The sequence below is a fragment of the Misgurnus anguillicaudatus genome, chromosome 18, assembly GCF_027580225.2.
Source record: "Misgurnus anguillicaudatus chromosome 18, ASM2758022v2, whole genome shotgun sequence".
NCBI classification, from domain to species: Eukaryota; Metazoa; Chordata; class Actinopteri; order Cypriniformes; family Cobitidae; genus Misgurnus; species Misgurnus anguillicaudatus.
Window position 1 is genome coordinate 37,624,213 of NC_073354.2, and position 121,896 is coordinate 37,746,108.

General features: G+C 37.1%; 1 protein-coding gene and 2 long non-coding RNA genes across 6 annotated transcripts; 2 read left to right on the forward strand and 1 right to left on the reverse strand.

Moving 5' to 3' along the window:
• The first annotated feature begins 18,676 nt into the window (after positions 1-18,676).
• LOC141350363 (uncharacterized) lies at positions 18,677-19,958 on the forward strand. The gene is made up of 4 exons (XR_012358472.1): positions 18,677-18,916; positions 19,000-19,145; positions 19,234-19,291; positions 19,378-19,958. It is a non-coding gene; the product is annotated as an uncharacterized lncRNA (long non-coding RNA).
• Positions 19,959-20,197: 239 nt separating this feature from the next.
• On the reverse strand, positions 20,198-21,346 carry LOC129450249 (uncharacterized). Of its 2 annotated transcripts, XR_012358474.1 has the most exons (4): positions 21,107-21,346; positions 20,878-21,023; positions 20,732-20,789; positions 20,198-20,645 (listed from the first exon to the last, which is right to left on the reverse strand). It is a non-coding gene; the product is annotated as an uncharacterized lncRNA (long non-coding RNA). The 2 variants fall into 2 exon arrangements; XR_012358473.1 differs by having other exon boundaries at positions 20,199-20,645; positions 20,878-21,346.
• A 35,838-nt stretch (positions 21,347-57,184) lies between these two features.
• On the forward strand, positions 57,185-121,437 carry fut8b (fucosyltransferase 8b (alpha (1,6) fucosyltransferase)). Of its 3 annotated transcripts, XM_055186667.2 has the most exons (11): positions 57,185-57,331; positions 93,841-93,911; positions 98,332-98,777; positions 103,810-103,925; positions 105,533-105,698; positions 111,102-111,216; positions 115,081-115,318; positions 119,080-119,326; positions 120,013-120,189; positions 120,638-120,788; positions 120,952-121,437. In XM_055186667.2, exons 3-11 carry the CDS (start codon positions 98,575-98,577, stop codon positions 121,279-121,281), a joined length of 1,743 nt encoding a protein of 580 aa, XP_055042642.2. In that variant the 5' UTR covers positions 57,185-57,331; positions 93,841-93,911; positions 98,332-98,574; the 3' UTR covers positions 121,282-121,437. The 3 variants fall into 3 exon arrangements, with proteins under 3 accessions (XP_055042642.2, XP_055042643.2, XP_055042645.2); XM_055186668.2 differs by lacking the exon at positions 93,841-93,911 and having other exon boundaries at positions 57,200-57,331; XM_055186670.2 differs by lacking the exons at positions 93,841-93,911; positions 98,332-98,777 and having other exon boundaries at positions 57,220-57,331.
• Positions 121,438-121,896: the final 459 nt, after the last annotated feature.

Consider the following 121,896-nt stretch of genomic DNA (forward strand, 5'->3'; position numbering starts at 1 on the left):
GCTCAGGTAGGTCGTGGCATTTAAACAATGCCCAATTGGCACTAAGGGGCCTAAAGTGTGCCAAGAAAACATCCCCCACACCATTACACCTCCACCACCAGCCTGCACAGTGGTAACAAGGCATGATGGATCCATGTTCTCATTCTGTTTACGCCAAATTCTGACCCTACCATCTGAATGTCTCAACAGAAATCGAGACTCATCAGACCAGGCAACATTTTTCAGTCTTCAACTGTCCAATTTTGATGAGCTTGTGCAAATTGTAGCCTTTTTTCCTATTTGTAGTGAAGATAAGTGTTCCCCGGTGGGGTTTTCTGCTGTTGTAGCCCATCCGCCTCAAGGTTGTGCGTGTTGTGGCTTCACAAATGCTTTGCTGCATACATCGGTTGTAACGAGTGGTTATTTAAGTCAAAGTTGCTCTTCTATCAGATTGAATCAGTCTGCCCATTTCCCTTTTCACACCATTCTTAAATTCTGTAAACCCTAGAAATGGTTGTGCGTGAAAATCCCAGTAACTGAGCAGATAGTAAAATACTCAGACCGGCCCATCTGGCACCAATAATCATGCCACGCTAAAAATTGCTTAAATCACCTTTCTTTCCAATTCTGACATTTAGTTTGGAGTTCAGGAGATTGTCTTGACCAGGACCACACCCCTAAATGCATTGAAGCAACTGCCAAGTTATTGGTTGATTAGATAAATGCATTAATGAGAAATTGAACAGGTGTTCCTAATAATCCTTTAGATGAGTGTTTATTGTCAAGTCATTGGCTGTTGTGTATCCTTTCTATACAATACTCTCATTCTGGCGTAATAATCAAGGACTTTTCTGCTGTAACATGGCGGCAGCAGGCGTTCATAATATCACTACGCCTGCAGCCATGTTACAGCAGCAAAGTCCTTGATTATTACACCAGAATGAGAGTATAGTTCCTAGTCATATCTGCCTAGAAAATCACAACTTTAAATTTTTTATCTGTCTTAGTACATGATGTAACTACAGAAGAGTCAAGTTTTAATTAGGAACAATATCAAAACTCTTTGGTTATTTTTGAGCGCGATGCTAATGGTTTAATCAGATTCAATGGATTATGCTAAGCTATGCTAAAAGTGCTAGCGCCAGAACCGGAGATCAGCTGAATGGATTCCAAAACGTTAAGATACCTCTATGAGAGCTGGAAAATGAGCATATTTTCAAAAAAAGTGGAGTGTCCCTTTAAAGCATTTCCAATAAAAGCTGTTTTTGTGGCACTGAGGATGTTTTGAATTTTGAAACGTACTGGATGTTTTTACTTTACAATTCCTTGAAGAGATTTGTTTTCTCAATCCTTTCATTCAGTCTGAAGAAATCAATAATGTGGTTAGATTGTGATGTCTGGAAATCCTGATGTCTTTTGAAGTGTTTCTTGTTCAAGATTGACAGCTGAGGGTGTGTAAAGCTAGTTTTTTCAAGACTGTTTTAACTAGTAGCTCTGACAGTATGGCATTCCTCTTGATGAGATCAGACGGCTGGTCAAGGGTTTTCTGTGTTTGTGTGTTATTATTATAGAGATGATTTATGAGTGTAATGCAAACCGTACACAAGATTCTCAATACTGTGTGAGTTTGTGTGAATAGTGTCTATGTAAACAACAGCTGCTCTCAATCCAGTGTTTCTACAGCTCATGTCACTTTGATAATGTTTGTTGAGGATTATCTTCACTTCACACATTGTCTCAGAGTAAAACTGACATGAAATTAATGTTTAAATTCTTTTCTCTTTTATTTATTCTTTTAGAATAACAATTAAATATCTGCTAATAGTGGCCAGTTAACAAGAAAAAACACACCCCAGACAGAGTAATCTCTGTGTTAATGTTATAAATGATGTTATGTTTTAAAAGTATGGTAACACTTTATAATAAGGGTCAATGAATCATAATGAACTAAAAAATTACCTAAATTAATTCTTACTTAAATATGAAGTAATGCTGAGTTAAGGCATGTACTAGTCATAAACTAATGAAGAGTCATCCTTAACTACAACATGACATGTTTTTTTAGTTGTTAGTTAATGTATTAATTAACAATGAATTCATGTGTTGACTCAACATTTTGTAGTTAATGATGACTCTTCATTAGTTTATGATTAGTACATGCCTTATCTCAGGGTTACTTCATATTTAGGTATTTGTTCATTATGATTCATGGACCCTTATTATAAAGTGTAACAAAAAGGATTAGATGTTACAAAAGTACAGGTATCTGTCACACTTCAATCAAATAAAATATGATTGTCATAGCTAAATCGGATAGCAGTTGATAAAAATGTATTAGAAAGATTTAATTTAAAGTAAGAGAGCACCAGTTTCAACTAAATCACTTTAACATTTCCTTTACAACTGGATTTATAAATGATCAAATTATGTTTATAATTGTATCTTTTATAAGTCCTCATTCAGTCAGTGGTGTAAAGCGCTTATGTCAGAGGACAACATTACACCCCATAAGGGCTGTGGTACAGATCTATGTAAATGAAGAATTTTGTTCCAAAACGCGATAAACGCCATTTAAAAAAAATGAGTTACTGCCAAAATCAGTATTATATCAGGTCAGTATTTAAAAGTAAATTCTTAATTTTACGCAAAATACAATATCCGCTGTGTTATTCTGTCTCTTTTCTCCATTTTTCCCAAAATGCAATAAATGGCACTCCTCCTTTTTTGCAGAATGCAATAAATCCACTCAACCAATCACAGCGCACCATTCCACGCATTGTAAACAAACAATGGCGGTGCGTTGAATACACACAGAATCCTAGTTTTCCTCATCAACAAAATAATACTTTAATGGCATTGATAAACCTGTGGTGGTTTTCTGTGATGGGAAAGAAACGTAAGCCATCAACATCGAATAATTTACAGGAGATGGAAAAAATGTTGGCTTTATCCCCTGACAGCATCAAACTTCTGTCATGCTAACACATTGACCCCAGGCGGGGATCTTATAAAAACGTTTATTTTACACCAAGCCAACGAACATCGAGCAGGACCAAACATTTTACAGCTGATCGCTGTCAAAAACGTTAAGCGACGACGTCAAGTATAACCGCAGCAATGACAGTGTACTTAATATGAATAATGTTTTGATTAATGTCATTAATGTTTATTTTTTTAATCAGTGTATACACCTACTCAACTTAATGAATATAAAATGGCAAAGATGAATGCACATTTATATATTGATTCAACAGATTTATAGCATTTTGAAAATAAACTTGGTATGGATTTATTGCATTTTGTGGAGTTTTTATAATAAATCTTTGAAAATCAAATTATGTATTTTAATTTTTTATGTTTATAGCCTAAAGATGCTGTGTGAAAGTTTGTAAGAGAAAAAAATGGTTTTCATCTTGTCACTTTCTTGGTATAGAAAACACGTTTTTACCAAACTTAGTCAAAATGGATTTATTGCGTTTTGGAACCAAACTCTTCATATATTAATGCAATACCTCAGCAGAGTGATCAGGACATTAAAGCAGCACAGGTAGAGGGGTTACAGTAAATCTGTTGCCTCAGCAACAGTCAAATTCAGCTGTCATTATGCAAAAATAATTGCCTGCAGGATTCTGCAACTGACCAATCAGAGACAGGCTTTTCAGAAAGCTGTGTAATAAACTGAGATGCAATACAATAGCAAACGCAGTAAAGTGTAACCATACACCAAAAACTGTTATTCGATGGCACCTTGTATTAATATTTTTAACTCAGTCTTTATTATAAGTGAAGGATGGAGTTACTGTACTGTACTGTATGTATACTAACTGATGATGTTGTACAATAGTGAGCTGTGGGCAGACATCAGGATCATTACTGAGACTGAAACAAAGCTTCAGACACCATGACATCATGACATGAATTATTAGAATGTGCAGATTGAGAGTGATGACATCTGTGTTTGATCATGAAGGCATTCAGAACAGAACAAATGTTTAACATCATAGTCAGAATGTTTTGGCAGTGAATATGTATAAAAGAGAGACATAATTTGAAATCCAGGTCACACTGATACTGTAAAAATATGAATTACAGAAGTAATGTTTCAGTCGATCTGATAATAATATGACTGATGGGTCATCTACTATCACTTACCATAGTAACTAAAGTTTGGGCCAAAAGTCCATATAGAGTTATGAACAGATACTAACATCTTAACATTGTTCTTACTAAACGGGTGATGACACAGACAGAAAGACAGACACAAACATACTGACACTCAGGGCAAACGGCACACCGGGAAAAATGAAGGGCTGTTGTCATAGTAACAGGGGTTGACAGGTACCTAGTAGCTATTGTACCTGCTGCCGATAGGAAATCTCATATCTCTAAATGTGTGTGTGTGTGTGCATGTAGGTGTGCTCTGTTAATGAATTAATGATCACAGCTTTACACTATACTATACCTGTCAACCGTCCCGTTTTTCCTGAGATTCTCCCGTATTTTATCATTCTATTCCACCATCATCCCGTTAAAATAATTTCCCTTATTTCTCCTGTATTTTTAATCTTTCTCTAAACCACTGGCCGTATTTGATGTTTGCTTCATTCACCTCCCGTAAAGCAGGCGGCAGTATATCTGTAACATATCACTCAAAAGATGGATGTGCTTTTTTATAACTTTGCATGTTGGGGGGTGTTAGGGTTCAGGAACTTTCCCTTATTTTCAAATCCCAATGTTGACAGGTTTACACACTAAATGTATTTAGGTAAAGATGTTCAGAGCTCACATGACTGCTAAAGGTAATTCTCACCAAAACACCATAAAATACAACAGAATTAAAGGGTTAATTCACCCCAAAATGATGGTCATTACCACACTCTAATAATGCTGGGTTATTTTCATCCCAGCATTGGGTCAAAAAAGGGTCGAACCTAGCGCGTGGCGTTGTAATTCAACTTGCTGGGTTGTTTTAACCCTGAATGCTGGGTTGTTTTAACCCATTGTTGGGTCAAATATACTTTTCTGGGTTTATTTAACCCAGTGGGCTGGTTTCGTCCCTTTTGACCAACATGATCTCACGAATTTCCGTGGCATAGTCACGGAATTTTGTGCTCATTATCCGTGGCATTCTCACGGATCTCCGCATTTTTTCGTGGCCCTGCTACGGACTGTCTTTTTCCGTGGCATTCTCATGGATTGGTTACTCAACTGCTTTTTCCTATTTTCAAACCATTTTCGCTTCGGTTTATGGTTAGATTTGGTGTTTGCGTTAGTATGTCACTTTAAGTATTGGTTTATACTATTTTTTCTGATTTATTCTTTTATATTTTCTATACTTTAAACAATTGTCGCCTGGCGTTGGGGTTAGAGCTGGGTTTGGGTAGGGATGTCATTTCATGTAAATCCAACCCTTAACCGAAGCGAAAATGGTCTGAAAACAGGACAAAACAGTTGAGTAACCAATCCGTGAGAATGCCACATAAAAAGATAGTCCGTAGCAGGGCCACGTAAAAATGCGGAGATCCGTGAGAATGCCACGGAAAAATGAGCACAAAACTCCGCGACCACCCCACGGAACCTCGTGAGATCAGGACCCAACACTGGGTTGAAAACAACCCAACATTTTTATATGTAATTTTATGTGTAGTTATTTTAGTTTGTAAAGTTTTAAATATTAATATTGTTCTTACACAATATCTCATCGACTACCATCAGAAAGGCTTTTATTAACCCCGTGAGGCTGTATGGATTCCACTTGCAAAGGATGGATGGACTTTTTTGGGCTTGAAATCAGAAGCACCATTTACTACAATTATAAAGCCTGAAACAGCCAGGACATTTTCTAATATATCTGTGATTGTGTTCGTCTGATAAAATTCAATCATATACATTGAGGATGGCTTGAGGGGGAGTAAATCATGGGGAAATTTTAAAAGGGGACAAATCTAAAAAAATCGGACTTTTCCATGTTAAAGTGCTATAATTGGGTCCCCAGTGCTTCTATCAACCTAGAAAGTGTGAAAAGATCAACCAAGTAACATAGTTTTGGTAAACCATTCTCTGCAAGCATGTGAAAAAATAGCTTATTGAAATTTGGCTCCCCTTGTGATGTCAGAAGGGGATCTTATTATAATAATACCGCCCCTTAATTTGCACTCTCCAACCACAGCACAGACATTTAGTGCAGAGAGAGAAAGAGAAAATAGTTGACAGCACAATTGAGTTTCAATTTTAACAAACCACCATTATGGTGATTAGTGTTTGCATTCCATCAGCTCATTTGCATTTTAAAAGACACACACAAAAACGGCACATTTCACATGTCAATTAGGACTGAAATAAATTGAGATATGTAGCCTTCCCCATAATAATAAGATCATTTGAGTCTTTGGTAATGGTGGATTTTCCTGTATTTCTATATTATGGTGTAAGTAGATCATTACAGTATATCTGCCGTAATGATGGCCTTTTGATGGGAAATATACTGTATTCTGTGCATGGTGCTCATGAAGTCTGAAAAGTAAATAAATGATGTTGTGTGACATTTCTTCTCCTGCGCCTCCTACACATTGTTTTTTCTTATATTTCTGCATGTTTATAACTGAAGATTAATCAATCTGCACACATTAGGTGGTCACCTGCTTCACCCCCTTGAGAAGTGAGGTTTGTTCTGATACATCAATCATTTGTGTAAAGTACTTCATTTGGTGAATATATTTTGACTGCATGCTGTTTTCAGAATCGATGTTGAACACAGACTTGATATTCATCTCAGTCAGTTAAATTGCAGCTCATGGATACACTAACAGGGTTGAGCTGCACTGTATTTTCAAATGGATGCACAATGTCAATAGACAATTAGGCCTTGACTGGATTTCCCCTTGGAAAGCTCATCAGATGTCTGATAGTTAGAACAAACTGAGCTGAAGTGTTTGCAAATGAAAGTGCCGATCTCTGCAAACATCAGATGATAAACCGTCAGCGGCACACACACACACACACACACACAACCCAATGAAGGACTGCATGAAGGAAACTAAACACACACACTGCTTTATGTGTCCAACGTGAGACAGGTATTAGTGTTTGTGTCATCTTATTCAGGGATGACAGACAGACAGAAACACACTAGTATGTGAAAGATTGGAGCTGTCATTTGGACAACTCTGCTGTCCCATTTGGCCTACCAAATTTCAAAAGCTTCCCATACCCACATGCAGAGGTTTACATACAAAAGTTTGGTATCATTTTACAGGGAACCCTTTGAAATTACATAAAACACTGTTGAAAGTGCTAAACATGGTTGTATGTGTTGTCAGTGTTCTAATAAACACAAAAATAAATAGGCGCTTTTTGATGTTTTTTATTTTTTTGAAGTTTTTATTTGAAAGTGAATTTTTTCTCTATCATAATCTATGCAAAAGTTATTTTACTCCAACTGATGGGAGGAATAATACCCTTTTTGTATACAATTTCTGCCTAAAAATATTTGAAGTGCTCTCATAACCACATACAGTGAAATAAATGCAATATCTTTATAGAAAACCATTTGTAGTTACATAAAAAGCTGCTGTTTGTGACAAATATTGTTATTTATGTTGTTTTTCATATGATAAAACCCCAAATTGTCTTTTTTATGTTGTAAATACTGTCTTTGATAGTGTATAACTCTGGTTCTGTGTGCTCTAGCAGACTGCAGACAGTTCTGGTTGACAGTAAACACCCAAAAAAGAATGATCTCTTTAGCATGTCGCATTCAAAAGTTATTCTTATTTTACTGAAGGGTGTGAAAATAAATTTTTTCATATAAATATACATTTTTTGTTTTGCACATACAATAAATAGCAAGGGATTATTCATGCACACAACCAAAGAAATGCTGTGAATGGACTCATTGTTTAGAGTAGGACCTAAGAGAAAAGATGGTCTAGCATTTGTGGCTATCTGTGCTATCTGAGGCAGTTCATGCTCAAGTTTCACGTAAATTTACAAAAGAAAATTTTTTACCTCATTATTCATTCAACGATTGTTGGATATGTGTTGATAATAGAACAAAAATAACGATGGAGCCTTTTTCCTGAGAGTGAGAGCTTTCATTTGATATAAGACTTGCCCATGTTTGTCATATTTGAAAAATATGAAATATGTAAATATTAAATTATATTAAAAACTATGGCGGGGTCATAGTGTAAATTAAGTGTAAATAACTTTCTTACAGTAAAACATATCTATATCTGCAGAAAGTAGAGATTATAAGCTTCCAAACAGTATGATATATGTGGTACTGGGGTCCATAACAGACCATTCCCTTACGAAAGGAAAATATATTTACCAATATATTACTTGAAATATATTGTAATATATTGCAATATATTATTTTACTTTCCATTTTCCAATATATTATACATTGGCAATACATGGAATAATATATTGATGGTACATATATTCTATATATGTGTAATATATTGCAGTATATTGCAAAATATACAAATTATTGCCACTTTCAATATATTGTACATGGATATAATATATGTGTTTATATATTTAAAAATATATGCAATATTATATTTATAAATATCTGCAATATTGTATTTCGATTTATATGCGAAAATGTATTAACAATATATGTAGAGATATAGTTTCACATATATGTTTACTATATGGTAGAATATATTTCAAATATATGTAACATTATATGGAAATATACATGAAATATATGTAGATATGTGTTCGATATATTGTGGAATACATTTTAAATATATGTAAAATAAGATGGGAAATATATGTGCATATATGGGAATATGTATTAAAAATATATGTACAGATATAGTGTCACATGTATGTTTACTATATGGTAGAATATATTTCAAATATATGTACAACTATATGGAAATATAAATGTAGATATGTGTTCGATATCTTGTGGAATACATTTTACATATATGTAAAATTAGATGGAAAATATATGGGAACATGTATTAAAAATATATGTATAGATATAGTGTCACATGTATGTTTACTATATGGTAGAATACATTTTACATATATTTAAAATTAGATGGAAATATATGTACATATTTATTGTAAATGTATGCACAATATGTGTACATATATGAGAACATGCACATACAATGTATGAATATATTTGGGATATATACAGTATATGTACATGAAACATCTAAAATATATAAATACTTAAATATGCAACCTGCAATATACAAACATTTACACCACATTAACACAGACTGATGGGTAATCTATCAAAAGCCACCTTTATTTTCTTTTAATCAGGCACAGATACTAAACCCAATTTGAGGTACAGAGCTCTATAGGCCTATTAAAACCACAAGAGGTTTTACATATGGTCAGTCAAAGGAAATGTGATTGGCTTTACATTACATTACATAAATGTGTTGCATTGCATTTACATAAATTACATTTTAAACGAGTGCCATTAAACAAAAAATATACAAAATATAAATGAAAGCAACTTAAATTACCAATGTCCATTTAAAAATTTCAGCAGTGCCATTATACAATATAAAGACAATATCAATAAAGACAATATCAATAAACAAAATGCACAGACAATAATGAACAAATAAATAATAAACAAACTTTCAAGAAGTTTTGGGAAACGTGAAAAAGCAAAAAAATAATAAAAAATTGCCAAAAGAACAGTCCATTATCCTGGTTAGGAGTCCACCTTGGTTCTTCACTGATGTAAACCACTTGCATACCCATGCTTTTGCTCTTCACCTAGTGTCTTAATGCCATTAGCTCGCAGATTCTACTGTTGATAGATTTTCTGACATCAGCTTCCTTGACCTTATAGGAAACTGTTTTAAAACAGCATCTGTGGAGCAGAACAAAAAGAATTACTCTCTCCCTCCTCCTGCTGCCCCTCTTGTTCACAAAAATCTCTCAGAGATGCAATAAAAACTGAAAAGCACCAGCTCTGAAAACTATATACCTTTTAAAACTTGAAGTTTCCTTGGAGCCTGCTGACGTCAGCCTTCTTCTTCTTCTTCTTGAGTTTTACTGGTAGTTGGCAAACAACTTTTAGTGGCATTACCGCCACCTACCGATTAGGAGTGTGGGTCAAGATCATAGGTCAGGACCTATCTATCAGCCTCCTTGTTGCTGGTGTCTGTTACGCTTCCGTCCTCTCTTCGCGCCTGAATCTCAGCTTCCTACTCGAGCATTTTATTTATATATATATATATATATATATATATATATATATATATATATATATATATATATATATATATATATATTAGGGCTGTCAATAGATTAAAAAAATTAATCTAGATTAATCGCATGATTTCATGAGTTAACTGTGATTAATCGCAAATTAATCGCACATTTTTATCCATTCTAAATTTACCCTAATTTAACACTTTTCAGGTTTTTAATATTCTAATCATATATACATATATAGATGCTTTATGCAAATGTATGTTAACAACAGCCTGTTTACATTTTAACAGAATCACCAGCCATTGTTTTGTATATGAATTTTCCTTTCAGAAGATTTTTCTTTCTCCATTTTTGTTTGCTGCTGCATCATTTGTGACCTGTGCTGGCAAGTTGAGTCGGAATTAGCAAATAAATAAAAAAATAGTTGTTCATATTTTGAAATTCTCTATTAAAACATAGAACAATGCATGATTTGTTGAAATATAACAAAATATGACAGAACTACACGTGTTTGAAGTTGAAAGAGTCAAATTACCACAAACATTTCCACATCCATACATTATATTACCACATCAATACCTTAAAATCACTGGTAAAACTAATAGATTTAGCACACACAAAGCAAAAACATCATCAATGTATGTTCAACTTTTTTTCCTTTTGTTTGATTGACATTGTGACAGACTGCTTAAAATCTAAGTGATCTAATAATGTTACACATCAGATATTTTTACCCAACAGTTAACCAAACATTTACTTAAAACATAACAGATTATAGAGCCTACCTGCGTGAATTCTTATCAAAACAGATATTTGTAAAACTGTAATTTTGTGAAGATGTCTATATATCCGGGTCGCGCACTCGCGCGTCTGTGTGCACGCGCTTCAGATGTCGGTCAGTCAGCGTGAGGGGATCGCTTTTGAGTCTTGTCGCTCTTAATAACTCTTTAACATTAATCAGGTACCGAACTTTATCTCTCTTAATGACTATTTTAACATCAAGCAAGTCCTGCAGTCTATTTTCTAAGTCATGCATAAAAGCGAAACCAAAATGAATTGAGACGCATTTTTGTATTAGATTAAGCATTAGGAGGACGGTAACGTTACACCTCTCAGACGTATAAATAAAGATCATATCAGATGTCCAACGAGCATTTAGAGCATTGGATTTGGTAGACGATTTGCTTAATGTTCTTATTTCTATGAAAACCTTTTACTCATTAAGAGAGAGTCACATTTGTCTGCGTCTCTGTTCATTCAACTATGGGCTGGACCAAGGGTCAAACAGAAATTGCGCTTTGCGTTAATCTCCGTTAATAAAATTAGTGGCGTTAAAATGAATTTGCGTTAACGCGTTATTAACGCGTTAATTTTGACAGCCCTAATATATATATATATATATATATATATATATATATATATATATATATATATATATATATATATATATATATATATATATATATATGGTATATGCATATTGCAATATATCAAACCATATAAAGACAATCTATTACATGTAAAAAAATATAGTGCCCTTTTTGTTCTTGATTGCAATATATTTTGTATCATATATAAATGTATGTTTCATGCATATATTGCAATATATCAAAGCATATAAAGACAAACTATTACATGTAAAAAAATACAGTGCCCTTTCTGTTCTTGATTGCAATATATTTTGTCTCATATATACATGTATGGTTTATGCATATATTGCAATACATCAAAGCATATAAAGACAAACTATTACATGTAAAAAATATAGTGCCCTTTTTATTCTTGATTGCAATATATTTTGTATCATATATACATGTATGTTTCATGCATATATTTCAATATATTGGAAAATATAAATATTAAATCCCATATATGGGAATATGATGCCTAATATATTACATGATATTTTCCAATATACTGCAATATATTTTTGTTTCGTAAGGGTTAAAGATTAAAAGAATATTTTATATTAAGTCATAATAAGTAATTTTGGACTCGGGACAGGGTCCTAGGGTTAAAGAAGTTAAATATGTTTCATAATAATCAAAAATATATTTACTGAAATATATTTCGAAATATGTTTACAAAAATGTAAACACAACTTTACCTTCTCACTTCATGATGAACATATTGAGAACAAAATATTTTTACAATCTACTATTCTGGATTTGATCAACCAAATAGATTGAATTGTTTTAATGCTATCATACAGTAAGTTTAGTTGATATACTTTTATACTGTACACACAGTCATTTGCTGCATTAGATCAAGTTTCTGTTTTTTTCTTCATGGTTTTTTTCATCCTAACAGTTTAATGTGTGTTGAAGACTGTTTTGCTCACAGCAGATTGAACACTGAAGATCTTAACTTCCTCATCTCATGACTTTAATCTTCAGCTCGAGTGGATTTATTATATAAATCAATGTTTAGTGCATCAAGCAATTAAAACTAAAATATCATTGTATAAAATATTTAAAATACATTAAATATTAAATATGCATATCTAAAGGACTCTGTAGGAAGCTGAAGAAAATCACAGAAGTAAAGGTCTTGAATTCATTAGGACATTCAGTCGCAAAATTTACAAACAGCTATCAGAAGCTGCAGACCTGATATAAAAAGTGAATTTAATGGCAGATGTAATATTCGTTTCGACCTCCTCAAGTGGATGAACAACATTTAGTGAGGGTTCAGATTTACTGTGACAGTCAAAAGCAAACTATCAATGAATTCAGAGGTTTTGTATTTCTTAAGAGAAATTTAATTGAATTTAATCAGTTAGATTCAGAAATAAAAAATACTGCTGATCTTAGGACATTTTTTAAGTAATCGAATTTATTATATTATTTAATGCCGTTTTACACCTTAAATTCTGATTATCATTACAGAAAAACAACTGTTACAACCTTGTTGTAGTTCTTGATTTCTTTTTGTAGGAAACGCTTTGTGTTGTCTCTGTTCTGTCCAGGAGAAACCTGATTGCTCTGGCTTTTCGATTGGACATCCTGCCGTCTGCCGACCTTAAAAGGACTTCCGGTTCACGTCCACGGGAGCAAGCTGGGTTGCTCATCGCTGTTGTGTGTGTTTGGTTACCATATTGTTGTTCTCGAAAGACTTTGATTCATTGACCCTGTGATTAGACCCCTGCCTGATTATTGACACTGAGAGTTGCCTAGCCCTTCTGAGTTGTTAGCTCATTTAATGTATATATTGTAAATAATTGGGAAGTAGGGAGTTTGACGCCACCAATTCTTTACTCTCGTTTAAACACTGTTTTTTTTGTTAAGGAGTTAGGGAAGCCGACTGTATTTTTGTTTGGGTATTTAATCCTAGGTAAGTCAGTTTAAAGAACTTTATTGTTTAGTTATTTTTAATTATTTGTTCTTTTGGCAAATGTCAACTCCTGAAGACATTCCCTTTATTTTTCTCATATACTGAGTTTTCTATTAAAAGACATTTATTTATTCCGAGAGTTTTGGCTGTTATTTCACTATTTTACTATGCATCGCCTTTTACCCCTAGACCGGGCGTAACATAGAAGTGGGGACTCGTCCTAAAAAAGGCTCGTCCTTTGTAGTTGTCAGGGTCGTATAGGGTCTATAAATGTTTGCCTGGGATTTTCTTCTTTTTATATTGGAGGTAGTGTATTACCACAAGAAAATTTGAATTGGACAGATTTGCAATCGAACCCACACAAGAGCAATTTGACACGTGCCGCAAAGATGATTTATTATTGATCGCAAATTTCTTTGATATCGCTGTTCCTCGTGGCGCACTAAAGAGGGATGTCAAAAAGGTGTTTTACACGGAGCTTGTGAAACAAAAGGTATTGCCAGAAGAGAGTGCGGTGTCGAGTGATGACGCAGATCTCGAGCTTCCTAAAAGTTCAGAGACTGGAGAAGCAGAGCTCAAACCTGAAGACGCGGTAGAGCCCGTTTGTCCAACCCAGCCGCAGGAGCAATTGTTGGCCATCCGACTGAAAGATTTGGAGGTGGAGCTTAGCCAACAAAGCTATCACAGTCAGCTGTTGCATGTGTATGCACTGGAGCTCGAGTCACACCGTGATATCCAGATTAAGGAGTTGGAATTGCAGTTATTGCAAGCTCAGAGTGCTGCAAACACACCAGGGGATCACATCCCTGTTTTAGTGCCGGCAGCGACGTCGTCTCCTCACCGATTATCGGTAAGTCAACCTGAATTTGACATTAGTAAGCAGATTTTGTTAGTGCCGTCATTCAAAGAGAGCGAAGTCGATACATACTTCACTGTCTTTGAACGAATCGCGGCTACACTAAAGTGGCCTAAGAATATTTGGCCGTTACTTTTACAATGCAAATTAGTGGGTAAAGCACAAGAGATATGCTCTGCATTGACGCTAGAACAAAGTTTGGATTATGACGTCGTTAAGGCCGCCGTGTTACGCGCATATGAGTTAGTTCCGGAGGCTTATCGCCAAAAGTTTCGTAAATACGTGAAAATACCCAGCCAGACATTTGTGGAATTTGCTCATGAAAAGACAGTTCTGTTTGAGAAGTGGTGTATTGCTAGCAAAGTTACAAAGTTTGAGGATTTGAAGGAGTTATTGTTGTTGGAAGAGTTTAAAAGTTGCCTTCCTGAAAAAGTGGTAGTTTATTTAAACGAACAAAAGGTTGCGTCTTTGTCTGAAGCTGCCATTTTTGCAGATGAGTTTGTGCTCACTCACAAAGTGGTGTTTTCCCCACCACGTCTTTCGCGTCGTACTCCTGTAGAGCAAAATTCTAAACAAGTAGTAGTCGCTCGAAAAGAGGAGCAAGCGGGTGATAATTCTCTAGCTGCTAGAGAATGTTTCTATTGTCATGAGAGAGGGCATTTAATTAATAATTGCCCCGCGCTGTATCGCAAGAACCAGCGTAAAGCCCAAAGTACTGCTAGGAAAGTAGTTTTTGTACGCGCACACACTCCTGAGGCTGTAGCATCTGTGGATCCCACGTTCGAACCGTTTGTATGTAGTGGTGCGGTCGCTTTTTCTGACTGTGACACAGAGCTTAAACCTGTACGTATCCTGAGAGATACTGGTGCTGCTCAATCGTTTATTCTGGCAAGCACCCTCCCATTTTCCTCAGAATCTAGTTGTGGATCGGATGTGTTGGTTCAAGGAATTGAATTGGGTGTTTTGAGAGTTCCTTTACACACGGTTTACCTGCGTTCTGATCTTGTGACCGGTATGGTTAAGATAGCCGTACAACCCCAACTACCATTGAAAGGTATCTCCCTTATCCTTGGTAATGACTTAGCAGGGAGTAAGGTTAACAGGTTACCTGAAGTCACTGATGTACCCGTTGAATCTGGGAAGGATGATGTGTTATTGGAAGAATTTCCTGATGTATTTCAGGCATGTGTAGTCACTTGGGCACAGTCCCGTGAAATGGCTATTGATGATTCTTTTATGTGTGTTGATGTCAATGCTAATGCTAATGTCAATTCTGAAGTTAAGTCTGATGTTCAGAATGAGAGTGTGCAGAAGGTGATCATCGGACCAGATTTTAATTTTCCTTTTGACAGAGCTCAGTTAATGGTTGCTCAAAATACTGACGAAACACTGAAGATAAGCATTTCTTCTGTAATTGATAAATCTGAATTATCTAACCATACAGTGGCTTATTTTTTAGAAGATGGTGTTCTCATGAGAAAGTGGAGCCCTGAAAAGGTTCAAAATGACTGGAGTACAGTATTTCAGGTAGTCCTCCCACAGTCTTACCGTGGGTATGTACTAAAGTTAGCCCATGACCATGAACTCGCAGGTCATTTAGGGATTAGAAAAACCTACCACAACCTTTTGAAGCATTTCTTTTGGCCAGGTATGAAATCTACCGTATCACAGTATTGTCGTTCTTGTCACCTTTGTCAAATCGCAGGCAAACCAAACCAAGTGGTATCACCAGCCCCATTAAAGCCAGTACCAGTGATGAACGAACCGTTTGAAAAGCTGGTAGTGGATTGTGTAGGTCCCCTACCTAAGACTAAGTCTGGTCATATGTACTTGCTAACTATGATGTGTTCTTCAACTAGATTTCCGGAGGCCGTGCCTTTGAGATCATTAAAGACTCCCAATGTGGTGAAGGCGCTGGTTATATTCTGTAGTACATTCGGGTTACCCAAAGTCATTAAATCAGATCAGGGAACAAACTTTACGTCCCGATTATTTAGAAAGGTAATGAAGGAGTTAAATGTAACTCAGGCTATGTCTAGTGCGTATCATCCCCAGTCACAAGGAGTCATTGAAAGGTTTCACCAGACTTTAAAGTCTATGCTCCGCACTTTCTGTTTGCAAGATCAGAAAGAATGGGATGAAGAGTTACCACTCTTGTTGTTTGCTATACGTAATACTGTACAAGAATCACTTGGATTTACACCAGCCGAGTTAGTGTTTGGACACACATTACGTGGTCCATTGAAATTGTTGCAGGAACATTTGCTGTCAAAAACTTCCTCATCGAAGTCTCCCCCTAATGTATTAGATTATGTAAGCTCATTCAGAGAACGATTGCACTTGCAGAGAACTTGCACAACAGTTGTTGTCTTTATCCAAACCCGCATGAAAGATAGGTTTGACTGTAAAGCTGTTAAACGCTCATTGGAGGTGGGAGATAAGGTCCTTGTGTTGTTACCCGTGCCTGGCTCCTCCCTACAGGCAAAATTTGAAGGCCCTTATGAAGTGGAGAAGAAGTTGAGTGATACAGACTATGTGGTCCATACGCCTGAGAGACATAGGAAGAGTCGTGTTTGCCATATTAATATTTTGAAGCTATATTTTACCCGTACAGGCTATTGAAATCCTGATCCAACATTATATGTTCCGACTGTAGTTGCTCCTGTTGAGGTAGTCTACTCTGAAGAGGTCGTTCTAGATCCTCTTAATTTAGAAGTGTCAGTGTATCACATGCATGCCTGCAAAATTCTGAAACCCTTGAAACCTTGGACTCTAAACTCTCTCATTTACCCCCATCGTGCCAAACCGAACTGTCACAACTGATTGAGAAGTTCCCCTCACTGTTCTCAGATGTTCCTACTGTAACTAACGTTATAACCCATGATATTGATGTTGCTGAGCACCGCCCAATAAAACAGAATGCTTACAGAGTTAACCCTGTTAAACGTGATATAATGAAGCAGGAAACTTGCTATCTTGTAGAGCATGGTTTAGCCATAGCCAGCTCTAGCCCGTGGTGTTCACCTTGTTTACTGGTTCCTAAGGCTGATGGTTCATCACGATTCTGTACTGATTACCGCAAGGTTAATCAGGTGACTAAAGCAGATTCTTTTCCTCTTCCACGTATGGAAGATTGCATTGATCATATTGGAAAGTCTAGGTATGTAACTAAGTTAGACTTGCTTAAAGGGTACTGGCAAGTACCGTTAACTGAACGTGCCTCAGAGATTTCTGCTTTTGCCACACCGGATGCCTTTTTACAGTATAAAGTTTTACCTTTTGGTCTCAAAAATGCAGCTGCTACATTTCAGCGTTTAATGAGTATTGTGTTATCTGGTGTGGAAAATTGTGATGCATACCTGGATGACGTTGTGTGTTACTCAGAGACATGGGAAAGTCATCTGAAAACCCTGGAGGAAGTGTTTAGCAGGTTCCGGGGAGCTAATCTTACACTGAATCTGGCTAAGTGTGAATTTGGTCATGCCACTGTAAGGTATTTAGGCAAGGAAGTGGGCCAAGGTACAGTTCGGCCACTACAGGAAAAGATAACTGCTATCGTTAGTTTTCCAAGCCCCAAATCTAAGAGAGAGCTTAGGCGATTTCTTGGTATGACTGGATACTACAGAAGTTTCTGTAGGAACTTTTCTGATGTAGTCAAGCCCCTTACTGATACCCTCCGGAAAGATGTAAAATTTCTGTGGACTCCAGAGTGTCAGATTGCTTTTACCGCTTTAAAGAACCTGTTGTGTAGTGCTCCGGTCTTGGCTGCTCCTGATTTTAAGAAACCCTTTAAACTGGAAGTTGATGCTAGTGGTACTGGTGCAGGTGCAGTACTCATAAGTAGTTATATGGGACCACTATCTGTCAAAATTTGATTGATTTATGACCCCCTTTGACAGGGGGCGGGACTATCAATCAAAAGCTGTACAATCTGTCCAGTTTCTGGACTGTCGTATATCAAGGGCTTTAGACAGCGAGTATCCTGTGCGTGTTTTACGATGTGTCAATCAGCTCGTTGTTTTTCCTGTGTGTGTGTGTTTTGTCAAGCCTATGCTGTCATGTTTATTGCTGTCAAAAAATAAAGTTTATAGTTTTAGACTGCGTAGTTTCACAAGCGGTCCAGTGCTGTCAGCGATCTTTCTCTCTCTCTCTCTCGCCCCCACTGCGCGTCTCGCCCCAGCGCGTCTCACAGCGATGTGTGTTGTTGAATCTAAAGTTTTGCAACATCAAAAGTTTCTTTAAAGTCGTGCAAGAATCAAATATATATATATATATATATATATATATATATATATATATATATATATATATATATATATATTAGATGTATCTGGTTAAACTTAAAGCCGATATTTTCTATCGAACTATTTTCTTTAGTTTCTGATCAGACACAATGTTTCTGATGCTGATATTATATCAGTGTGTTTGTGTGGGGGTCGTGTGATGTAATCTTTGAAAGTTTATGACCGAACCTTTATTGGGGAGCGACAAGAGATCTCCGGGATCAGTTTGGATGGAGCAGTGCTGGTATACTCAAACCTGGTGGTACGTATATGTGTTTTACTGGGGTCATTCCAACATATTGTGTGATTATTTAAAAACTAAAAATTCGATCTCTGGCCTTGCAGCGAAATTGTCTAAACTGGTGTTAACTATTCCTGGTAAATCGCTGAGAAGAGTGGAATGAACAAAAAAAAGACTGATCAAACAGGCCGGTACCTTGGAACCTCCCGCTGCGTAGGACAAAGAGACGCCGAGTGACTCGTGCCGACCGGTGTGTATTTATTTAATCCTGTTACAGGTGTTTTAAACAAGATGTTTTATTTTAATATTTTCTAATATCAGATGTTATCTGTTAACAGTTTGGATATCGACGGCAAAGTGTGGATATCGTTGCAAGATCTAGAGCGGATCTCCACGGTACGCTTATACTGCATTAGAAAAAGTTTTAAACAAATATGGCTTATTTAGATATTTTTATAATAATATGTTTTATCTGTTTACAGTTTAGGATACAGACCACAACGCTTTGGACGTGTCTTTAAAAAAGAGAAAAATCAGAGACTTTATGGACTTGACTTCGAACACTTTAAACATTTTGTGACATATTGGATTTAAAACATTTCGGATACTGGATACCTGTGTTGATTTGTCCACAGAGCTGGTCGCTTTTTAAAATCACATGGGTAAGTGACTATTATAAATTGTTTTGCTGTTGTTTTAAACTTATGTTCTAAATACCTATTTGTTTTATTTTTCATCGTTTATATAATCCGTTTTTATACTCATTTGTAGAGTTTTTTCGCTGTTTTATATATTTTGTTTGTTTTTGATATCTTGTTTTTATATTTTTTGGTTTAGTTTTATTGTGTTTACGTTGTTTGATTATTTGAATATTTTGGGTTTTCACTGTGATTCTGAATATTGTGGTAGAAATGGCCCAAAAACGTTATTCCGACTCTGGTTGTGACCAGGCGAATAAAATTATAAGGCGCAATGAATCCGCGTTTGATATAATTGATTACCAATTGGGGATGCAAATACTAATAGAAACTGTCAGAGCCATGAATGGAAATCAAAGTAATGTAGACGGATTCGCAGATTGGAGCGGTGTCATGTTTATTGCTGTCTAAAACAATAAACTTATTTTTGACAGCAATAAACATGACACCGCTCCAATCTGCGAATCCGTCTACATTACTTTGATTTCCATTCATGGCTCTGACAGTTTCTATTAGTATTTGCATCCCCAATTGGTATCAATTATATCAAACGCGGATTCATTGCGCCTTATAATTTTATTCGCCTGACTACAACCAGAGTCCGAATTACGTTTTTGGGCCATTTCTACCACAATATTCAGAATCACAGTGAAAACCCAAAATTTTCAAATAATCAAACAATGTAAACACAATAAAACTAAACCAAAAAATATAAAAACAAGATATCAAAAACAAACAAAATATATAAAACAGCGAAAAAACTCTACAAATGAGTATAAAAACGGATTATATAAACGATGAAAAATAAAACAAATAGGTATTTAGAACATAAGTTTAAAACAACAGCAAAACAATTTATAATAGTCACTTACCCATGTGATTTTAAAAAGCGACCAGCTCTGTGGACAAATCAACACAGGTATCCAGTATCCGAAATGTTTTAAATCCAATATGTCACAAAATGTTTAAAGTGTTCGAAGTCAAGTCCATAAAGTCTCTGATTTTTCTCTTTTTTAAAGACACGTCCAAAGCGTTGTGGTCTGTATCCTAAACTGTAAACAGATAAAACATATTATTATAAAAATATCTAAATAAGCCATATTTGTTTAAAACTTTTTCTAATGCAGTATAAGCGTACCGTGGAGATCCGCTCTAGATCTTGCAACGATATCCAAACTTTGCCGTCGATATCCAAACTGTTAACAGATAACATCTGATATTAGAAAATATTAAAATAAAACATCTTGTTTAAAACACCTGTAACAGGATTAAATAAATACACACCGGTCGGCACGAGTCACTCGGCGTCTCTTTGTCCTACGCAGCGGGAGGTTCCAAGGTACCGGCCTGTTTGATCAGTCTTTTTTTTCTTCATTCCACTCTTCTCAGCGATTTACCAGGAATAGTTAACACCAGTTTAGACAATTTCGCTGCAAGGCCAGAGATCGAATTTTTAGTTTTTAAATAATCACACAATATGTTGGAATGACCCCAGTAAAACACATATACGTACCACCAGGTTTGAGTATACCAGCACTGCTCCATCCAAACTGATCCCGGAGATCTCTTGTCGCTCCCCAATAAAGGTTCGGTCATAAACTTTCAAAGATTACATCACACGACCCCCACACAAACACACTGATATAATATCAGCATCAGAAACATTGTGTCTGATCAGAAACTAAAGAAAATAGTTCGATAGAAAATATCGGCTTTAAGTTTAACCAGATACATCTAATATATATATATATATATATATATATATATATATATATATATATATATATATATATATATTTGATTAGTGATTGCGTTTAAATAAACTTTTGATGTTGCAAAACTTTAGATTCAACAACACACACCGCTGTGAGACGCGCTGGGGCGAGACGCGCAGTGGGGGCGAGAGAGAGAGAGAGATCGCTGACAGCACAGGACCGCTTGTGAAACTACGCAGTCTAAAACTATAAACTTTATTTTTTGACAGCAATAAACATGACAGCATAGGCTTGACATAAAACACACACACAGGAAAAACAACGAGCTGATTGACACATCGTAAAACACGCACAGGATACTCGCTGTCTAAAGCCCTTGATATACGACAGTCCAGAAACTGGACAGATTGTACACCTTTTGATTGATAGTCCCGCCCCCTGTCAAAGGGGGTCATAAATCAATCAAATTTTGACAGATAGTGGTCCCATATAACTACTATATTGACATACAATTTTGATTTAATACCTTTTATTAGCTAATTTTTAAAAAATACAAACCTTCTGTGAGGAAAACCTGTTTCCTAATGGGTGTAGGCCTAAGTGAAGCAAAGACGTGTTAAAAGAAGTTCAAAGTCAAAAGGCATTCTGTATAATCATTGAAAATAACATCTAATGGGGCATACACACCAAATGCGAGTTCAATGATTTGCGCAAGTATATTACCAAAGTCAATGCAAAGACGTGATCAGACGTGTCCTCACGCGGAGCAATGTGAATGACGCAAATTGGCTGGCGCGATTGCTGTGAAAATATGCGCTATTCGCCTCAAACGTGCCTTCGCACAAATTGAAAATATTAAACTCAAGCAAGAAATTCACATGACACAAAGTTTAATCCCACGAGTAATCTAGAACGCGTTTGGTGTGTATGTAGCATAATACTGTATTTATTCGTACACTGTAAAAAAATTCCGTCGAAATTACAATGTTATTGCAGCTGGGTTGCCGGTAATTTACCGTAGATTTAAAATTATGTTATTTACTGGCAAGGGTTTGTTCAAAGTTAAATACATTTTTAATATTAACAGATTCATATTAATATTAAAGTCTTTATCTTTACAGAATAAAACTATACAATAACAGCCTCATGCAAAGCATTCTGGGAACCAGAAATCATCATCAACCTTTTTCTGTTTTTTGCTTCAGATTTTGTTTCTCATTTGCTTGATGCTGTTTTTTTAGTTTTACTCTATAAAGACAAAGACTTGTAAATGTTTAATGTTCATTTAACTTTGAACAAAATGTTGCCAGTAAATAACATCAATTTAAATCTACGGTAAGTTACCGGCAACCCAGCTGTAATTTCTACTGAATTTTTTTATTAAAGATATTAAACTGCGCATGTTAAGATGACTTGCTCACAGTACCTGGGTGAGGCTGTTTCAGGGGGTTGTTATCTCGAAAAAAATACCTTTGAATGTCGCGACTGGCCAATCAGAACAAAGCATTTTAGAGCGCCGTGTAATATTAATGATAATATACTACTACTACTACTAATAAAATAATAAGGTGAATGAGGTACAGTGAAACATGGAGGCCCTCTCATTCTGTGTGCATTTACTGAAAAATATTGCACACCCTTATAATGTTTCTTAACCAATCAGAATGATGCATTTAACAACCCCATGGTATAATCCTTAGATATTTGACAGGTCAGGTGTGCGTTTATCGAAAAATAATGCATACATGTGGAACATTTCTCAACCAATCAGAATGATGAATTTGCAACAACCCCATGGTATAATATGCAAGGAATAATTGACAACAGGTGGTTGAATTATTAGGAAATAATGTATACACAAGGTGGTAATTTTGATTAATTCAAAGGCTCGTCGTCAATTATTCCTTTTTATTATATATTTATATATAATATATATTATATATTTGACAGGTCAGGTGTGCGTTTATCGAAAACTAATGCATACATGTGGAACATTTCTCAACCAATCAGAATAAAGCATTCAACAGACCTGTGGTATAAAATGTGATAATGAATCAGATCAAGCAGTTGATCCTTTCTTCAGTGTTTTACAATAACTATACTATTCTTTATCTGTAAGTGATTTGTTCCTGCAGAGGTCTGAAGGTCACACGTGACACATGTGACAGCTCTTTAATGCTGTTGTGATCAATAACTGTTATAATCCCTGTCTGATCGCACGGATTATCGGCCCGTCCCGCTGAACGAGACTCACTGCTGCTGTAAATCTTCTGTCATGATGTCCATTTCCATTATCTGTATTTCATCGCTCACTTACGGTGTGAACTTTCATTTTTTCACCCTCATTCAGAAATAGTAAACATTTAAAGGAGAGAGATGCTGGGAGAGAATCTAATGGTTCATTTTCATAGCTGTGTCTCTGTTTTCTGTTATATGAACTTTTATTACAGTATATGACAGATATATTTAAAGATACAGATGTAATGTGATATATCTATGGATCATATTTATATTTATTGCTTTCTGTGTTTTAATTAGGAAATATTTCCAACACAATCTCGTGGCATTTTGCATGTATTAACAAGGTGACTAAATTCGTATTAGTTCATATGACCACATTTGTGTGTTTTTGTGTGATTTGCCTTTGCCCCTGTGACATTGGGGTTATGTGTTTTGTTTTGTATGATAACCGTATTTATACGGTTCACATTATATATTAGCCAACTTCCTCTGAGATCAGGCAGAATATTTCTGTTATCCTGGTTAAATTTTCTGTTTTATTCACAGATGTAAATAATGTTTGTCTGTGTGGTATAGACACATTGATTTGTTCATTTGACCACCTGTATTTGACATAATCAATAAGTTTATTCTGCTGGTGTGCATATAAAGAATCATGTTGTTTAAATAATGAATGTATTAGATGAGTTCGACACATACGTTACTGTGGTGATGTCTGAAATATTTGTTGTGGTTGTGTCTTTAATAAATAATGTCGGTTCACCTTTCCACAGGCATTGACTGAAATGTCACATGTACACTTGACTGACTGTGAGCCGTGTGTTGATGTGAATATTAATATGAGATTTGTGAATTACACAACTTCAGAAACACATCTGAATGATCTCTACAGGTGTGTGTGTCAGTGTATAAATGTAAGAATGATTTATTAGTCTTGCTCAAACTCTCAAATTCAAAAGTTTTGCTACATTCATCCACGTTTATTTTTAAAGGTCAGGTTTATCCTCCAGACTTTATTCTCTGTTAATGTTAATACAGAGCAAATGTAATGTTGGGTGATGACAAACAGCTGAGATGTTATTTTTTGATAAATATACTAGAGATGCACCGATTGCAATTTTCTTGGCCGATTTCAATTTCCGTTTTTTCTGTATAGGTCTTTTGCCGATTCAGATTTTCTTTCTAAGAACTATAATTGACAGCATGGCAAACAAAAATACACATTTCTTTAATAATAAAATCTATTTTTATCATAAAAGAAATTATTAAACAATGCACTTTCACCAAAACTGCAATAAATGACAGGATCTACCAAATGTGGGACAATGTGCGATGTTACATTAAAACATGATCTGAAACTGTGATATAATGTACCTGTATAATAATAATGGAATAAAAACATTTGTATTCTGCCTTTTAGCTCATAACAACATACAGTATTTCCAGAACATACCAGCAGACCAAGACTGCAGTGTTTTTGTGATATATTTTACTGACAAGATAGCTGAATGCACACTTACAGATCAAAGTGCGTGTGTGTGTGTATGTGCATGTGTTTATCCACTCCACAGTTTAATTGACGGCGTCACAGCCTCTTGACAACAGCGTTCTCTGTTTTCTTCACAACCATTGGATAAAAACCAGGCTTAAAAAAATTTTTTTTTATTTGTGCTCCAAGAAGCATCAAAGTATCGAGAGCGATGTGAGAAATCATACAAAGAAATATGCTTTTTGAATTGCTTGCGGCATTTTAAAATCTTCCACCTGTTGGTTCTTGTGGTGCCCCGTGAAGTCAAACGCACCTGTTTGTGTGAGCGGGGTTGCTACTTTTGACGAAGTGCTGTCAAATATTTTTAAGACATTTTAAAGAACGCATGCATGTTTTCTTAACATGACAATTAAAAACCAACAAATGCATTTCCCTAATATGTGACATGCGTGACACAGGTTCAAAATGCTGTGCAGTACAAGGCAAAGTGGGACGGGTGGTCACCCTACTTTTAAAATAAAGTGCTATTAGGCTCACTGACATTTATGTTAGATGTCCATATATCAGTTTTGAAACTGATTGCTGCTTTGGAATCAGCTTGTAATGGGCTGCATGTGTGATTATAAGACACAAGATTAAACAACTTAGGAAACGCGACATTCCCTGCTAAAAAACCCAGCATAATTCCCATGCTGGTTGGGTGCTGGTTTAGCTTGTGGTCACCAGCATACCAGCACCAAAACACTGGTATTTCCAGCATGGCCGGCGGGTGAACTGATAGAATAATGTCAATGTGTAATTTGCTGTGCGGATGGTCTTTATGTCAAATGGATCACGTTTTCAGAGACAGAATTAAGTTAATGCTGCTGTAGGATAAGAGGTCTGGAGCTGAATGATGGCAAGCATACAGTTGACGATACCCATTGACTTTCATAGTAGGATAAACAAATATATGGAAGTCAATGGGTATCACAACTGTGTGCTCATAGGCGGAAATCCCGGGGGGGGTCGGGGGGGACAGGACCCCCCCTATCTGAGGGTTGTCCCCCCCTAAAATATCATTAAAATATATGTATTGAAAATAATTTAATGATTTATAATACTTAAAATAGTTGTGTTAGAAGTAAAACAATACAAATGCAAACGGAGCAACAACAAAAAACGTTGTAAACATTTGGATTCCCCCCTCCCTTGCCTCACAGTGGTTTGGTCCACTGCCAGCGCCACACAGTAGGGTGGTTGAGAAGTGTACGAAGCCGACGCGTTAATCAGCTATATACCTACAAACCAACGTTTCCCACCACTTGTCAGTTTATCCACATGTGTTTTAAAACTGGTCTATTTGGACATATAAACATGAACATATTTCGTTTTATGAGAACAGAAGCAGATAAACGAACAAGAAAACTTGTTATGCATTCATGCAGAGGTGAGGCAGAGCTGAAAGTAACAAATTACATTTACTCACGTTGCTGTAATTGGGGTTTTTTGTGTGTACTTTTACTTTTTTGAGTAGTTTTTAAAATCTGTACTTTTACTTTTACTTAAGTATGTTTTGTTTAAAGTATTGTAGGCTACTTCGCTACATTTTAAATCATATCCGTTACTGAGTAAAAATAAAACAAAAAAGCAAGAAGCGCCACGGATGATTGATTGATGGGCGGGGGAACGCGCAGAAAGAGCCATGGAGAGGGACGAGACAGGCGCGGGCCCTGGCCGTTGACGCGAAGCGATTGTTTCATTCAAGCTCTTGAATTTCCGACCGGGTTTTTAGCGCTAATTTGCACGACGCGTTTTTACTACATGCGCATCCTTCGAGGTCTAGCAGCTTCGCGTCAAGTCAAACAACTTAAGAACGTCCTCGGGAATGCGCAGGTAATTAGACATTGCAGAGAGAGAGAGAGAGAGAGAGAGAGTGAGAGAGAGAGAGAGAGAGAACGAGAGAGAGCGAGAGAGAGAGAGAGAGAGAGAGAGAGAGAGAGAGAGAGAGAGAGAGAGATTGAAAGACATCGGGTACACAGGTCAGGGAAGCTACAATAAACGTGTAAAGGATAAAAGTATATTTTGGCACTCATCTCATGATATGCTCATTTAAACTAGGTATATAGTTTAATAAAATAATGTATGTTACCAGCAATACATCAATTACAACCTTACTATAGTGATTGTATTTAGTAGCTGCTGACCTCATATTATTTTTGCTTCAAAAGTGCATAATTCACCTGTAAAAATCATTAAATAATTCCATAACTGTTTCTTAGTTATAAAAAAGCTTTTTATGTTATTAACTTTTTGTTATTGCACTTTAATTGTAAAGATGTTCCTACAATAAAAAACAACTAGTTTGAGTCTTTTTTTAACTAAACCTCTCCCCGCTGTAAAAAAAAGTAACTTTTTACTCTGAGTAAAATTAAAATGACTTACTTTTTACTTTTACATGAGTATTTTTAGACCAGTAACTTTACTTTTACTTAAGTAAAATATTATTAAAGTAACTTTACTTGAATATTTTATTACTCTTTCCACCTCTGAATTTATGTGTATTAAAATTACATTTGTGTCCGTTCATAGAGAAAGAGAAACGTTTTCTATCTGTACACATTTCCTTGCAAGTACAATTTTGCCTGTATTATTGGTGTCCCCTTCAAAAATTGTTCTTGAAAAATTTTATGTTTATTGTCCCCCCCAACATTTAGATGAGATTTTCGCCCCTGTGTGTGCTTAACATAATTTATCAAGATACTGTTTTATCTTTTGTGTTTTTCAGAATAAAGAAATTCATACAGGTTTGCAAAAACATGAAGGTGAGTAAATGATGACAGAATTTTCATTTTTGGGTGAACTATCCCTTTAAAGGGGTAGTTTAATGGTATTTAATGCATTCTGTTTTATTAACACTGTTATAGGGTTGTTTCCTCATGCTAAATGTAAAGGCAAAGTGTTACAGAGTATTTCGCCAGGATTCGTACAAGTTTTGGAAAGTTTTTTCGATTGCGGGTCCAGCTGACGTTTCAGGGGTTTCTATACGTATCACTTCTTTATATGGGCACTTTCCCCGGAAAAGCCCGCCCAACCGTCAATCAGCGGGAGACCCTAGAACTTACAAACATCACATCACGCGACAGCTTTGTTTAATTTCAAAACTCAACAATGGCACGACAGATGAAGTGTGTTTTTGGATGTAAGGAGAAGAAATCCAGCCTTATGAAAATAATAGATATAGTTTATTATTCGGGTTAGCAGCGGAGTTTTGCGTGTGTGTTTGATGTGCTGGATTTTCCCAACCGGGTCATGAGTTGCATGCGGTAAGTAAGACTTCTGTCTTATGTTGGAAATAGGCGCGTGTATATTATATAAATGACACGAACATGTAGTGAATCATAAGTTAAACAGTGTTGTAGTGTTGTATGACTCGTGACTCGCTCCTCCCGCGGTAGTAACTCCTCCTTCTTCATTTTTTCATACGTTATCGGAAAGAATCTGTAAAGCTAATCTTTCTTTTATAAATCTGATTAAACTAAAGACTCTTCGGAGATATAAAGGATGTAATACTACTCTATATGTACTCCAGATTAACATCAGAAATGCAGAAACAGCGTCTGTTACGTGAGCTTTAAAGATCAAGTTTGTGTGTTTAAATATTGGCAGTGTTTCTAGTGTTGAACATGATGGCAGTCGTATCTGCTGTTCAGCCGAGAGATTCTGCTTTACAGTATTCACACCATGAGATCCATCGATTTCTGCCCTTCAAACCCAGCTTTTCACTTCAAAATCCTCTGGGTCCGGTTGTGGACCTACTGAGATAAAAGAATGCAAGCGTTTGAGTCTTTTGAGAGGGATTATTTTACTTTACTGCTGGATCCTTTTGAGATCCCTGCAAAATAAAGTTGCATTTCTGTGGCTTATAGTTAATGCCCAGTAGCTATATGCTGGTGTATCATAAAACCTGATACAGCTTTTTATCATGAATAATATATGAATAAATAAAATAAAAACATCAATACCATAGTATTGTAGGGTTACTTTTCCAAAACATAGTGTGGTACTGCCATGGTACATTTTCCAAAACCCCTGCTATATAAAACTCTGTTAGTGTGGTAGAAATAGATTAGAGTAAATACTACGGTTTACCTCGGATAGGCAGTAAACGCTCCATAAAGAAAGCCAAATGGAGATGTGATGTTTAATGGATGTTTGTACTGTGGCAGGGTCGTGCTGTTTAAAAGAGCTTTAACAACTGAAAGCACTTCTTGAATTATTAGCGCTGTAAAATGAAGGCAGTTGAAATGAGTGAATATGTTTTTCTCTGCGGCTGATGGTGTTTGGTCTGACCTGAAGTGACATAGTGGCACATTTACATTTATGCTTTTATCTGTGCGTTCAAGCTCTTTATCTGTGTGTGTTTCTTGGGAATTAAACCCATCACTAACACCACGCTCTACCAGTTCATCTGCAGGTACACAGCCGATCCCAGCAGGACTATCGTGCATCCATGAATGGAGTTTATGCTTCACTTCAAAATCTGGTAGAGGAGGAACAATGAGCGGCTTTTCAACACAGAAGGTAAAGCTTTTTTATTATACTGCCTGAAAAGAAGAAACATTGAACAAAATCTGTGTTTCAGGTTTAAATGAGGTCATGTGTAAACTTTTTCTCTTTTCTAAGCAGTTTGACTTTTACATTGTCTATGATCAGTGTTGGGGGTAACGCATTACAAGTAACATTACGTAATAATATTACTTTTCTAACGTAACAAGTAAAGTAACGCATTACTTTATGTACACACACGTTTTTTTACAGTATGATGCCTTTACCGCAGTTCCATTTTACAGTATAATACCCTTACTGTAACCTAGTTTTAAAAAATATATTTCCTTGAAGAGGAATCGAACCCAGGTTGCCCGTGGAGCGAAATCTTGCCGCCATTAGTGTTTTGAAGTCTTGAGGTCAAATTCAAATCTGACGGTCAAGTATTTATCCATAATCCCTTTCTTGTTTCTATCTACAATTCTCAATCAATTATTTACACTGCTGAAAAACAATTCACATTTTGAAATTTGCTTCACTGCTAAAAGCATAACAAATAAATTGTATTTAATTTCATAGATACATTTTATTTTTCCATTTTATATGCTTTTATAACACTGTTTTATTCAACTACAGTAGCACTATTGCTGTTGTTTTACAGCAGTCTACCGCAAATTTAAAACATACAGTAAATTACTGTAAATTAAATGTTAATACCCATAATGCAATGCATACTGCCGTAATGAACTGGAAAAGAAAATGATGGTATTTTACTGGGCATTTTGTGGTTACTGTAGAAATTACAGTTAAGTCTAACAGTGCATTAATATTTGAATTACTTTTCAGTTTAATTCATTTGAAAAAAAATAACTGAATGTAGTCACATTTGAGGAACAGTTTGAGTCAGAAAATGGAGATGGCAGGCCAGAGCTTGACATTTTTGTGATGGAAATATGCATTTTTCATAAAACTGAAAGAAATCAAGCCTTAGCCAAGTAAAAAAAAGTAACACAAAAGTAACTTAAAAGTAATGCATGTATTACTTTCCATGAAAAGTAACAATTTAATGCATTTAGTTACTTTTTTGGGGAGTAACTTAATATTGTAATGCATTACTTTTAAAAGTAACTTTCCCCAACACTATGATAAAGCATGCAAATAAATCCATTGATTTACAGTGAATGAAGACAAAAGTTGAATCTATCAAGACAGGCAATGACAGAGTAATGTCCATACAACCCCTCACAACACCCTTTTACCATTTTTACATCAACAAACATTCAAATTTTATGAAAAAGAAAAGTAAAATCTAGAGCCCTTTTCACCCAGAGATTACGCAAAATACATGAAAAATGCGTCTGGGATTTGTCTGGGATCTTTCGATTTTTGGTTCATTCAGCCTGCCAACTTTTTTCTGCAATCTTTGAGTGCATTCACACACATACTGTAAAGATAACTTATGGTAGATTTAAATTTATATTATTTACTGGCAAGAGTTTGTTCAAAATGAAATAAATTTTAAATATTAACAAGTCTTTATTTTACAGAATAAAACTATAAAATAACAGCCTCATGCAAAGCATTCTGGGAAATCATCATCAACCTTTTTCTGTTTTTTGCTTCAGATTTTGTTTCCCAGTATGTTTTGCTTGATGCTGTTATTTTAGTTTTATTCTGTAAAGACAAAGACTTGTAAGTGTTTAATGTTCATTTAACTTTGAACAAAATGTTGCCAGTAAATAACATACATTTAAATCTACAGTAAGTTACTGGCAAACAGCTGCAAGTAACACTGTAATTTCTACATAATTTTTTTACGGTGTAGCGTCTGAAGTTTGCTAATTATCCGTTATTTATCTCTTGAGAAACCTGCACACGTGTGCATTATAGTTTATAATAAAATCAAAATGAGCATGTGATGCTCTGTTCTGTCATGCTGGTGAATGATCGCAGCTTCAGCGCTGATAGTGACGAGCTCCATGCGATGACACAAGCATCCCACTACGGCACGCCCTTTACGGCATTGTTTCTGTCTCTTGTTCACACAGAATGCTCTCTGTGAATGTTACAGCAATGTTACTACTGTAGGTCCTCTTTACGGGAGCGATCCCAGAACATTTACGGGTCGTGTTTGTGTTCACACAGAAGCCTCTCTGACAATTTTACAGAAATTTTCTTGGACCAAAATGCTGTGATAATGAGGTTTAGTTCTTGCTGTAATTTAGGTGAGAAACATTGCAGTATGTTGACAGTTCAATAAATAAGAAACACAAACCATTCAGTTTTTTCTTACAGTGCAGGTGCTTTCTTGTCCAAAAATATTCTGCTCTCTGCTTTGTGCTGCTAGTATGTTTTTTACACAGACAGCAGTGAATGTGATTCCCTCAGAAAGGTGTGAGGGACTCTTACAAAACACATCTGAAGAGTTTGGAAAGATACAAATGTTTCAAGCTGAAGAAAACCTCACAGGTTGTCAAGTGAAATCTCTCTGGGATCCGGCTGTGAATGAGAACAGAGAGCGTTCGGGGTGAAGTTGCTGACGTTATGAGATGATTCTCCCTCAACACAACTGTCATTGTGTAAGATATGAAGCCGTATCAATGTTTTATATTTAAACCCCAGGAATCCTACATTCACAAGACACACGATTGTTTAACAGCACATTACAGCTATAACTTTACTTCAACCTTCACAAAGTACTAAATAAAGTTACCAGTGATGCAGTTTACCTGAATCTCTCTAGAGAGTTTTTGTAACTAAAAAACGGCATCACATTGTAGTACAGAAGTGAATTATGGGTTACTGGTTGATTCTGTATCTATCCACAGGTCTGCTTTACCTCATATCACATTTCTTCTAATTCTTTCCTGACTGAAGTACAAAGAGAGAGACGTCAGTCATGAATCTTCTTCAAAATCATATATGAGATGACAGACAGACCCTTGATCATCCAATCACACCGTATCATACAGAAAATACTTAAAAGACAGTATATACTGTACTGCGAATGTTGAGCCTACTTGAGCACACTTTAGTTATGTATACGCGAGTGTCACCGTACGATGCATGTATGCATGTTCTGTTTTTGTAGTTGGCACATGCAGTTTGTAGGCTAGGAGTAGTAGGGGAGAGTGGGGTCACATTGTTCATAACTCCAGCACCAGAGGTTCTATATCAAAAATCAAATAGCAACTTTGTGACGTTGACTTCGATTGCAACTTCAATTTTAGGCAACACAACTTTGTTAGGTATGAATGTAAATAATTCTTATTTTGCACAAAGTAGAGGAGACAATAACGTGTCTTTTGATACTTTAGCTGATGTGCTATGTTGACCTAACCCTGAGATTTAGAGTGTTTTCATATCTGTAGTTCGGTTCATTTGGTCCAGACCAAACGCAAAAAATTATACATTGTGACTTTTTTAACAGTTTTGGTTCCTTTTCACACCACACTGATTGCACTGATCCGCATCAGTTGAAACGAACCAAAATTCTGTCATGTGGTTATATGAACATCACTCATTGGCCACATGTATTTGAACGTATTTCCTAAACTGCTTCTCGATTGGTCAGAATCAATGTGCGCGAAATTCCAACGGAACTCAAAAAGAAGGAAAATACAGCAGACACCATGGACAGATGGCTGTGCGCATTACGTCTCCGTGGTTGTTATACATAGTTTGTATTCAGCAAACCGTTTTTTTCCAGAATGAATCCCGGATGCGGCTTGAAAACAACGTTTTAATGCACTACAAACGGCGAAGACACCAAATTTCTGAGGCTCCGCCCACACCTCCTCGCAACTCCAGGTATGTCTGCGATCTGTCATTGTGCTAATTTTGCTAATAGAAACTGTAAACAAACACTTTCTCATCTGATAATGCACTGACTACGGCAGCTGGTTTAGTCCAAAATGCGCAGTACTTTTGCAGTTACGTCAGTTCGATTTCGGATCGTGTTCTCACCACAAACGAACCGCTCCAGATTTCGTTTGAAATCATACCGAGACCACCTCTTCAAGGTTGTTTGGTCCGCTTTTGGTGCGCACCAGAGTTCGATTGCTGCATTCTCACCTACCCAAACGAACCACACCAATTGAGCAATCAAACTCTGGTACGATTCAACCGAACTAAACAAGGCAGGTGTAAAACGCCCTTAGCCAACATTAGCACACATGTCAGTTTGGGGCAAGTAGTCACATGCTTTTCACACTGGAAATAGTTATCCTGGGTTATCTGTTTCACGTTTCATACTGTTTATACTTAACCAGGGATTATTCCTAAACCCTAAGTCAGGTGTCTGAAACCCTGCTCATACACACCTGTCTGTAATTATCAAGCTGCTTTAGCTGTGCAGTGTTGGTAAAGTTCACTTACTACATGAACTAGTTCAAAGTTTAGTTCACAAATTTTAAAATGAACTAGTTCAGTTCATACTTCATACTTCAAAATTTTCAATTAGTTCACAGTTCCAAAAATGAACTAATTTATAGTTCTTTTTTCCCATATTATTTAAAAAAAATATTGCCATTATAGCCCATATAGAACCACAGACAGCAATTATTTTAAATGCATCAGATTTCATCTTCATATCCAACTTTAAATCCTTATCCAACCAAGGTTTACATTAGCATTGACTGTCTTTTAATTTTTGTGTTTGCTTGCTCATACTTTGAAAGGCTAGTCGGGTGCTTCAAGGGGGCCGCACACAGGGCAAGAAGCGATGCGCGGCGTCGCATGTAGGACAACTCGCAGGTATTGCACACAGCATGTGCACGTTAAATAGTGTGAGCTTAGTCAGAGTCTATTTCAAGATCCAGAATATGCGTTAGCAGCCTATGTTAATCGTTTACAATTTGGGACAAATATATAATGTTATTTAATGTTAAACTATGTGAGTGGCGCGGCAGGGATTTCTGGTGTTGCCAGATTGGATGTTTTTTTTTTTTGCTACACATTAAGGCCTGTTTACAGTGTGTTTTATCCGGGTTTTAGCCTGGAAGACTCTATAGAAATCTGGCACCCTATTGAACAACGTTAAACTGAGAGAGCATGCAATTCACAAGCACCAAAATGAACGAGTTCACAGTTTGTTCATCAGGCAGAAATACAGTACGTTCAGTTCACGTTCGCCCAAAATATGGCACAACACCGCAGCTGTGTTTGATTGGGGTCATAACATTCTAACCCTGCTTCATTTCATTAAACATTTCATAACCCTGGGTTAATTTCAGGGATAACCTCACTTCTAAAGTGTAAAACGATCCTTAGCCTAGTGTTCAAAGCAGGGTTTAGAACAAAGGTAACCCAGGGTTAAGCACAGTATACAATAATTACAATTAAGTAGTGTTCTTCTATTACTAGTGTGACAATTGTCACAAGTTAACATTCTCTATTCAACAGTCTACAACTCCATAATGAAATAAGATATGAAAATGTAATGAATACAACATATGTGCCCAAGACTTCCTTCTTTCATTTGGTATGAGGTTTATAACATTGTGATGTGTGGTGCTCCGTAAATGTTAAACAGTGTGAAAAGTGTGACAACTTACCCCGCTCTCCCATATTGCAGTTTGTCACAATGTGCATACAATCAACGCCTATGAGTCAAATAAAATATATTTGGCAAGGCTGTGCATTCAGAGAACTATACCTCAGGCTTAACTCCACACTACATAATGGGTAAATATTGGACAGCACACATGCTGAGTTAAGAGTGACCTAATGCTGGGTTGTTTTAGGCCAACTACTGGGTTGGCTGCATAAGAACAACCCAACATTGGATAATTTTTAACCCAGCATGTGTTCTGTCCAATATGTACCCATTGTGGGTCAAAAATAACCCAGACAATTTTAGAGCACACTAATATTTTATTTTATAAAATAAACATGATGATAATTCTTGCAAGATGCGCCCCATGTTTAAATGATTAATGTTTTGCATGATTTATAATGTGTGTATATTGTTAATGATTAGATCAGCAGAATTATAAATAGAAACTTACATAATAATTTCCATTTGTTCTCTGTTTAATGTTGTCTGGGAGCAACCATTAAAGGACAAGTTCAGTATTTTACACTTAAAGCCCTGTTTTCAGATTCAGTGGCGGCTGGTGACTTCTTTTATTGAAGCGCACGATGTGAAGTTCGTCACAACATGTTTGTAGCTTGTCATGTGTGTGGTTCGTCATTTCAAAATATGTGTTCTGCGCTTTGAGAGATCGTGTATGCATCACGTGTCCTGCCAAAATAAATGCCTGCTGCAGACGCGTCTAAAGGGTTTATGATAAAAGAGACGCTCGCGTTTGCCAGATACTTGCATAATCTCATGCGTAATCAGAGTTTACTGTTAAGGAAATGTCTAGTGTGTATTTTGGGAACGTGAACGTCTCTTTTATCATAAACAGTTTTGACACGTGTGCAGGAGGCACTTATTTTGAAAAATCACGTGATGCACACAGGATCTCTCCACACGCAGGACACATATTTTGGAAAAGGGAACCACACACGAGACAATCTGAACACTTATTTGGAATTAGCGCATCCTCGGATGAGCAGTCACGAGCGGCCACACTGTTCAGATTGTTTATGATGAAATAGAACGGTTTTGACTGAAATTTGGACATATGCTGCTGGCCCGAGAATTTTCGGTTTCTGTGGTATCAACCCCCACCCATCTTTTGCAGCAATTTTTGTGTGAGCATATCAGTGAACACCCCTGACGACTCGGTGAGTTTCATGTCTTTGTAAACGAAAGTTTAATGCATTTTAGGAAGGATTGTTCCAGTGCACCTATACACCCATTGTAGAGATGGGGGCTGATACCACAGTAACCGAAAATTCTCGGGCCAGCATCATAAAGTCAACATTTCAGTCAAAACCGTTCTATTTCATCATAAACAATCTGAAAACAGGGCTTTAAGTGTAAAATACAGATCTTGTCCTTTAAGATTTTAAAGAAATTTTTGCGATTTTTCTTTCCCACACATAGAGAAGTAAATAAATGGATGGATTGATTTGAAGAAGAAAGGTAAAAGAAAGATAAATTCAGAGTTTGTATACAGTATAAAACATTATATGTTTGTCTCAAACTCACAGTGGCATTGAGTAAACACAAAACACTCCAACACTCGCTGTTAATATGAGTCATAAAAACACCGGCATTTGGTGTGGGCAGGTTGACTACATGACTACTGAACCTGATAATACTCTGAATCATTTCTTTAATTGGTGTCATTGCAGCGCTATAGAGATCCTCAAAGTGAAGCAGCCCATCTAGAGTCACGACAGGGTGCCATTCATTTCAATAAAACCTGACAGAAGTTAAATGGCAGCACTCCAAACTCTAAGCGCTGGATATTTTCCAGGCGGCGCACAGCATGTGAACTTTCAGTGTAGTTCAAGGTTTCATAGATAAGTAAAACATTTTTCCATATCAGCTTCATTGTGTCTTACAGTAAACAAGTTTTATTTCCAAGAAGCTGAGAGAAACTGGATCTTTAATGAGAAACATACAGTAGGTTATAAGGGTGGCACGTGAAGATATATGGTGAGATGAATGCTGTCTAATGAAGGTTTATTTCAGTGATGTGACATCACCTGAGGTTTGTTACGCTGTCGTAGGTCAGGCGGGTGAGGTGTAAACATGTGTTAACGCCAGCTGGTGGGTGGAGGGTGAGATAAAATCGATGATGTTATTTCTGCACTGTTGAGCCAGAAAACATTGATACCAGGAGAAGATCTTCTTAAGAGAGAAACGTGACAGCAGAGCTGGAATGAGCTCGACTTGAAGAGGAATCTGTAAATGCGTTTGAGCTCCAGAGCTGTGCTGGTTCAGCGGGGTCGACATGGCTCAGTGCCGTAAGCCAGAAGGATTTAGTCTGAACCAGCCGACAAGCTGCCATAGTAACCTGAGGCTGGACCATCATCTGCAATCTTCTCATGCTCTCCCCTTGAACATTTCATTTCTTTGGTCCATTTGGAGCTTTTGTAATTTGTGCATGTTAAAAGTTCATGCCTAATTGAAATAGTCAAATATCTTTGGCTTTGAGAGATTAGACACATCAAGATCCCCAAATGTACATTTAAAAAAAAACTGAAAGAGAAGTGAAGAGTTTGTGTATTGTATGAATCAGTATGTTCATCCAGGGAGAAACACGAACACAAGTTTAAACTCCTGCGAGATATTGTTTTAACCCAGCTGCTCTTTATCTTTAAAGCTGCTTTATTTAAAGAGATCTTGATATGAAATATCACAGATGTCCCCTATACCTGACAGCAGTTGCGGACGGTGCACGATGCGAAACTCGTCACAAGATGTATTTAGCCCGTCATGTGTGTGACTCGTATATTAAAATATGTGTTCGGTTCGTCATGTAAACTTATGTGCATCACACGTCATGTCAAAATACGAGTCTACTGCAGACGCTTTGAAGGTGTTTATGATAAAAAAGAGACACTCACGTTTAGATACTCGCTTAATCTTACGTGTAATCAAAGATTAGTGTTAAAGGGGCCATGGCACAAGACTTTTTTAAGATGTCAAATAAATCTTTGGTGTCCTCAGAGCACATATGTGAAGTTTTAGCTCAAAATATAATATAAATAATTTATTATAACATGTTACAGTTGCCACTTTGTTGGTGTGTGCAAAAATGTGCTGTTTTGGGTGTGTCCTTTAAAATGTAAATGAGCTGATGAAATTCAAACACTGATCACAATGATGGTGATTTGTTGCAATTTAAACTCAATTGTGCTTTTCTCTGCCCAATCATAGCACTTAAACATGGAAAAAGTCAGATTTTCATGCCATGGCCCCTTTAAGTGAGTGTCTTGCAAGTATTTTGTGAACGCAAGCGTCTCTTTTATCATAAACCCTTTCGACACCTGTGCAGCAGGCACTTGACAAGACACATGATGCACATGGTTCACATGACGCAACAAATATTTTCACATATCACATATTTTGATTTTGCGTCCCTCGGAAGAGAAGTCAGCGGCCGCCACTGCCTGACAGATATCACTGAATTATATGTCATGAGAAAACAGCTGTTTCTGTTGTGACAGAGAGGTCTGAAACATCTGCAGAGATGGAGAGATGTGACAGATCTGAATTAGGGTGACCATATGTGCCATTTTTCCGGGACACGCAAGGACTTGTATGTGTCAACCGCATATGTTATAAGGGTTCTCACACTTCAGTTAAAATATAGACAATCGTAGTTTCATTCTTACCTTGAAATTTAACAGTTGCTTTTCTGAAATAAAACCTGAAATAATTACCTTGATGACGTATGCAGTCAACAAATACGACTTCCGGAAGATGCACCCAAAATCCTGGCAATAACACAGCCCAGAAAAATGGCATGTATGGTCACCCTGTTTATATACATCTGTAGGCTGACGGTGCTGTGCCAACGGACCATTTTATGTTTGCATACTGTTGTGTATGTAGTAGAAAACAAAGCAGTCACAGTCCAGGTTAACTATATTCTCTTTACTCAACTTCCTCACACACGGTTCTCTTCATCTCCTTCATACATACGTATTCTGTTGAATAACATGGGTGCATAGCGCCACTAACTGGGCAGGAGGTGTATTGCACTATACCACATATTCCTCTCTTGTAAGAAATAAAACTCTGTACTGTAGCACCAAAATATCAGTACTTCATGAACAATATATGTAAACTGAAACAACAAAATTGTAGAAAATAATAATCTCACATGAAGAACAGAATCCACAGGTATTATCAGATCTAGCCTAGCATGTAAATGGAAAGTCTAATCAGTAAGTCAAAATTCAAACTTATGACAAATATACTAGTAAATGAACTGTAGATACAATCTTCAGGGAACAGAGACAAAATAAACATGTTCACATCACTTTTTTTTTTTTTAAATCACATAGTCTCTGGACCATACCGGGGCATGTCGCATCCTTGGAACTCTTGGAGAGAGGGGAAGGGATTGCACAGTTTCGGGTGGTTCAGAGGTGCTTGGCAGCAAACAAGCATCATCAGGCTGTGATGTAGGAACACTTGAAGTGGTGGGGGGTGTAGGTGCAAGGTGGATGGCATTCCACACTTTTCCATCTGATAACAGATAAGTAGCAGGACCTTTCTGGGCTACCACTTTAAAAGGTTGGGTGAACTTAGAACATCCTTTCGCAATGAACCCAGGCTTGCGGACACGTACAGAAGATCCAACTTGGAAAGTGGATGGTTTTGCACTACGTCGTTTGTCTGTATACCGTTTTGTTTTCAGTTGCTTCATCTGGATGTTTTGTTTCAGGTTTGTATGCTCTGAAAGAGGCAATGTGGAGTGGAGACCTCTGATATGCAGCTTTGTATTGAGTGGTCTACCATGCAGCAGCTCGGCAGGAGACACTGAGGTCATGGCATGAGGAGTGGCTCTGTATGTGTACAAAAACTCAGTGACAAAGGCTTTCACAGGTTTACCTTCGATGTTGGCTGTCTGTAAGCAGTCCTTAAATACTCTGTTGAAGCGTTCTATTTCCCCATTTGCTTGTGGGTAATACACGGAGCTGCGGCAATGCTTGATATCTCTGTCAGCAAGGAAGGATTCAAACTGAGCTGAAACAAACTGAGGGCCATTGTCAGTGACCAGTTCGAGTGGATTTCCTTCTCTACTAAACACAGTGGCAAGAAAGTTCATAACAGTAATTGAGGTAATACCTGAGCTGAAGGCAATCTCAGGCCATCGGCTATAGTAGTCAATGAGAGTTATTGCAAAACGGCAGTCAGGAGGTGCAGCTTGAATAGGTCCCACGATATCCACAGCTACCTTTTCCCAGGCTGCAGACGGAGTAGTCACAGGTTGTAGCGGGGCAGCACGGGTGATAGCAGTTTTGTCATGCTGCAGGCAGGTAGAGCATGATTTAATGGCAGACTCAACCTGTGAATCTATGCCAGGCCACCAATACAAGTCTCGCAGTCTTTGTTTTGTGCGAACAATCCCTTGGTGTGTGTCATGAGCTAACTGAATGAGCTTTGATTGCAGAGCTTGTGGTACAATCACACGATGAGTGCCGCGAATTATGTAACTATCCTGCACAGCCAGTTCATTCTGGATACGAAAGTAAGGTGTGATGACAGGGTCTAGGTTTATTGCACTCCTAGGCCATCCTTTAGAAATGTAGAATCTCACCTTCTGTAGCACAGGGCATGCATCACAGGCTCTTGAGAGCTCTTCAGCAGTGACAGCTGCAAAGTCAGCTGACACAACAGCCACCATCTCCAGCTCAGGATCTTGATGTTCTTCTGTAATGGGAAGAGGCAGACGTGACAAGCAATCGGCTGTAACATTCTCTCGCCCTGGTTTGTATTCAATGTTGTAATTAAAACACAACAAGCGAGCAGACCATCGGGCTATTCTCATGCCTGCACGTCCAAGGCCTTTGGTTGAGAGTAAGGTAGTCAGAGGGCTGTGGTCCGTTCTTAAAGTAAAGTGACGACCCCACAAGTAAGTGCGCCACTTTTCAGTCGCCCAGACACACGCTAAGGCCTCTTTTTCAATTGTAGAGTACCTGCGTTCACACTCGGTCAGTGCTCTAGAAGCGAATGCAACTGTCTGTTCTGTATGGCCCTGGATCTGTGTCAGCACAGCACCAATGCCGTAATCTGATGCGTCGGTGGTGACGACTGTCGGCAAGGAAGGGTTGAACAAGGCAAGAGCAGGGCTTGTAGCTATTATGTCTTTAACACGGGAGAAGTTTTCCTGAGCCTCATCAGTCCAATGGAAACCAGTAGACTTACGAAGTAGAGCACGAAGAGGTTCAACAAGTGTGGCATAATTGGGAATGAACTTTGAATACCACGCAGTCAGGCCAAGAAAAGAACGTAGTGACTGAGCGTCATGAGGAGGGGGAGCTTGAACCACAGCTTGGACATGGTCAGGGTCGGGTTGTAGGCCAGAGGCAGAAATGAGATGCCCCAGAAAGGACAACTCAGACTTTCTGAAGTGGCATTTAGCGGTGTTCAGCTTCAACCCACTCTCTTGTAGGCAGTGAAGGACAGCTTTCAGTCTCGTGTCATGAAGTTCAGGCGTCTCAGCATATACTATGATGTCGTCTAGATAGCATTGCACACCTTTTTTATCTGTCAGAATCTGAGACATCATCCGTTGGAAGGCACTAGGTGCTGAGGCCAAGCCGTATGGGACCCTTGTAAAACGAAAAAGTCCGTCATGCGTTATAAACGCTGTAAGGTCTCTGCTGCTTGGGTGTAACTGGACTTGATGGTAGGCATTTTGCAAATCGATTGTGGAGAACATTGTTGCACCACGGAGCTCAGTAAAGACTTCTTCGATGTGTGGCAAAGGGTGACTGTCTATCACCACCGCTCTGTTTGGCTCACGTAAATCCACACAAAGACGAATGCCACCAGTCTTTTTCTTCACAACCACCAGAGGAGACACCCAGGCAGACGAGTCAACTCTCTCTATGACGCCTTCTGCTTCGAGTCTTTTCAACTCCTCTGAAACAGCATTACGAACAGCAAATGGCAGTCTGCAAAGTTTCTGCTGAACTGGGGGCACATCAGAACGCATTTTAACTTTGTGGGTAAATCCAGTAGCAATGCCTAAAGCCTCAGTGTTGTTAACAGCAGTTCGATCCTCTGCTGGTGAGGCAGGTGGTTCAATATGTCCATCTTGAATTTGAAGGCGCAGAGCAGTGAAAAGATCCATTCCGAGCAAAGATGTCCCATCACGGACAATGTAGAAGTCTGTTTGTGTGCTATGGTTGCAGTATGTAACAGTAAGGTTAAGGCATCCAAGGACAGGAATAGGTTTCTTCATGTAGGTCACTAGACGTACTGTAGGCTTTTTAAGGGGCATATGCAGGAACGTCTGGCGGTAAACATGCTCTGGAAGGATGGAAACTGCTGACCCTGTGTCTACAAGCAAATCTGTGTTAAGTAACTGTCCATCTTTTACATGAAGAGACACAGTACAGGTAAGGCGTTTTGTCTGTGACACAGTGGAAGTAGGAGTAATATTTAAGACCGTAAGATCTGGCACAGTAACTTCTTGCACATTGCATGTGGAAGCTGAACTGCGACACACTTTGGCAAAGTGTCCTATTTTTCCACAATGGTTGCATTTTGCATGTTTAGCAGGACATGTTGGGTTGTTGGCTAGATGTGAACTGGATCCACAACGGTAACAAGTCTTGCGTTGGGCAGTGTGAGTAGGGCCATTGTGTGTGCGTGTTGCATTTGATTTCGTTGTCGTTCTACGTTTATGTGTGGCAGCACCACCTCTTGATTGAACGAATTTGACTGTAGCCTCAGCTGCGGGAGCCATCGCTTTCGCTTCAGCCACTGCATTTTCAATTTGGGACGCAATTGTAATTGCTTTCTGCAGTGTGAGATCTGTTTCTAAAAGTAGACGTTCTCTAATACGTCCGGAGGACGTTTTTTCTATAATTTGATCCCTAATCATGTCATCAGCGAGAGCGCCAAAATCACAGTTCAGAAGCAAATCCCGTAATGCAGCAACGTATTGAATAGTAGATTCGCCGTGCATCTGCGCACGCTGACGAAATTTATTCCTCTCCACAACCACGTTCACTTTCGGAACAAAAAAGGCTTGTAAAGCATCACACGCAGACTTGTAAGTTGTACCGACATCCGGAAGTGTAAGAAAAATCCGCTGGCCTTCTGTGCCCAAACAATGAAGCAGCAGCGCACGTTTTCGCTTGTCTGGCATGTCGTTTGCAGTGAGCGCCAGGAGGTAATTCTCAAACATTTGTATCCAAGACTTATAGAAAATTGTCGGCTCACCAGGAGTGTCCAGGAAAGCTGGGGGTTGTGAAATTCCAAGAAAAGCCATTCCTCGTCGCCAATATGTTGTGTATGTAGTAGAAAACAAAGCAGTCACAGTCCAGGTTAACTATATTCTCTTTACTCAACTTCCTCACACACGGTTCTCTTCATCTCCTTCATACATACGTATTCTGTTGAATAACATGGGTGCATAGCGCCACTAACTGGGCAGGAGGTGTATTGCACTATACCACACATACGCCTTATATAAAGTATATTTAAATATGAATGCATTAATATTGAATGTTTTAATTGGAATGAAGTCGTGTGCTGTCGTGATCATCATGGTTTTTCTCATTGCATTGTGGGATTGAATTCTTCATGCGTGATACATTTGTCTGCCATTGTGCCAATGATGCTCTTTAAGCTCATAGATTTTGGAAGAGAGATGTTTTGTCTGGATCTTAATTCAGATTTAAATAGCATCAGGGCTGTCAGATGGTGTCTCAGTGGATCTTGATGTTATTTTGAGTGCTGCAATTGGGTTATTAGACTTTGGGTACTTTAGATACCACAGATATTTTGCATTTCTCCCAGACGAAAAATCTCTCTTAGATGAGGTGAAAAACAAACAGTTTGTCTTCATTTCTAGCACATTCTTTATTTAGATTCTCGGTATAACTGTGGAGGTAATTACTCGAAGGGTTTCGAGTGCACAAAATAAACCCTGCTGTTTTCCGTCTCGTACAGGTTATCAAACTCTAGTTAATGAGCATCGTTTTCAACGCTGAGATTAAAGCAAAACAATGATTTCTGAAGCTGTTGGCGTGGTTGGGTGTATGTTTTCTGAACTGTTGAAGGTAATTACTGAAGTTTAGTACCACAGGGACCTGACCGCTCACAACTCTTTTAGTCTGGAATTCAACAAGGCAGAGAGATTTGGTTTTGCAGAGTAATGGACAGTTTACATGGTACGCAGCAGAGTGTCTAGTTCAATTTCAATAGGAGACGTGCAGAAAGCGGCAAAACGGGGGCGGTTACAGAGGTGGAGCGGAAGCGGTCCGCACGTAGTGCACCCAAAATCCTGCCCCTTCCACGGACACGGCTGTTCACAGCAGGCACCGTTGAAGATAAACATTGGTTGTACTAAATGCTGCACAAAACGCTTCCACTACATGCGAAAAGCTGATTTCGACGCTTACTGTGTACTGTGTGAAACGCCCATAACAGTGAAAACTGATAGAAGTTTTCTTTTCATCCTTTGATGCTATTGACACTTGTACTGGCATATTTAATTAAAGATCCATCTGTGGATTCAAGCCAACAGTCACACTTTAGTTCCTGTTCAATGTTTCAAACATGGCCTGAATTGAAGCATGTAAAGCAATGTGAAAAACTTTTTTAAAAGTGAAATCCCTACTGAAAAATCCAGCATAAGCTGGTAGCTGGTTTTAGCTGGTTTAAGGTGGCAGTAGTTGGTTTCCAGCTGGTCTTCCAGCCTGACCAGCTTAAAAAGTGACCAAAGCACAGCTAGAACAGCTTGTTTCTCATGAGGACGTCTGTAAAAATATATTTGCATGCCTCCTCCGTGATAAAACTCATGCATTCAGATGAAGTCCTAAATTTGTGGTGGATGTGTGAGGTTTTAATTCGAAACACCTGGAAATGTGCTGCACGTTTGGTTAATTACACGATTATTCACATGACCCAGATACTTGATTATATGTATTTGGAATATTGTTGTGTGATTGAATACATATAAAAATTATTTAGCACTTGTTGCTGCTAATAGACATTTTAATGTTTTTGTGATTTTCTTCACTTTATTTATATTCAAAAACTTTGTTCACATGTTCTCATCATTTCAGTCATGAAGATGTCGATGTTAAAATGCACGCAAAGAAAGACGCTTCATTGGTGCAGAATAAACGTGAAGCGTGTGACCATACAATGCTTTTTTAAGTGGTCTAAAAGGAAATACAGAATGACTTTTGCATTATCCCCTTTTATAAACTCAGAGATGTGAGTGTGTTACGACCTTGATGTTCATCAAATATCAGTAGGTAATTTTGCTGGGAATTTTTCGCAGGTGGTCGGAGAAAAACCCTGAGATTCTGGATTCGTATGGCACTAAAATCTCTGACTACCCCCTGTAAATTATGAAAATACCTTACGTCCCCACGAGATGCAATTACTGTCTGAATAGGGCTTGAGTGAGATTTTTTTTAGAAACGGCCATTAGCATAACTATACTGTAGATATATACTGCAACTAAAAGCTTTATGGTTGAGATAAACATACTATTCTTGAAATGAATCGGTTTAATGTTTGCACAATGGTACTACATAATTTGTGCTACATAAATAAATGTGAATCTTTTTTTTTTTGCTATTTCAAGCATAATTTATTCAATATTCTTCTAAAAATTGCATTAAGCCTCTTATATATATTTGCAATTATTTATGCTTAAGGGTGTAAAAATGAGTCTTTAAGTTTGATTTAAAAACACAGAGCAATGGAGAGACCCTGATAGTAAAGGGCAAACTTTGGATTTAGGGGCAGCAACAACGAGAGCTCTGTCACCTTTGGATTTACAATGAGAACGAGGGACAGATAAAAGAAGCTGGTTACAAGTTCTTAATGACCTAGAGATTGTATATGGCTGGATAAGGCCACAGGTACCTTATACACAAAAAGATGAATCTTAAAATTAACTCTGAGCCAGTGCAATAAGGCAAGGACAGGAGTAATACAGTATGCTCCTTCTTTTATGTTCCTTTCAACAATCTGACTGTTGCATTTTGAACCATCTGAAGCAGAGATGCTTTGTGGAGATCCGACATACAGAGAGATACAATAGTACAGCCTTGAAGAGATTAATGCGTGGATGACACTTTCAAAATCTTTTCGAGAGAGAACATTTTTTACTTTAGCATCGGATCTGAGGTGGAAAAAGCTACTCTTTACAATCGTGTTAATGCTTGTCAAATTGTCGTAATGGAAAAAAATGGACCACTAGATTTTTTACATGGGGTTGTAAGTTATCACTAAAGGATCCTAACCTACTTGTGAGAGTAGTATTGAGTGTCCTAGCAGAAGCACCTCAGTTTTGTCGGTGTTTAGTTGAAAGAAATTGTTAGCCTTCCAAGTTCTCACTTCGTCAAAACACGAGAAAAGAGGTTGTAAAGAGAAGTCATTTTCGAGTTTGATAGGAGGTAAAGTTGTAGGTCATTAGCATAGCAATGCTAGTTAATACTATATTTCTGGAGAATGGAGCCTTGGGGAAGCATGTAGAGCAAAAACAATATAGGGCCAAGAATAGAACCCTGAGGAACACCATAAGGGACGGGCGCAGAAGGTGAGGTGAACCACCCAATATTTCCATAAAATGTCCTATTCTTTAAATAAGAGGTGAACCACTGTAATGCCGTGCCTACTTTGTGTTAGTTGATTTGAGAGTATGTCATGGTCAATAGTGACGAAGGCTGCACTCAAATCTAACAGTATCAGAAAGGCAGATGACCCTGAGTCAATGGACAACAAAAGATCATTCGTAACTTTAAGCAGGGCTGACTCTGTACTGTGAAGTGCTCTAAAACCAGAATGTTAAAAGCATCCAGGTAAGAAATAAACTGTGAAAGCACTGCTTTCTCTAAAACCTTATATAATTGGGAGTTTAGAAATTGGACGATAGTTAATAAGATGGAGAAATAACTGTTTATAATAGTTAAAAGTGCAGGGCTAATAGTGTCCAATACCTCTCTAAGCAAATGGCCAGGCAGTACATCGGATTGACAATATGTAAACTTCATCTTGGAAAGACCGAGATTTAGTCACTGGTTTAAAACTATTGAAATTGCTAGAAGGAGAGATCGGGTGAGAATCATGTCAGGAGGAGAGATCTGATATCTTGTACCTTCTGTACAAAGAAACCTAAAAATTCTATACAGGTCTCAAGCCTGTTTGCATTTATGGCAATCAAATTTGAAAAGTATTAAGATTTTGCATCACTGACAGACTTCTGATAGGTGGCTAGACAATCTTTTAAAATTTGCTGAGAAACCTGAAAGTGTCGTGACTTTGGTTTTTGTGACTGCTGTATTTTTGTTTCTCTGTTCATGTTTCTGTGTTGACTGTTTTCACACATGCGCGGCTCTGTCACGGGTGTCATTAGTGTCATTTCTTTCACCTGCGTCTCTCACCTGATATTCATTTGATGCCCAATCGGTTTAGTATTTAATCCCTGTGTGTGTGTTTGTTCCTTGCAAGTTCGTCTGTGTATGTTCTCGCCATTACTAGCTTTGCTAGTTTCCAGTCTTGTCTTGTGTCGATTTCTAGTTTGGATTTATTTATTTCATTTGTGCTATCTGCTGTCCAGGAATTATCGCTGGGATTCTGTTTATACCCTCGGCTCTCTGGACTGTTTCTCTGCTGCCTGTTTCGGACTATCTTCAACCTCAGTTGGATTTACAGACTGGTCTATTACTTAACTGCGGAGGCTCAACGCGGCATTGTCGCTGTCCACCGGAGAGGTCCTTCATTACTGGAGCTGTCCAGCTTCTCACATCTGTTTCTCTAACGCTCTCTCTCTCTCCCTCTGCCCGCCGCAGGATTTACCCCCTGTCCCAGTGGCTTCCATGACGCGGCGCTCACGGGAGCGGTCTACGCACCCTACCCCGTATCGGGGTCCCCATACTTCTTCCCACCGTTCGTTGTCTGGCCGGAGCCTGAACGTGTGTGGTTCATCGTTCCGGTGCCAGTGTGTGATCTCCACCCCCAGCCGTCTGCCTTGGTGTGGCTTTGAGCCCAGACGTGCTTTTGACATTTTCCTCTCATTATCATTTAAATAAAGTCTTCTGTTATCCGCACTGGGATCTTCTGTTTTCATTGTCTGACAGAAAGAAACATCCATTGGCTCTTGTGTCTACGTCACAGATTTGTTACATTGCCATCTTTTAGTTGATATATAGAAATTTGAAATGTGCACCTTGACAGAGAGAAGCCGGATTAAAGTTCTTGTGGATTAATAGTTTTAATACTTTTCTGTACTTACTTTACTCCAGAGAGGATCGCCACTGCAGCACATCATCATTTTAACTACTTTTGGTTCTGTTTTTGAAATTTCACAATACATAAGTTATTGTGGTTACACTTGTCTGTCTGTCTATTATGCTTTCAATGCATGATTTTAATAAACTGTTTTGGGTAGAACCGTATAAGCGCTTAAATGCTATATTGTAACTATTAAAAAAAATAGACATCCTAGACATTTCTGTCTGATACGTTGCATTATATAAAAAGAATACATTATGTGTTTTTAAACTTTTTGTATAAAAGGCTTTGGGTTTAGGGTAAGGTTTGGGTTAGGGTGGTAACATTATTGCTAAAATGGTTAAAGGGAAATTATAAAACAATCTTTATGGTATGAAAGATGTGTAAATGTTTTATGTTTTGTGTTTTTTAAACCTTCATATTAAACGTATTAACAGTGAGACCAGGCTGGTGTGTTCATTGAAGATCAAACTCGTGATCTAACGCAATGCTCTACCGGTTCAGCTCCAGGAACTTCTGTTCTCATGCAGACTACTGAAGTGTGTTTTACATCAGAACCGAGTAGTTTCCATAGTTACCATCACACCCGTTTCTTATTTCATCTAATGAATCCACCTGCTTCTACTTTCTAAATGTTTCCACAGTACTGCATTTTTAAAACCAAAGTCTGGTTATTTTTGGATTTGTGTCACTGGAGATGTTCAGAATAGATTTTTGCAGAGTATATAAAGCAGTCAACATTAATAAAAGTACCATACTTTTTGTCACATGACTTTCATTACATTATGTGTTTTGTACAGATTGTGGCATCTAATTATGTTCTCAGAAAATATTCAGCTATTTTGCATTTTTCATCCAATTTTACTATGTGAAGTGTTGTATCTTGGCAGCGGAACAAATCATAATTGAAGAAGAAAGATCAAGTGAAGAGCAGTCAAATCAAATCAAAGTTTATTTATAGAGCACTTTTTTAAAACAGCAGGTGTTCACCAAAGTCTTGTACATACAATATCAAATAAACAGTAGAACTAAAAAGCATAAAAATAATACAATAAAATAAAAAGACAATAAAATAAAAACACAATAAAATATGCAATATAAACAGGTAACTCTCATACTGCGTTCAGAAAAAATGTGATTGACAGTATGACCTGGATCTGGTCTGCATCTGTGAACATCATCATGGTAGACCTCCGAACAAGATTTATCAGTCCGTACTGAATTACTGATGCAGATTGGGAAAGATATGTTGAATAATGGGTTAAAAGTAAACACACGAGGAAAAGCTGAATGTACAGTACCGGTGTAAACAACATAAACAGAAGTTTCGGAAATAAAAGAATGAGAAATAGAAGGTATAATAGCTCTCTCTGCTGGCTAGAAAAACACACAAAGGATGTTAGAGCAGCTTTTTCTCTAAACTGACTTTATTTTTTTGCATTTACTTTAAGTGATTTTAATGCATGTACTGTATAAAGTCAGATCACCTTAAGTTTGGTGTCCTAAGGTTCATTATGTGAACGTTTTACTTGCATCTCACAATAGGAAAGTGGCATTTACATTTTAATGCTCACATAACATCATCTCATGTTAATCTTGAGTACTTATAGAATAGTATTACATCCTTCATATCTCTAAAGAGTATTTAGTTTTATTAGATTTATATAAAGACAGATCAGATCTAGCGATTGTTTCTGGAAAAACACGACCCCCTCGAGGAGTACCACGGGAGGAGTGAGTCACGAGCAAGCAACACACACAAACCCACTCTCTTTGGATAACTTATAATTCACTACACACTAATCACGGATAAGTTAAGTTTACTTAAAAAATGAAGGTAGCTCGTTGCCCTAAAAAAATTAAGTAATGATTGCTTAAAAACTGTTTAAAAGTGAAGTTTACTTATACATATCAGTTGTTCTAACAACAATTTTAAGTTGAATAGACTTAATGTTTAAATTTCTTCCAATATTACTGCACTCTTAACCCGGATTAGTTGACTTTACTAGAAATTTGTGAGGAAACCCATTGCATATAACTTTAGATTTTATCACTTCATATGACTTTTGATGTTATAAATGATATTATAACACAAAATTAATGACTGACTTTAAGTCAGCCATTAAATAAACTTGATTCTCGACAGAAACACACACAAAAACTGTGTTTTTGACATACATTGTCAGTACTGTGGAAAAAAATACAATAAAATGTTCTGAACATGTACGGAAACACTGATCACCTGAACGGTGACTTCACAAAATTATAATTTACAACAAAACAACATCAATAATATAAGAGCTTGGATATGACATTTTATTAACCAATATTTGAGTAGTGAAAGTTCTTATCAGTTTTTATTCTGTGAAAAAGCAGAAAATAATCAAAATATTCAGGCGCAAAGGATTATGGGTATTCCTCAAAACATGAACTAATAATTTTAAGTTCATTAAACTTAGTTTAATGGATTTTGTAAGCTCAAAAGTTAAACTAAGTAAACTTTTTAAGCTTTGGCTTCAAAACAGAAAATATGAAATGATACTTGATTGTTTAAGTAATGACAATATCTGGTTTAACAGTGCATGTTTGTGTCGTTTACATTATATGCACTTGTGTGCTGATTGCCAACATAACACAGAAGCAGTTTTAATTACCGCCTGTGACTTATGACTGGTTGGGACATTTCGATGAAATCCAGTTTTAAACAAACACGCATGCACAACTCCGCTGCTACCCCGGATAAACAAACTATATCCATTGTTTCCATAAGACTGCTTATTTGGAAAGCTGAACAAGCCTTTCTTCTCTTACATCCAAAAACACACTTCTTCTTCTTCTTTCATGGCATTGTTGATTCTTGATATAAAACAAAGCTGTGGTTTGCAGTGATGCCTGTGACTTCTACTCGAAGGATCAATGCTAATGAACGTCCTCATTCTCACTCTGATTGACGTATGGGTGTGTTTTTTGTGGGGAAGTGCCCATATAAGGAATATGGGGTCACTGATGTGTAACAAGTACCCATGTTCGAAAAAAAAAACTTTACAAAACTTGTAGGAAAGTTGAGGTGTGAGTTTGGCACAGAAATACTCTGTCACACACTCCACTGCTTTTTTGACACTTTACATTTGTTTTGCATGAGCATCACAACTCTTAAACTGTGTTATAACTCAGAATGCATGAATTAGCATTAACCCCCTAAACACTGTATTTTTATAAAACTTCTTCGGTTTTCATGTTCTGCCCTATAAATGTGTGCTTATAATATCTGTAAAATAAATGCAACTTGATTTGATTTGTTATCTCTGACATTCAGACATTTGTAAGTGTGGCGTATATGTCCAAATACGCTGTAGGGCCACTTAAACTGTCAAAGACAAATTGATTGATAGTTGTGGATGATTTATAGCCCGCTGTCATATCAGATTTGTGGCGGTGCGAACACAGTCTGGTCACTGTCCTGCCTAATTCATGACATTTGTCAGATTATATGCATAAGATGTTTCATACAATTTCAGAACACGTTTCAATGTCACAGTAAATGTATTTTATGTAAGACGTCTGCAGTCTGAGCGTAAGAAAATAGCATTACTGTGCACACTTGAATTCATACGGGCTGCCTGTTCCTCACTAATGTAGTTTGAGTTTAGATTAGCTGAATGCTCGACTTCACCTCGTTCATCATAATACACAACAGATCTGTTGTGAGGCGCCTATCTGGACAGCATTAAGGAAACATAGATGGGACGGCACTAACAACATTTCTTGTAAATTGATATTTTGTTTTGGCCAATATTGAAAGCATCATTGCATCCTCCATAGTGAACACAATCCCAGAATGCACTACAGCAAGCTCTTGACAAAACATCCATGCTTGGCAGAAAAAGTCATAGAAATATTGATTAAAAATGTATTTCATGGAAATTTCATAGAGAAAAGTATTGATGATAATAAATGTTACCCAATATCTGTGTTAGCAAAGTATATGTATGATTATTAGAGTTTTGTGTTAAAGTTAAGCAGCATGTAAATATAAAACGATTGTAATGAATAACAGCTCAAATCCCTTTGATTTATAACGTGACTTAACTGATGTCTGTTTGTATTCTCTCATTGAATTATATACTGTAAACAGATCAAGTGAATCATTTTCACAAAATCTTTTTTATAAAGACCTGCTGTTAATACCCACAATGATGAGTCTGAATACAATATAAAAAAAATAAAAATAAACTGGCATTAATTCTGAGAGTCTAACACAAAATAAGATAAAAGCTCACTTCTAAAACTATCACTCTAAATGATATTTAATATTTATGTGGTTGGTTTTCATAATTCATAATTTCATAATTTGACTGCTTATGCTATTGTGTATTATGTTATGCTATCTGTCGTTTTTCTGTGCTTTTACTGCTTTTATTAATGTAAAGCTGCTTTGAAACAATTGAGTATTGTGAAAAGCGCTATATAAATAAAATTGAATTGAATTGAATTGAATTCATTTTGAATGAGAGAGGATTTTTCCTCTTATTTCACAGCATGGAGCTGTTTATTTATGCGAGTCTTGAAGTCTGTGAGCACACTGTGTGCATGAGGATTCAATTTAATGTGTCTTCAGATAACACAGACTGTGTGTGAACATACAGATACATAAAGACACATACAGATACACATATATAAAGACATACAGGTATGCACAACGACAGTGTTGAGATTATACAAAGCACATATATATATAGACATATATAGGCATATAAAGACACACGTACTGTATAATGGCACAGATTGTTCTTGCAGCATTTGTTTCTTTCTTTATCACAAAATTTCTCAGAAAAGTGATTTAATTTTCATGTTATTTATTTGCAAATAGCATTTGCTTTTTATTTCATGTTTTCATATTTTTTATATTTAATATTTAAAGGTGTGGCTTTAATTTGTAAATATGTTTTGGAGCCATTATAGATTTAGATATTATCATTTAAGTAAATGCTTTTTTTATGTTTATTTGATGACTACACACATGTAATTATTTTAATTTAACACTGTACTCGGATGCTGATGGGATGACTTGTGTGCAGCACTGTCGCCCTCTGCAGGATTAATGGAGCAATGCTTCATACAAATCACCATAGCAACCAGTAAAAGCCAATTGTCTGCAATCAATGACCCCAGTGATCATAGGTCTATATTTAGATTCACTATTCAGAGTTTATTCATAGGGACAATTTTATAAAGGACAATTCCTTTCACACACGCACACTTTAAATGGACATCGTAAAGGATATTGAAGAAAAAAATGAGTTTTCTCTTGACAGGGTATTATTTATGATGCACTTTTACATTAATATACAGTACAGTTGTGTTCCTTTTTGTTGTTTTTGTCTCCTTGTTAATTTTTATTAACAACAGAAATATGCAGAGATTCAGATTGTATAAAAACCTGATGAATGGAAATCATTCTTTCAAAGCATCTTACTGAGAACCTCAGGTTTTATTCAAACATTACAAATGCTAATTCAGACAATTTCAACCGAATCTGGCAAATGAAGCATGTTTTATTAAATCATTTTCTTCATCCTGCACAATACTTGTGTTTACTCATTATTTATTCTCTTCTGGTCCCCTGAGAGGATAAATGGGTGATAATTTATCATACTGAAAACCTCTGACAGCATCTTCACACTTACTGTTAGATTAAAAAGAATAACCACTTAAATTACAGACAGAGTTTAATACATTACATATAATTCAGATGAATAAAGACATAATCCACAGACATAAACAACTTAATACAAGAGTAAATGTAAAACCAGTGCCATTCAACATTCAACTAAAATGTGTACATTGTTACTATAGTAAATGTAAAAGTCTTTATATGAACAGTAGATGGCAGTGTTTAAATCTGTCTTTATACATCAATATACAACTGAAATCACTACAACAAAAACCTCACAATCCTCAATTTCACTTAATAATCACTATCACAACATCACAGGATTTAATGGAGTTTTATCATTTCACACCCTTTATGAATGTAAGTTGTAAAACAGATTTGTCATTCATGTCATCTGATTTAAAAAGCTCTTGTTTTCATCTTAAACTATGTGACCCTGTGTTTGAAATCCAGGTTTACGTCTCATAATCTAATGATGAGATTAATAATAATAATACGTTTATAAGTTATGAGCATCAGAGTTTAATTTGACACTTTGACATGGCCTTACATGATTCCAGTTAATTGACATGATGATCTTAATCAGTTAATATTAAGGATATCAAGGTTATGAATTTTCTTTACATTATGTAGGATGATTTTAGGTAGAAAACTGCATCATGTTGGGCAATAAGAGTGTAAATGTTTAAACTTTTAGATTTAATACTGTTAACCAGTGTTGGGTAAGTTACTTAAATGACTCTCTCTGAAAAGTATTTAATTACTTATTTCTAATTACTTTCTAAATCCTATTTAGTAAATGATACAAAGATAGGCTGGAATAAATCATATAAAAGTTCATTAATTATTCTGGTCACACTTTATAAGGTCCAAATCTCACTATTAACTAACTATTTACTACTTTTGCCTTAATATAGTCCTTATTACTGCTTATGAATACTTAAAGTAATAGCCTAGTTGTTAAGATGAAGCATTGGTAGGAATTGGGATTAAGGAGGTAAAATAAAGTTTTACAGAATCAGGCATTAATGTGTGCTTTTTAAGTATTAATAAACAGCCATTATCTTAGTAATATTAATGCTAATAACCAACTAGTTAATAGTGAGAATTATAAACTACATTAGAGTGTTACCATTATTCTTATTAAGTATTTAAAGTGAGAATAAAAACATGCATTTTAACCTTCGACTTTAAGGGGCTGTCATGACACAGGTGGAGTGACAGGACGCAAACGCAGAGTTCAAAATATAAATAACATTTAATGATAAAACTGGAAATAATAACACGAGGAGTAACAGGTAACCAAACACAGGAACATCCAAAACAGGGAACAGACATGGTTGCAATGACAATATAGAACAGACACAAAACATGACACGGATCACCGTGACATAACCCCTCCCTCTACGAGTGGCTACCAGACACTCACATAAACACAAAACAAAAACAAAGTCTGGTAGCGAGAGTCCAAGGGAGGGGTGGAGGGCTTGAGGACCCTGGCGAAGCCGGCAGCTGCCGGGATGAGACCAACATGACGGTTGGCCGGACTGCGCCAGGAGAACCAGAGCGATCGCTCCGAGAACCGAACGACGAATTACCCCCCTCCTGGGAATCGTCGACGATCAGATGCCCCCGGAAATCATCTCCCATCCCCTCGCGGAAACGGAGACCCTCGCTCGGTAGCCACCCCGGGGAAATGATCGGGCGTGGTCCGTTCCGGATCCCCCTGCGAGCAGGATGGTGGTCCTCCGAGGGACCGTCGACGACGACTCAACCGTTGGGGGGCCGCCTGGGCCGATCCTCCTCCCGCAGGCCCGCAGGAGCGAGCGATCGACCACGGTGGTCCCCAAGAGACATCGGGGCTGATGGGGAACGAACCCCGATGTCACTACTCCCCCTCGACGAAACTCCTGGGGGAGCCGCCCTCTGTGAACCTGCTGCGTCCAATATGGCCGGATCATTCTGTCATGACACAAGTGGAGTGACAGGACGCAAACGCAGAGTTCAAAATATAAATAACATTTAATGATAAAACTGGAAATAATAACACGAGGAGTAACAGGTAACCAAACACAGGAACATCCAAAACAGGGAACAGACATGGTTGCAATGACAATATAGAACAGACACAAAACATGACACGGATCACCGTGACAGGGGCAGTTTACCGGACAGGAATTATTAGACTAGTCCTAGACTAAAAATTTTTTTAGAGCTATGTCCAACATCTTGCACTGACATATCTTTAAATACATCAGTCAGTGCCCTTTGTTTTGCCTCAAAATTCACACAGGTAAAGTTTTCAGTAAGGCATGTTTGTTAAAACTAGTTGTATTTCCTAATTAAACTAAGGCCTAGTCCTAGTTTAAGATAATCCGTGTCCTGAAAACCGCCCCTAAATGTTGATGTTAAATCCACTATTGAATTATATAGTTGACTATAGAGTCCATACGCAACTTGAATTACATCAGAAGTAAGTGTAATGAAAATACTGAAAAAAATAAGATGAATCCTCTAATTCAATTAGAGTAACTAATTACTAGCAACTTGATACACCCAACACTGCTGTTAACACACTGATGATAATTAAGTAAAACTCAGCATCATTTAAAAAAAGTTAATCAGTGGAAAAGGTGGAGTGGGTCATTACAATTCTGTTAATTATATTTCTTTATTAGTTGTAGGCTTTGTTTTCATTGTTTAAAAAAAAAATATTTTAACATTACCAGCAGAACCGCTGTGAGCACGTGCTTGGTTGGACTGTAAAAAATGGTCAGGACGCGCTGACGTAAGAGTGCTTTCAGCCAATCACAAATCTTAGGATTTTTTGACATATTTAAAATAACAAAAAGCCAAAAACACTGACACCAAAGCAAACAAACAAACAAACAAACAAACAGTGTGCATCTGATCAATCTTTCTTATTTGCTGCAGTTTTACGGTCTGCATGCGTAATGTGCTCAGACCTTTTGAGTTCACTCTGATTAAACAATCTTTCCTTATAAACGTTTATCAGCTACCCTACTATAACTAAGAAAATATAAGATAAACATTTATTTTAATTAAATTTAATTGAAGGCTTTAATAGTTCGTGAGGTAAAAATGAGAATGAGAGCAGTTCGTGCGCTCTGTTGTCATGCGCACTGACTGCAGCTCAGATGAGACGCACACACGCATACATCTCCTCCTCAGTCCATCCTCGTCCTCACACTCATCGTATCTTCCTCATGAGGTGCACAACTGCATTTAAGGTACGTGTCTGTGTGTCTGTGTCTGTGTGTCTAAATACACGCGGTTTACGCGCGCGTCGGCCGCGTGTTTCATTGTTGCGCGCTGTCTGCGCAGACGGCGCAGCTGAGATGATTTCTCTATCGCCAATGTTTTTTGGCTGTATGGGGAGTTCCGTGTCAGCAGCATATTTCGGCGTCTTCGTGACATTTCCCAGTCAGCAGCAAATCTGAACGCATCACAGGCAGGACTGTTGGTCATGGGTGCGTTTTGAATGGGTGCAGTATTTTGGGGCTGTGGAGTTCAGACTGTGACGATCAAAAGTGTACTTCTACATAGGAAGTACACGATCTATCTGCAGTATCTGGTAGTCCATTATCTGTCTTAGGCTACTTATTTTTTGGTATTGAAAAATGTGTGGTTGTTATTTTCAAGGATTATAAAAAATAATGATGTTGGTCTAAGCCAGTGCCTTTGGATATTTACAATAATGTTGTACAAAAATGTTTTCATTTTTATTTAAGTTTTACTCACATTTAAAAGTGTATTTATAATGCAAATGTGTTTTTCTCGGGTAAAGACAGTTATTTCATTATGAATAGTTTGATCACAGTTATGATCAAATATATACAAATGGTCTTGCTTCTAAGATCTGTTCAGTTGTTGACACCTGCTGGTTGCACCTGTTGCAAAAGAAAATTAACTTTCAGAAAAAATAACAGATTATGAAAAATTAATAATATCTAATACTAATCAAGTATAACAGAATTAAAATTTGATCTGTTATCTTGAAAAGACTCAAACATTGTGCATACAACTGTTTATAAGAAGTTTCAGGCATGTGATAAATGAATGCATCTCCAGTTTTATGGAAAGGGTTTCTGCAAAATATGAGCTGTTTACGTCTAGTATTTTTTTCTGGAATCTGCAGAGGGTACAAGTGAGAGCAGGGACAAACGTAAAATTTTTCAGAAAATCGCAAGTTTAAAAGATAATGTTTTAGACAGAGATTTTTTTGCTGTAAAAATATATCTCTATGTAAAACAACTTCAGTATAATTTCACTTTGAACATACAGTTAGTAGCACTTTGTTACTTTTTGTAACACAACAAAACAAGCTAGATTTTTGTGTTACACTTTTCTTTAATAAATATACATTGCTATGACCTTGTTCATAAGTAACTGCAAAGAATTTTTGTTGTTTATCTTTACAAAAAATAATTAAATTGATCAGTACTGTAACCCATGAAACAAGAAACACAATTCTTTATAAGAAAAAAAAATGTTTCAGGAATTTACTTATCATGGTTGAAAAAAGCTTTCTGGACCGACACGCATGAAGTGATATAACGCGATATTTGTCAGCTCTGTCGAGGGTTGTGTGCTAAAGACGCTCTCATAGTTTGAAATGCAAATGTAGTCAAGGCTACAAAATAATGTCCTGCTTTTTTTTCATCAATAATACCTTCAACATCTACAACAACAGTAATGACAGTCTTTGTGCTCCATATTGCATTTAAAATGCAAGGTTTGTATGATAAAACGTTAACAAAATCTCTCTTTTTTTGTAACCTATGCTGTTAAAGTTGACATGAGCGTGTATGTTTTTGAAAGATTATAAGTGCACATACAGTATTATCACAGAGTGAAGGTCATGAGAACTCATCTTATTGGAGCTCAGCTGACATTTGCTTGGCATTTTTGATTCACTGACGTCTTGTGATAGATCTTCCATCAAAGCAGGAGATAATAGTTGACCTATTCTTTTCTTTGATGTTTCTGGAGGATGTTTGGAGGTGTTCTCTCTGCAGATGGGATGTAAGGAGCTGAGGGTGATGAATCTGGATGTGTCGTATGCTAATCAGTTTTTATTGAGTCATTTTACTTTGCGTCATGTGGTGGTGCGTCGGTGATGTTAGATCGATTTCTCTTCATCTGTGACCTGCTGATCGTGCAGAATAAAGTCTGGCCTTATTTTCATGTGCAGCAATCTCTGCTTTCGAATCATGCTGACTCTAGTGTGTGTGTCTAGTGTGCAAAAGAATCTTCCACCTGTCTGTCTGTCTGTCTGTCTGTCTGTCTGTCTGCTAAGCGGAAGAAACTTTCGTCTGTCTGTTTGTCTGTCTGTTTGTCCGTCTGTCTGATGAGCAAAAGAATCTCCCACCTGTCTGTCTGTCTGGTGAACAAAAGAATCTTCTGTCTGTCTGTCTGTATGTCTGTCTAACACGGTCTCACACCCATGGCGTCAATATTTGACGACACTTGACCATGCGTCAATATGTTGACGCGGAGGGTATACCTTTCGCGTCATTTTTTGACGAACTGGGGACTTCAATACTATTAGGTACGCGAAATTAAACAGTTGTCGCCTGGCATTGGGGTTAGGGAAAGGTTTGGGTAAGGATGTCATTATGTAAATCTAACCCTAAACCGACGCGAAAATGGTAGAAAATGGTAAGAAAATAGGAAAGAGAATGCAACGGACTTAATAGTATTGAAGTCCCCAGTTCGTCAAAAAATGACGCGAAAGGTATACCCTCCGCGTCAACATATTGACGCATGGTCAAGTGTCGTCAAATATTGACGCCATGGGGTGAGACTGGGTTGGTCTGTCTGTCTGCTAAGCCGAATAAACTCTAACCTGTCTGTCTGTTTGTCTGTCTGGTGAACAAAAGAATCGTCTGTCTGTCTGTCTGTCTGTCTGTCTGTCTGTCTGCTAAGCCAAAGAAACTTTCACCTGTCTGTCTGTCTGTCTGGTGAACAAAAGAATCTTCTGTCTGTCTGTCTGTCAGTCTGCTAAGCCGAATAAACTCTAACCTGTCTGTCTGTTTGTCTGTCTGGTGAGAAAAAAAATCTCTCACCTGTCTGTCTGTCTGCTAAACAGAAGAAACTCTCACCTGTCTGTCTGTTTGTTTGTCTGTCTTTCTGTCTGTCTGTCCATCTACCTGTCTGTCTGTCTGTCTGTCTGTATGCTAAACATAAGAAACTCTCACCTGTCTGTCTGTTTGTTTGTCTGTATTTCTGTCTGTCTGTCCGTCTGTCTACCTGTCTGTCTGTTTGTCTATCTGGTGAGCAAAAGAATCTCCCACCTGTCTGTCTGTCTGTCTGTATGCTAAACATAAGAAACTCTCACCTGTCTGTCTGTTTGTTTGTCTGTATTTCTGTCTGTCTGTCCGTCCGTCTACCTGTCTGTCTGTTTGTCTGTCTGGTGAGTAAAAGAATCTCCCACCTGTCTGTCTGTCTGTCTGTATGCTAAACATAAGAAACTCTCACCTGTCTGTCTGTTTGTTTGTCTGTCTTTCTGTCTGTCTGTCCGTCTACCTGTCTGTCTGTCTGTCTGTATGCTAAACATAAGAAACTCTCACCTGTCTGTCTGTTTGTTTGTCTGTATTTCTGTCTGTCTGTCCGTCCGTCTACCTGTCTGTCTGTTTGTCTGTCTGGTGAGCAAAAGAATCTCCCACCTGTCTGTCTGTCTGTCTGTATGCTAAGCATAAGATACTCTCACCTATCTCTCTGTTTGTCTCTCTGTCTGTCCGTCCGTCTGATAAGCCAAAGAAACTTTAACTTGTCTGTCTGTCCTTCTGTCTGTCTATCTGTCTGTCTGTCTGTCTGTCTGTCTGTCTGTCTGCCTGCTGTCTGCTAAGTGGAAAAAACTCTCACCTGTCTGTCTGTCTGTCAGTCTGTCTGTTAAGCAGAGTGAACTCTGACCTGTCTATCTGTCTTCTAAGCAGACAAATCTTTCCTGTCTGTCTGTCTGGTGATCAGAACCTCCTATAGTCATGCTCTTGCTCCCGATCTGGTTGTTTTCCCTGAGAAGTGACCATACAAGGAATTTTGCCCTTTATGATGTCATACAGGACCAGTGACAGTGTAAAAAATCAGACTTGATGAAATAGCATTAGACATCAGCTTTAAATAGTTTTTAGTTTCACTGTAAGGTTTCATGGAACAGAAAGATTCATTGAAAGCCGTCATGCTTGATGGCAAAGCTTTTATCGTTTCAGGAGTTATAAAGCGCCTGAAATGATACTTAACATGATTAACCCACTTAAACTCTCATCATTTAGACATAAAAGAAGCGAGTAAGATGTTCAAGTCTTTCTGGCATTATGCATTCATGTTCTCATTTGCATTATGGCTGTGATTCTTTGCCCTCAGCTTTGGTTTTGCATACTTTTAGTTTGCCAGGGGTGGCATGTTTACCCAAATGCTTTTAATAAGATGTTTGTAGAAACCACCAACCACACATTTACATTATAATGTCAATAATGGTGTTTAGCTGACCTTAATAAATATAGAGCCAATGAATGCAGAGAAAAGCCACTTGACCCAATTACATAAACTCACACAGTGATACAAATGAAAAGATCAAACCAAGGCACAGCCTTACAGTATATCCAGTATATTATCTTCTAACATTTCCTACTATATTTCAATATTTTTCTGTTTTACAATATTTGACATATGTCAGTATTTAGCCCTGAAACTGTCTTAAACTTAAGTAATAAAGCTAAAAAAACTTTTAAAATAAGTGTGAGTAAATAAAATCTGAATAGGGCTGCAAAACGATTAATCGTGACTATTCATTTGCAGAATAAAATGAAAGTTTTTATTTACATCATATATGTGTTTGTACTGTGTATAATAATTATGTGTATGTTAATACAGATGCAAGTATATATTTAAGAAATATGTACATGTGTATATAAAATGTTATATTTTTTATGTAATTTATATATATATATATATATATATATATATATATATATATATATATATATATATATATATATATATATATATATATATATAAATACTTAATATATAAATATATTTTTTATTATACATGTACACTGAAAAAAATTATTCATTTAATTTACTCCATTTTTTAAGGTAAGTGGTTGCAATCAATTTATTTAAGCTACATTTAAACAAAAGTTTTTTATTTTATTTTTCTTTACTAATCTTTTTTGTTTAAATGTAGCTTAAACAAATTGATTGAGTAAATTGAATATATCATTTTCAGTCCATGTGTGTGTATTTATATATACATAATTAATATACTTTTAATACTTATTATTTATGTAAATACAAACTTTTATTCTGCAAACGATTAGTTGCAATTAATCGTTTGGCAGCCCTAATTTGAAAGTAATCATGCTATACAGTAAGAAGCTAAAATGGCAAAGTAGTAGTATTTGATATACAGTATAACACACTTTATAAAAGTGCTATGATTTGTATGGACTTAAATCTTAAATGGTCTCATTAAGTTTTAATCTCAGTCTGAAGGCAGAACATCGGTGTGTGCCAAAAGAAATGTAGCTTGCAAGAATTGGATCTCTATATGATTACATTTTAATGACCTGAATTAAAAAAAAATCAGAAACATTTGGACCTTATTTTACCAGCAGTCCACCCCTACTACTGCACCCTGTGATCTATAGTTTGTTATTTTGTTATCCTGCACACATTGATTGTGAAGGTTTTGATTCATGTCTGCTCTGTGGCAGTATTCTCTCTGATCATCATTACATTTCTGTGACATTTACAACATCTGTGTGCAATTGCAAGCGGTGACTGATGCTGATAGAATTATGAGAGAGAGACAGACAGAGACAGAGAGACAGACAGAGAGAGAGAGAGCACCTGTTATTGACCAGATCGCTGGCAGTTGTTGTAAATGTTAATATTTTGAATCTAGCATGCAAAAAGTAAAAAGCAAAGAGAAGTTTCTTCTAGTTGTAACCGATATGGGTTTTTAATGGCCGATGCAGTAAATGATAGACAAACAGAAAGTACTTGAAATATTTTTGCAAAACATTTGTAAAATGTTTAAATAGTTTTTATGCATAATGTACAGAAATTTAATTGAAACTCCCAGTCAAATAATTTGTAATTTGTGTTTATGAGGTGGGGTCAAATGTTTTCAGTTGTGTTTATATCACATGACCAGTTGGAGCTGCTGATGTGCTGTTTGATTACGACTTGCTGTACTGTTGTATTTGTTATTTACACAACATGACGTGAATGATGATTGGTTAATCTACTGTCTGTCAAATGTTGACTTTAGTGTCTTATCTGAGTGTATTTTCATTAGGAACAGCTAATTTAAGGAACAAAAAGATTTAAAAATGTTTTGCTGATGCTGATAATTAAAGTATTCTATATCTTTAAATATATTGGTCTATTACTTTCACTAACTAGTGTTGAAGGTGCCCAAGAATGTATTGATGTAAAATTTTTCACCTATACAGAAGGTTTGTGGCTTTATTAATGATCCAGAGTCAGTTTTTCATGTCTATTTACAATACTATTGTCTTTATAATGAAATGGTCTATTATTACCTTATTTAAAAGGGTCATGAATAATAATGTTGAGCTCTGCTCTGATTGGCTGTTTCTCCTTCAGTAGCTCTGTGTGTGTGTAAACAGACCTTATGTTTGAGTCTGTATCAGACTTTAAGGAATAATCAATTGTTTGGAGATTGTTAATGGACGTTTCTGAGTGATAAGTTTGTGTTTTTTCGGTAGGGACCTGCAAAACGTAACTGTAACGTCAATAGTAGAACTTCCGACTAAACGCTAGCAAATAGCATTAACTAGGGGCTCCATAGTTTTCCAGCAGTCTTTTGCATGCACAAAGTTTACATAAGGAGGGGAAAACAATGTTGTTTGAGGCTCACGATATGTCATCTATGCCTAGATAAATACAGTTTTACATTCTATGGCACCTTTAAATGTGTTTTGAATGTAGAGTGACATGAGAGGAGTGTTTGGGTGTCTATTATTTCAGCCATGTGTCTGTCCTCATGGTCTCCTCTGTACTCTGTTCTCTTTGAGATGCTGTTATTGGATATCAGACTGGGATTTATTGAATAATTCTTGACTGACCAATAGAGACTATGTGAAAAGCTCCAGGCGGCTCTATGAAATCACATCTGATTGAGTTCTTCAGACTGCAGGGTTCGATATTGTGTTATAATATGAGATAAATGAAGTTCACCTTTCTGCTGCTCTTTTGTTCCAGTGAAGGGTTGGATGAGCAGCAGATGATTCAACCTGTGATGAAATAAGACAGCGGAGGTCATTAGGACAAAATATGACTTGGATGAAAGACAGCATCCATCAATGTCATCATTACCACCTGTGTGTGTGTGTGTGTGTGTGTGTGTGTGTGTGTGTGTGTGTGTGTGCGTGCGTGCGTGCGTGTGCGTGTGCGTGATATCTGTTTACTCGCTGTCCGTCCTCCAAACCTGTTTATCTTAAAGGTGCCAAAGAATGCATTGAAATAATATGTTCAATTGTTATTTGATATTTACATTAGGGTTAGCAACGATTGTCAGACATATTGCTGATAACGGGCTTTTATGACGATATTTTGCGATTTGTGGGCTTCACTTTGCCTTTATAATGAAATGGTCTATTATTACAATATTTGAAAGGGTCATGAATAATAATGTTGAGCTCTGCTCTGATTGGCTGTTTCTCAGAGCAGCTCCTTCAGTAGCTCTGTGTGTGTGTAAACAGATCTTATGTTTGATTCTCTATCAGATTTTGAGGAATAATCAATTGTTTGGAGATTGTTAATGGACGTTTCTGAGTGGTACGTTTTTTTTGTATGGACCTGCAAAATGTAACTGTAACATCAACTTCAGCCTAAATGCTAGCATAACTAGTATACCATTAACTAGCAAATAGAGCTAACTTTAACAATTGTTATAACATTGTAATTAATTTAATAAAGCAATAAACCCCTCGAAGCGTTGGGTTACCAGTGCATTTTATAACAGCTAAGGGGCGTTGTTAGGCACGACGCGAAGCGGAGTGCCTAAACCCCCTTAGCTGTTATAAAATGCACTGGTAACCCAACGCTTCGAGGGGTTTATTGCGTTTATAAAACGGTTACTTCATATGCATAACATTAGCGGGGTTTTATAAAATAAAACACAAATAAGTTGTAATTATATTAGTATAAATATTACTCTTCCGCCAAACAAAGTAGTTCCTCAGAATCAAGTGTGACTGAAACAGAGCGCAGTTCCCAACCAACAGAGATGCAGCAAGACACAATAAAAATATGATTAAAGACTGTGGTGTTTATTTTTATAAATCAACATTCATCTAAATTATACATTAACATTTATATCGTGCAACTGTTGAAGTGATGATCAAATATGTTTGTAAGCATGCTTAACTTTTTCCCCGTCAGCGTTTTTTTAAGTTGCCACCCAGTTTTAGTTGAATGTCTTACAGAAAAATTATCTTCTTTAAATAAACATAATAAAAATAAAATATCAAATGAAAGAACAGTCCATCCGCTTTCCAACAACATCAAAAAACGTTTCATCCTACCTTCATTTGTTGTCTTATCAGTTATCACCTCTCAAATTTTCAGCTAAATGCGGAGATAATTCCATTTTTGTGAAGACCTTTGTAAGAGATCAGATTCAGAGCCTGATCAAAACTTACACAACACGCTAAATCCACCACAACGCTGTTGTGTCGAGTGAATGCCTCAGTGTTTAAGTTGGGTAAGATTGCCATCTTGTGGATAATAGCGGAAATATCAATAAGACAAAAAAAACTTCAGAGAATGTTTTCTCTTTATTGACGAAATGTTTTATTTATTGACATTTATCTGGATATCGCCATTAATTGTGCAAATGTAGAAAAATAAAAAAATGATTAAAGACTGTGGTGTTTATTTTCATAAATCAGTACACAGCAACAGTGGCGCAATGATACTTGTGATGCGGTCTGAACCGTGGGTTTACCGGGGTATTTTATCACGGCTTAGAACGCGTTTCAACCAATCAGAATGGAGAACCAGAACGAGCCATTTTATAATGTGTAATTTAATGTTGGGGTTGTACATCTCGACTGTAACATCACAGTTGGTGTTATGTTGTGATTGGTCTGTTTTCCAGCGGTCTTTTGCATGCACGAGGTTTACATAAGAAGGAGGAAACAAATGCGTTTGAGTCTCATGATATGTCATTATCATGTACACAACTCTTATTAGGGGTGTAACGATTAACCGTGCAAATGCGCATTTTCTTAATGAATAATTTTTTATGAATTACGGTGAAATCCCGGCACATCCCAAAGTCAGGGGGCGCTCTCGTGCAGAAAATTCCTTTGTGCCACAGAAGAAGTAATATTACAAACGCTATTCCAGGAAATGTCTATAGGAATATTTGGCTGTTCTTCAAATTGTTTTAGGTATTTTCATGATAATTAAGAATATTTTGAATGATTTTGTTTAACGAGTGTTGCTTTTTTAAATGCACGTTATAAACGACTCCGACTCATAATGATTTTAGATTGATAAGGACTTCATACTGACCAAATGCCAACCTGTGCAAGAAACAAAGAATCGCAGCCTTGCGATTCAGAATCGATTTCAGACCGGTATTTTTAATGGGACACATGATTAATCGTTGCAACTCTTATTGTTCATTTATGCCTACGTAGATACAGTTTTCTTATAGTAACAAAAGTTGACATATAATCCAAATGCACTGGAAAATGTTGAATCCCATCCAAACCTGTCAACACTCCCGTTTTTTCCAAGAGTCTCCCGTATTTCACACCATCCTTTCACGCCCCCCTCCCGTTTTGTTATTTCTCCTGGACAACTCCAGTAATTTAAATGTCCCTACATCAGTATATGGATAATAAATTCACTATTATTCCAAGTTTGTCCAGTTGCCAGATCTTGTATGAAACGAATCCTACTCACACAATAGACACATCATACAATTTGAACCCATTTTTGACCGCAACCCAGTGTTAATTTTGGCCGCAAATTCTGATTTAGTCTTAGTCTTAGTCTTTTGAATAACACAACATTTAGTTTTAGTCTTATTTTAGTCATCTGAAATCTTTAGTCTAGTTTTAGTCGACTAAATATCATAAGAGTTTTAGTCTAGTCTAAAGTTTTTTAGTCATTGGAAGTATCCTCAGTCTGTTATGGAATGGTAAGGTTTGAATATGCAATACAGACACATATTTAATGGTTGTTATAGAAAACACGTATTTTGTTTTATTCTTAATGTCAAAAACACTGACCGTGGCTTTCTGACAAAAGATAATCTCACATAAAATAAGCATAAGGCCCGCTCTACCTAAAAAATATACACGGTCCCAGAAAAAGATATTCTCTTTGAATGACATGCACACACAGACACACACATGCGCGCAGACACACAGACAGACAGACACGCAAGCACTTTGTCCAGTCGTGTAACAGCACAACATCTACTATAATAGTAACGTTACACATTTCATTCAATTTGAGGACACTGAATATTTATACTCAGTATTAATTCAGACAATCCAATACAATCAATACAGTTAAGATGTGTATTCCTTTCCTTTGAATATTTTTCGTCATCGTCTTCGTCAACGAAATTAACACTGCCGCAACCTGGCAACCTACAACTCGGTTGTGCTGTTGATTTCTGCGCAGGTAGACGGGGGAATATTAGTGGTGGTAACTTTTTCGTTAATTTCATAACAACTGGAGGTAAATGCCACAGTGGGTCTGTCGTGTGCAGTTTGGAGGTGTACAAACCTTCACACACCTCAAAAAGAGTCTTGGGAATTAACTTTCACAAGTAAGACTGCACAGTTGTTGCTAGCTAGCAATATCGCTATTTAGCCATGAATGTTGATACTTAATGAGAATTACCAGTGTTTACATGTTTTTTTATTTTTATAAAATTGTAATGCGTATTAGAGTTAAGCTATATTAAATTGTCCGTCTTACTGTAGTTCGCTGGTTAGGGTTTCCTAAAGTGAAACATAGGAGGCATTCGGAGGTTGCTGAAAATATAAAATTGTTTTCCTCAAATACATCCTTAAATAATTAATCCTTATGTTCTTAAGCGTTGATTTACATATGCTATATATACTTATTATAATGATATAATTATAGTGCTGTAAAGATGAATGCAGACTGTCACAACCCCCCCATTTGGAGATCTCCCATTTTTGAAAACCAAAGGTTGACAGGTATGATCCCATCTGCAGTATGATTTCAGTGATAATGGTTTACCAGGCCCAAATTCAGACAAAGAATTTACCCAAGACCACCTGCAGCATCTAAACACAGTCCGGCATTGGTCCCTGTGAATGTGTCGTATGACTTTAACAGCACGCTAGAGGAAAATTGTTAGGCTGATTGGATCACTGACTTTTGGAAACTCCTTGTTTGGAGACGCTTTCTCTCTCTAGTTCCTGTATCTCTGTTGGTAAAGCACTGTGATGCACTGTACATCACTTTGGATAAAGGCGTCTGCCATATGCATAAAAAGGTTAGAAAATGTGCGTGGATGAATATTTTAACTGGGCTTCGATGGGCTGTATGAGTTTCCCTGCTGAATTCAAACTCCTGGGATAACCTTGATTTCGGAGCTGTGGTGGTTTTGAGAAAAGCTTTATCAGCTCATTGTACTGTATGCTGTAATGAACTCACGTCAAGAGAAACATGCTGTACAGGCAAATTATCTTAAGTTCTCAACCGCGTTGTTAAAAACTCTCATTATGAAGATATTTGCTTGATGTGAGACAAATATGACTGCGTAACATGAAAGCAATTAAATCAGAATTCAATTTCTAGACTGTTCAGTGCTGGTTTTGACTTACCCTAGTGAGATACCCTAGTGAGCTGTCTAACTAGGCCACATTTTTATGTCATTATGGAACTTCCAAAAATACCTTGGCCAAGTCCGAAAGCTGTAAAATGTTGCCTTCACAGATGTAGGAAAGCATCAAGGCACGTTCAAATTCAATATTTGATCCCCATCCTCTCTCTTGAGATACTTTCTATCTTGAACGCAACATAGATGTATCCTTTCTTTTTCGTGTCAGTTTCACGTATTGGTTACTCAATTTTTTAATTTTTTCAAACCACTGTCACTTGGGATTAGTGTTAGATTTGTAGTTTTCTTCTGATTTTTAAACCGTTTTCACATGAGGATAAAGTTGGGTGTAATTTTAAGCATTGGTTTATATGTTTATTTGTCAGATTTTAAACAGTTTTCGCTTCGGGTTAGAGTTGGGTAAGGATTAGAATGTCATTTAATGTAACAGAAAGTCGTTCTAACCCCAATCCCAATCGACAATGGTAAGAAAAGTTGATTACGACGATGACATGTTTTTTTGGTGGCGGCTACCGTAGCTTCTCTATGCGTTTCAAAAAAAGGGGTGAGCAGTGGACTGAGCCGTTGGTTGCAATTCACAATCTCACCACTAGATGGCGCTAAAATTTACAAACTGCACCTTTAAACGCTCAAAACATTTCTAGCTGAATTCAAATACTGTAAAAAGTAATACCTAGATCTAACTTATAAAAAGTGAGGCAAGTGACTGCATGGGAAGTTTTAGGTTGAGTCAACTTTCAACCTTTTTTAAGTATATTGAACACACTAACATTACTTAAAATGAATGCAATAAAATTGAGTTGAGTTAACTAATTGTGCTAGTATTACTCAGTTAGATAAACCTTCTTTTCTTGGTACAGGTAGCGTATTTATGGTTAGTTGTTGTTTTTTATGCCGTCAGATGAGGGCTAGAAACGTTTATTCAAACAACACACCCACTAAGTTTCGTTTTGGGCAGCTGTAAAGCGCGGCATACTTCAGTATGCAGTCTATGCACAAGCACCAGTCTTCTGAACAATGGTAACTACAAAACTCAAAGAAGAAACAGAAACTCTTCCAAATATCGAAGATAAATGAACATTAAACACTAACAAGTCTTTCTTTTTAGTTAAAAACAAAACAAAAAAAGTTTCAATTCAAATTTCACTTTCCAAATGCAGTCCCATGCAAAGCATGCTGGGAACTGCAAGTCCACTGCCTAGTTAGTTGTGTTTACTCAAATAATTCATGTAGTTTTAACACAAAATTAATAAGTTAATTTCTTTCTTACAAATTTAAATCGATTATAGATAATAAAATTAAGTTGAATTTACTCAATAATGTGCTCATTTAGAATTAATCAATTTATTCAATTTTTTATTTTATTTTAACTCATATTTTGATTAAAAAAACAAGAATTAATTTTTTTTAATACAGTTTACTCAATAAATTTTTTTAAAATCTACTAAGGCACAGAAACACTTTTTACAGTGTACAGTCACATTCCTATCTTACCATATTTGCTCTACTCACCTGACCAACGGTGAGCTCGAACTGCCAGAAGCTGGCGGAAGGCTCGATATCTAGCGACAGTGCATTTATTGGCTCAAACGCTCGGGGGCAGGGAGTGCCTTCCAGACAGCGCTGCCTTGAAGGCTTCGTTAAGGGCTTAAAACACCAACGAGCTGCGCACATGATGCATATAGGTCTTATATATAATGCATACATATATTTTAAATATAAAAATGTAAACGAGGATCAGATATATGGTTCTTAGCAAATGTGTGCCATTTTCTTTTTCCGCCGGTGGGTGCTCGTCATCACGTCAAGCAGTGCTTAGGTTACTTAGCAACGGCAGATGCTCTGGAGCGACCAATCGCTTTGAAAAGAAGAAAAGGGTGTGTTCACATTTTCCGTGTGGTTTTAGATGCGAAATGTGAAGCAAAGGTGAAGCACTTGAGCATATGTGCTTGGCCACCCCAGAGCACCCACGGGATTGGCGCTTATGTGCGTGTTTATCGTAGCACTTCCATTCGTGAAACAACACACGGTTTAAATGAGGGACCTTGTTGAGGTTATGATGTTTCCAGCCACGTTTTGATGGTAGCACAGATTCTTGCCTCATTGTTCTGCCCCCAAGCCAGCATACCATCACTGATATTAGTTGTCTCCCCTTGCAAATAGCTTGGGAGTCTGCTGGCCGTTTGCTTTCACATGAACTTGAAGAACTTGTCTGTTAAAAGCTTCTGTAGAAACATGGCGGCACAAAATGGCGACTACCATGTAAGGGGACCCTCAGTGTATGTAGATAAAACATCTCATTCTAAGGTAATAAACACATAACGGTTCATTATAAAAGGTCTTTATACACCCCTGATAATATAGTTTTGTATATTATTTTGCATTTTTGTCTAGAGATTCTTCTAAAAATTACACACTGCACCTTTAATATTTGTAATAGTTTTTGACGTGCACACCACCACAGCTCACATTTCACCACCGCACTGGCGCTGGTACGGTGGTTATGACAACATCACAGCCCTAATTGTAGTGTTTTGAGATATAGTTAACCCAATAATCAAAATGTTGTCATTAATTCTACACCTGTAAGTGCTTTCATCTTCAGAACAAAAAGCAAGATGTTTTCTGAAATCTGAGGGTTTTCCATAGATGGCAACACAGCTCACAACTTGCTGTCACCCATAGATATACAGTATACATGGATGATTCTCACGAAAACTTGGTTTTAAAAATGTCAAGCATGAAAATGGAAAAATAGCTTAAATTTACTTTTTTTCCCCACCAGACATTGAAAAACAAAGTCTGGAGTAAATGGGAACATTAATTTAAAAACTTTTACTTATCATTTAACACTTTTTGTAACATAATTTAAAAAATTCGTCCTAAAAAATCTCATTACCGCATATTTTCAAAATGACAAGACAAACCTGAAAGAACATAATTTGGAGATTCTGCACATGCATTTAAAATCAAAGTATTATGCTTCTATTCATTAAATTAACATTTAATAAGCATCTGTTGCGATAATGATAATCAAAATGTTGTGTAAGCATTCTGACAAGACAATATTTCAAATTAACTGTAAAAAATGATCTTACCTGGTAGCCATCTTGAAGTAACTGGTCCATGTGCTTGGTCACTCAAAATCAAACTTTATTAAAATTCTGTATGTGTGCTTAAACTGTTCTCAAAAAGTGTTGCGGAGGATGAGAACATCAGGCATGGACACATCATTTTCCTAATTTTTCTTCATTATTATTATAGATGAATATTCAGTAAATATTTTTTCTGTCATCTAAAGTAGTCTAGCAAAACATCCATTTATTTTTTTCTTAATATTTTTGTGTTGATTTGATTTAATTACAACATAACGCATGTTCAAACACATCCGGACACATTGCGGTAATGAGAATTTCAGCAGAAAATGAGATAAAATGTACAATTATAAATTCTTATGTTGAAATCATACATTGTGCAAGGTAGAACACAGTATTGTGTTAATTCTGATGCTTTTTAATGTTACTATATTACACATTTTAAAGCTAAAATCATTAGTGCCGTGGTGTTTCAATGGTTTCGTGAGAATCACCCACATAGATGCCCTATTAACGCCTTGTTTAACATGAAGTTTTCATTGTTGGGTGAACTAATCTTTCAGTCAGCTGCTTAAGTTTACAGACGGAGTTTTGCAAGATTCTGATTCTTTGTCTCTTTCTGTCTGCATGTTCAACACAAATTTTTGCATACTGCTATGTGGTTGCTAAAGCGTTGTGATTTGAATCCAGTTTTATTGACTCTTGTATTGTCTGTCCTCTGTGCAAAACATCATAACAGTATTGTCAGAAATCTTTAGTATTTAACTGTGTGCTGTGTGTATTAATAGAGCAGTGAGATTGTAGCTTGGCAACATGTTAATGTGAGACTCTACAGTAACTTAGTTTGTCAGCTCCTGCTCATTACCGTTTCTGATTAGATTCATTTGTGTCATCATGGTAACTGCAACATGGCTGCGTTGAACCTCTGTGTTGTCAAAACACTGTTTTCATGTCTATGAGACTTAGCAAAAAGTTTTAAAGCTCAGAGTGTTTACTTTGCAAAGCTGTATGAGTTAATATCAGCTACTTGTAACAGTCAAAGGCTTTTAAATACTTTAAAGAGGAATTAAGAAAACGATTTAAAGTGCTGACAAGCAGCAATTTCAACAGTTTTTAACATGTCAAGAGAAGAGAGACTTAAGTTATAATTCATAGATCAAGGCTATGAGTATATTATGACAGAATTTTCATTTTTGGCTGAACTTTTCCTTTAATATCATCAATGGCTGTGTTTCCATCACCATGATTTTATGCGCATTTTGAAGTATCGCATCAAAATGAGTGATGGAAATGGCAAATTTCTAATAAAAATCCATTCATTCGCAAAAACGTTTTTGACTTATACGAAAAAGAGTAAATGCGAATTATGGGAGATGGAAACGCATTTCCAAATTAATCTGATGTAGCGAACATTAAACCCACGTGACTGATCATCTAGCTGTTTTCTCTGTCGTTGTCTTTACTATATATGGGGCTCAACATCGTTGCAATGTCCTTGCTGCTCGTGCCTTTTTCTTTTTTTATGAATTTTAAAAAGATTCGCTTCATGTGAATAGCAGCTAATGTCTCGGTGGTTTGTTGCTATAACTAGGAATGTCAAATTATGCAACTCTTCACATTCGATGATTGCTTAAATTAACAATCAGTCAAAAACATAATCGTTAACAGTAATGAGCTTTTACTGCAATAAGCTTTTACTGCAGTGACATATAGCCAATGATAGAAAGTGTGCGTAAATTGGATATTAAAAAACGGCAGCTTTCTCGTGCGAATTAAACTATTTTTTGTCTAAAAAATCTAGTGGAATTGAAAAATTAGTAAATTAGTAATGAGTAAAATTAATTGGTGTTTTGAGAAAATAATAAATTTAAACTTATATTGTAATGAAATATAATGACTAATAGACATGGTGTATTACTCCGCCTGACATGCGCACGTGTACGTTTGTTCGTCCATGTCAGAATTAAGGTTTCATTATCATCAAGTGTTATTTTTCCAGATGTTCACCTTGCTGTCTGAGTCGTTGATACGCTGTTTGTTGTAATTATATCCAAGAAACATACGAAGGACACTTTTCCCGTCGTCACTTCCAGATTCAGCAGAGATAATTTAACTATGGAGAAGCATGGTCAAATTGCTTTTAGTAACCGTATTTAAATTTTCTGTATCAGACCGATCTGATCCACAGCGGATGCCATTGCGTTGGCAACCAGCCTCGCCTTGCATGACATTAAAAAGCTCAGGTGTGTGCTTGACATTGATCATCGTTGTGATCATGGCTAGTTTAACTTCTGCACGCTCACTTCATTTTTTTCTTCTGCTGTATGTGTTTTGCACAGGCACTGCACACGTGCATGACCTTGCTTTTAAGACCATTGTCAAGTTTTATTGATTTAATTATTATCCAAATAATCGACGATCAACATCCCTAGCTGTAATAAGAGATTTGCTTAAATTATTTAACAACATGCAAATATGTTAATCTAGTCTTTTCATGTTATGATTCATACTGAAGACAAAAGATGTAAAATAATAAACTGTCCCATATTCTCTGTTCCTGGTCCAAATAATTGTTCCCCTATCTAACAGCACATATCAGAGTGTTGAAATAATAATAATAATAATAATAATAATGTGATCAATCTGGTTATTCCCAGCTACACCAGATGCTGAGATTTCTCCCAGTCTTTTTCTTCTTCTTTTTTTTAATACCACGATAAGAGCAGTGTAGTATGTTGTTTAAAAAAATACATCAAAGTATTTTACAATAATGCTTTCCTATATACATTTCATTATTTGTCTTATGCAGGTGCAGTTTTTGACTAAAATTTGCTGCTGGTTGCCATGGTTACAATTCTATTCTGCAACCATGAGTTGTATAAACACAGATGTTGATTGTGAGTTTGTACTGTAAATAGATTTCAACATTGTCTTGAGAAAACGTGAGTTTCTTTGTAAATATCTCCACCATGATACCAGTGTGTTGTGGGTGGTTGCCAAAGCATTGCTCTGTGGTTGCAAAAAGGTTGTGTTGGGTGCTATATGGTTTCTTTCTTTCCCCAGCCAAAAAAGCTCATTGTAAAGTCTTTGTGATGTTCTGGTTCCTCTTTCTGAACGTCCTTACAAAGATAGCTGTACAAACATGAGTGTTTCAGAGTTCAGGAGGGATGCTGTGGATCTGATCTGAGTACTGATGTTCAACAGCCTCTCTTCACACGCTTTATAGCTGAAGTGTGCTGTTCTCTGCTGTAGTGGATCTCAAACGCTTTCACAGGGTGAAAGAATAAAATCATATTCAGATGCTTCAGCAGATTTTTCGATTCATATTCTCTGTTCAATAGAGCACGTTATCTCTCCAGACTCTCTCATGAGTTTCAATAGCTTTGCACATTTATTTTACTCAGAGTTTGTGCTGATAGAGCATCTCAGTCCACTTTACGTGTCCATGTATAGATGTTGTGTTCTACACTTTTCTGCTTATTTAATACTCTTAGAATTATGGTCAAGGTTTCTGTTACAAAAAAAATCGCACGCAAACACATGCACGCAAACACACGCATAAGTGGGAGGGTTTGGGGCGCACAGTCCTCCGCCCCAGGGCGGATCCGAAACCAGCCAATTAGAGCTCAGCCTCAGGTCGCATGTTTTTACCCTTTTTACTGACCTACATAAACACTCATTAGAGGTGTGCCCCAGACACACAAACATGACACACACACAACAAACTCAGTTTTGATTTTTAATTTTTTTAAATAAATGATAACATGACTAACAGTGAAATAGTATAACTAAACGATTTTATTTTGTATTAATTTGCATTATATATTTAACTTTTTGTAACATGTTAAAGTAGCTTTTTTCTTTGGCCAACTTTAGGGGGGCGGCGCCCCAGTACTCCCTAGTGACCAGCCACCACTGTTACAAAGATTAGGAAACAATAACGCCCTTATTAAGTTCTTATACCCAGTTACACATTTTCTTTATCTCGAAACAATACCTGTTGAGAGAGAAAGTCTTTTTTTTATGCAGTTAATATCAATTATTTTTTGGAAAAGATGGGTTTTCATTGTTACGAAGCAGGTGTCTTATTTAAATCTGTTTAAAATATGTAAACTTCTATATGTCGATCTGTAGATGTTTACAAATGGTAATTATAAATTACAAGAAATAATTTTTTGCATTTCTTTGCATCCCCCCAACTGTATAGAAATTGAACCAAACCACGACTTAAAAACCAAGATACATACTGAACCATGAATTTAGTGTACAGTTACACCCTTTTATGTTATGTTAATACAGCGATGTCTCATGGCAATTCGTACGTATTTTACAAGGTGGCTAATTCATTTTAATTTGTATGACCACATTCAGATATTGTGACGTTGTTAGGGGTGGGGTTACGCTATTGTTTTTTATGATAATCTGATGTTTTGTATAATTCAATTAATCTGAATTCTTACAAATTAGTCTCATACTCATAAATTCTTGTGAGATCAGTTTGGTTAAATATTTTCGCGATAACAGCAATTTTAAACAACAATGCAAAATAAACTATTTGGATAAACAATATACAATATGATTATGAACAATAAATATGCATACTGTATGTGATATAAAAATGCAAATATAATAATGTACATCAAACAGAAAACATTATGCAGTGATAAATGTTTCAATGTTCAAAATTCACATCTTTATCTTCTCATAAACATGAAAAAAACTTACTTTGTATTTTATTAAGCTTGGTAAAAACAGTCTTAGCCTGTCTTAAACATAAGACTCTGTTTTTTAAAAGAGAAAGTAAAAACATGATGGTTTTATGTCACTTTTAAGGTTAACTTTAAAGGTGTATGTGTTGTGTAGAGTTTAGGAAATAAATGTGTATTTGTAGCTGCATTCTCTCAATAGCTATATAGTGAAAAAATAAAGATCTAAAATGTCACAGTATTCATGAGCTGGTGTTTATTTCTCGCTTCAGAAAGGTAAAGCCGGTTGTTTCACCTCACATCTTGCTCTCCTGAATAAAGATGAGTCAAGTGTGTTTGCAAAAAACTAAACTATATAACACCTGCTGTTAGAGTAGAAAACAACATTAAAGAGTCTCCAATGACAGCTGATGGGCACATTGATAACAGATGCTGAGAGGGATGATGGTTAATGATGATGTCACACAGCTCTGAATAAATACTGAAGAAGAGGATTTGATTGGATCACGTGTCTGATGTTTTATAAATATAGGGTGGTTTGGTCTGTGTTTTGATATTTTAGCTGTGTATACAGTTGAATTAGCATCTTAATTAACATGTTGGGCTCGCATTCGTTTACCGACGCATCGTTTATCATTTAAAGGAGATTTTGTGAAGGATTCATATTCTATAAGCATTTTCTTTTCTAAAGACCGTTTCAGCAGTAACAACATAAACAAGCGGCTGCACGTAACTTCCGGTAAAATCCGCTAAGAATAAATAACAACAAAGTCCTTTAAACGTAGTAAAAAACAAGCAAAAAAACAACACATAGATTACCCGAAACCAAAACATTTGTTATTTTCGACGAGGCATTTGTTCAAGAGATCAGTTTAGCAACTAGTCAGACCTTAAAAAAAACGAAACCGGAAGTAAGGTTAGGATCCAGACGTGTATCACGTGCGTCCGATGAAACCGTCTATACACACACAACATAAACACGTGCTGTTAAATGTGATGTATTTGCTTTAACAAACATCATTAGTCCAAACTCCGTGTATGCTGTATGCCATGGAAATCATGCTGTCTTCTGTTCATGGATGACGGAGGTTTGTGGCTTCAGAACACATAATGAATTCCAGGAGGTTGAACAGCTTCATTATTCTCAGGCTCGGATCAGAGGAACGACCATTTCACATCGCTGAGCTTGGCATGTGTGGAGCGCTAGATTCAGATAAACATTTGCATAAGAGCATGTAAATCGTTTATAACCTTCCTGTAGCTCAACTGGTAGAGCATTACGTTAGTCGTGCAAAGGACTTGGGTTTCATTCCCATGGGAACACACATACAGTATCTATAACATGTGTATGATGCACTGTGGTCGCTTTGAATAAAAGCACCTGTCATACATACAGTGAGGAAAATAAGTATTTGAACACCCTGCTGTTTTGCAAGTTCTGACACTTAGGAATCATGGAGGGGTCTGAGATTGTCATTGTTGGTGCATGTCCACTGTGAGAAACTAAAAAAATCTAAAAAATCACAATGTATGACTTTTTTAACTATTTATTTGGATGATACAGCTGCAAATAAGTATTTGAACACCTGTCTATCAGCTAGAAATCTGACCCTCAAAGACCTGTTAGTCTGCCTTTAAAATGTCCACCTCCACTCCATTTATTATCCTAAATTAGATGCACCTGTTAGCTGCATAAAGACACCTGTCCACCCCATACAATCAGTAAGAATCCAACTACTAACATGGCTAAGACCAAAGAGCTGTCCAAAGACACTAGGGACAAAATTGTACACCTCCACAAAGCTGGAAAGGTCTACGGGGAAATTGCCAAGCAGCTTGGTGAAAAAAGGTCCACTGTTGGAGCAATCATTAGAAAATGGAAGAAGCTAAACATGACTGTCAATCTCCCTTGGACTAGGGTTCCATGCAAGATCTCACCTCGTGGGGTCTCAATGATCCTAAGAAAGGTGAGAAATCAGCCCAGAACTACACGGGAGGAGCTGGTCAATGACCTGAAAAGAGCTAAAGAGTCTAAAGTTTGCCAATGACCATTTGGATGATCTAGTGGGAGTCATGGGAGAAAGTCGTGTTGTCAGATGAGACCAAAATAGAACTTTATTGTTACCGTTAGGTGGTACGGTAACACATGGTGAAAAAAAACAATTGACGCAATCCGTTTTTGTTGTGGGTGCCCCGCACGCACGAGCATGAAGCCTAATTAATGGAAGCACATTATTTCCGCTTCACATCAGTGCACATGCACCAGCCCAGCAGGCACACTGGTGCAGAGCAGAGCGAAACATTCAGCCTATGTGCCGTGGCTTAGCCCCGGATGGCCCCGGCCAAAATAAAAACAATGAGTGACAGACAGGAGCAAAATTAGGAAACTTCCCCTGTAAGACCAAAGTCTGTATGTGTGTTTTCTTTTTCAGCTGTTTATTTTCTCTTAAGACCTAAATGGTTGTGTTTATGAGGATACTTGCAAAGATGGGATTTTGACACGTGTGTATTTAACGGCAATAAAGCAACAAAATGCTCACAAGCTTAATGAGCAGCAGATGCCCGGTTTGCGCGCTCCTCTCACACAGAAACAGTGCTTAAATACACATATTAACGTTAAGTTTTCGTGACCACGCGCACAGCAACGTATCATGGGCACGTAGCAGTTAAATTTTAGGGGTTCAAAACAGTTAATTGTACCTTTTAAAGGTAAGCAAATAGATCCTTAAGGTTCAGTAAGGACCCCAAAAGGTACATTGTATTATGTTATAAATGTAAAGGTACCATCCCAGCGACAAAATGGTACAGTTTTAATCCTTTTTACAGTGTACCACCAGCTGTCTCAATCTCTCTCTCTCTCTTTGGCGACTCAGACAACATCAGTAGGAGGATCATGAGGAAGATTTTAGGGGCTGTAGTTCAAACTGCTTATTAGAAAGTTTGGATATTTAACACCCACAGCGCTTAAACTAACATATAGACATTTTACTTCAATATCTGCCCATGAGAGCCCTGAAACACATACCTGTATATGTTCTCAGCCTTATGTTCTTAGTCCATCGGTACAAACAGAAGGAAGGTCTGTGTGTGTAAATGCATGTTTTCACAGGTGTCTTATGGTATCAGACACAAGTCTGGATCAGACGGACTTGTTGGCATTCTCCTGGGCAGCAGCTCTCTCTCTCTCTCGCTCTCTCTCTCTCTCTCTCTCTCTCTTTCTCTCTCTCACGTTGAACCTCTCTGCCATCCTCTCAGATAAGAGACACATCGGTATGCGCTCTGTGTGCCGTGTAACCTTAGATACGCCATCACCTTCGCCAGTGTGAGTGTGAGACAATTACAGATGGAGAATTGTGTCGCTTAAACTACAGCTGCACACAATGGGACTGAGCATTACACAACCTGTTTTTTTTTTTTAAAGAAAACCAATATGTCCTAATTCTGCATCACGTCCACAAACATGCATAAAACATGATCTCAGTCATTCAGTTCTTCTTATTTCAAACATTTCACTTTCTGCATAAAGTCTGTTCCTAACTGAAGGATCTTTAGGTCTTCTTTTTTGTTGTATTTAGTGCTGGGATAGAGATCATTATTTAAAGTGATGTCCAGAACCGGACTCATGAAGGTCACCGTTAAAGGAGTAGTTCATCATAAAAATAATATCTGATGTTATTACAAATCTATCTGCTTTTCCTCTTTAAAATTTAAAACAGCAGGATCTTTTCTATTCAGTCAAATTGTTGAAAGAGTTGGAACAACAAAATATTGGGTGAAGTGGTCTTGTAAGAGGCAAAAATGATATAATATCACATTATAAAATAAATGAAGCAAATCAAGGCAGTAAAATACTCGATGAATATCTCTATATGTCTCAAGAAATCAATTCCTAAAGTTTACTTCTTGAAGATATCTTGAGCTGTTTTCACACAGACATTACAGAAAATACATCCGGGACTGTTTGATTTTTGGTTCATTTACACTGCCAATGATTTTTCAGAATCTGTGCGTGCATTCACACTCATACCGTAAAGATCCCGTATGACACCTGACGTATTTAAAGTTCTGTACTTTCCTTACGAAGGGAAAATATATTTACCAATATATTACTTGAAATATACTGTAATATATCAAAGCATATAAAGACATACTATTACATGTAAAAAAAAGTTCCCTTTTTGTTCTTAATTGCAATATATTTTGTATCATATATACATGTATGTTTTATGCATATATTTCAATATATTGGAAAATATAAATATTAAATCCCATATATGGGAATATGTTGCCTATATATTACATGATATTTTCCAATATACTGCAATATATTTTTGTTTCGTAAGGGTTGGTAGATTTTTTTCACAGTGTCTGCTCAAGTTTGCTAATTTTTCGTAATTCTCTAGAGAAAACACATGCCTGCATTTTTGTTTATGACAAGATCATAAGGAGCACGAGCTCCCTGATCTCTGCTTCGGTCCAGTTTGCAGACATTTCTCATTGTGAATGTTGATCTGGGTTTAAATCATGGTGTCACAAAAGAGACAAATGTGTATTTGGTCCTTTTATAGACACTGCCAGTAAACAATAAATATCAATAATTGTTAAAAAAACAACTAATGTCATGCTGATAAAAATATACTGATTTAGCTGATTTATTTATTCTGATACTATATATTATTACAAAAATGCACAGTGTACAGTACAGAATATATATGACATAAACTGCTTATTAGTTAATGTTTTTAATAGTTAATTCTTGTTTATTCCATGTACAAACACGGGACTGACCTTCCCATTGTAAAGATACTGGTATGTCTCTCTGTGCTTTTATATTTGCATATTGAAGACCCGTCACCCCCGAGCAACAACATGAAATATGTTGTTGAATATATCTTTTATATCAGGCCACTTCTTAATTTCATCCTCCCACTGGCTTTTACATGGCAAATATTAATCATAACTGTTTAAATCATGTGTTATGCATGCTCCCACCACTGTTTTTCTACCAGCTGCATATTGAAATGGACTTCTCGCACAACAAAGGGAAATACATCACTTCTCTTACACTGTAAAAAAATTTGATGTAATTATGCAGCTGGTTGCCAGTAACTTACTGTAGAAGATAAAGACTGAAAATGTAACATGTTCATTTAACTTTGAACAAACTGTTGCCAGTAAATAACATAAATGTAAAATCTACAGTAAGTTACTGGCAGCTAGTTGCCAGTAATACCCAGTAATACTGTAATTCAATTTTTTTACAGTCTACTTCTGCGTTCAAAAATAAGGTAAATACCCTTCTACTTAAAAAAATATGAGGACATAAATCAGGAGTATACCCACTTCTTCAGACACCACTACACCAGTCTAAGGAAAGTAAACATGATTGTGTTAGTGCGTGTCAAACCATGTTAAGGTTTTGATATAAATAGACAACATCAATCATCAGGGCATGCGAGACGTGTCTGTCAATCAAACCTGTCATATGTCTGACAGATACTCATCCGTGATTTATTATTCATACACGCACACATTCATACTCATAGTCAAAAACACAGATAGACATTCTGTTCTTCTGAATAAATGTCCAGAGGTTACGGAAAATTAAATTAATTCGTAAAAACTGAAGTTATAAACAATGAACTGGTTTGTGACCCGTGCTGCAAAATGAGTTATTATATTTTGACATTCTCTATTAAAAAAAAAAAAACTTCTAAATGATGTTTGATTTGTTAAAATCTTAAAAACTGACAAAGCTACACCTGTTTGAAGTTGACAGAGTCAGTAAAGTCAGTTTTGGGATTAAAAACGAAATCACTACATCCATTCCTTAAAATCATTGTAAAACTGATTCAGCACACACAAAGTCAAAAACAATATATATATAAGAAAAATATAAGTTAAACTTTCTTTTATTGTTTGACATTGAGACAGCTTTAAGATCTACTGTAATGCACTGATGTAATATAATGTTACACATCAGATATTTTTTCCTCAACAGTTAACCAAACATTCACTTAAGACATAACAGATTATATCTGCATGAATTCTTGTCAAAACAGATATTTTTAAAACTGTATTTCTGTGTATATGTGTATATATCAGGGTCTGTGTGCATGCTTCAGATCTGTTTGTCAGCACGAGGAAGATTGTATTCGAGTCTTGACGCTTTAATAACTCTTTGATTGAAAAAAAAAATACAATCCTAAAACCATAACAATCCCTAGAACTATCATTGGTATTACCATTATTATTGTAAATACTATTATTGCATAATATACATGATATAATAATAATAATTATTATTATTATAACTATTACTACCCAAATATGTATTATTGTCTGTTTAATTTATTAATATTATTATTTTGCTTATTATCATTGCTTTATAACAATATTATCATCTGTATTATTATCAGTTTAATTTATTATTCATTTGTTTATTATATCATTGATCAGAACAAATCATTGTCACAATTGTTGTTTTTGTTGTCTGTTTTGTTTTTGTTGTTTACTACTTAACTATCTGTTGTATGTTTTGCACTTATAAAAAAAACTCTTTGAACATGACTCAGGTCCTGACCTTTATTTTCTAATTCCTGCATGTTTTAAAACTAAAACTAAAATGAAGCGCATGTGGATGGACACATCTTTGTAGATAAAGCATTTCGGATTGTACACCTCTTAGACAAAATACAAATAAAGATCATTTTAGATGTTTAATGAATATTTAGAGCATTGCGATGATAGACGAGGGCTTAATGTACTTATTTTTATGAAAAACTATTTCCCTCAAAATCGACATTTATATATTTTTTATTTTGCCTCTAGCATAAAATTAGACTGCATGCATTCAGACTCATTTTGCCAGCATGGGTCACATTTATGTAGGAATAATTGACGACAGGCTGTTGAAATATTTTGAAAATAATGCACACCCCAGGTGGTATTGCTCTGGTGATTAGTTTAAGACATTTGACAGGTTAGGTTTATAGAAAAATAATCAACACCCATGGAAAATTTCTCAACCAATTAGAATAAAGCATTCAACATGATTAATTGGTATAATTAAGTGTACTATACAAATTTTCACACTTTTATATGTGTGTGTCCTGTAGTCCAGTATCCTCACAATAACATTTCTAAAGTTTTCTTTCTTTAAACAAAATTGCAAAACCAGCACTTTTCACTTCGACGCTGTCAATGTTCTTTGTTGGCATTATTTTCTAATCTGTGGTGGTTTTATGTGTGACCCTTTCAGTGAACTCCAATAATGTTTGGTCCACACCAGTACTCTTTCCATTTGATATGAAATGTGTCTCTGGGGAGGTAATGGTGTTTATGAGTAATTCTTCTCAGTGTAATTGAGTTGGCTTATTTTAGAGAGAGACTAAATCATATTTCAGCAACAGATGAGTTTTATTACACGCTTCTGTGGGTTTTGTCGCCCCTGTAAAGTGCTTTTAATAGGCTGCGATGAAACGGATTTGGTCTCTCTCTTGTTCTGTGAAATAATATTTGATTTGTTCAGAGGACTGAAGACACACAGCACCTGTAGTATCTGTACTGGTGTCTATAACAGCTCATTAAAGTGTAAGGGAACATTGTGACACATTTGACAGATTAAAGAGAGTTTTATTATACTGTACAGGGTTTCCCGCAGAAAATGTGTTAGTTAAGGTGGTGATTGGCTGGAATTTGCGTTTGTCTTAAGAAACACCGACTTCTTAAAACTTAAAATATTGCTCTGTCGTGTAATTCGATTGGCTGGGAGTCGTTCACTGGGGCTTCTGTATACAGAAACTTTCATTTTGATTTGTCAACATTTTGACACTGATGTGCACTCTTAGATTGCTGCACCAAGTAAACGTATAATTATCTATAACTTACATGCATTAAAGCAAACCGGCCCACATTGCCATGCAGCCCACTGGGAAAACTCTCGGTGCTTCAGATGACCAGTACGTTACTGTGTCCGCGTAACCTTTATATGTAGAAAAAAATCTCACCGGCCCACATAAAAAATGACCCGGCCCCTCTGGCATTTCTTTCTTTTTCTCATTTCGGTCGTGTAGCGTGCGTGCCCGCTTGCGGTGTGAAGCGCGTCCGCGCTATTCTCTGAGATCCACTTGATGGCCTTTTATGCAGGGTTTTATTTTTTTGGACGACCTAGTTAAGGCGTTAGGGTTTTCCAACTTAGGCGGGCCACCCAAACTGCAAAGTGCTGCGGGACACCATGCTGTACCTGCTGTCAATTTTAAAGTCTGTGTCACTCAGTTCAATTTTTTCTTTCTTTTATAATTTTATGAAGCAAGAGAACAGCATTGTGTCTTTATATTTGCAGTTTATTACACAAACTTATTCTTTGTTCAATTTAAAGGAATAGTCTACTCATTTTCAATATTAAAATATGTTATTACCTTAACTAAAAAATGTTGATACATCCCTCTATCATCTGTGTGCGTGCACGTAAGCGCTGGAGCGCGCTGCGACGCTTCGATAGCATTTAGCTTAGCCTCATTCATTCAATGGTACCATTTAGAGATAAAGTTAGAAGTGACCAAACACATCAACGTTTTTCCTATTTAAGACGAGTAGTTATACGAGCAAGTTTGGTGGTACAAAATAAAACGTAGCTCTTTTCTAAGTGGGTTTAAAAGAGTAACTATATTTTATGGCGTAATAGCACTTTTGGGAGTACTTCGACTCGGCGCAGTAACACCCTCCCTCTCCCATTATGAGAGTGAGAAGGGGAGCGGACTTTTCAGGCGAGTCGAAGTACTCCCAAAAGTGCTATTACGCCATAAAATAGTTCCTCTTTTAAATCCGCTTAGAAAAGCGCTACGTTTTATTTTGTACCACCAAACTTGCTCGTATAACTACTCGTCTTAAATAGGAAAAACGTTGATGTGTTTGGTCACTTCTAACTTTATCTCTAAATGGTACCATTGAATGAATGGGGCTAAGCTAAATGCTATCGAAGCGTCGCAGCGCGCTCCAGCGCTTACGTGCACGCACACAGATGATAGAGGGATGTATCAACAATTCTTAGTTAAGGTAATAACATATTTTAATATTGAAAATGAGTAGACTATTCCTTTAAGCATACAGTACTGTCAACACATTAGGGGTGGGAGATATAACCAAAACCTTATATCACATTAGGATTCATTTTATTATCATTATAACGACATGTATCATGGTAGAGTTTTCTTTTATTAAGGTTTTTATGTTATTAAAAATCTTTAATGCCATAAAATTTTCATAATTCTCACAAAAACGTATACAAGCATAAAAAGAAGACAAAAAACAAACAAAACTCAAGCTCACTGAAGATAAACATGTTATTTATAAAAAAAGGAAAATATCTACAACATACCGGCACAGGATTTCCCGCAGAAAATGTGTTAGTTAAGGTGGTAGGGTTTGGTGGGTGGACAGGGCCGGGGGCGTGGCAATCAAAGGGGCGGGGCGTACGCATCGTGATGAAAATAAAAATATTTTTATTTAAAACACTCAAATAAAATTTAATTTTAAAGAAACTATGACAAAAAAATGAACAAAAACTAAAGCAGATTTGTAGAATGTTCGGTGAATGATGATAGATAGCGCGGAGATTGTTAAAACTGCAAAATTACATTATCTATCTATATAATTAAATAGGAGTGTAACTACTGTAGCATGTAAATAATGCACATGAATAAAGTGAGCAAGAGGGCTCAACAATTATATCTAATCAACAGGCATGTGAAACCTAGCTAGCAGGTTGGTCAAACAACAAAATCACCAGCTAACTTATTTTAAATTTGCAAGAACTATAGACTAATACAATAACAGGCTTAAATAAACCCAAAACATAAGTCCACTTACAGTTCTCACAGACACGCGTTTTATCAACTGGCTAACCTCCAGACATGACGGACCACATCTTGTCTCATTTCAGACGTATGGCGCGCGTCCGCGCTATTCTTCAAGCTGCAGTTGACGGCCTTTTGTGCAGCGATTTTTTTTTTTTGGACAACCTAGTTAAAGTGGTAGGGTTTCCCAGCTTAGGCGGGCCACCCGAACTGCAAAGTGCTGCAGGAAACCCTGCGGCGCACAGTAACTTCATCACTCCTCACTACTCCCCCTCTCGCTCAAACTTCCATCAATGTTACTGCGCCCGAGGCCGAAGTGCTGCAAACTAAGTTCTCTTCCGCCAAACAATATAGTTCTCATTTTTATCTGCTTAGAAAATCGCTACGTTTTATTTTGTGCCACCATACTTACTCGTGTAACTACTCATGTCTTTAAATAGGGAAAACATGGAAGTGTTTGGTGGCTTCTAAATTCATCCCTGTTTGGATCCTAAAGAATGAATGGGGCTAGGCTAAATGCTAACACATTCACAACGCGCTGTACAAAGATGAAGTGCATGCATTGTAAAAAGATAGGTATGTATTATATGTCTACGTTGAGGTAAGAACATAGTAAAATATTGAAAAACAGTGGTGTTTTCCCTTAACAATTCATTAAAAAAAGATTACTTTTTGGCCATCTGGGATTTCATTACGGCGATAAGGTTAGGAATTTTCAGTATAGTTTTACACTGCACTGTGAGTGTTTATAAGTATAGTTTGTTGTTAACTTCTTCCACCCTGAAGCTATTTTGGGGATTTTCGCCTGGATTTGGCCTACCCAATTTCAAAAGCTTCCCATACCCACATGCAGAGGTTTACATACAAAAGTTTGGTATCATTTTACAGGAAACCCTTTGAAATTACATAAAACACTGTTGAAAGTGCTAAACATGGTTGTATGTGATGTCAATCCTATAATAAACACAAAAATAAATAGGCGCTTTTTGATGTTTTTTTTCCAAAGTTTTTATTTAAAAGTGTATAACTCTGGCCCTGAGTGCCTCAGCTCCCTGCAGACAGTTTTGTTTGATTCCAGCAATTGCCAGCTTACAGAGGAAAAAAGATTTTTTTCTCTATCATAATGTATGCAAAAGTTATTTTACTCCAACTGTTGGGAGGAATAATACCCTTTTTGTATACAATTTCTGCCTAAAAACATTTAAAGTGCTCCCATAACCACATACAGTGGAATAAATGCAATTTCTTTATATCATTTTAAAGAAAACCCTTTGAAGTTACATAAAAAGCTGCTGTTTGTGACAAATAGTGTTATTTATGTTGTTTTTCATATGATGAAACACCAAATTTTCTTTTTTTATGTTGTAAATACTGCCTTTGATAGTGTATAACTCTGGTTCTGGGTGCTCTAGCAGACTGCAGACAGTTCTGGTTGTTACCAGCAGCAGACAGTAAACACCCAAAAAAAGAATGATCTCTTTAGCATGTCGCATTCAAAAGTTATTTTCATTTTACTGAAGTGTCCGAAAATACATTTTTTATATAAATATTAATTTTTTGTTTTGGACATATAATAAATAACAAGGGATTATTCATGCACACAACCTAAGAAAATGCTGTGAATGGACTCATTTTTTAGAGTAGGACCTAAGAGAAAAGATGGTGTATTATTTGTGGCTATCTGTGCTATCTGAGGCAGTCCACACTCAACTTTCCCATATGTTTACAAAAGACGATTTTTTACATCATTATTCATTCAACTATTGTTGGATATGTGTTAATAATAGAACAAAAATAACGCTGTAGCCTTATTCCTGAGAATGAGAGCTTTCATTTGATATAAGACTTGCCCATGTTTGTCATACTTGAAAAATATGAAATATGTGAATATTAAATCATATACAAAATTATCGGGGGGGCGATAGTGTAAATTAAGTGTAAATAACTTTCTTACAGTAAAAGATTTCTCAAAGTGATGCATATCTGGAGAAAGTAGAGAGTCTAAGCTTTCAAACAGTATCTCATATGTGTTACTGGGGTCCATGATGGACCATTAAAGATTAAAAGAATATTTTATTTGAGTCAAAATACGAAATTTTGTCCCCGGGACTGGGTCCTTAGGGTTTAAGAGGTTAACTTAAGGCATCTAATGGGGCTTTAGACCTGAAAGTTGTGGCGTGTGACGTAACAAAGTCAAGTTGAAATGTTGAGATGTAAAGTGGGAATCTCTTCTGCATGGGATTGAGTTGAATGCATGCCTCGTTCCCATTTATCAGCATGAGAGTTCCTCTGTGTGTTGTTTTAACTCAGTGACTGATGTGGTTTTGTTCAGATGAAGTCTTGGTTGTGCTGTGTTCGTGATGTCCTGCTGTGACAACAGCCTGTAAAGGTCACCTGTCATCAGCACACATTACCGCTGAGAAACACAGAAGGACAGACACGCGTCTACATGCGACAGAGCTGAGCTTTATGTGCCAGAGGTTGTAAAGGTCAAGTTTGTTCCCTGTGGTTCATTTCTGGTAATTAATAAAAGACAGCATGTCAAATTACTTTTCTCCACGGGTAACCTGCATTGCCTGGATGTGTGTGTTTAATATTAGATGCACTGTTCACTGAAGATCAAGTGCTTTGATCTTTTAACAATTCTGAATGCTTTATAATTGTATCCGATGATTTGCTGCACACAAATAATATAAAAATATACATGTAGTGCAACATGTTGTACCCGTTTCAAAATTGTCAGGGACAAATGATGTTTCACAGTTAACCAAAAACATCCATTCATACAGTGTTGGGTAAGTTACTAATAAAAAAAAGTTATTAATTACTAGTTACGAATTATATATTCAATTATGTAATTAGATTCTGTACAAATGACTCTCTCCAAAAAGTATTTAATTACCCATAACTAATTACTTTCTAAATCCTATTTAGTAAATGATACAAAGATAGGCTTGAAACAGCTCAAATAAATCATATAAAAGTACATCAATTATTCTGGTTACACTTTTTAAGGTCTCACTGGCATCAATATTGGATTTTTAAGTATTAAAAAAAAAGACAATATCTTAGTAACATTAATGCTAATACCCACTATAGTTAATAGTGAGACTTGTAAACTATACACGCAAAGTATTTAAAGTGAAAAGGATACACAAAACACATGCATTTTAACCTTAGACTTTAAGGGCCCTATCATACACCCAGCGCAATGCGGCGCAATGCAGTGCAATGTGCGATGCAAGTGTCTTTTGCTAGTTTCAACCCGGCGCAATTATAATTTTCACGTTTGGCGCCACGTTGTTTAAATAGCAAATGCATTTGCGCCCAATGTTGTGCCCATGGGCGTTCTGTTCTGAAAACGTGGTGTGTTCAGGTGCATTGTTGGCGCGTTGCTATTTTGAGGCAACTAAAATAGACTACGCCATTGACCAACAAAAACCTGGTCTAAAGTCTAAAGTCAATGGCGCAATATAGTTTTTTTTGTTATTTAAAGAAAGCATTAGTAATACGCGCCTATAAACGGACGACAACGCGGGTTTGCTTATCACATACATGAATGCGCAGCAGCACAAAAACGCTTTTAGATATGAAGCATTAAAGGATTGAATGGAAAAAATTATTATTAAGGCCCTTTGACATAAATGAGGACTGATTATGAGACGTTAAAAGGCGTAAAGAGCTGCTTCACCTGTAGCCTGATAAGTAAACAAATGCTTTGCTTTTAACAAATGCATCTACAGTATTTTTAAATGTGTTTTAAATGCTACCCTACAGATTTATTGTATATGATGACTCTGTGGATATGGTGGGAAGAGAAACATTTTAAGTAATGCTTTGTAAAAATCCCATGGCGCTGTCCGAGTGCTGAAACATTTTGGCTCTCCGCACATTTGTAAATTCTTTATCTCTTGTTTGAGTACAAACCTTTACTTGCATATTTGCAAATTACTTAATGAGATTACAATGATTTTGTAGGATATCAATACATTCACAGCAATTAAAAGCCTGCTATTTGTACTTCTATCACTGAAAGAAAACGGCTTTTAAAGGTTTTAATCCAAAAAATAAAAATTTCATTAAAAATTAAAACACATTTTTTTTAAACATTAATCTTGGGGCCAATCCCATTTCTCTGTCTTACCCCTTCCCCTTCCCCTACCACTTCGTCTTACCCCTAGCCCTTGTCCCTCAAAACCAAGTGTTAAGCGCTAGGGGTGAAAACATACCCCTATGAAATGAGACACCGCTTGGTTACGGTTACGCCATCATACATCGTCGTTTGCTGGCTGCAACATCACCAGACGCGACAAATGTTGATCACAAACTTCCAAGATGCCGAGTGCAAGTGTAACCGAAAGTGAATCAGCTGCCGAGTTTCTTCTGGCGTCCCTGTGTGATACAGGACGGTATACGTAAAGCACATACCGATGTCTCCAAAGCAAGTAGTGTTATGCACTGATATCAAACGAAATTCGCTGCTAACGTTAATGGAATTTAGTTAAAACTGTAGACAAGCATGCAGTCCATTCATGGCTAACGTTAGTTAGAGAAATACGTGAATGTTGTGCAAATCAGCAAATACGGGAATGTTGTGCAAATCAGTAGCAAACTAGCGAAATTTTAAAACATTTAAATTAAGAACATAATTCAAATATATATGAACAGGACTGTGCAGAGCACAAAACAAGACGTTAGTAATTTTTTAATTAATTATTAAGTCGAAAATACTTACATTTATGGGACTCTCTGGACGCTCTGGACGCCATTTTTGCCGGTTGCGCAGTGTATTCTGGGTACCCCTTGGTTTCAAGTAAGCTCGCGGAAATTCTTGGTTTTAAGGGTTATCTACCACTTGCCCTTAGCCCTACCCCTTGATCAAAACGAGAATTGGGATAGCCCTTACTCTCACGTGAACGTGCAAAACTAAGGGGTAGGGGTAAGGGAAAGGGGTAAGACAGAGAAATGGGATTGGCCCTTAAACTGGGGATCTTCTTCCTCCGCTTAGTTTTTCAGTTTACAAAGTCCGTCATCTAAATAGGGATTAGACGTAGCGCCAGCGCAACTGGCTTTTAAAGGGGATGAGAGCTGAGACTCTCATTGGTTTATTGCACGTTACCCCCAAAACACACCCATTACTCATAAGGAGAATATGAACAATCCTTTTCGCCCGTGCGCTCGGCGCACAAACCATTTTTCCCGTCGTTAAATTAGCAAAAGTGGCATCGGACATGCCCATTTAGACAGTGCGCCGTGTGCTTTAGACAATGCGCTTAGATCGTTAAAATAGGGCCCTATAGACCCCTTCACGGTTCACATCACAGGCGGTTCCCACTGCGCATGTCGGAGTCAGAAAAGTCATTACAGCAGATTGAGTTGCGTATTATTCGGTATCGTCAAAAATGCCTACTTACGTAGTGGGCTGTGAAAATCACACCAGGTCTTCCGTTAAGTCTTTGCGATTCATGCAGAATCTCAAAAACAAAAAATACAACATCTGCGGCTGCAAGCAATTAACGTGCAGACTGGGACAATGCAAATATCAAAGGCTTGTGTTTGTAGTGCTCACTTCATTTGAGGAAAGTCATCATTTTTCAGCCCTGTTATATTAAATTATAAAGCCTGGATGGTATGAACAGTTTGACCCCATGCTGCGCGCGCACCCAATATACATTCAATGTTTACAAACCTTGAAGGGGTCTATATGTTGATGTTAAATCCACTATTGTATTATATATCATTGATCTACAGTCTATACACAGTATTTACTTCAATTACATCAGAGGTTACTGTCATTACATTACGAGGAAAAAATAAGAGAAATCCCTTACTTTAATTTTTCAAGGAAAAAGTTAGTTACACCCAACACTGTATTTATAGTAAACCCCAAACAAGTCAGATCAAATCAAAACCTTTATTGTTACCCCACCACAACACAAGTTAAAGTCTTTGGTCAATACTCCAGCATGACAGTGCAACTTATAAAAAGCATAAAAGTATTCAACATATTATACATGATACAAAATACAGGATTTGTGCAATCTTGTCATGTTTGTGATACGGTGACTTTTGAGCAGATTATTTGAAGTGCTAAGACGTCTCCTTTATTGACTTGCCTTGTATTCATTCATTCATTCAGCACGTCTTCTTATCTGTCGCTGTATCATGATGTGTTTTGCAAACCTCAGAGGTTCAGAGAAATCTTTGTCAAATAAAATCATATGATAAATGTCTCTCTATTTTTTCCCTGAGGTGGAATAAATGTTTATATGCGAGTCTTGTGTGACCCGACTGTACCTATACTTGAGCCCACATGACTCTGGTGGGATCTGTAGAGCATCAATGACATGTTTACTGGTTTGGGGGAGTTTAATAGTCTGGGTTAGATGCTATGATCGATATCTCAGCTTTCTGTATCTTGAGCTTTTTGACCTTGAGTGAATTTTCCTGCGGTGGTGATCTGTCCTAACCTCATTATATTAGGACATCCCTGATGAATTCATGAAGAGACAGAGAGACATCAAATTATGGAGATGAGACGTCTGATTGCCAGATTGAAGTTCAACATCTCAGACTATTTGATTTATTTCTCTTTATGTTCTTGTTTTGGTGTGGTTTAGATCTGTTCTGTAAGATCCCACTGCCTGTGCCCTGGTTTGGTTAAGTGTGTCCAATGTTTCCCATTGGACTTCTGTCCTAGATAATTTTTTCCATATGCCGGCCAGTTTAAGACACACACGCAAACTTAGACATAAAAGGTCAAAAAGATGCTTCGCAATCATTTTACCTCAAATATAATTTGTTATGAGGTCACAGATGTGCATGATTCAGCAGTCCTTGAGAAGTTTAGTACTGCGTGGACGCAGCTGCAGGAATAGTGCAGTGTTATAGTTTGTGCGGGTCATTTAACTTAACCTTTCTTATGAATGATTGACGGGTAAACGAGAGCTACGCAGCCTCATAAAAATGATGAAGCTTTAAGTCTGAAAGGTCAAAGGAGGCGTTACTGAGGAAACAAAGCGTGATGGAAAAAATGTGTGGATTAAGGCCAGAAACAGTTAATCTCTAATGCCATTACATAGTTCAAGTGTAAGTGAATGACGATTCAGTTTCCATCAGGATGTAAATGTCTTTTAGTAGGAAACGTGCAAACAGATGACGTTCCAATAATAACACAAATGATTTGATATGTTTAATGTTTTTCAGATTTATCAGCACCAGACTGAATCCATGTGCCGATAACAGAGATAAACACTGCAGCAACAGTTTATATACAGGTGAAATTCAATTTCAATTTCTTTCAAAATTTACTCCACCATGACAGTTTTTAAAGCTGAAGAGAAAAGCTTTTTAAAGTTTATTAAAATAGGCAACTAGGGCTGGGCGATACTCTGTCATTTTGGGATGGGCTACTATATGCACAAGATATCTCACTGAATTTTATAATGATAAAGTTCATGTTTTCCTCCCTGTTTGAAAGCATACAGCTGCACAACATGTAAGTTGATTGGAAAGCATTTCTGGAGGATCATCTCAGACTATATCTGTCAGAATCCTGCCGGATCCTGTTGGTATTTAGATCTAGTTTAGCATGGCAGGGTTCTGACAGTACATATGTTCTATGTGGGAAATGTGTGGTTGTAGTATTGGTTTATTCTGACCACGCATTTCCCGGGTCTCGTCATTTTTCCCCGATCCCTTACTCTTGATTATTTTCCAGGTGTATGTGATTTACTTTGTCCCTATTTAATGTCCTTGTGTTTACTGTTCTGTGCACGTTCGTCTTGTCTCATGCCCTGTCGATTCCTGTAAGTTTTGTATCATATCCAAGTCTAGATCTGTTTGGTGTTTGAGAAGTTTATTGTTAGTATTGTTAAAGTTCAGTGTCAGTTTAGTGTAGTGTTGTTTCCCTTGTCTTGTTTTGCCCCCTCGTGGGTTTTGTTTTCCTGTTTTTTCCCCTGTTTTATAGTAAATCCCTTTGTTATTTATGTCTGCATTTGGGTTCGTGTTTTGTGTCCTCTAATTCCTGACAGAACGAACGTGCCAAAACAGAACCCAGCAGACTATGGCCGAGGATCCAGAATGGTGGAATGGACTCATCGCCGATTCACGTTCTGGAATGGGGATGTTTCCTTCCCAGAGGCGGCGTAGCCTGCAGGACTATGCCCAAAAGGTATTGGACAGGAGGGCTTGCTTTTCGGACCGGATGGTCAACAGGTACCTCCTGGCTGGTCTCGACAATCCTCCTCCCATCTCCGAACGAGCGGCTCTTATCTCTATGCCGTTTTGGGAGATGGTGGACCGTCTCAACCTACAGCAACGACCCCGGGAGGAGGAGTTGGCAGTCGGTCCGCAGCCATCGGTCTCTAGGGGTCTCATCGCGGGGTCAATAAGACTGAGTTCTATTCCCGCCTCTCCGACCCTGGGGGCCTCTCTCAAATCTACCTCATCCACGTCTACTCCTGTTTCCCCCCCCTGCACCTTCTGCACCCAGGAACAGGAAGAAGAAGAGGAGGAAAGAAGTGGTGGCGTCTCCGCCACATCCTTCGTCTATCCAGCCTCAGCTTCCTGTTCTGCCAGCCCAGCCACTTCAGCCGCCAGCGCGCCCAGAGCCGCCGACGCAGCCGCCAGCGCGCCCAGGGCCGCCGACGCAGCAGCGTCCAGGGCCGCCGCCGCAGCGCCCAGAGCCGCAGCCGCCGCAGCCGCCGCAGCACCCAGAGCCGCCGCCGACGCCGCAGCGCCCAGAGCCGCCGCCGACGCCGCAGAGCCCAGAGCCGCCGACGCAGCCGCCCCAGCCGTGTGCGCAGCCCCAGCCGTGTGCGCAGCCAGCGCAGCCCCAGCCGTGTGCGCAGCCAGCGCAGCCCCAGCCGTGTGCGCAGCCAGCGCAGCCCCAGCCGTGTGCGCAGCCAGCGCAGCCCCAGCCGTGTGCGCAGCCAGCGCAGCCCCGGACAGGTTTTGCACCTTCCTGCCATGCCCCTCCCAGGACTTACTCTAGATCCACCCGGACTCCTTAATGGACTACCTCCTATGAACTTTTGTGTTCCCCCACCCCCCCCCTCCCTTGTTTATTATTTTTATTGTCTCACCCCAATCCCACTGTTGTTATTGCCTGTTTGCCCTTGTTAGTCTTTGTTATGTTTTCATGGATCATGTCTTGTATGCAGTCTGTCTTGTCCCATGTTTAGTGTTCCCCCTTGAGGGCGTCTAGTAGCCGCCTTTTGGAGGGGGGCGTACTGTCAGAATCCTGCAGGATCCTGTTGGTCTTTAGATCTAGTTTAGCATGGCAGGGTTCTGACAGTACATATGTTCTATGTGGGAAATGTGTGGTTGTAGTATTGGTTTATTCTGACCACGCATTTCCCGGGTCTCGTCATTTTTCCCCGATCCCTTACTCTTGATTATTTTCCAGGTGTATGTGATTTACTTTGTCCCTATTTAATGTCCTTGTGTTTACTGTTCTGTGCACGTTCGTCTTGTCTCATGCCCTGTCGATTCCTGTAAGTTTTGTATATATCCAAGTCTAGATCTGTTTTGTGTTTGAGAAGTTTATTGTTAGTATTGTTAAAGTTTAGTGTCAGTTTAGTGTAGTGTTGTGTCCCTTGTCTTGTTTTGCCCCCTCGTGGGTTTTGTTTTCCTGTTTTTTTCCCCTGTTTTATAGTAAATCCCTTTGTTATTTATGTCTGCATTTGGGTTCGTGTTTTGTGTCCTCTAATTCCTGACAATATCAATATAGATGTATTGTCTCATCCTGTATCCCACTAGGAAAAATATTTGTATATTACCAAAACTCAATATATCGCCCAGCCCTAATGGCAACCTACCAGTGAGAACATCTTCCTTGTCTTCAGCAGATAAATCAACTAATAAATTATTAAAATCATGTTTTTCTTTCAGTCTAATGGCGTGCACATGTAAGGTTTATCATTAGCATGATACCTATATATGATCAATAGATGCCTATAAATATGACATCTAAATGTTTCATGACTGACTATTTTGAAATAATATAATTTAAAAATCCTCAGTAACCTATATAAGTCTTACATTCATTGTATTTATCAAATAAATCATTTTCAATTCGTTGCAAATACAGTATCCTAAACAATTATAATTTTGCCATAATCATGCAGTCCTATCATAAGGTATTTTAAAATTATACTCGGCCCTGTTCAATGCTTTATTCTGATTGGTTGAGAAATGTTTCACAGGCAGGCGCGTCATGCACCAAAATGTTTTAGTGGGCACAGTGTGCACAGCTCAATCTTTTCCATGGCACCTACATTTCTAACAATCTGAGCGCCTTCATGCAAAAACCTTCAACTAACTTTTATATCAAATACTATTCAATCAACATATTGGCATTATATTTTCATCTGAAAATGTTTATTTACGTTTTGTTTAATGACTTGTTTAATTGTGTCATTAATGCATTTTGCATATCCTATGAAATTAATGTAATTTTAAATCCATAAATTGTATAAAATACGAAAATGACGTAAGCTATTGTAACGTGGGTGCTTAAAGAAAGCGAAAGAGAGTAGAATCCATGTGCAAAAGAGGTTTATTAAGTAAATCCCAAAAGGGCTAGCAAACACATGCAATAAGGGGCAATCCAAGAGAATAATCCAAAAACAGGCAAAAGGTCAGGGCAGGCAGCAAAACAAACAATATCCAAAAATCAGGCACAGGTTAAAAACAGGCAGACAAAGAACAAAAATGCAGGATAACCGATCCCGGTTAACAAACAAGATGAATATCAAAATAAAAGCCGTAACAGAACAGGGTGTCAAAATAAAAGTACAAAGCACAACATAACACAAGACAAAACCCATACAGCTATAGCCACGTGATTGATTTTAATGTTCAATAATGATTTAAAAAAATATGTTTCGATAAAATTATTAGAGGAATGGATTTTTGGCTTCAATTTTACCTCATATGAGCATGTGTGATTCCGCGCCCCCGTCAACTCTGGCGGACTTTGCCGTTGCAAATCTTGATGCACAATTCTCATTTGTTGCCTTTATCCAAATTGTTTTTCCGCAATGTAAATGTGTTCATGTCTCTTAGTGAAAACAATGGCTTTTTATTGTTTACCTATGAAACATCAGAAGATCTTTTTCGTGTGTCTCTATTATTCTGTATTACTCTTTAACCCTGTCACACCACAAGTCTCCTATAATTGCACTCATGTCATGTTAGCTCAAACTGTTCATGTCACTCTCAGTTCCTGTGCTCTGTGGCGTTGGTTTTTTGGTGTCGTTCAACACTTGTCATGTCTGTCTGACAGCATGACAATCACTCAGAAAGCATGTTGATGTCTGTGGGAGGAGTAGAGTACAAAAAAGACAGATAGCAGTACAGATACACAGACCACATCTCAAACAAACAGCAGGTCACTTGTATGTGTGTGTGTGTGTGTGTGTGTGTGTGTGTGTGGGAACAATATTTTATTTATTTGTGTTTATTTGCATATCTTTGGCACACTGTATTTTATAACAAAAAATTTTGATTTAGGGCTGACATTGGACATTAAAGGAATTTAATCATTATTAACTATACCTCATGTCGTTTGATCGCCAATGTCTGTTTATGTTCGTCAAAACACAAACGAGTGTTGTTTTTTGTTTTCTGGTTATATGGGAGTGGATGTTGCACACCTGTTCTGTAATGTTTTCTCTCTGTCTCTCTCTACAGAACTGTAATGTATGCAGAGAACCCAAACCCCGAACTGACAAACCCAAACTGATTCTCCATACCGAACAAACTACAGAAACACGATGGAGGATCTACCATCTTGACCAGTCGTCATGACTAAAACTTTGTGGTGTGTTGACGTACCTACATAGACAAAATCAAGACTTCACTTTCAAACTGTGCTCTGATTGGCTGGTCCAGCATGCGCACCTGTCATCTGTTGTGACCGGGGTTGGCAGCAGCATGCGTCCATGGGCGGGCTCATGGCGCTGGATAGCGCTGGTTCTCTTGGCCTGGGGGACGTTGCTCTTTTATATTGGGGGTCATCTGGTGAAGGACAGCGACCGCGTGCCGCGCTCCAGCCGGGAATTGGCGAAGATCCTGACCAAGCTGGAGAGATTAAAACAGCAGAATGAAGACTTAAGGCGCATGGCTCAGTCGCTACGGTAACAGCATGATGTGTAGTTGCTATTAAGTAGAGAGAAAAATTGTGTCACTATGATTTATGTCTAATCTTAGAAGGAAACCCGGTCATGGTATCTCTCTTATAAAACAAATAGTATGCTAATAGGCTGAATGATTACCATATTCATGTATAGCATGGTAGCTCAATTACAGACTTTTAAAAATAACATGGTACCACCATAGTACCTGTTTTAAAAATGGCATATGTCCAAAAAAGTATTTTAGTCACAGTGATGTTAATACCATGGCAGTAGCGAGGCTACATGGGTGGCACTGGCCCACTCAAATTGACGGCTGGCCCACCCAGTCATATAGAGAGACAAAATATTTTTTGTGGAAAAGACAAAGAAATCACGCATAAATGATAATAATCTCTTAAATAATAATCGCTCAAATAGGAATAATTCAGAAATAAATAACTACTTATATGAAAGGTTTCTCATGTGCATGTGTTTCTAAACCTTGCATTACAACCTATTTTAAACTATTTGACCGCAGTAAGAAGTTAAAGAGAGCTGTTTTCTGTACACACACATGCTTAAATGGATACACATTCATAAGGGCTTGCAAACACAAAATCTTTATGCGCTTGACAGGACACATACAAGCAAAATTATCTCAAAATGCCACATTCTTGGCAAGCATTCAAAAGCAACACTTCGGAAGATGAACTATATTTCATTTATAGAATGAAGATGACAGTGTTATTATTCATTTGATCCTTACTCTTGTTACACTTTATTTGTAACTTTGTTCTTTTTAATTTTCATATGCTTAAAGTTTTTAGATTTGTTCTTATTTCATTTTCCTCATTACTTTATTTTTGCTGATCTATAAATTATTCGATCCATGATTTAAAAAACATAATGTAACCACTACTATAATGCAATATTATGTAATATAGATTAGTCATTGAGGTCCACTTTGTTTAAAATTTCACTGTACCATATGTTTTAGTACTTTTTTGTTAGTGTCGGTTCCCCAAATTTCCAAAATGGCAAGTTTTTAAATGTGGATTCAGAGAGTTTGAGATGCACGTCATTTTAAAACACAAAAGTTTAGTTTGTGGCAGCATGACTGCATGTGCTGACAATACAGATGTTGTTCAGTCCTCTACATTTATGTTTATGCAATTGACAGATGCATTCTTTGAAGTGACTTACAGCGCACTTAAGCTTTGAACCGGTTCACGGAACGAAAATGAAAACCAGAAATTTTTTATATTTTGCAAGGAACAGAAACAAAACCAGAAACTTTCAAAAAGTATATGTTCCGGAACAGAATCGTTTATTGAAAATAATGATAACAGGTTAATACCGTTTTTTTTCCCGCTCTTTGACAAGATTTCTGTGCAATACTCAATGAAGTTAACTTTCGGTCCTCGTTGACTCATCTGAGAAATAAGAAGCTTGCCACCAGCAAGTAGCCTACTCAAGCCCAAGTCTCTAATGCTCAATCATAAGAGGGAAATATTGTAGGCTAACAAGTATCTCAAGATGTTTGTTTTTTACTGATTAGTGGTGTAACGGATCGCAGTTGATACGTGATCCATATAGATGACGACCCACGGTTCGGCTCGCATGCGATTCACGGATTAATACGCAAATTTAAATAGGGTGAAAGTTGATAATTTGCACGTGTTTCAAAGGCGCTAAAGTGAGCAAGTTTTTGTATAGTGTTTTGTGTTTGCAGTGAACTGTCTGTGTTTATCTTTGTTAAAATGTATATATGCACAAACCATTATCATGAAGTGCTGGAGGAACAAACCTACAATAATAAAGCAATGAAATGTTTCCAGTCTAGCTGTAGAGAAATGAAGTAGAGCCTGCGAGCCGCTGCTGTCCGCATGTATGGTCTGCGTTTCTATAAACGTTTCTCTACACAACATAATGAGATACAGAAGTCTGCACCCTCGGGCTGGCTGAAGATATGTTTACTTTCTGTCAGTATCATTATATGTGTCATAATGCTGAATGGGTTTGGATGTCTGAAGAAAACAACATTCAAGAGGTACTTAGAAAACAAAACATCCACTCGTGCCCAAAACACTTTCCCATGTAAACAGCCCAACAAAAACTGTGTCAGGTGAATAGTGTTTGGTTAAAGGTTTGTTTTGTTTGATTGTCTTGATATGTGTGTGATGTGTGCAGGCATTAGTCTCCATCATCTCCTGACTGATTTTGTCTGATTATTTAGCCGGCTGTAATGTCATCTTGGTGCTGGTATCTCTTGTATCAGAGGCTTTTGCTCTCCGTCAGCAGTTCTGATCTTCTTCCCTCTTTGATGTTCATGTCATGGACTCATTAGATTTGAACAGAGCTTTTCTGCTCACTGATAATATATTTCATTTGTACTTACATTTAATACACCTCAGGCACTTTTCATTTGCATATGTATTTATCTAGCACTATTTTTTACCAGAGATATATTTTCTGCCTGAAAAGCATCTGTGCTCTTGAGTGTATTTGAAGTATCCAGTGGTTGGTAGTATTCTGCAGTAGATCTGGTTATTAATCTCTGGAGTGATGTTCAGGTTTCTTTCTCTCGGCTGATTCTTGAGGGCCACACCCTTCCTGATTCCTCTTCTCACAGTCTGTTTCCACTCACGCGGTGCTCTTCTGCACATCTTCCCTCTTCACTGATTGCGTAGATACTGAAATAACTGAAGTGTGCTGAATGACACAGCATGAGCTTCATAGGTCATTAAAGAGTTAGTTAGTTAATTAGTTCATTGGTTGGTTTCTCTGTCAGTCAGTTAGTTACTTTGTTTGTCAGTTAGTTAGTTAGTCCATCCGTCCGTTGATTAGTTATTTAGTATGTCAACTGGTTAGTTAGTTTGTGCGTCAGTTAGTTATTCTGTCAGTTAGTTATTTAGTCCATCAGCTGGTTGGTTAGTTAGTTAGTCTATCAGTTAGTTATTCTGTCAGTTATTTATTTAGTCTGTCAGCTGGTTAGTTAGTCTGTCAGTTAGTTATTTAGTCTGTGAGCTGTTAGTTAGTTAGTTATTCTGTCAGTTAATTATCTAGTCCACCGGCTGGCTGGTTAGTTAGTTAGTCCGTCAATAAGTTAGTCTGTCAGTTAGTTATTCTGTCAGTTAATTATTTAGTCCGCCGGCTGGTTTGTTAGTTAGTCCGTCAATAAGTTGGTCTGTCAGTTAGTTATTCTGTCAGTTAATTATTTAGTTCGCCAGCTGGTTAGTTAGTTAGTCCTTCAATAAGTTAGTCTGTCAGTTAGTTATTCTGCCAGTGAATTATTCAGTCTGCCAGCTGGTTAGTTAGTCAGTCAGTTAGTTAATCTGTCAGTTATTTAGTCATTCAGCTGATTAGTTAGTTAGTCTGTCAGTAAGTTATTCTGTCAGATGGTTATTTAGTCGGTCAGCTGCTTAGTTAGTTAGTTAGTTAGTTGTCCATCAGTTAGTTGTTCTGTCAGTTAATTATTTAGTCTGCCAGCTGGTTAGATAGTTAGTCCGTCAGTAATTTATTCCATCAGCTGGTTTAGTTAGTTAGTCAGTTCATCAGTTAGTTATTCTGCCAGTTAGTTATTTATTCCCTCAGCTGGTTTAGTTAGTTAGTCAGTCTGTCAGTTAGTTATTCTGTCAGTTAGTTATTTAGTCCGTCAGCTGGTTTGTTAGTTAGTCCGTCGGTTAGTTATTGTGTCAGTTGTTTAGTCTGCAAGCTGGTTAGTTAGTTAGTCCGTTGGTTAGTTATTCTGTCAGTTATTTGGTCTACCAGCTGGTTAGTTAGTTAGTTAGTTAGTTAGTTAGTTAGTTAGTTAGTCTGTCAGCTGGTTAGTTAGTTAGTTAGTCCGCCAGCTGGTTGCAAGTTAGTTAATTTGTCAGTTAGTTAGTCTGTCAGTTAGTTATTTAGTCTGTCAGCTGGTTTAGTAGTTAGTCTGTCAGTTAGTTATTCAGTCCATTAGCTGGTTTAGTTAATTAGTTAGTCCGTCCTTCAGTTAGTTATTCTGTCATTTAGTTATTTAGTCTGGTTGGTTGGTCCATCATCCAGTTAGTCTGTCAGCTATTTAGACAATGAGTCCATCAGCTACTTAGATAGTCAGCTAGTTAGTTAGTCAGTCAGCTAGTTGGCAAGGCAAAGCACATTTCATACACAAAGGTAATTCAAAGTGCTTTTCATACAAATGTTGAGTATGTAAAGCTTTATTTATTTAGCAGCTTTTAAAATATTGCTTGCAAGAAGAGAAAGTACATATAAATTTTTAAAGGTTTGTTTATAATCAAATGGAAGAATTCATTTCTTAAAAACAATCCAATTGGTAACAGAGTAGTGAAGTAAAATAATTAAAAATAGGCTCTTGTGACAAAGTGTGAGTTTATCGTCTGAGCTCATTTAAATTCATTCAAGTCATTTTTTTGGGCTGAACTGTTAGCCCTTAACTATTAAAAGGCATTTCATTTATTTTACATAGGGTTTTCTTCACACCCCTGGGTAAATGTTTTATTAATATCTGTATCAATTAATATTCCTCTCCTCCTCTAACATGCTCTATTGATTTCTTCACACTTATCTTTGTTCCTATGAATATATACGCCAATGCATATGCATGCAGTCAATGTATTAATATTAATCTCAGCATTACCATATTTATACATAATATAAATAATCAATCTGTTCAGTGATTTGACACTGTTGAATATTTGCACGTTGACTTTCAGAAAAACAAATGGAAATAGTGAGAAGACACAAAACAGAAGAATTGATCATGTGTGATATTAACTGAAAGTTGTGTTGGGTTTCAGAGTGAGTTGCTCAAATGTTCAGTAGATGGGTTTGTGTCAAACCTTATCGAACAACAAATTTACACTTAACACTTTGCTATGAAATATTTTGATCATTGTGTTTACTGCTAATTCCAGTGAGTCAACATGGTTTTCCATGTGACCAAGTGTTTGTGTTCTGATGGCTTTTTTCAGACAGACAGATTCGCTGTTAGCAAACATTTTCAGCTGCTGAGGGATTAGGTTAACAAACCCTTGTGTGTGTTGTGTGCGTACAGGATTCCTGAAGGACAGTCGGATGGGCCGATATCTTCAGGAAGACTCCGATCTCTTGAGGAGCAGCTGACCCGAGCCAAACAGAAGATTCAGAGTTTCCAGAGACTGTCAGGAGAAGGTGAGACAGGACAATAACGTTTTTTCAGGTTCTAGGGTTTAAGAAGATTGAGCACATTTAAATCATTGGGAAAATATAAGAAATTGTTTAATAGGCTTCCACCTCGAGGGTGATTTTAAAGGTGAAAGATGTGAGTGAATGTTTGCTCATGCTTCTGTTTTTGGATAAGTATGGTGGTCGTGGTTAAAGAGCAGGTCAAGGTCACTGAAATTTCCGTCGTCAGCTTTAGCACCTCAGGTTAAAGTGATGGAGGTCAGAGATATTTAAAAACATCCTTATGAAGTCTCCCTCGCTCCTCGTGCATATCCAAAACCTAATAAAAGAGATATACATGCTGTCTATTTCACACATCGGTCACCTCTGTAGCAATGATAAGTGAGTTTAAAGGACAGGTTCGCTCTGCATTAAATCCTAGACAGCATTATAAGAATCATGGGTATGTTCTTTATCATACAGCTGAAATATTATACTGCATAAGTGTTGTTTTTTACTCATTATTGAGGCGTCATTGAATTCATGCAGTTTCAGAGACGGTCCAAAAATCCATCATAGTAAATTGTAGATCAAAACTATGATTCTATTACCCAATTTTTGTGCACTTAGTATCTTATACACACTGAGAAGATATCTTCTCATCTTTTCCTTTTCTGTTTCTATTAGTAATTCTCATTAGATTGTCACTAATAGTAAAAGACAGTATTTTTGTATTGCATTATAGTAAAATACTGGAGTGTAGCTGTGATAAAAGAAAGTATTTTGACATTGAAATAATATTGCTTGATTTGATTTTGTGATGAAAAGATCCATGCATGTTTTATGAGACAGGCATTTGAACTGCAAGCTAGATTGATATTTAAAAGCATTTCTAGATATCAGGAGAACAATACTGAACATCCAAACCTCGTACATCTAAAGAGTTTTAAGATGTTTTTCTTTAAAATGTCTTGATCAAAGTTTTTAGATGACACGTGATTTTTTGATTAGAAGAGAGACTCTACTGAGCATGTGCAGAATGATTCATCATTGAGTGTGTTTACATGCACAATCTTACTCCAATTATGTTAAATAAACTGTGTGAGGTCATGTAAACGAGTAAAAGTTTTTTTGTTGTTTATCGGGGAAAGCCCATAAACGGTGCAAGCAAAATCCAATCCGTGGACGTAGTTTTTTGCTCATTACTGCCATTTCATGTTGCATGTAAATACTTTAACTGGCTTTCTCACAGTTTTGTTCATGTGCGCATGTCCCTGCGTGGGAAAGATAAACATCACACAGAAGAAGTGCGTGCAAAGTAACGCAAAAAAATCTGTGAAACTGCGAAAATGAAAGTTGTTACATGTTACATATACAGACTGAATCTCCAGACTTATAGAAGAAAGTGTGAGTGGTCAAGTTTTTATGGGTTAAGTACAAAACTCCAGATGTGTTCATCTGAATGTTATATTTGTCAACATACCAGAGTTAATCCAGAGGTCAATAAAACTCAACTAAATAACCAAAATCTTCAGGATCACTTGAAAATTACATGCAGGTGTTTTGGAGCATTGGGTCTTCAGGAGCAGGGTTGAAGCCATCTCACTATGTGATATATCTTGTCTCTTTCTCAGTGGGTCCCGGTCGAGAGCAGGAAGAGTTAAGGAGGAAAGTGGAGAATGGCGTAAGAGAACTGTGGTACTTCATTCACAGTGAGATTCAGAAGATGAGTCACATTAACCCGACGGAGAGACAGAAACACACGGATGCTCTGCTCCAGGATCTGGGACATCAACAGAGGTCTGACACATGACCACTCATCAGTTGTTGCTCTTTGTTGAAAACTTCTTTAGGAGAAATGAATATTAGACACAATACAGAGATTTCAAATCATACTCGGTTAATTCAGTCTTTAATGAGAAATGATTGGGTTTAAACTGAGATTATTGTTAAGATATCTTGTGAGAACATTTCTATTGCTGTCTAGAAGAATAGCTGAGATAAGGAAGAGATGTCATTTGTGATATTTCAGCATGATCTCACAGAAATTTGTACGCATTTTAAGAGTTAATTCATACAACCACATTTGAACCACAAATTTGCTTTCGCCCCTCACTATAAAAATGTCAAAAAATTATTTCATACTCAAAAATGTCTGGGTTATTTTTGACCCATAATGGGTAAATATTAGACAGAACACATGCTGGGTTAAAATTGACCCAATGCTGCATAACAACAACCCAACATTTAGCGGTGTGTTGTGTTCAATATTTACCCATTATGGGTCAAAAATAACCCAGATATTTTTGCAATTCGTTTCCTACTTGTGGGTGTAAAACTATAACATAATTCAAATGCAAACCATTTGCATTTCTATTTACATGAATGTAATGTATGCCAAATTTCAAATTGTAAAAAGCAAAGCCCATTTGCACTTGAATTTTCTATAGTATGTCTTTCAAGTTACGACCCTGCCATATTTTAATCTCAATTACAATTTACCATTTGCTATTTCACTTCCTCTCGCATCGTGTACGGCATTGGAAACACAAATGCAAAGCAGATTGCGATTTCATTTGTTTTTGCAGGCTTGAGCATAAACTTGTCAATCACATTGTTGGGGGTGGGATTATACTATAGGGCTATATATGTTTGTATTTGGAAACTGCGTCTTTCACAGGCGAACACACTTTACAGCCAACAAGCTGGACTTTTTGTAAATGAAATGATATATTACCTTATTTATGTCCAACAATTATTAACCAAATAATATAAAGCATTGTAAAAGAGGCACTGTTTGTATTCAGAAGTGTAGTTGCCTACATTTTAGAGCGCCCTATATTATATACTATTAGAATTAGCTTGCATATAAGCTAGTAAACAAGATACAAAATGCTATTTAGGGCCCGAGCACCGAGGAGCAGGCCAGAATGGCCTGCACCGAAAGGTGCGAAGACCTATTGTTGAATTATTATTTTTTTTCCAACATCAGATATCAGAGTCATCCGTCATTGGGAACGGGCAAAGGCTGTAATACGGGCATGGCAAAATGGCTCTGTAGTGCCCCCTGTAATGCAAAAACATACATTAGTGCACAGATCGGGCAAACATGAACCCACATGTACGAAAGTTGGTACGCATTTAGATCTCATCAACCCTAACAACTTGCTAAATTGCGAAGGGATTTTTGATATCTTGAACGGTGTTGCCACGGCGAGGCAATAAATTTATGGCGAAATCAGAGAAACAGGAAGTGTCTAATATCCAAGGCAAAAAATGCCTTATTGTGATGACACGTGTGATGTTTGTTCGTCTGAAGATTCCAATCGCATCGATGTGCCTGTTGTGACTCCCGGGTATAGCGCCACTAACAGGCGCCAGGAAGTGTGTCAGGCAAAAAGTTGGATTTTTTTACAGTTCCATGCGGTGAACTTTTAAATACTCCTCCTAGGATATTTATGCGATTGACACCAAAAGTGGTCAACATGATGCCGAGACATTGTAGATAAAAATTTGCGAAGGGATTTTTGATATTTCGAATGCTGTTCCCATGGCAATGCGTCAAACGTTACTTTCATTTTCAGGCATATTTAAGGCTCTTGTCGTGCTTAGAGTAACTTGAAATTGGCACACACATCAGAGTTGTCGGCTGCTAAGTGTGGACAAACAGGACAGACATAGGTGTGTCTTTTAAGTGGCTCACTAGCGCCCCCGTTTGTCTAAAATGTGGGGTTTCTTTTACCTACAGTCCCCAAATGGGTCAGTAGCAACATAAAACAGTCCACCGATATTTACCCACTTGATGCACTTGCCCACCATGCATTGTTTTCTCGGAGGCACTGTGTAGCGGTAAAAACCGTGCGAGGGCCCGCCATCGCTGCTTTTTTGCAGCCATGTAGATTTGACGGACAATTACTGTAATTTAAAATAATAATGGCATTATTCACAATGGAAATGATTTGCCTTTTGCTTTTATGCTGCTGTAAAAAACAATAACAATCATTCTGCTTACAGAAATCCTAATTGTACTCAAACTTTTTCTTTGGGGAAAAGTGAGCTGTATTGTTTGTCATTGTGAGATGAAGTCCAAAGTTGTCGTTGGTGAGACAGAAAACAGTCAGTGAGGCAGAACTGTATTGATTGTGTTTTTTCTTTATCATTATGAATCTGCTCCAGACACTAACAGTGTCACCAATAGAAATCTAGGCGAGCTTCATTTTGAGTTATCACCTGCTAAGGTAATTATGGATTGAGACACAGTCAATAGCTCATTATCACAGCGTTTATCTGAGGACTCATCATCACATCCACACCTGTTTCAATACAGAGAGAAACATTCAATACAGCCTTAATACAGACACATTTATACTTATCATTAAATTAAATGAGAAAATAAATGTTTTGTCAGAGTTTATTTCACTTGAATTTCTAGGAAAAGTCTTGGCATTTTGTGAAAAATTATCTTATATAACCTTATGGAGTCCTTGTGTGAGAAACTGACTCAAAGTGAAGTGGCTATTTACTAAAAACTGCTTTAAGCTTCATATGCATTCAATATGGCACAAACACACGCTGCTTTTTTAAATAAAGTCTCAACATCTGAGATTTGATTTCGGTCGTTGATTTTAATCTTTAACATGATTTTACGCAGACACTATTAAAGAAATCAAGATTATATTTTCACAGAATATTCATTACATTATTTTTTGTAGAAAACCATAAATCACTAAAAATTATTTAGTTAGGTTTTCAGAAGATGGGTCACATGATGTAAATGTGTAGCATTGTGGACAAGCTTGTGAAGTCTTTACATATATCTCACTTGAACTTGAATCAAAGATTTTAAACACCATATGAATGATATATAATGTAATGTCCTGGTTTTGATGGTGTTTTATATTATCCAGTGGCCCTTTTTTGTTATTCATGAATAGCACCAGGAAGCAGAGATTTATTTTTTCAATGCAGAAATACTGGGAAAGATTTCAAATATGAGGTCATCTTGAGGTAAATCCCAGACATCTGTGTCTTTCTCTCACTCTTTAATTACCAGTGAGTTAGTTTCTTTGTAATTGCAGTGCTGTAATGAGAGCTCAGAGCAATCCCATAATCCTTTTTTCTGTTTTCCTTGTAATACAAATGTCTGAAGAAAGAACTCAGTGTCCAGCTGAGAGTTTGACTGATGATGTGTCAGAATTGTGCGTCATGTTACTTCATCTGAAAGTGTCTCATGTGATCACATCAATGTAGAACAACCCAAACCAAAATAGATTTGAAATAGCAGTAAACAGCATAATAAACATTTGCTTTACAGGGAGTATACGTATACGCATTCAGTCTGCCGCCATGTTGATTCCAAAAAGAGGCTGAGAGGAATGTGTGCGCTTTAAACTTTTACATTCAGCTATTAAAACACTGAAAATACACCATTTTACAAATTTCCACAGGACAAAGAGCTTCAGAGACATTGAATGTTAAAATGAGAAGGGATATATGACATTATTATGATATAAGAGCAGTGCAATGTTATAAGCATGTTTACTTTTCTTTAAGACGTTAATATAGTCTTATAACTAAGTACATATCTCCAATTCATACATCACTGAAAAAAAAATATTCATTCAATTTACTATTTAATTTTTTTAAGGTAAGTGGTCAAAAAATTTAGTAAATTTAATGAATAATTTTTTTCAGTGACAAAAACTCAAGGCATGAATACATCACAGAAAAAACTTAAAGGATTAGTGAATTTTCTTTAAAAAAAAAAAATCCAGATAATTTACTCACCACCATGTCATCCAAAATGTTGATGTCTGTCTTGCTCGTTCAGTTGGGAAGAAATTATGTTTTTTGAGGAAACCATTCCAGGACTTTTCTCATTTTAATGGACTTTAATGGACCCCAACACTTAACAGTTTTAATGCAGTCTAAAATTGCAGTTTGAAAGGACTAATCGATCTCAAACGAGGCATAAGAGTCTTATCTAGCGAAACGATTGTCATTTTTGACAAGAAAAATAAAAAATGCACTTTTAAACCACAACTTCTCGTCTATCTCCTTGTCCTGTGACCTCACATAATACATCATCACATCAAGAGGTCACGGATGACGTATCGAAACTCCGCCCCAGTGTTTACAAGTGTGGAGAAAGAGGAGCGTTCAGACGTTGTTGTATGTGGAATGATACTAATTAATGTCTTTGTGTCAGTTTATTGTTTCATATATGTAACACGTGACCTTTCCATGGCATTACGCAATTAAGTAAGGTCGCGCTGGGGTGTCAAACACAGCCGAAGAAAGACGAGAAGTTGTGGTTTAAAAGTGCATATTTTTTATTTTTCTTGCCAAAAATGACAATCGTTTATCTAGATAAGACCCTTATGCCTCGTTTGGGATCGTTGAAAGTCCTTTGAAGCTGCGTTGAAACTGCAATTTTAAACTGCTTTAAAACTGTTACGTATTGGGGTCCATTAAAGTCCATTAAAATGAGAAAGAAAATCCTGGAATGTTTTCCTCAAAAAACATAATTTCATCTTGACTGAACAAAGAAAGACATCACATGTTGGATGACATGGGGGTGAGAGAATTATCTGGATTTTTTTAAGAAACTGGACTAATCCTTTAAGCAGATTGACCAGAATCAATAGAAGCAGGATTCATTTCTAACTAAAAAACTTGGGGGGTTCATATGGGGTTTTACCTTTAACAATACTTGCACAACCAACTATCACGTAAATAGCTTGTTATTAAGTCAATGTTCATGTCTTGAAAAAACATAAATAAGACGAACTCTTATGATCTATACAAACTAGAGATATAGACTTAGTTGTTGTCATAAAATATTGTGTTGTTGCACTATATTGTTGTTTTAAAAAAAAGTAAAATTAGCGATTAGCCAACAGACTAATATCCAAAACAGATTTTATTTACACAATGTGCTATTCTCATCTCAAATTATGTCCCTTCCAATTTTAACAATCCGTGATTTCTGAGGTTCTTTGTAAAATGATTTGATTTGATGGCTGAATGACCAGCATCCTGTTACTGCAAGTCAAGATTTTTTTACATTAACACTTTTATCCAACGCAGCTCTTTCTGTATGATTAAAGATTTCTATTTCATCTACTGAATGTCTTAAGATTAAATAACACCTCTCTTCTGTGTCAGGTCTTTAGATGAACTTGTGTGTTTGTGTGTCTTCAGAAGCGTCATGATGGACCTGCAGGCGTTGAGTCAGGCAGATGGTGCAGGTGAATGGAGAGAGAAAGAAGCCAAAGATCTTTCAACGCTTGTGCAGAACCGAATCTCTTACCTGCAGGTACAACACATCTAACATCTGACCCAGAACACAGAGATTCTTTCCTCAAACACACACACACACACACACACACCGTTGCTCCAAAGTGCTTTACAAGAATAAAATGAAATTAAAACATTAAAAGCAAACAACAATATTGCTGGTGACAACAATCTTGCAACATAACAGTTTGTCACAATAATTACACTTAAGCTTTGTTTCTGATTTTGCAAAATGCAGCCACACTTTAGACGAAGGACAACCACCTCGGTCCATCGTGCAAACTGACTTTAAGTATTTGAGCTGAAGGTCCTGCGATCTGTGTGCAGATATCTATAGGTCAGGTGACTCAGGTCTTGGCGGATGACGTGGAAATTATGTTCAGCCCGGAATCTTTAAGTGGAATCAAAATTGTAATTTTATAACAAGGATCCGGTTCTTTTCTTATGGATCCAATTCCAGAATTGGATTCAAAATTCGTTATATGTCATTTGTAGGCAAATCATTTTTTGTAAATGTGTCAGACTCAAAGCTGTGTGAATGATTTTTTTTTTTTAATTCACATAAAAATGATTTGGATGTTTTAGTTAAGAGGTTTCCAACATTTATCAGGCCAAGAACCCCTTTTGGATAAAGAGGTGCAGGGAAACTGGATTTACATACTTTGTTATGAAGGTTATATTACAAAGATTTTAAAATATTTTTGGCACACAACATAACATTTTAAGTTAACTAAATAGATTTTATTGTGAAAATAGTATGCTTTCAAGCAATGCCTAATTTCATTTGTCCAAGAACTAAATTTGCATTCAAACAATATTTTACTTTAATATCTTGACATGATCCTTGCCCATGTAATGTATTGTTGGCTGTTGCGACCCATGAAAATTGTTTTGTTGTCATGTATTTCCTTCATTTAATAATGTTTTGTATTCTGTTTTCTGTAGAAATTACAGTATTACTGGGTATTACTGGCAACTAGCTGATTTTACTAGCTAGATTTTACATTTATGTTATTTACTGGCAAGAGTTTGTTCAAAGTTAAATGAACATGAAACATTTTCAGTTTTTATCTTCTACAGTAAGTTACTGGCAACCAGCTGCATAATTACAGCTCATTTTTTACTGTGTATTTACTTTAATCCTGTTAGTACGTTTACATGCAACCAAATAAACTGTTTGTAATCATATTGATGGTTCAATCGTATTGAAAAGCCTTATGTAAACACTTCAATCAATACCTGAGGTTGATCGGATGCAAATGTTTCTCGTATTGAAGGTGGTGGTGTAGTCTGATCTGTGATCCGATCATCAGGAGAAAAGTATGCATGTAAATCGTAGTATTTTCTCAATAGGATGCAAAAATACATTGTGCACATGCGTGGTACAATTGTGCTTGAGTTCACATCTTATATTTACTCTGTTATTTAAGTCTCACATGATTCTCATCACAGAAACATGCCATAGCAAGGCAATGGCAACATGCCATTATTAAGGTAATGGGGTCATGCGCTGTACATTCTGCAGGTCTTATGTCTTTCATAACATTACATAAAGCAATAAAATAGCATTGTGCCTTTTTAAAAGTGTGTTTTCTTTGCCTATATCTGAAAACTTCTAAAGAACAACTTTCTCCAACTCAACTTTGTAAATTTATTCAGAGATAAAGCGTGAACTCGGCAAGAGATGCTGTGCGCTGCTTTGTCAAGTCCTCTGCTTTTTTGCGAATGTCAGATTTGGGCAACTTTAAAACTGTTTAAGCGAGTTGATTTTTTGCTGCGAGTTAAAGATGAAAAGATTAGTTATTTGTATTGTGAATAGTCATTGGGATGCTTTTGGGCTAGTTTTGAATGTCCATTCGGCCGGTTTTGATACGCCAATCTGGCAACCCTGGCTGAGGTTTGGTTCAGATTATATTAAATGTACATGTAAACTAACATTTTAATCCGATTGAAATGTTTAGGGTGCATGTAAACTGTACTGTCGTAACCTGAAATCAGATTAAATTCGGTCGGATTGACAAAATGTTGTGCATGTAAACAAAGCTATTGACTATTATTGTGTACATGACATCAGGCAACAAAAAACAATGTGCTTTATACAGTGGTGTAGTGGAGGGTATACACAGGTATACGGAGTATACCCTATTCTTTATTTGATAGCATGGGGTATGCCCACTTCTAATTAAAAAATATGGGGGCATGAATTAAAAGTATACCCACTTCTTCAGGGACCACTACACCCAGGCCCGGCGCCACGAGGGGGCAAAAGGGGGCATTGCCCCCTCAGATCTGATTTGTGCCCCCTCTGTTTTATTTTTGTATTCATGGTTACAAATAAAATTTTCATCCTTTTGAGTTAAATAATAATTTAACCTTATCCCCATATTGGATAACAAATGTCCAGTGACATGACATTACTGCCAGGTTCAAACGTCTTTCGCGTTGGTTGAGACTGAGCCAGACGGATGAGCTCAGTGCTGTCATATATCAACACTATGCAGTGTTTTCAACCTCATAATGTTTATTTTTAGATTTCAGACAATTAAATACACATAAGCACTGGTAAAACAATAGCCTACATTTAGTTTGTAAAATACACCCTGATGTCTGTGGAAGCAGCAATAAAAATCTATTAAAATAAGATAATAATTTGCAAATAATAAATAAAAATTATATCAGACAAACACAGTGGAAGTATAAAGTTTACTCTATTGTTATAAAGGTTATAATTGTTCCTATTACATAACAGAGTGAGGCCAGAGACGAACGTGCTCTTAAACAGGAAAAAAATATATGGAATAATTTGTGCATCTTTGAATAACTGTAAGAATACATTTCCTTTAAATATCATTTTTTTCATATAAAGTTTTAAGAGAAAATAATGTTTTATCCACTTTTATTGCTTATTTAAACTTGCGGTTAACAGCGTGTTTTGGCGCATTTAGCCAAAGTTTGTTTCAGTAATATTGCTGTTTTTCCGGTAATAATAATACAATTTACATGTCAATCCTGCTTTCTTGTCTGTTTAATAATTTCATTATGCTGTTATGTTAAGTTATGTGGATATTTATTGCATTATGAGACGTTCATTGCCGTTATATAAATTCTCTCGTCTAATATTCAAATCATATGCAGAATAATGTGTGCATCTTTAAATAACTGTAAGAATACAGTTCCTTTAAAAATAGTTTTTTTTTCAAAGTTTTGAGAAATAATGTTAGGATATTTATTGCAGACTTTATTGCCATTGAATAGCCTACTCTCGTCTATAATATGGAAATCACATAGGACATATAATGTGGTATACTGCACAGTTACCCTGATCATTTTAATTTATATGTGGAGATAAATAATCCTTTGCAAATCTGCTGATTTAATCCATTCATGTCCTGACCACAGGCTAGAGATTTTAAACATCCTTAATCCACACTTACTAGTCTATCAAATAATATCTCATGCTCTATCATCATTAGTGAGTTTCTGGTTACCTGTGCTGTTGCATATGGATTGTTTTATGGATCGCTGCATTTAAAAATATGTCTTTTCAAAGTGAGATCTCAGTGTATCATTGATGGTATAAAGTTAAGCCCCCTCAACAATTTCACATGCCCCCTCAGTCATTTCATCCTGCAGACGGGCCTGACTACACCACTATCTTTATAAATAAAAAACACAATTAATCTATTTAAAATAGTTTCTTCAAAAAAAAAAAAAATGAACATGAATATATTTTGTTTGTGGCAAGTAGTTGATAAAATTCCTGACAGAATAAAATGATTCATGTAATAAATGCTAGTCAATAGCTTATAAAAGCAACTCCCTCACAAAAACATCAGAATTACAAGCGTGTGATTTGAATGTTATTTGTCTTTGTCTCTATCAGAACCCACAGGACTGCAGTAAAGCTCGTAAGTTGGTGTGTAACATCAATAAGGGTTGTGGGTTCGGCTGTCAGCTTCATCATGTGGTTTACTGCTTCATGATCGCCTACGGCACACAAAGAGTTTTGATTCTTGAATCCCACAACTGGCGTTACGCTCCTAACGGCTGGGAGACGGTGTTTCACCCGGTCAGTGACACCTGCACAGATCGATCCGGAACCACGACCGGACACTGGTCAGGTGTGTCATTCATCTCTAGTTATAATTCATGTGTACATTACATTTGTGTCTCGAGTCAAGATCAGTAAAAACTCATTCTTCAAAAACTTTTAACTGCTGTCCACTTTTCTAATGTACTTAATGTTAAATAGACAAGATTGTGCAGAACAGATTCTGAAGCGTAATGAGGACAAGAAATCTTCTTTTTTACTTTGTGTCCTAATTATTACAGTGAAGAATCTGAAGGGGGAATCTTATCTGGGGATCTGCCAAACTCATAGCAGCCTTATAAAAAACTGAGCACTTACATAAGACTGGAAATGGCTTGGGAGTTTTTGCTTAATTAAAATGTCAGGCGTGCCCTCACTCATAGATGGGTTGTAAAACACTACCGGTTGGTTTGTAATCGTTAGGGAGTTTTAATGAGCTGGTTGTCACTTTGTTTGTTGCTTGGATGACAAAGTCCTGCTGGTTTATTGGTCATTATTAAAAAAGCGTCCACAAGTTGTTTTGGGGCAAACTATTGAAATAAAGCTGTTGTTCTGCTTGGGTTAATTTGTGTGTTTCTGTAACCAGTTAAAGTTCATGAAGGTTAATCTGAGAAATTTCTTGTGTCTGATAATAACATGATGGTAAATTTGTCAGAAACAAGTAAACAGGGTGACATCAGGGTCATGTGAAGATGTTTCTTGCTCATACTTTAGAATCCGGCACGGTTTTGTAAAAAACTGTTTTACTTCAGACTATAACAATAACATATTACAACTTACTCTGACATAAATAATAGACTAATCAAACTAGTCTCCTCATTAAAATTATATCATAATAGTGTTTATCTAAAAATGAAATATCATTTCTATCTTACTTTGCTTTATTTATCCATGTGTTTTTTGTCTTTCTGTGTTTCAGTCCGTGGTGTTTTTTTTTTTTCTCTTTGTGTTTTGGTCTTTGCTGGTTTTTGTCTCTCTGTGTTTCGGTCTGTGGTGGTTATTGTCTTTCTGCACTTTAGTCTCTGGTGCTTCTGCACTTTAGTCTCTGGTGGTTTTTGTCTTTCTGTATTTCGGTCTCTGGTGGTTTTTGTCTTTCTGTATTTCGGTCTCTGGTGGTTTTTGTCTTTCTGTATTTCGGGCTGTGGTGGTTATTGTCTTTCTGTTTTTTTGTCTCTGGTGGTTTTTGTCTCTCTGTGTTTCGGTCTGTGGTGGTTATTGTCTTTCTGTACTTTAGTCTCTGGTGGTTATTGTCTTTCTGTTTTTTTGTCTCTCTGTGTTTTGGTCTGTGGTGGTTTTTGTCTTTCTGTATTTCGGGCTGTGGTGGTTTTTGTCTTTCTGTATTTTAGTCTCTGGTGGTTTTGTCTCTCTGTGTTTTGGTCTTTGGTGGTTATTGTGTTTCTGTATTTTTGTCTCTGGTGGTTTTTGTCTTTCTGTATTTCTGTCTCTGGTGGTTTTTGTCTTTCTGTATTTCTGTCTCTGGTGGTTTTTGTCTCTCTGTGTTTCGATCTGTGCTGGTTTTTGTCTCTCTGTATTTTTGTCTCTCTGTATTTTTGTTTGTGTGGTTTTTGTCTCTCTGTGTTTTGGTCTGTGATGGTTTTTGTCTCTCTGTATTTTGGGCTGTGGTGGTTTTTGTCTTTCTGTATTTTGGTCTCTGGTGGTTTTTGTCTCTCTGTGTTTCGATCTGTGCTGGTTTTTGTCTCTGTGTTTCGGTCTATGGTGGTTTTGTCTCTCTGTATTTTTGTTTGTGTGATTTTTGTCTCTCTGTGTTTCATCTCTGGTGGTTTTTGTCTTTCTATATTTTAGTCTCTGGTGGTTTTTGTCTCTCTGTGTTTCAATCTGTGCTGGTTTTTGTCTCTGTGTTTCGGTCTGTGGTGGTTTTTGTCTTTCTGTATTTCGGTCTCTGGTGGTTTTTGTCTCTCTGTGTTTCGGTCTGTGGTGGTTTTTGTCTCTCAGTGTTTCGGACTCTGGTGATTTTGTCTCTCTGTATTTCTGTCTGTGCTGGTTTTTGTCTCTCTGTATTTCTGTCTGTGGTGGTTTCGTCTCTCTGTGTTTCTGTCTGTGGTGGTTTTGTCTCTCTGTATTTCGGTCTCTAGTGGTTTTTGTCTCTCTGTATTTCAATGTGTGCTGTTTTTGTCTCTCTATATTTCAGTCTGTGGTGGTTATGTCTTTCTGTGTTTCTGACTGTGGTGGTTTTGTTTTCCTGTATTTCGGTCTCTGGTGGTTTTTGTCTCTCTGTATTTCAATGTGTGCTGTTTTTGTCTCTCTATATTTCAGTCTGTGGTGGTTATGTCTTTCTGTGTTTCTGACTGTGGTGGTTTTGTCTCTCTGTGTTTCTGTTTGTTGTGGTTTTGTCTCTCTGTGTTTCGGTCTGTGGTGGTTTTGTCTCTCTGTTTTTTCAGTCTGTGGTAGTTTTGTCTCTCTGTGTTTCGTTCTGTGGTGGTTTTGTCTCTCTGTATTTTGGTTTTTGTCTGTTTTATCTGTATTTCTCTGGAGGATGTTTGTGAAAGTCTCAGCACAAGTGACCTACTTAATCTAACATGTCCAGACTTCTGCTGCGAGACCAGCGGCAGTCATTCAAAGCACCAGAGACAGAGTTTGTTTGAGTATCGCTGTACTTTATCATGTGTGTGAAGCAGGTCACCTTGACTTGGAAAACCTTTTTGACTTTTAAAGAAACTTCCCTACAGATCAGTCTGTGTTGAGAGTCTCTCTGGTTTGCTGTGTCCTTCCTCTGCCCGGTCAAAATAAACGACACCATTAAATCTAATCAGTATTTAGTTCTCAGGGGTGACTTTGGATCAACACATCACTACATAAAGCATGTTACAGTTTAATGCATTTAAACGCTACTCAAGGCATCTGCATCAAACATTTATTAGAGACCAGCCACAGAACGACCGGTTATACTTTACTGTTATAAAATCTATCACACACATTACTACAGCACATCATAAATTCTAGTTGAACTTTGTGTTTTTTATAAAATTATAAAAAAAAACACTGATTATGATTGGATGAACCACATTCTCATTTGTTTTAAAATGCCAATAATCACATCTGTTATGGCACACAGTCTATATTAATGCAGTACATTTCCTGACTATTAACATTTATATCTTTATACTATATTACTTGGCAATGGAAATTAACAAAAAGCCAAAAATGAAATTGTATGAATTACTTTACCTTAGTCCAAAAAAAGAGATTAAATTGGCTTTAAACTTTGCAATAATTTTATTCATTATGTTGATGTATTTTATCATACTGCTGTTGACACCTTTATACAGTGAGGATAAATAGTTTTTTTCTTTAGGAAGCTGTGATTAAATCAGTTTCACGCACAGCCTCTCCTATCTCATTGGTTTATTTTTGTGCTTCAGCAGTGTTTTTCATCATATGGATAGCTGGTGTTTTGAGCTCGCAGGTGTTTGCAGACAGATGTTGGTAACTGAGAAATTGTCTCCAGGTCTTGCTAAAAAAGCCAATGTTTACTATGCAAACTGCACATTTTTTACCTAAACCAAGAAAAATGATGCTGCTTTAAAAAGATGCCTAGTTTGTATCAAATATTTGCCTGCGTCTTGAGATAAACGTGTGGAGCTCTAGGCTAAACCATTTCTCTCTCAGGACACCGATGACTTTCAGTAGCTCTGTATCTTCTGTTTGGTCCTCTGCACCCATGGGGCTGACTGGGGTTTGGAATAAGACAAATGTTTTGTGTAATTGTAATTTGGACAGAAATTAAGCTTTGAAAGGTTGACATTATCATGCAGCATGCGTCTCTCTCTGCAGGTGAAGCCCATGATCGTGATGTACAGGTGGTGGAGTTGCCAATCGTCGACAGCCTTCATCCCAGACCTCCATATCTTCCTCTCGCTATCCCAGAAGACCTTGCTCCCCGCCTGCAGAGGCTGCACGGTGACCCGTCTGTGTGGTGGGTATCTCAGTTTGTCAAGTATCTGATCCGCCCGCAGGCGTGGTTAGAGAAGGAGATCCAGCAAACGGGAGTTAAACTGGGCTTTAAACACCCGATTATTGGGTGAGTGCATCTCTTTGTCTTGTGTTTCTTTCTTGTGTGTGTGTGTGTGTGTGTGTGTGTGTGTGTGTGTGTGTGTGTGTGTGTGTGTGTGTGTGTGTGTGTGTGTGTGTGTGTGTGTGTGTGTGTGTGTGTGTGTGTGTGTGTGTGTGTGTGCGTGGGTGCGCCCATGCATGCGTGCTTGCCCGCGCCCATGCATGCAGGCATCCGTGCATGCAGGCGTCCGTGCACCCGTGCATCCAGGCATGCGTGAGCCCGTGCATGCATGCGTGCCCGCGTCCGTGCATGCATGCGTGCCCGCGTCCGTGCATGCATGCGTGCCCGCGTCCGTGCATGCATGCGTGCCCGCGTCCGTGCATGCATGCGTGCCCGCGTCCGTGCATGCAGGCGTCCGTGCACCTGTGCATGCAGGCGTGCGTGAGCCCGTGCATGCATGCGTGCCCACGTCCGTGCATGCATACCCACGTCCGTGCATGCATGCGTGCTCGTGTCCGTGCATGCATGCGTGTCTGTGCATGTATAGGGTGGTTATGCTAATAAAACAGTGTGAGATAAAGATGACACATGATAATAAAATAAACTCACAGTCCTATAAACATAATAAGAAATGATGAATGTTTGCTCATGAAAAAAACCCTAATAATACATAAAATTGACAAAAGTGACAAATATTAATGTGTGTGAGACAGGGTTCACGTCAGACGCACAGATAAAGTTGGAACAGAAGCAGCGTTTCACCCTATAGAGGAGTATATGGTGCATGTCGAAGAACATTTTCAGTATTTGTCCCAGCGGGCCCATGTGGATAAAAAGCGCGTGTACCTGGCAACCGATGACCCCTCACTGTTACAGGAAGCTCAAACTAAGTGAGTTATGACTTTTTTCAAGTTCATTTAGGATTTGTTTAAGGCTCTTGTGGTGTTGTATATTTATAAAGTGCTGTTATTGTTTGACTTGCAGATACTAGTACCTTAACATATAGTATATTACAAATGAAAAATGAGTAGTATTTTGAAATGAGACGTGTATAAGATGACAAGGAAATCTTGATCAGATTGCAAATGACAAAAATAATACTAAGAATTGGTACGGTATTTCTGACGGGTAAATACTATATATAGTGCTCATGCATATCTCAGTGTTAGCAAATGCAAAAGGTCATGGGTTCGATACTGAACACACTTACTGATAAAAATGTATACCTTAAAATGCACTTGGACATCTGCCAAATGCATAAAGGTAAATGCAAGTGTATATCTTAAATTGGCTTCATCTAATAAACACACCTTAAATGTTTGTGTGTGTGTGTGTTAGGTATGCAGACTATGAGTTCATCAGTGATAACAGCATCTCATGGTCGGCGAGTTTACACAACCGTTACACTGAGAATTCACTTCGAGGTGTCATACTAGACATCCATTTTCTGTCTCAGACTGACTTTCTGGTCTGCACCTTCTCCTCACAGGTAAAGCCACTACAATGACATTTTCAGGCATAAAGATAACCTTTAAAATATACAAAGGGTAAAAGAATAATACTTTTGAATCTGTTTTGGTCACTTTTGTTCCTTTCTCTCCCTGATGAGTTTTTGTCTCATGTGTGTGTGTGTGTGTGTGTGTGTGTGTCAGGTGTGCCGTGTGGCTTATGAAATCATGCAGACTCTTCACCCGGACGCATCATCTTTCTTTCGATCATTGGATGATATTTACTATTTCGGTGGACAGAACGCACACAACCAGATTGCCGTGTACCCACATCAGCCCCGCACGGCCGAGGACATCCCACTGGAGCCCGGAGACGTCATCGGTGTGGCTGGAAACCACTGGGACGGATTCTCCAAAGGGATAAACCGCAAACTGGGACGAACTGGCCTATATCCCTCTTATAAAGTAAAGGAGAAGATCGAGACAGTGAAATATCCCACATACCCTGAGGCAGACAAACTGCTGAGCTTATAGAGATCAGTTTGTGTAGAGTTATCACACGAGGACGCCGGACACACAGAGAAATTGTGTTTTATCTCACTGAGGTTTAGATCATTTCATTATGATCACATTGACTGCGCAGAGACGCCACTGAGAAACAAATCAACAAGGGACTTTTTTCATACTGTAGTTGGAGGTGTTTTTTTTAAACTTCTGCTGATGTTTCATCCTTTGTCTTGGTGAATCTCATGAAATTTGTTCATTACACCCCTGGCCCATAAAAAATATGTTGACCAAAATGTGACCCTGGACCACAAAAGCAGTCATAAGGGTATATTATTATAAATTCAGATTTATACATCATCTAAAAGCTTTCCATTGATGTATGTTTGTTAGGATAGGATGCTATTTGGCCGTGATACAATGATTTAAAAGTCTGAAATCTGAGGGTGCAAAAAATCTATATTGAGAAAATCGCCTTTAAAGTCTAAATGAAGCACTTGGCAACACATATTACTAATAATAAAAGATTATTGGCATAAAATAAAAATCTTATCATTTTGAGCCATACATATATATAAAAATATACCCGTGTGACTTGGTATGGCTGGCTTTGTGGTCCCGGCTCACAAATGGGTGATTCTCGCG

What these genes read in the sequence shown, in the direction of transcription:
- fut8b (XM_055186667.2), top strand. Translation starts at nt 98,575, where the DNA reads ATGCGTCCATGGGCGGGCTCATGGCGCTGGATAGCGCTGGTTCTCTTG. An exon ending in GATCTGGGACATCAACAGAG is followed by an intron (nt 105,699 to 111,101) that starts GTCTGACACATG and finishes GTGTGTCTTCAG; the next exon opens with AAGCGTCATGATGGACCTGC. An exon ending in ACCGAATCTCTTACCTGCAG is followed by an intron (nt 111,217 to 115,080) that starts GTACAACACATC and finishes TGTCTCTATCAG; the next exon opens with AACCCACAGGACTGCAGTAA.